The 131900-nt window shown below is 39.5% G+C and overlaps 6 protein-coding genes across 19 annotated transcripts in view; all 6 read right to left on the bottom strand.

Moving 5' to 3' along the window:
* Window positions 1-18221: 18221 nt before the first annotated feature.
* On the bottom strand, window positions 18222-27015 carry LOC133647933 (gastrula zinc finger protein XlCGF57.1-like). 7 transcript variants are annotated; one of them, XR_009825807.1, is made up of 4 exons: window positions 26921-27014; window positions 26751-26826; window positions 20459-22506; window positions 18222-20382 (listed from the first exon to the last, which is right to left on the bottom strand). XR_009825807.1 is itself a non-coding variant. In XM_062043696.1 (4 exons), the coding sequence occupies exons 3-4, from the start codon at window positions 22465-22467 to the stop codon at window positions 20463-20465; spliced, it is 528 nt and encodes a 175-aa protein (XP_061899680.1). In that variant the 5' UTR covers window positions 22468-22506; window positions 26751-26826; window positions 26921-27014; the 3' UTR covers window positions 18222-20462. The 7 variants fall into 7 exon arrangements, 6 of the variants coding, with proteins under 6 accessions (XP_061899680.1, XP_061899681.1, XP_061899676.1 ...); XM_062043696.1 differs by having other exon boundaries at window positions 18222-20602; window positions 22080-22506; XM_062043697.1 differs by having other exon boundaries at window positions 22080-22506; window positions 26921-27011.
* A 1737-nt stretch (window positions 27016-28752) lies between these two features.
* abhd18 (abhydrolase domain containing 18) lies at window positions 28753-45614 on the bottom strand. Its single transcript, XM_062045373.1, has 14 exons — window positions 45464-45614; window positions 43454-43562; window positions 40727-40811; window positions 40550-40650; window positions 37137-37212; window positions 36937-37021; window positions 35240-35267; window positions 32167-32305; window positions 31158-31247; window positions 30792-30893; window positions 30144-30367; window positions 29936-30066; window positions 29691-29853; window positions 28753-29100 (listed from the first exon to the last, which is right to left on the bottom strand). Exons 2-14 carry the CDS (start codon window positions 43543-43545, stop codon window positions 29043-29045), a joined length of 1374 nt encoding a protein of 457 aa, XP_061901357.1. The 5' UTR covers window positions 43546-43562; window positions 45464-45614; the 3' UTR covers window positions 28753-29042.
* Window positions 45615-46213: 599 nt separating this feature from the next.
* igbp1 (immunoglobulin (CD79A) binding protein 1) lies at window positions 46214-56175 on the bottom strand. The gene is made up of 3 exons (XM_062043691.1): window positions 55658-56175; window positions 54113-54439; window positions 46214-46729 (listed from the first exon to the last, which is right to left on the bottom strand). The coding sequence occupies exons 1-3, from the start codon at window positions 56111-56113 to the stop codon at window positions 46472-46474; spliced, it is 1041 nt and encodes a 346-aa protein (XP_061899675.1). The 5' UTR covers window positions 56114-56175; the 3' UTR covers window positions 46214-46471.
* Window positions 56176-58203: 2028 nt separating this feature from the next.
* Window positions 58204-82590, bottom strand: ccdc142 (coiled-coil domain containing 142). 6 transcript variants are annotated; one of them, XM_062045370.1, is made up of 19 exons: window positions 82309-82590; window positions 81981-82049; window positions 77098-77126; window positions 74925-74967; window positions 73651-73871; window positions 71968-72171; window positions 71088-71792; window positions 70696-70952; window positions 69198-69490; window positions 68179-68265; window positions 67840-68022; window positions 67221-67387; window positions 63779-63925; window positions 63241-63355; window positions 62661-62841; window positions 62469-62579; window positions 59160-59260; window positions 58918-59086; window positions 58204-58486 (listed from the first exon to the last, which is right to left on the bottom strand). In XM_062045370.1, exons 1-19 carry the CDS (start codon window positions 82439-82441, stop codon window positions 58378-58380), a joined length of 3324 nt encoding a protein of 1107 aa, XP_061901354.1. In that variant the 5' UTR covers window positions 82442-82590; the 3' UTR covers window positions 58204-58377. The 6 variants fall into 6 exon arrangements, with proteins under 6 accessions (XP_061901354.1, XP_061901350.1, XP_061901353.1 ...); XM_062045366.1 differs by having other exon boundaries at window positions 74925-74970; window positions 82309-82589; XM_062045369.1 differs by having other exon boundaries at window positions 62661-62838; window positions 74925-74970; window positions 82309-82589.
* Window positions 82591-84686: 2096 nt separating this feature from the next.
* immt (inner membrane protein, mitochondrial (mitofilin)) lies at window positions 84687-109656 on the bottom strand. 2 transcript variants are annotated; one of them, XM_062045364.1, is made up of 14 exons: window positions 109476-109656; window positions 106432-106496; window positions 106161-106353; window positions 102955-103081; window positions 101197-101289; window positions 97116-97265; window positions 96906-97039; window positions 96460-96563; window positions 95085-95220; window positions 94183-94312; window positions 89460-89683; window positions 89254-89385; window positions 88456-88585; window positions 84687-85523 (listed from the first exon to the last, which is right to left on the bottom strand). In XM_062045364.1, exons 1-14 carry the CDS (start codon window positions 109515-109517, stop codon window positions 84916-84918), a joined length of 2268 nt encoding a protein of 755 aa, XP_061901348.1. In that variant the 5' UTR covers window positions 109518-109656; the 3' UTR covers window positions 84687-84915. The 2 variants fall into 2 exon arrangements, with proteins under 2 accessions (XP_061901348.1, XP_061901349.1); XM_062045365.1 differs by having other exon boundaries at window positions 106161-106350.
* Window positions 109657-116725: 7069 nt separating this feature from the next.
* The window catches only part of slbp (stem-loop histone mRNA binding protein), an 18560-nt gene continuing 3385 nt past the window's right edge, over window positions 116726-131900 (bottom strand). Inside the window, exons 3-8 of one of the 2 annotated variants that reach the window (XM_062043690.1) lie at window positions 130436-130549; window positions 129799-129864; window positions 127867-127989; window positions 126312-126464; window positions 126124-126232; window positions 116726-117209 (exon numbers count right to left, since the gene is read on the bottom strand). In XM_062043690.1, the coding sequence (XP_061899674.1) occupies window positions 117138-117209; window positions 126124-126232; window positions 126312-126464; window positions 127867-127989; window positions 129799-129864; window positions 130436-130549 (637 nt within the window). In that variant the 3' untranslated portion in view covers window positions 116726-117137. Of the gene's footprint in view, window positions 117210-126123; window positions 126233-126311; window positions 126465-127866; window positions 127990-129798; window positions 129871-130435; window positions 130550-131900 lie in introns of both variants that reach the window. The other variant, XM_062043689.1, reaches the window with a different exon arrangement.

Genomic DNA, 131900 nt, shown 5'->3' with positions numbered 1-131900 from the left:
GCGACCCGACCTCAGATAAGCGGAAGAGGATGGATGGATGTTTTAAAGTCTGTATATGACTTTGTGTTGCATTTCTTGTATGTATGAAAATCACTTTATAAAAGTTTGACTGATTATATCTTGAACCATGCATCATTTTTAATATTGGTTGACTGTAATGCAAAAAATATTTCATAATTTGACTAGTATATTCATTACAAAATCCTACTCCCTTTCAAGCCAATCTTTAAACTTATTCGACAGTGGTAATAATACCACTACCTCTGGAGCTGATGTCCCTTCATAGTCTAAATGTCAATGGAAACCCAGGATGGGTGATATGTCCAGGATGTACCTCACCTCCAACCCGTAGTCTGCTGAAAAAACTTTACAGGATGCTTCCACCAACATGCTGTAAAACATGGGACAACTTCCACAGGAGAAGCAAGCGGTTCTGAAATTTTACACGATATTGAATATTTCAATTTCCTTCTTTAAGAACATAATCCGCATCGCTGTGATATATAAAACGTGTCGGTGCATGTGCTTAACCTTCATGGAAACAATGGAACTGTAAATACAGTTGACTCATCTATGTTTCACATGACAAATGTTTATTACAGAATTCCAATCAGGAGGAACAAAACAGACACATACTGAAGGATGTGGCCCCTTGCACTGAAAAAGAAAGAAAAACATGTTTATCTGAAAATAGGTATTTTATATATAAATAGGTATTATATATATTAGGGCTGTCAAATTATAAACATATTTAATAGCAATCCAATTTTGTCTGTAGTTGACTCAAAAATAATCACAGATATACTTTTTTTTTATCTTTAAAAATAGTTTTACAAACTTGAAAATTTACCATCAACAAAACATGGATCGTTTACTTGCTTTAAGAAAATGTTTGTTTATTCAACAGTCTGCTTTCTTAAAAAGCTCAAGTCAGAATGGACATGCACACACACGCACACACACACCTTACCAGGATTTCACTCTAGACCGTTCCTAACTTTATACTCATGGACGTCTGTACTGTGCTGCTTAAGGAGCTGCAGGGGGGGACACAAATACAATATATTGCAACTTGTATCACAATCCGATGAATTAAAAAAATAATAATAATAACAAAATCAGTTAGAAAAGAAGATGTTATATTCTTGCTGTTGTTTACCAGACACTGAGACATTACACACAATATAACAGTATGCATGCTAAGACTGATTATCATTATAGTTTTTTTTTGTTATTACATTATAAAACGGACAGATGACCACCTGAAATAATCAGTTTATAAACCGCATACTATTTTATTCACACTGCCTACGTGCACCACCATTGTAGAAAAACTTATCCGAAAACTGATGCTTCATTTTTTGTTTTTTTGGTTCCTCCAATCAGGGGTCGCCACAGCGAGTCAATCGAATGTGTGATTTTGCTTTGTATTCACACCGGACGGCCCTTGTTTTACCTGGGCTTGGGACCACTGATGTGTTTCTGATGACAGTGACCAAGAATAATGCATTTACATAAGACAATACAATGACATTGCCAAGAAAGTGCAGCCTCATTCAATTTACAGTTTTATCTAACATGAAAAATATCTGGACCTTGCCAGCTCTTCATTTTATGTAAGGTATATATAAATACACAACCTCAGGAGGACAGCAACACATGACACACATAAGAAGGCGTGAGCCGATGCATCGATTGTTAAATGGGTCCATAGGCGACACATGACTTTCAATATCGATTAATAAATCTATTATTTTCTGTGATAGCTAAATCACAAAACAGAACCGCAGTACCTGGAAGTACATGATTTTGTTTGGAAGTCTATAGTATTTCTATATATATATTTCAACTTGCTCATACCGAAATATCTGTGAAAACAGTAAAACATTTTGGTGAAAGGAAGTCTTATTTCAAAAGGCACTTTATGTACACTTTACGTAACAGGAGCAACTTTTTGTTGTGCATAGTTTGGTCTGAATAAATAAAATACAATGGAGATGAATATGTTGGTTTAGTTTATTTAATGGATGCTGACAAACATATCGTGTTCAAAATAAATCCTGAATTGGGAAAAAGACGTATCAATATTTGTGATAAACATTATGACGTTTGACGTCAAGTAATTTGTAATGAAATAAGATAATACAAAATAAAATACATATCTTTGTGTTTTTATTCCTCATTAGTAGGGATGTTCCGATACCAATATCGATCACAACTGTACATAGTATGTGCTATCGACGGTTTAATAAGATCTACACGATATACACAACATACAATTGTTTACAATTAACTGAACAATAACTAAAACAAGCAAAAACTGAAAATCTGCTAGTCATTAAAAACATTTGGTGTTTGCCCTCAAAGTCCTCCTGTGTCCAGGATATTATGCCCAGAGTTTGCAAACATCCAAAACAATATAATGATTTAAGAAAAACAAAATAACGATATTATCCCTCTAGTATCGATCATATACTGATACTATCCTTAGTATAAACACCACCAACTTAAAGATCGATCCGATTCCCCTCTTACGTAGTGTGTATTGACTGTGACAATGCTGACACACTAACAGTTGTAATAACATCCTCTCTCTAACTCTACTAATCTACTTGTTAATGTCCTGTTAATAACTGCTCACATAAGATACTAAGAAATGCAGTTTATTTGCTATAACAGAGGATATTACTATTAGTTTAAGGGAGTGTTTTCACATTGGAGATACATAATTAGTAGCTTGTCAGCCAGAGAGGATCGACATTAAAATGCATTAATCTGCAATGGTTGATCACATACTTTTTAACAAAAGTCGCCCGATACCGATCGGCACATCCCTAATTATTAGTATAATCTTTTCATCTTTTTCTCATGAAGTTATGCCTTTTTGCTCCATCTTCCCATGTTGTTAGATTTTTTTGTTTACTTAATTTCTACAATGTATCAAAGGCTTCCACCTTCTTTCTTTGCATGGGTGATGCACGTGTGTTGGGTCGCATCAAAAGTAATTTGTGTTAAATATTATGCTTTTAGTTGAACCATTAAATAAAAGATAATTCCTTGATCATGGTACCAGTCTGGATTAGGGCTAGCTGACCAAAGTTGTGACCCGGGTTGGATCATTCTTTCATGCACAGATTTGGGCATCTCTGTGTAGCTGACCTTACAGAGCACGGAAGAAGATCCCTGCATGACTATCTGTTGGCTTCCCGATAGACTGGACTCCCACGTTATCGATTGATTTAACAAATCAATAATTATACCCACTCGACATCCATCGCAGCCAATCACCCTGGAAGGGTGGTCCCTACATCTGCAGTCCCTTCTCAAGATTTATTTTCTTTCCCCCGCTGGGATCTTTTGAGTTTTTCCTTGCCCGGATGTGGGTTTAGATCAGGGGATCTTGTTGTGAGTTTTTGAAGCCCTTTGAGACACTTGTGTTTAAGGGCTTTATAATACATTTTGATCGATTGATCATTGTTTTGTAATGGAGATACCTGAATTACTCTAGGAATTGTTTCACCCCTAATCTACAGTGATTACCTTATTTTAGGGCTGTGCAATATATCGAGTTTGTAAGATATATCGATATATTTTTAAACAAGATATGAATTAAGAAAATATCGTAATATCAATGTAATTTATTTAACGTTAAAATTGCCAAACGCCGCTTATTTATTGTGTTCCTTGTTCTCCCCCGTTCCCCCTCCATGGGCTACTAAGCCCCTCCCCGGCGGTATAGCTCGGTTGGTAGAGTGGCCGTGCCAGCAACTTGAGGGTTCCAGGTTTGATCCCCGCTTCCGCCATCCTAGTCACTACCGTTGTGTAGCAAGACACTTTACCCACCTGCTCCCAGCGCCACCCGCATTGGTATAAATGTAACTTAGATATTGGGTTTCACTATGTAAAAGCGCTTTGAGTCACTAAAAAAAAGAGCTATATAAATATAATTCAATTCGATTCAATCCCCTTCTTCCTTCCAAGATGTGCTTGCCTTGCACGTATAAAAACATCCATGATGAGTCACGATTGGTTAGGGCGGGTCATCGAACCGGGAAAGGAAATCACAAAGTGCCTGCCTGCAAATGTATTTTTTTATCTGAGTTTGATACATTTTGTATTATTTGCACAGCTATGTTATTTATTTTACGTAGAAAGACATTTTTTCTTTTTTATTTATGTTATGTAATTCTGTACTATTTAAACCGTTTCTTTTCTGTGCTGCTAATAGCCATCTTGACTAACTGGGTTAATAAAAATGCTACTGACTGTTTACAGAACAGTTGTCATTCACTTCAATTTTACTGAATATCGCTCAAAAATTGTATATCTTTATATATATACTTTCACTGAAAAATATATCGAGGTATATATCGAATATAAGTAAGAATATATCGAGATATACTTTTTCCTCCATATCGCCCAGCCCTACCTTATTTATATCGTTGTGGGTTGTGCAGCCCTTTGAGACACTTGTTATTTAGGGCTATATAAATAAACATTGATTGATATTTATCGGAAGACTTCACCATGCCTAACTTAAAAACTGAAAAAGAGTGTATTCTTTTTTCCAATCCAACTGTAACTAGTTATTCATGATAGTTAAATTGTGTGAAAGTAGCCATCTAGAAAACGAGGACATCCTCAGTTTTTACAGTTCCTCAAGTAAATATGTCTGTTATTTAGTATTTACCAGGCCCCACAGGAAAACAGACGATCCAAAGGCAAGACCCACTCGAAACCAGTTGGGAGAGACTGTGTCGTTCTTGGAGGCTGTAAACATAGACCTGGATCCAGCTGCAAACATGTGTAAACGCACCGAAAACACAAGGGTTGAATCACTCATTTATTTGCACTTCTGCATCACTTATAACGATACTTACTATAAGCTATCATATTTATCCACTACAGACAAAATAAGTACGCAACATTAAATCAAACGACGGGTGTTTTATTAACAGTAATAGGAGACTTTGCACTACGCCAATGCAGAGAGATTGCTAAGCTAAGGTCACCCTTCAAGAATAGCACTCACATGTTTCAGAACGGTCACTGTGGTCAAAATGAAGGACAATGTCCAAAATGCTCACCTTTGTTGACAATAGAAGCTCGGGCAAGTAATTTAATCAAAGTCATTTTCTCGCCGTGCTGTTTACCTAGTTTCCGCAGTTTCTTCTTCGTGTTTAATTCTTCTTTTTCTTCTTTTGTTTAATGGCGGTTGGCAAGCAACCTTCTGATGCGCACTACCGCCACCTACTGAAATGGAGTGTAGACCGAGGTGGAACTGTCACGCCAAATTTCCCGTGACAACGCCAAATTTCTTCCCTGGGGGTTGAAAATGATTTGCAAACCATTGTATTCCGTTTATATTTACATCTAACACAATTTCCCAACTCATATGGAAACGGGTTTGAATAAGTGACTAAACGTCCGAGATCAAAACTGGGAATATAATCCCAGAGAAGGGGGAAAAAAAGGGGGGAAAAAACGGTCAGCTATTTTTAAATTGAAGAAACAATATGATTAAGTTATATATACATGCGTATATCCTACATAAACAATGTATGAATACATTAGATATCTACAGTGTATATATCTTAGGGACCTATAGACTGTATCTCTGTTGCTGCAGCAGTATAGTTTATTCTGTCTTGACACTTTGTATTGATAATTTGTATTACATTCTTCCCTTTAATGATAATGTTTACAGTTATTGTTTTATATGTATTTTTTATGTATATCGCTTTGTAGGGCTGCAACTAACAACTAGTTTGATAATCGTTTAATCGGTCGATTATTGTTTCGATTAATCGATTAATAATCGGATAAAGAGACAAACTACATTTCTATCGTTTCCAGTATTTTATTGAAAAAAACAGCATACTGGCACCATACTTATTTTGATTATTGTTTCTCAGCTGTTTGTAAATGTTGCAGTTTATAAATAAAGGTTTATAAAAAACAAACAAACAAAAAAAAGTAGCCGCTGCGCATGTGCATAGCATAGATCCAACGAATTGATGACTAAATTAATCGCCAACTATTTTTATAATCGATTTTAATCGATTAGTTGTTGCAGCCGGGCAGCACGGTGGCAGAGGGGTTAGTGCATCTGCCTCACAATACTAAGGTCCTGTGTAGTCGTGAGTTCAATCCCGGCCTCGGGATCTTTCTGTGTGGAGTTTGAATGTTCTCCCCGTGACTGCGTGGGTTCCCTCCGGGTACTCCGGCTTCCTCCCACCTCTAAAGACATGCACCTGGGGATAGGTTGATTGGCAACACTAAATTGGCCGTAGTGTGTGAATGTGAGTGTGAATGTTGTCTGTCTATCTGTGTTGGCCCTGTGATGAGGTGGCGACTTGTCCAGGGTGTACCCCGCCTTCCTATGGTCATACTCTTGTTTGCTAGCGGCTACGATTTCAGTACTATTGAAGATCTTTGCTCCTTCTCAACTCTGTGGTGATATTATTTTCACAAAATACAACCACTAGTTCGTTAATGTTAAATATTACTTGTGAAAAGTAATCCCCCGATTCCTATTTTCAACAGTCCGCTCATTTGAGCAGGAAAACGCTGAACACCAGCCTGGCATCTTTGTTTTCTACCTGTGTCGCCGGCTTCTCATCCCCACTTCAAGATGGCGGCCGAATTTCTCACGTCACAGCGGCCAATGCTGCGTCTACTTATAAGATGTCTATTGGTGGAACCCTACTCCAGTATTTTTCAACCTTTTTGGAGCCAAAGCACATTTTTTTCATTGAAAAAAATGCGGAGGCACAGACACCACCAGCAGAAAACATAAAAAATGTAAACTCGGTATAGTCGATATTGACAGTAAAACGTCATTGTTGCAATTGTTGGATATGACTTTAAACCATAACCAAGCATGCATCACTATAGGTCTTGTCTCAAAGTACTGTCACAACCTGTCACATCACGCCGTGACTTATTTGGAGTTTTTTGCTGTTTTCCTGTGTGTAGTGTCTTGCGCTCCTATTTTGGTGGCTTTTCCTGTTTTGTTGGTATTTTCCTGTAGCATTTTCATGTCTTCCTTTGAGCGCTATCCCCCGCACCTGCTTTGTTTAAGCAATCAAAACTATTTCAGTTGTTTTTATCCTTCTTTGTGGGGACATTGTTGATTGTCATGTCATGTTCGGATGTACTTTGTGGACGCCGTCTGCTCCTCACGCTGTAAATCTTTGCTGTCATCCAGCATTCTGTTTTTGTTTACTTTGCAGCCAGTTCAGTTTTAGTTTCGTTTTCCATAGCCATCCCTAGGCTTCAATGCCTTTTTTAGGGGCACTCACCTTTTGTTTATTTTTGGTTTAAGCATTAGATACGACGTTTACAAAGCAATTAGCTACCTGCTGCCACCTACTGATATGGAAGAGTATAACACGGCTACTCTGCCGAGCTCTACACAGCACCAATACTCAACAACGGCACTTTATTTGCAGATTATAATTACTGGTTTGTATAAAATATTTTTAACCCAAATAGGTGAAATTACATAATCTCCCACGGCACACCAGACTGTATCTCATGCACTTTTGACCTTAGTAGAATAATCCTCTAAACTCTAAAGGATTCTGTGACTAAATACAAACACATGCTCGCTCACAATTGTATAAGAAAATGGTACACGCTATAAGTCACCACATATTTGGGTACTAAATTAGTCTGATTTCTAAAATAGTTCGGTTTTCTGAATTTTACACCTACATGTAAAGTCCCAGTGTCTATGCACGCTCTCTAATGCGACTATGGATCATACACCGTGTGCCTCCCATGGACTGGAGGGCGCTTATTTCCCTTTAGCGCGGATTAATGCATTGCTTTTACGGTTGACCTATGACATCATACGAGGCATCTGGGCTCCTTTTGAGAAAACAGCCTAGCTTTGCTGTACCTTAAGGGCTGCTGTAATACTGGCACAAATGACAAATAGCACGTCTCTAATGGCTATGTAAATGACAATGGTGGGCCGAGCATTTTCCACCTAGGCCTTCAGTGATGCCCTACTTAGCCCGACTTCAATAAATACCTCTAAAAATATCATAATTTATGTCACCGCATGACCACGGCTGGAGAAATACTACACAGAAACACAATTGTGCACTACCAAGTATTGAAACAAATCAACAGTATACAAAACGGGTTATTTTCTGGCGCATTTAAAAATCAATAAACCCGCATGAGCAATTAAAACATATCTGTATGTGGTGCTGTCAAAATTAAAATAATTGTAGAAAACATATTAACGTAAACGTGAAAAAAATAAGGAAATAAAATACTTGAACTTACAATTTGCAGCCCCCATTGGAAGCTGTAAATCAGAGGTTTAACCAGAGGAATGGTTGATTCGATTGAAAGTGGCAAACAAACCATTTCGCCGCACTGCAAAAAGTCAGTGTTCAAAAACAAGAAAAAAAATTAAAAAATTAGGGGTATTTTATTTGAACTAAGCAAAATTATCTGCCAATAGAACAAGAACATTTGGCTTGTCAAGACTTTCCGAAACAAGTAAAATTAGCTAACCTCAATGAACCCAAAAATACCTTAAAATAAGTATATGCTCACTGATAACAACTGTACTACTATATGAGTATGTATTTTCTATTGTTTCATTGAAAATAAAACAGCAAAGTCCATTTGGCTGTCATCTGTTTTAATATGAGACACAATTGTGTCAAAATCAATGTCATGATCTGTGGTCTGGATTATGTTTTTGTTATTTTCTGTTTGTTATGGACTCTTTTAGTTCCTGTTTGCGCTCCCTTGTTTGTTTATTTACCATGGCGACTTATTAGTTTCACCTGCCTCATGTGTTCGGAACACGTACTTGCTCTAATTAAGAGACTATTATTTAAGCCTGTCTTTGCCAGTTAGTCGGCCTGGCGACATTGCTCTTTTCATGCTCGTTTCATGCCATTGCTTCATTCATGCCGCAGTAAATCTTGTTCTTCTATGCCATAGTTTGGTTGGTTGTTTTCTATGTCCATAGTTTAGTCTAAGTGATAGCTTATGTTTCCTGTGTTAAGTTTTATGTTCCTTAGCCTCTCGTGCAATCGGCACGCTTTCCTTTTGTTTTAGTTCCTGTCTTTTGTCCTGTGTAGCTAGGTTAATAAAAAATATGTTCGTACCTGCTACCTTTGTCCGGAAAAGTCCGATTGCATCCCGAGAGAACAATCCTCGCAGTAAGCTGCGAAAACCCCCTCGTCGTGACAGTCATGATTTTTTTTTTCATGCTTGAAATAAGAAATTATTACTTTACAAAAGTAGTTTTATACTTGCGAGTGTTGATGACACAGCTTTGCAACAGTTGCTATTCTAGTTTCAAGCATGTTTTACTCAATATAGGTCATAAAATCTCAGCTACAAGCTGTAATATCTTACTGAGATAATTTAGGACCAAAATCCTTAAAACAAGTAAAACACTCTAACATAAAATCTGCTTAGTGAGAAGAATTATCTTATCAGACAGAAAATAAGCAAATATCACCCTTATTTGAGATATTTAATCTTACTTACATTTCAGTTTTTGCAGTGCAGCTGGGACAGCTTAGCTAGCTCGGGAGTCGGACGACCTCGTCTCACAAAAGCTAGCTTCTCTAGAAATGTTCTTCTTCAAAACGACCTTGCAAGTTTATATTTGCAACCTAAGCATATTTGCCAACCTTGAGACCTCCAATCTCGGGAGGTGGGGGGGGGGGCGGGGGGTCGTGGTTGGGATGGGGGCGTGGTTAGGGGCGTGGTTAAGAGGAGAGTATATTTACAGCTAGAATTCACCAGCTCAAGTATTTCATATATATATATATATATATATATATATATATATATATATATATATATATATATAAATACTTGACTTTCAGTGAATTTTAGCTATATATATATATATATATATATATATATATATATATATATATATATATATATATATATATATATATATATATATATATATATATATATATATATATATAATTTAATTGAATGGAATTATTTATTTCAAACCTGCACTGTACAACAACACACTTTTTTTTTTTTTTTACATTTTGGCAGTGACATTTATGCAAGGCTTGAAAAGGGGTTGGATGAAGCAAATGCTTATAATATCCCAACCCCTCTCACTCATTCCACATAAACAATATAATACAAGAACAATACTATACAAACAAAAACAAGAAAAGCTCCTGTACAGTAACAATACAATAGTACCATTGTTACTATGAGACAAGACAAGGCGAGACAAACACACACACACACACACACACACACACACACACACACACGCACACACACACACACACACACACACACACACACACACACACACACACATAGGCCCAAACACTCTCTGACCATACACATATATATGCAACATGTATATATATATATATATATATATATATATATATTTATTTTATTATATATATAAATAAAATAAATACTTGAATTTTAGTGTTCATTTATTTACACATATACACACACACACACACATACACACACACACACACAACACTCATCTACTCATTGTTGTACTTGAAAGTACAATGCTTTGTTAAGGGTTGAATTGTCCATCCTCTTTCTATTCTCTGTCACTATTTTTCTAACCAAGCTGAACACCCTCTCTGATGATGCATTGCTGTGTGGCACGCACTAAAGTGCTTTCATCAAATGCACGAGAGTGTGGAATCTTCCATCTCTCCCTAGCATGGCCCAAAACCGGTCAATCCTTGCTTCCTGGGGAAGATCTTCCCTGGCAAGCAATTGGTACTCCAGTACTTGTACCCGGAGGCTGGTCAGGTCCAATCACAGCTGCGGCAGACATTTCTTTTTTGGGGCGTGGCCTCCAGCTCCGGCTGAATACCGGGAGTTTGTCGGGAGAAAATCTCTGTCGGGAGGTTGTCGGGAGAGGCTCTGAATATCGGGATTCTCCCGCTAAAAACGGGAGGGTTGGCAAGTATGAACCTAAGTCAATGTTTTGCTCTCTTTTGGCCATCGTGGGTTAAAAAAGCGAGTAAATATCAGACGCTAACATCACGTTCAACGGTTCAACGTGTGGCAACCTAGGGAGGCCTACTGTCAACAACTCGTGATCTGATTGGCCACTGCAAATGTCTATCAACTGCATGTGCCCCGTTCACCCACATTGCACAGACCACCGCATTGTTTATCCAGAAGGCCTTCGCAAATTTCATACAGCATGGCAACAAGCTAGCTGAATTCTGATTTGATAAAAGCTCTGACATAAAAACAGCAACAATGGTGATTAATACTTTTATATAGTTTAGGGAAAGTAAATTAAAAATAAAATGAACTTTTATCAATTTATGATCATGATTTATGTTACCAGAGAAGGTCTTGCCCTTGCCCTGATGGCCCAGCAGTACCTAATAATATATTATAAGTGAGGATGCAGAAATATGATGGGAATATCAATACATCACTTCATTAGGTGTATGTGTATGCTATAGCAATATATGTAGTCCATCCATCCATCCATTTTCTGCCGCTCATTCCCAGTAAGCATTAAAAATACTCAAATCATTCATATGCTAATGTTGGCATATTCACGTTTTATGCTAGCAATTGAGATATTTTTATATGCGTAAACCTAAAAATCATGGATTTTGATACTTGGCGTCATCTTGCAAGCATGCTAACGTTTCTTTTGTTAACAAAAGTGACATAATGTAAGGTATGCTAACATAACATTAGAATATATCTATGCTAACCTTAGCATGCTAACTTCTTTAGTAGGTTTTTATTACATAAAACACTTTTCGTGGAAATCCTCTTTTTGGTCTCAGTATGGGAAAAAAAAACATTTCAGTGCTGACAAATGTGTGTGACGCACTTCATTTTTCATATTTTTGTCATGTTATTAGATTCATTTTGTAGAGATCAGGAATTTATGTGTAGTGTTGGATCAAATAAGACAGTATTATTAGGTCTTTAAACGTGTCTGAATTTAATGATGTTCTCACAGGTTACCCAGCAGGCACAAGACGTTGATACAACATTGATTAAACATGCATGTCCTTTAAAATTGACTTTGAAACATCCATCCATTTTCTACCGCGTGTCCCTTCTGGGGTTGCGGGGTGCGCTGGAGCCTATCTCAGCTGCATTCGGGCGGAAGGCAGGGTACACCCTGGACAAGTTGCCACCTCATCACAGGGCCAACACAGACAGACAGACAACATTCACACACTAGGGCCAATTTAGTGTTGCCAATCAACCTATCCCCAGGTGCATGTTTTTGGAGGAGGGAGGAAGCCGGAGTACCCGGAGGGAACCCACGCAGTCACGGGCAGAACATGCAAACTCCACACAGAAAGATCCCGAGCCCGGGATTGAACTCAGGACTACTCAGGACATTTGTATTGTGAGGCACATGCACTAACCCCTCTTCCACCGTGATGCCCAATGTTGCAAAATAGTTGTATTTGTAAATTGAGACAACGTTGATGTCTAGCGTTGGATACAGGTTGTTGGTTGGGGAATTATCAAATTTGAAAGGTCAAATCAACGTCACATCCTGACATTGAATAAACGTTGTCTAAAAGTTGTTTCAACGTTGGATTTGTTTTGTTGAATATTGGTTGGGAAATTACCAACATTCTGTTAGAACCCAACATTGATTAAACGTCGTCAAAAAGCACATTGTTTCAACATTAAGTTTGAGTTGCTCAACGTCAGGACCTAATTCAACAAGTTATCAACGTTGTTTCAATGTATTTTGCCTCCTGGGGACAAGAATAAAAAATAATTTACATAAAAACTGATTCAACAACTCTGTGAAGACACTTTACTGTTTGTTGTCTCATATTTTGTTCCTCTCTACTCCAGGAACTCGTTCATCAAACTCAGTTCGCTATCCAAGGTGATCAAGTCGTCTTCTTCAACTTTCCCTCTTGTCTGGAGTGATGCCTGTAACTTCCCATCCACTTCCCCGTTTCCTCCCAGCTCTAGGTAGCCTTTCCCATGAAGATTGGTTGCCCCGGCCCAATTCATCTCCATTCCTCCTTCTCTCTCATCTTTACTTTTGACAGGGTGGACCAAAAGAACGCCCTGTTCATAAACAGGGCTCCCATCAGGGCTCTCGACTCCCTCTGCTGCTTGGCTGTCACAGTCCACACTTGACGTATGAGCATTCGGATCCATGGTGACCGCGACCTTGCCTGTGCAGAGACCCATGACTTCAGTGTCGTCAGCTGGTCGGCAGTCAAATTTAAACCAAGTTCCTTTTAAAGATTCTTCAACATATTGCATGTGTGCTTTGTAGTAATGAATAGTAGGAAAACATCCATTGATAAAAAGTAGATTCCTTGTTTGATTAGTAGTTTGCAGGCAGCGTTTTCCTTTTTCCAGTTTCTTCGTCGCATAATAATCTTGGCTAAAGAAATGCGGAAGTGTGAAGAAAACCAAAGAGTTGATCCACAAGCACACAAAAAAATCAATACAATTTCTTTAAATCGTTCCAATGTTCTGTTCTGTGAGGAAACTCCAAGTCATGCTGCAAAGAAAGTGACCTCTCAGAGTCAGACCTCCCTTTCCTCCCCTTTATACCATAGAACATGTTGCATAGAGATACGTAAAACATGTTACATAGAGATACATAGAACATGTTGCATAGAAATACATAGAATACAGAAATAAATAGAACATGTTGCATACAGATACGTTGAATACAGAAATACATAGAACATGTTGCATAGATATACATATAACATAGAGATACATAGTACATTGAGATACATTGAACATGTTGCATGGGGATACATAGAACATAGAGATACATAGAACATGTTGCATGGATATACATAGGACATGGATACATAGAACATGTTGCATAGAGATACATAGAACATAGACTTACATAGAACATGTTGCATAGAGATACATAGTACATGTTGCTTGGGGATACATAGAACATAGACTTACATAGAACATGTTGCATAGAGATACACAGTACATGTTGCATAGAGATACATACAGATACATAGACCATGTTGCATAGTGATACATAGTACATAGCGATACATAGAACATGTTGCATAAAGATACATAGAACATAGCGATACATTGATCAAGTTGCATAGAGATACATAGAACATAGGGATACATAGAACATGTTGCATATAAATACATAGAACATAGGGATACATAGACCATGTTGCATATAAATACATAGAACATAGAGATACATCGAACATAGGGATACATAGCACATGTTGCATATAAATACATAGAACATAGGGATACATAGACCATGTTGCATATAAATACATAGGACATAGAGATACATAGAACATGTTGCATAGAGATACATAGACATAGAGATACATAGACCATGTTGCATAGAGATACATAGAACATACGTTTACATAGAGATACATAGAACATAGCGATACATAGAACATGTTGCATAAAGATACATAGTACATAGCGATACATTGATCAAGTTGCATAGAGATACATAGGACATAGGGATACATAGGACATGTTGCATAGAGATACATAGAACATAGAGATACATAGAACATGTTGCATAGAGATACATAGACATAGGGATACATAGACCATGTTGCATAGAGATACATAGAACATAGATTTACATAGAGATACATAGAACATAGCAATACATACAACATGTTGCATAAAAATACATAGCACATAGCGATATATTGATCAAGTTGCATAGAGATACATAGGACATAGGGATACATAGAACTTGTTGCATAGAAATACATAGAACATAGAGATACATAGAACCTGTTGCAGAGAGATACATAGAACATAGATATATGTTTGTACAGAGAACATGTTGCATAGAGATACATAGAAGTTCTATGTATCTCTATGCAACATGTTCTATGATAGAACATGTTGCATAGGGATATATAGAACATAGAGATACATAAGACATGTTGCATATAGATGGCTCCCCTGACACTTACCAGAGTTACAACTACATGACTGCAATACAGATTTCTTGGTCTGCAGTATTTTACTTTGAAAAACTAAAATATACTAATACATTCCTGGTCAATTTTTAAGACCAGTTAAAAATTTGCAAGAATGTATATTTTGCAATTTTAGGTCTAAAAAAGTTTGTCAATGCAAAAAAATGTAAAAAAAAATGGTAGTGAAACAAACAAGCATTGAACTAAAATAGGCTTTTCATCACCTAATCAAAAGCTTAAAAGTCTTTTTAAAGGCCAAAATATTCTAATAAATTGGGATTCAATGTCATTTTTGTCAGGCACTCACACTTTCATGATCTGTTCAAGGCAAAGGCAAAAAAAAGTTGTCTTTTGAACACGGTCAGATTGTTGAGCTCCTTTTTGGATTTTGAAACTCTACTTAGAAACTTCCTATTTAATTCTAAAATGTAAATCATTTTTCAACTACAGTTGTCTTCAATTTTGGATCATGAGTGTAAACAATATGCTAAATACTAATGCTATTAATCCTACTCTATGAGGGCGAGATGAAGCCTCAAAAAGTACACCTTATTCAATCCACTGATTACGTCATGTCTTTTGAGCCTCACTAGTTTTTGACATATTCTATCAGTAAATGCACATCTCATGAGGCACCTGGAATGACCATTAGCAGTCTTCAGTGTCATCCTATGATCACATCATAAATACATCAATTGTACACATAAGTGATAGTTTTGTTCATCAGCAAGGCAATAATATGATTTGTAAACACCAATATTTGTTTATGCATCAAGTCGTAGGCCAGGGTTGTTTAACTAGCGACACAGGGGCCAAATCCGGCCCAGGAATGACACCATACCAGCCCCCGAGTTCAGTTCAAAATTTGGGAGACAAACATATTTGCAGCAAATTCCTAAAAACACTAGAGTGTTCCTGTGAATAGAGGAAGTTGGACCAGTGTAAACACATTGGCAGATCCTGCATTGACTTTTTAATCTTGCTAGCAAACATAGAACACAGGGGTCTAAACTTGTGACTTACATAATTGAGGCAATCCTCATCTTATTTTTTACAGTTAAACATTTTTTTTCGTTAAGGTTCATTCTTTTCGTAATGTGATTTATTTAACTAAGGTGTTGCTGTGTTTACTTCAAATGCAGCCATTTGTTCAACTTCTTTACTTCTACTAGTAGTTAGGGGTGTGACTCTTTTGGCTTCTCACGATTCGATCCGATTCCAATTCCTGGGGTGACGATTCGATTCCGAATCGATTCTTGATTCAATGCAACTGTGGATTCAAACCGATTATCACGTTGTATTATTTCGTAACAATAATTATAATGAAACTTTTTCAAAACAGTTTACATTTTAGAAAAGCTCGTTCTGATTGCATGGATTTGGCCTGAAAACGTATTTTTAAAATGTATTCTTAATAATCTTTTATTTTTAATTGATTTTTGAAAATGAGAAATCGATTTAGAATCGGGATGAATAAGAATTAATCAAATGTTGTGCACACCTGCTAGTAATGTTCCTCAAGTTTCCATTTTAGGTCCTCTTTTTCATCTTTTGGGCTATTTAACTGGTGGCCTGCGAGTCCGGTTCAAAACACTTGCAAGAGACTCACATTTTTGCAGAATGTTCTTAAAAACACTATTATAGAGATTTTCTTTGACTTGCTTTTTTGCACAAGGTCCTTAAACACATCATCCTGTAACTCTGACTAAATAAATAGTCCTGTATTATTCCGGAGAGCCTCTACAATAGATCATTTATTTTGGTCTAATAGTGAAGGGAGAAGTCCAGCCCCCCCAGTCCTTAGCTTTCTGGAAATGTGAACCCCCAAAATAATTTAGTGGAATATTCCTGTCATAGGGTATTTATCTCAGTAACCAACAACCAGCAGGGTAGGTCTAACACGTCAGGAAACATCATTAATGTTTCCATTGTCTAAGTGGATGCTTCATGGTCCTTAAGAGCAGAAGGTTTGAGCAGGTGGCATTATCTCATCCATCTGACATGATCATCTGAGGGCCCTTCATGTCCAATCACACAAACCCGCTGGCTGTTTGTGGCAGTTTGGCATCGTTGAACAGCTCAGAGTCACAGTGACTCAATTATAACTTTATCTTTCAAATTTGATAGATTAAGATAACAATTTAAGGTTAGGATGGAAACATTACATTTTTTAACTTTGCTTTGGATTATTGTGTTACCTAGTAGGAACTGAGCAAAGTAAAATATGAGGTGAAAATATAAGTCCAACCCTCAGTTCCCAAATGTGCTTATTTACCTCATATACTGTATAACTTTGAACTATACATTCTCACCTATTTTCATCACTTTTCCTGGTGTGGCTAGAAGGCAACATGCTTCTAATGTTTCACCCCTATCTTTTCTTATTTGCTTCTTCTGTTTGTTATTCTGTCATCATTGCCATCTGCATTTCTATCCACGTCACTCCTCTAACGACACAAGCTGGAAGATGTCTCTGGGCCGCATGCACATGAAACTAGAACTGTCTCGGACTAAGGATTTTCGGAGTCAAATCTGATGTCAGATTTTGCCCAATCAATCGAATACATGGCCGTTAATTTTTAAAAGAGAGTTCTCCCTGTGACTGGGTGGGTTCCCTGCGGGTACTCCAGCTTCCTCCCACCTCCAAAGACATGCACCTGGGGATAGGTTGATTGGCAACACTAAATTGGCCTTAGTGTGTGAATGTTGTCTGTCTATCTGTGTTGGCCCTCCGATGAGGTGGCAACTTGTCCAGATGGATGAATAAATAAAAGGATATGTAGTGGTCACTGGTCACTATGTGTCAGTAACGTCACATGGATGTGCTCTCACGCTTACACACATCTTTTAAAGTTAATTATAGGCCTGATGCAAAGCAAGGCAGCTTATTGTGGCTAATATTTACTTTGGGCCTGGCAAAGCAGCTCATTTTTTTATTGCTCATAAATAATGGTCCTTTGTTATGGGCCTGCTGCGAAGCAATGCAGCCTATTTTAATAATGCTCATATTTATTATAGGCCTGTCAAAGCAGCCTATTTTATTATCGCTCAATAAATAATGATCATTTGATATGGGCCTGCTGCAAAGCAAAGCAGCCCACTTTATTATCACTCATACAGCTGAACCTCGATTTACGAACGCCTCTATTTGCGACCTTTTCGGTCTACGAACTTTTAGATCAAGCCAAATATACCTCCTATGGACTGGCTAAATCAAATAAAATCAAAATCAAATCAACTTTATTTATAAAGCACATTTAAAATTTACCACAGGGGTAGCCAAAGTGCTGTACAATGGGCAGGTTAAAAGATAACACAAGAGAAACGAGCAAACACAACACAACACAAACAGAGCACGATAAAAAATAAATAACTAAAATAAATAGAACATAAAAACAGGTTCACAGCAGGTGTATTATGGGGCGCCATAGCAGGATGGATATCACTCAGTGTTAAAAGCCATGGAATAACAGTATGTTTTTAAGAGATATTTAAAAACAGGAAGAGAGAATGCCTGTCTAACACTCAGAGGTAGGTCGTTCCAGAGCTTGGGAGCAGCAGCGGCGAAAGCTCTGTCACCTCTAAGCTTCAGCCTTGTGTCAGGGACTGTCAGTAGCAGCTGATCGGCTGATCTTAGGGATCTTAGGCCAAGGACACAGCTGGAAAGTTCTCTTTACAGATAACTCTAACATTTTAATTCCGGTTGCTTCCGTTGATGACGTTACTTCCGACCACGTGAAAAACTGGAAATTTCATCAATCATGCTGCCCTGAAGTAATTCACATACTGAATGTGGGAAAGAGCTACAAATCGTTACATACAGTAGTTGGGAACAATAAGCAGTCATAAGAACTGTTTAGGGAATGACAGAACATTTTCATTTTATAAAAAGGAGTAAGGCAAATGTGTGTATTGTTTGTCACCAAGTCTGTTTATAGTAAACACTTTCAGAGAAGTACAGAATATATTTGAACATACGCAATCTACGACATGCTGATGATCCACTCTTGTTAGCACTGAACACAACTCACCTACAACAATTATTCACTCTAGTGAATGATAAAGACAAACCATACGGAATTGAAATGAATGTGACAAAAACAAAGCAATGATAGTAAGCAAAAAATCTAGTAGTTCCTCAAATAATCCTCACAATAGATGGCAGACATGTAAAACAAGTATCAAATAAGATATATTTTGGTCAGATGCACTTTGAGAATGTAAGAACTGACAAGGAAATTAAAATTATTTATATTGCCTGGAAATCATACAAAAACAGATCAAAACTAATAACACCTGGTCTAACCTACTGTATGGTTCCGAGACATGGACTCGAACTAAAACTTTATCAACAAAATGAGAAGCATTTGAGCTTTGGTTATATAATTGAAGAATGTTTATAGTGCCGCGGACTAGATTTCGAAACAAAACCCACATTTTAGAAAGGGTAATTTGTAATATACTACTACTAAACGCGATAACCACAATATTTTTAGCATATAATCAATATAGAAGGTATTCAAAAACAGCTGATAGAAGGCAAGATGGATGAGGAGAGGATGAGGGAGGCCCAGAGAAACAGACTACAAACATAAAAAAACTAGACCAAACTCAACTGCTGTGAACATGTCAGAAAGGCACAAGATCACAAGTGATGACATGAAGTTTGCAAAAAGCACTTTTAATAGTTGGCAAACATAAATATTGGATTTTTTTTACAGAAGAGAATATGAAGCGTTTAACTATAGTCAATAATGAGCTGAATAGTAAACAGGAAAACAACATTTCCCTTATTTGGCGCCGTTAGATCAAAATGTTTGCAGACTTCGGAATTTGTCCTTTTCCTTAGTTCCACTTGTGTGCCAAAAGAAGCTCTTCTTGTTGGTGCTTCAGTCAAAAGACACAAGTTTTTTAAGTGACACACACACACATGGAGGCATTGAGGGGCGCAGCATCACTCCTTGTTTTTCACAAGGCATCGATTGCTTCACTAACGTTGGAAGCCATGCTAACTACTAAGCTCGAGCTTTTGAAAAAACAAATAGCGGCAGTAACTTTACCAAGTACAGTGTCACCATATGGTCAATACTACAGTAATAAAATCTGTATTTTTTTCAGTATGGCAAAATAATTTTTTCCGGTTATTGATTACAAATTCAGGAAATACGTTTCTGGTCACAGGAGGGCTTTAATGGCAAAATCAAACTGCAGTGGAACCCCAACTTACACGTACCCCGACTTGCGAGTATTTTTCAATACAAGCGGTCTCTCAGCTTTTTGTTATGCTTTTAGTTGCAAGTATAATTGGAGTGCCAAGCCTCCTCGCCACCAGTTAAAATAGTATTTGTCCACAGCCCACAGCCAGGGATCGACACAATCCTGCCCTTCAAACACCAAAACTGAGTTAGTTCTGAGAAGAAGAAGAAACAGAAGAAGAGGTCAACCAAATCAGAGAAACAAATCATTAAAATATGTTAGCAGCCCACCTGGTCAGTCAGCATCACACAAAGTCAGAGCCAGCCTCCGTGGCGTGCAGCCACAAATTTCAAAAGGACAGAAAATATGGAGAGGCTGCTGATGCTTTGTTTGACGTTTTACTTCATTCTGTTCTCTGGACAATGGAGCATTACCTTTTAATACACAGACAGCTTGCTGTCAATTCTGACCTGTGGTCCGTCACTCAAAAACGTCCGTGGGCAAGATAACCAGCCATAACAGTTTCATATTGGTACACACCCACACAAGTCTAGTTCCCGATGTAAATGCAGAATAATATCATTCAATTATTTCATGAATCTAATTGTCTGTTGTACATGCTATTGTATTGTTTTCCAAACAAAACTTCCTACCTAGCGTCCTTGCAAAGGGCTGCAATATATCATGCTATATATTTGGGGCCATGTCGCCTAACCCTATGTGCAACTCAACACTTTCTCACCAGTGTGCACTCATGTGTATCACAAAAATTCTAGATCACTGATGCTTTTGCTGCAGCTTGAACATGAAAAAGTCTTGTGTGTGTTGTCAAACTTATTTTCTGAATGAAACTTTTACCACAAATTGAGCATATAAATGGTTTCTCACCAGTGTGTAGTCTCATGTGTGTTAAAAGGTTTGTGCGTTCACTGAAACTTTTATTGCAGCTTGAACACGAAAAAGGCTTTTCCCCCGTGTGTATTCTCATGTGTCTTTTCAACTGAGGTTTCCGACCGAAACCTTTACCGCAAACGGAGCATATGAATTGATTTTCTCCAGTGTGTATTCTCATGTGTCTTACAAGGTCTTTTTCTTCACTAAAGTGTTCGTTGCAGCTTGAACATGAAAAAGGTTTCACAGCGTTGTGTATTTTCATGTGTGTGGTCAAAGTTCCTCTCTGTGTGTAACTTTTACCACATACTGAACATACGAAAGGTTTCTCACCTGTGTGCGTTCTCATGTGTTCTTTCAAATGAACTTTTTGTACACAACTTATACCACATACTGAACAGATAAACAGTTTCTCTCCAGTATGTATTTTTGTGTGTGTTGTCAAATTTCCTTTATGAGTGAAGCCTTTGCCACAAACTGAGCATATGAATGGTCTATCGCCAGTGTGTATTCTCATGTGTGTCACAAGGATTCCTCGTCCACTGAAGCTTTTGTTGCATACTGAACACGAAAAAGGTTTATCGGAGTGTTTTGTCATGTGCCTGGCAAGGTTTCCTTTTTCAATAAAACTTTCGTTCCTGCTTGAGCATTTAAAAAGTTTCTCACCAGTGTGTATTTTCATGTGTGTTGTCAATGTTCCTTTGAGAGTGAAACTTTTCCCACAAACTGAGCATACGAACGATTTCTCACCTGTGTGTGTTCTCATGTGTGTTGTCAAATTTCCCTTGCGTGTGAAACTCGTCCCGCAAACTGAGCACAGGAATGGTTTTTCTCCGGTGTGTATTCTCATGTGTGTTGTCAAAGATCCTTTACGAGTGAAACGTCTCCCGCAAACCGAGCATTTGAATGGTTTCTCTCCTGTGTGTTTTCTCATGTGTGTTTTTAGGTCAGAATGGAAATTAAAGGTTTTGTCACAGTGAGCACATTTAAAGTGTGTGTTGTCACTATGACATGTCATACCCGCTTTAGAGTTCTCATCATCAGTGTCAGAAGAGTGTGATGTTGTGTCCTCGCTCTCTGATAGTGGAGCTAGGAGGTTGTTTGCTTGAGTTCCTTCACAGTGGTCTCCATCAGCTTCTCTTGTCATGTGATTAGTTGAGCTACTGCTTGGAGGCTCCACATCTCTCTCCTCAATTTCACCTTTGATCTCGTCTTCATTCTTCACAATGACACAAATTACTGGGAACTCGTCCAACCCTTCAAAACGCTCTCCCTCCTGACTGATGCAGCGTTCCTCTTGTTCCTCTTTGATGTGGGGGAGTTGTGGCTTCTCCTCTTCCTCTTTAATGTTGGGGCACCATGGCACCTCCTCATTCTCTTTAAGGTGGGGGGGCTGTGGTTGCTTCATCTTCCGCTGTTCAGGAAAAAAAATAGTCTTCACTGATGTCTGCAGAACACAAGAAGACAAAGACAAGCTTTAGAAAAGTGCAGCTTTGCTCAGTTACATGAGATATTAGGGCTTTTTCCACTGCAAGAACTTTCCCATTTACCCGGGTAAATAAAGTTCCCCCTGTATTTCCACCAAAAACTATCCGGGTAGATTTAGTTCCACATGAACTATTTTTAGTTCCTGCCAGCGAGGGAAGAATGCTGATTGGTTGAATACAAACATATGACCACTGTGCTACCTCGCTATTTTTTTTTATCAGAATCAGAATCAGAATCAGAATAGTTTTATTGCCATTGTTTGAGAACGGGTTCACAAAGTAGGAATTTTTCTTGGTGCAAACGTGCGACATAAAACACATGTAACACATATTTGGTATAAAAAGAGCTGTGACTGAGCTATCAGATAGACTTAGAAGGGATTCAAGGAGCTGCTGTTAGGAGTTATTGTTCATTGGCCTGATGGCCGAGGGGAAAAAACTGTTCAGGTGGCGGGAGGTGTGGGTCTGGATGGAGCGTAGTCTCCTGCCTGAGGGGAGAGGGGAGAATAGTGTGTGTCCAGGGTGAGAAGAGTCAGCTGTGATCCGACCCACACGCCTCCTGGTCCTGGAGGAGAACAAGTCCTGGAGGGATGGGAGCTTGCAGCCAATCACCTTCTCAGCAGCACGTACGATGCGCTGCAGTCTATTCTTATCCTGGACTGTGGCGCCGGGGAACCACACTGTGATGGAGGAGGTCAGGATGGACTCTATGATGGCTGAGTAAAACTGCACCAGCATCTCGGTCGGCACCTTAAGTTTCCTCAGCTGCCGCAGGAAGTACATCCTCTGCTGGGCCTTCTTGATGAGGGAGCTGATGGTCAGCTCCCACTTGAGGTCCTGGGTGATGGTGGTGCCCAAGAAACGGAAGGAGTCCACAATGGGGACGGGGGTGGGAGAGTCAATCAGGGTGAGGGGGGATGGTGGGGCTGTGACTTTCCTGAAGTCCATGATCATCTCCACTGTTTTCTGGGCGTTCAGCTCCAGGTTGTTGAGGCTGCACCAGGACGTCAGCCGGTCCACCTCTCTCCTCTAGGCGGACTCATCGCCATTCGAGATGAGCCCGATGAGGGTGGTGTCATCCGCAAACTTGAGCAGTTTTACGGATTGGTGACTGGAGGTGCAGCAGTTTGTATACAGGGAGAAGAGCCAGGGGGAGAGTACACAGCCCTGAGGAGTACCAGTGTTTGTGGTTCGACTGTCCGAGACAATCTTCCCCAGCCGTACGTGCTGTCTTCGGTCTGTCAGGAAGTCATTAATCCAACTGCAGAGGGAGTCGGGCACGCTGAGCTGGTAGAGCTTGTCTCGTAGCAGTCCAGGGAGGATGGTGTTGAAGGCAGAGCTGAAGTCCACAAACAGGATCCTAGCGTAGGTTCCTGGGGAGTCCAGATGCTCCAGGATGAAGTGGAGGGCCAGGTTCACTGCATCATCCACAGACCTGTTGGCTCTGTAGGCGAACTGCAGTGGGTCCAGGAGGGGGGTGGTGATGTCCTTGAGGTGGGGCAGGACCAAGCGCTCAAAGGACTTCATGACCACAGACGTCAGCGCGACAGGCCTGTAGTCATTTAGTCCTGTGATCTGTGCTTTCTTGGGGACAGGGACAATGGCAGAGGTCTTAAAGCAGGACGGCACGCGGCATAGCTCCAGAGAGGTGTTAAAAATGTCAGTGAAGACAGGAGCCAGCTGGTCCGCACAGTGTCTGAGAGTGGAGGGGGAGACACCATCCGGCCCGGGGGCCTTCCGCGTATTCAGCTTCAAGAACTGCCGGCGTACATCCTCTTCTTTAATGGAGAGGGTCTTTACAGTCTTATCACGTATTTTTTACAAATTGTTCAGAATCAGCACCTCCAAGTCCGAATCCATGGTTCTCGCCTGGAAAAGGGTGGAGTGCCATCTCCGGGTTGTGGAGGAGACCCTGCCCCAAGTGGAGGAGTTCAAGTACCTCGGAGTCTTGTTCACGAGTGAGGGAAGAGTGGATCGTGAGATCGACAGGCGGATCGGTGCGGCGTCTTCAGTAATGCGGACGCTGTATCGATCCGTTGTGGTGAAGAAGGAGCTGAGCCGGAAGGCAAAGCTCTCAATTTACCGGTCGATCTACGTTCCCATCCTCACCTATAGTCATGAGCTTTGGGTTATGACCGAAAGGACAAGATCACGGGTACAAGCGGCCGAAATGAGTTTCCTCCGCCGGGTGGCGGGGCTCTCCCTTAGAGATAGGGTGAGAAGCTCATATGACCGGCAGCACTAGATACAGGATAAATGTTTTTGCCGCTAAATTACCCACAACGTTAGCGCTGAATAAAACAATATGTTGCTAGTGGTCTAACGTATCCTATAAAACAGGGGTGCTCACACTTTTTCTGCAGGCGAGCTACCTTTCAATTGATCAAGTCGTGGAGATCTACCTCATTCATATATATAATTTATATTTACTTATTTATGAAATGTATGTTTTGTTAACAAGTTAAAGGTATTTAATGATAATGCAAGCATGTTTAACACACATAGTTAATATTGTTAATAAATTAAAGGTGTTTAATGATAATACAAGAATGTTTAATACATATAGTTAATATTATTAACAAGTTAAAGGTGTTGAAAGATAATGCAAGCATGTTTAACACATATACTTAATAATGTTAACAAGTTAAAGGTGTTTAATGATAATACAAGCATGTTTAACACATATAGTTAATATTATTAACAAGTTAAAGGTGTTTAAAGATAATACAAGCATGTTTAACACATATAGTTAATATTGTTAACAAGTTAAAGGTGTTTAATGATAATACATGCATGTTTAACACATATAGATTCCTTTCTTTCATGAAGACAAGAATATAAGTTGGCGTATTACCTGATTCTGATGACTTGCTTTGATTGGAATCAGACAGTGGTGCTGATAACGTCCGCATTTTCAAATGGAGGAGAAAAAAAGTCCTCCTTTCTGTCCTATACCACATGAAAGTGGTTGGTTTTTGTCATCTTATTTGTCCAGCTTCCATACTCCTTTGCATACACTTTACAAGAAATACATTGGCGGCAAACTCCGTAGCTTGCTAGCTTGTGCACGCCAGCTTTCTGAGACTCTTAGCGCAGGCAGGATGAAGCAGAGGTTTTAGTGTGAAGGCAGGAACTGTGCAGTCGGTCTTTGGAGTTTTGACGACAGGTACGACGCCAGTCTGTTGAAATAAAAAGTGTTTCTCGCCTTCCTGTCTGTAATTTTTTCTTAATAATGAGCTGGCAGCAGCCAGTGTCATCTCAGAAGACCCTCGGGTGCCGTGAATGTCAATCAAGTGACGAAGGTGATGTCACAGTGAAGCTTTATGATAGCTAATTTTTAGGACTATTTTTTTAATGCCTGGCTGGCGAACGACTGACACAACCTCCGCGATCGACCGGTAGATCGCGATCGATGTAATGAGCACCCCTGCTATAAAAAATATGTTAAAAAACAACTTAAAGCCTTGTCCAGCTATTTACTGACATACACGAGTCATGTTTAACTAACTTCTACTGTAAATAATACATTTAAAAAATCACTGAGCCCATCCAGCCCATCTACATCATGGGAGAGGAGGTGGAAAGGGTCTCAGAGTGCAAGTTCCTGGGCATGAACATTTCAAGCAACATGACCTGGAAAAGCAACACCACTGCACTCCAGAAAAAGGTCAGCAAAGACTATTTTCTTTTATTTTTATATATATATATATATATATATATATATATATATATATATATATATATATATATATATATATATATATATATATATATATATATATATATATATATATATATAAGAAATACTTGAATTTCAGTGAATTCTAGCTATAAATATACTCTTCCCCCCACATTTTAGAAGTGTCTGTATCACTTTAACATTACAAATATCCGATATTTGGACATTTGATCCAGAATCGATCATTTCCCAACCTTTAACAGCTAGCGATCATCGCTAGCTAACTGCACTAGGAACATTTATGTGTGCACTCATTTGCTACAGAGTTCGCTTCAAAATTGCATGAATTGCAGTAACAACATACAGTAGTTCCTTGGAGGTATGAAATGATTTACGTGTTATGTGACGTCACACTCCTTGCAATGGGACAGTACTAATATTTACCTGAAGTACAACATTATGAAATACACGCAGTAAACAGCCCAAAATAAACATAATAATCTCCTAAACAATATGCTCACTCACCGTTAAGTCAATGTATGAGTTTTATGGCGTTTCACCTCGCCAGCTGAGCTCAGTGGGCACCCACACTGTTCTAGCTCTACAGTTTAAACACAACAAATATAGCAATTATCGACTGCTAAAACATGACCCAGAATGTGTAAACATATATTTAAACTGTTTGTGTCTCTTACGTAGTGGTTGGAAGAGAATGTACCTTTTTCCCGCCGGTGGATAGGTCTCACACCGGTCATAAAGCCGGAAGTAACAATAACAGGAAGTGAGCGCATGACGTCATATGGGTCTTTTAGCTCACGGGATTCCTGATTGGCTAGCAGGGAAACTGATCAAATTTGATTGGCTCGTTGTGAAAGCCTGTCTCACGAAGCTTTGACTGCAGCTTATAACAATACAACAGTAAATGGATGTTTGAGTGACATTTTTAATTGACACCAAATGTGATTTACTTGAGATACCATTTCTGAACTGTTTTAACCGTTTCAATGCACTGCATGTGCTTGTTTCTACCAAAATGTAATACTGTTGGTTGTTCAAGGGTTTTATTTTTAATGCATTTTAATTGTTTTTAATGTAAATAATAGTATTATATAGTTTTGAAGCATGGGCTACATTTGCATCTTCTTCTGCTTTCCTCACTGCCTCTGAATATGATTTGTTTGAGCTATCAATTATCTTGCCAATGTTATCATCTCTTGTCTCCTTTCCTCGTGTTCTTCTTACGGTCTGCATTCTTCATCTTGTTTCATTTTCATATTACTTTTACTTATCATTTTTGAAATTGAAAGTGGTTTTGACTTTTGTTGATTTGGTTTGCGTAATTGACATATTTTGTCCTTTGTTAACTCATTTTTTGTACGTATTTTCCGCACTATAAGGCCCACCGGATTATAAGGCGCACCTATGCATCCATTAGATGGAGCTGTGCTAAAGGGAATGTCAACAAAACAGTCAGATAGGTCAGTCAAACTTTATTAATAGATTACAAACTAGCGTTCTGACAACTCTGTTCAATCCCAAAATGAATAAACAGCTGTTTTATTATTTTCCCAGAGGTAAAGTCAGTGACGTGGTGTTTTGTTTATCTTTTAACTACAGCAAAGTATAACATGTAGTGCAACATTTATATAACATAGTGGAGGGGAACTTTTCCCTGATTCACTAAACACATAAAAAACAGTGATACTGTTACGGTAAATCAAACGTTAGTGCAATCACAATATAGTAACACTCGAAATAGTGCAGAGCAATAACAATATATCAATAACTCAACTTTGCTCAAACATTAATGTCACACAACACAACACACAAAATAAACATGTAAAGCTCACTTTATGAAGTTAGTCCTCATCCACGAATCCCTCAAATTCTTCTTCTTCAGTGTCCGAATTAAACAGTTGGGCGGATACGGCATCCAACATGTCTTGTCGAAGCCGTCATTAATCGAGCCATTGTCGCTGCTGCTCTATTCCCGTGTTCTACTGCGTGACTGATCGTCTTAAGTTTAAACTCTGCGTCGTAAGCGTGTCTCATAATAGGAGCCATTTTGGTGTCTTTACATAAACAAACAAATGGAAATCAAAATGGCACGCCTCGCGCAGTCATATATCCCAGCATGCACCGCACGCTTCTTCTTCTTCTATGGGGGAAAATGAAGACAGGGGAAAATGAAGTCGGTGGCTGCTTACCGTAGTTGCGATTGATTGAAACTTTTACCTATTGGAGGCTCAATATTGGTCCATATATAAGGCGCACCGGATTATAAGGCGCACTGTCAGCTTTTGACAAAATTGGAGGTTTTTAGATGCGCCTTATAGTGCGGAAAATACGGTAATTGTAATTCTGCATAAAATGTAAAAATAGGGTTTGCATTTCGGGCCACCGTAACATAATACAACAATACTTTCTACAATTTAGATCTTGAACAGGTTGCGTCGTTGGTATGAATATCTTTGAGAGTCATAGAAAGAGTATTCTAGAAAGAGACAAGTACACAAATGGCTTCAATTGGCAAAATGTGTGTTTAATGGCAGTCACAATCACAACTTCAAGCAAATGAAACTTTTAAAAACTTATTCTGTTTGTTATAAAAGTGATGACATGCAAGTGGATTACTGTCAATTCTACAATACAACATATATTATCAAAAATTACATGACCAAAATGTCTGCCAATTCCACTTTTATGGTCACAGGGTCACATGATTACATTGCACATCAAAAAAACATGTGCACACACACGCACACGCACTCAGTACCATCTTGCTGAACATGTCAACGGGAGATCACATTGCCATAGTTATACCATGTTAGGATATTTCTGGCAGAATCTGTTGAATGCATCATATATGGCCTGCCTAAAAAGAAAACACGAGTCGATAAGTACACTAAAAATAAAGGAGTCAACTTTAAATACACCAAAAATAAAGGCACCTTACAAAAAAGCATGAAAAATGCAAAACATTGTGATTGTAGTGTTTCAGTCAGCACACTTTCATGCAGTTAGCATGGGATTACTTCACACCCTGACTGTGTGAGTGTGAAAGCTTGTTTATAGAATATGTAGTGTATATTGTATGTGTCCGGTCGTTCACTGACGACCAGTCCAGGGTCTATTTTGGCCATGTCAGCTGGGATGGACTCCAGCTCACCGCATTGTTCATTTCACTAATAATAGTTATAATCATTCTTTTTGTTTACTAATACTACTATCACCATGGTCATGGGATCACCTGAAACCACATTGATATAACTGAATAGTTATGTTTGTTAATAATAATTGCATACATACATGTACTACTCTGTGTATACATGTAAATAAATACATGCATGTGGAAAAGGTGACTTAGTTATTTTAAGTCCAAATTTTCCATTCATGTCTGACCGTATTAAGCTTATGTTAAATGAACTGAATGTTGCTGGCTATCAAGATGACTTTCTTTGATACCTGAAGACGCTTTGTTTGAACAGATAAGCGCTGATATGTCCTCCATTCAGAAAACGAACTTCACATCCGGGCCAAATTTCCTGCAGGCTGAGGACTCCTGTCCGAGGGACATAGGCATCTTTTCTGGCCTGCAGCACGATGATGAGACTCGTGTCCACAGGCACTAGCAAGGAAATGAGTAGGAATAATATTTGTCTGACAGTAATGACATCATGGAAGTCATGAAGTAAATGGCAATGACTAACCAGAGAAGTTGGCCATGTGTGTACACTCGTCCATTACTCCCTTCATGAAGCTGATGGACTCCCTGTGTAATGACGGTCGGCAGTTTTTCACCAAATTAGTCCCACTAATTACTCTGTTGGCTTCAAACGCACTGAAAAGCAAACACGTTTGAGACAAAAGAAAATAATATACATCATGCATACGCATTAACCATATTGGCATGATCACCTGGGTAAGATGTCTGAAGTTGTTTTGGTGTTGTCCACTGATAATAAACGCTCAACATTGTCTCCACAACGTTCACCAATCCACAGGCTCGCTCCAGTCTCTATCTTTCCTTCCGGTCTGCAGTAAGGACCCACTCGGACTTCTCTCGGCAGCTCCAGTTCATGCTCTAAAGAACCCCTCAAAGAGTCCTTCACATTTCTTTCAGTCATCTTGAAGGAGTCCGCCTGATGATAACAAAGATGAAAACCAAAAGTTGTCAATCAAGCTCTTAACAAGTTGCCTTTTTACAAAGAGCCAATATTGTCAATAATTACATGTGTAAATACTTGATTTAAAACAGAAATGAATGAAATTATTGTATGTAATTACATTTAAACATGTAAATACTTGATTTCAAAATATTGTTTAGGATTCCATGTACATATAGTGTATATACTTGATTTCAAATATATATATATTGGTTATGCTGACATGTACAGTACATACAAAATAATACTTGCCCGTATGTGGGCTCTGTACCGAGGATGTCGTTGTGGCTTGTGCAGCCCTTTGAGACACTTGTGATTTAGGGCTATATAAATAAACATTGATTGATTGATTGACTTAATTTCAAATAGTGTGTGATGTGTAAAAAGGAAGACAACAAACCCCACAATACTCCAACAGATTAATTATCTCTTCTTCATACACAGAATTAATAGCATATTGCTTCTCCAGCTCCGTCCATTTGACTGCTTTACTCAGCACACCCTAGAAAAACACACAGAAGAAAAATTATTTTAGAGAAAAAGAATGAATTCCATGTACAAAACGGTAGTACATGTGAAATTATCCTCGAAAGTGTGTTATTACTTTGGTATCTTCCTAAATTGGGCAAATGTAAATCATAGTTCCTTCCATCTTGTTAAATAATATGGAATATAATTCACACTTTTTTGATTATAATAATAATCATATAGTTGGAGCCCTGTAATAAAAAATATGAGGAATACTGTGGTTTAGGTGCATAACTACCGTGGTGAATACACTGGAGGCAGTAGACCAGGACAGGCAGGGAATAAGAGGGATGGGCTTCGGCCAATTCGTCACTGCTAATGATGACATCTTGGGTCAAACACAAAGAATTTTAAAATAAAAGCTTGAATAGAAGAACATTTTATCATACCAACAATTATATATGTATATGTATATATATTTACATATATATACTGTGTATATATATATATATATATATCATGTATATATATATATATGTGTATATATATACCGTAATTTCCGGACTATAAGCCGCTACTTTTCCCCCTCATTCTGGTCCCTGCGGCTTATACAAGGGTGCGGCTTATTTACGGCCTGTTCTTCTCCGACACCGACGAAGAGGATTTCAGTGGTTTTAGTACGCAGGAGGAAGACGATGACACAATGATTAAAGACTGACTTTTCATATACCGGTAGGCTGGTTATTTTGATAACGTACAGGCGAGCACTTTGTATTACTTTGCACCGTTGTATTATTTGTACTCTGCACGAATGCTGTTCGCCATGTCAAAGATGTGAAAGTTTGATTGAATGATTGAAAGATTTATTGTTAATAAATGGGACGCTTTGCGTTCCCAAACAGTCATCTCTGTCCCGACAATCCCCTCCGTGGTAGCAGGAACCCCTATATACTACGGTAATTACACATCAAAACCCTGCGGCTTATAGTCGGGTGCGGCTGATATATGGAGCAATCTGTATTTTCCCCTAAATTTAGCTGGTGCGGCTTATAGTCAGGTGCGGCTTATAGTCCGGAAATTACGGTATATATACACATTTATATCCATCTATCCATCCATTTTCTACCACTTGTCCCTCTCTGGGTCGTATATACTGTACATAAATATATATATTTATGTATATATATATTTATAATTGTTCAACACTGCATATAAAACATAAAATCCAATAATAGCTGAAACTCCAGCCTACAGCCTATTTGAGAGGAATTGCAGAGGCATGCAAGAGCTGTTGATGTTGCACTTACATATCCTCCCATAGAGATGCCCGTCATTCCCACAGGAGAGTAACCCTCACTTTCCAGCCAATGAAGAAGCACAGAGGACTCCAACATCAGAGCTCCTCCCATCACAAACAAGTCTGACACATTTTTTAGACAGGATCGCCTGAAATAGATAACATCATGTGATTATGTTTGTGATGAACAAAAACACAAAGCAACATAACTCAAAATGTTATAGGCAGATTTTGATTAACTTTCAGGAAATGTTCCCAGTAATGTCGGTGTTATATGAGGCTAACTGTCCTGGTAATAAGAAGTTCCTGGTCATGTTGGTGTTGTGTGAGGATAATTGTCCTGCTCGGGGTCGCTTGGTGTTAGATTGTCCTGATGATAAGTAGTTGTAGGTAATGTTGGTGTTACATTAGGCTGATTGTCCTGGTGATAAGTAGTTCCTGGTCACATTGGTGTTACATGAGGCAGATTGTCCTATTAATAAGCAGTGTTGGGACTAACGCGTTACAAATTAACGCGTTACTGTAACGCTGTTACTTTCGGCGGTAACTAGTAGTCTAACGCGTTATTTTTTATATTCAGTAACTCAGTTTCCGTTACTGCATGATGCGTTAGTGCGTTATTTTACGTTATTTTTTATGTAGTATCGGCTAGAAACTGAGAAGATCTGAGTGTGTTTTATTGGAGCGCTGCAGAAGAGGCGACGGAGAAGAGGCGACGGAGAAGAGGCGCGCTCTGTGTGTGTGTGTATGTGTGGGAGGGGGCGTGTCTGTTTACATCATGGCGAAGCCGAGTTTCTTAACATGGAGATATTCTCACTACTTTTCTTTTGTCGACCACAAAGAAAATAACATTTTAGTTAAATGTAAGTTGTGTCTTGGATCAAAGATCCTATCCTAGAAATTCAAATCTGCTGAAACAGCTACAAAAGCAACATGCTTCGACGAAGCTAGTAAAGAGAGACACACTTCACCTCCTAAGCAACAGCGGCTGGATTTTAACGAGGCACTGCCAGCCAGGACAACATTGAAAGAGCCATTGCAGCGTGTGTGCTAGAAGACATGCAGGCTATTTCTACAGTGGAGTCACCCGCCTTCAGGCAGCTAATTAGCATGATACCGGGTGTCAAATGGCACCTGGACAGTGAGTACATAAAAATGGAAAGCAAGCTAAAGAAAACACTCCAAACTCTGCCTCTGCTCATCATTCAGCACTGAAGGTACACACACTCTGTCAATTCTCTTATATACTGTTGCTCTTTCATTCTAGACTTCTAGAGTGTTTGATTATCACATCACTCTAAATGTATAGACTATAAAGTTCACAAACATAAAGCGGGATGCTAGTGGGCCAGGCCAATCTTTCTTTATCTCTAAACTAAAACTAGGGAAATGTGTAGAGTGTTCTGGGCTTCAGACATTATTTTATTTCAGAATTCTTTGAGAGAAAAAAACGCCTGGTTAGGCTTTGTGTATGTAGTGTGCGCCTTCTTTGGTTTACAGCTATGTTGTTATTATGCTGTTTGTTACTTATGTATGTTATGTTGCAGCTATTTAAAATAGTTTAGTCAATTTGTTCTGGCCTGAAACAAATTGGCCCTTTGAAACATATCTTTGTCTTTGTGTGTTGTATGTAGACCACTTTGCTTAGCAGAGTTCAGTGATGCAAATGCATGTCAAGTTGATCAACAGATTGTATTTTTCTCCAGTGCAATAACAGTACTGAAATGAAGGCTCAAAGGGCATTAAAGGGGCCTTAAAAAAATTACAAAAATATATAAGTAACTAAATAATTACCTTTCACAGTAACGCATTACTTGTTGGTGTAAGTAACTGAGTTACTTTTGAAATAAAGTAACTAGTAACTGTAACTAGTTACTGGTTTTCAGTAATTAAACCAACACTGTTAATAAGTAGTTCCTGGTAATTCTGGTGTTATGTAAGGCTGATTGTTTTGGTAATAAGTAGTTACTGTAATATGTTATGTAAGGCCAGTGGCGGGCCGTGCTTTTCCCACCTAGTCCTTCAGTGATGTCCTACTTAGTCCGACTTCAATAAATACCTCTAAAAATACCCTAATTTATGTCACCACAAGACCACGGCTGGAGAAATACTATACTGCAACACACTTTCGCACTACCGTGCATTGAATCACCTCAAGAGTGTAGAAAACGGGCTATTTTTCGGCGCATATAAAAATGAATAAACCCGCATCAGCAATTAAAACATATCTTACTTGGTACTGTCAAAATTTAAATAATTGTAAAAAACATATTAAACGTGAAAAAATAAAGAAATTAAATATTTGAACTCACAATTTGTAGAACCCATCAGACACTGTATGAGCCAGTGGTACAGCTCGTAGTTGGTTGATTTGAGTGAAAGTGGCGGGCAAACCATTTCACTGCCGGGACAGCTTAGCTTGCTTCCAGAGTAGGCCTCTTCTCACAAGATTTAGTTTCTATTTAAATATCCTTCTTGAAAATGGCTTTGCAAATATATATTTGCCACCTAATCAAGGTTTTGCTCTCCTTTGTTGGTTGAAAGGGTGAATACCGGTGATTTGGCTGCGGTGCTACTTCCTGCTTTCGCAAATCACAACTTCTGATTGGATACTCACTTTGAAGTGACAAGTGAGTATCCAATCACAGTCTCGTTAAACGTAAGGCTACCTAGTTGGGCTACTGTCAACAACTTGTGATCTGATTGGCTACCCCAACTGTCTATCAACTGAATGTCCTCTGTTCATTTACACTGCACAGCCGCTGCTAATGTTGAGTCAGAAAGCCTCTGGCAGCATTCATACAGCGCTGATTGAATAAAAGCTTTAACGTAAAAACAAGCAACACTGGAGTTTAATATGACATGAAGAGAATATGATGAATACTTTTATATATGTATGGTAAGTAAATTAAAAATAAAACAATTTCTATTTTTTTTAAATAATTTGTGATCATGATTTATGTTAGGCCAACAGAGAAGTCCTTGCTGGCCTTGACGGCACACCACTGTGTAAGGCTGAGTGTAAACAGTACTTATGAGTGTAAATGATTGTGTGTGTCAGGGATTGAGCATTTGAAATGTACCTCTGGTCCTTCGGTTTACGATAGCCATGTGGAAAACTTGTCAAAGATTACACATTTTGGAAGTGGACAACAGAAATATACATAGCAGAATTCAGATGACAGTCATAGCAGAATTCAGATGACAGTCAAATACTTCTGCAACATTTATTTAAAAACGAGGGTCCATGTTGGTAGCATAATGTTTGTGTAATGCTGTCAGATGATTTAAAAATGTAACGAGATTAATCAGAGGGTCGCGGTGGATTACTTTAAATTTAATATAATTTATTTATAATCTATATTTGTTGTGTTTCATTTAATATAATCAAAAAGAGTGAATATAATGGGAATAAAATAAATGCACTTTACGTGTTTATGAAACACATTTCACATCATATTCATGTTCATGTTAACAAAAACATGTTTTTTTTTATAAACAAATATGTATCCACATTAATGAGGACATGTAACTCCTTTTGTGTTATCAATGTTTTATTTTAGATGGAAGTGCTTCTTCATAACGGTAGTGTACACATGATATTTTGTCTATCCACTATATACACTAACACTAATTGTATAAACTGCACATGTACTACACAAATACTACTTGTAAAACTGTACATAAAACAGGTACACACAATTACTACGGTACTTGTATAAACTTACATTTATACATGAACTCAGTAATACCATGTGTATAAACCTTCATTTATACATGTACACAGTAATATTATTTGTATAAACTGTACATTTATACATGTACTACATTACGACTACTTGTACAAACTGTACATTTATACATGTACTACACAAATACTATTTGTAAAAACTGTAGATTCATACATGTATACCCAAGTACTACTTGTACAAACTGTTTATTTATACATGTACTACACTAAATTACGTGTATAAACTTACATTTATACATGTACACAGTAATAATGTGTATAAACTTACATTTATACATGTACTACATTAATACTACTTGTATAAACTGTACATTTATACATGCATACATTAATACTACTTGTATAAACTTACATTTATACATGTACACAGTAATACTACTTGTATAAATTGCATTGATACATGTATACATTAAAACTACTTGTTTAATCTGTATATTTATACTGTACATGTACTACACTCATTGTAATATGTGTACATTTATAGATGTACACATTAATACTACTTATTTAAACTATACATTTATACATCAGCAATAGTAAAACTATTTCTATAAGTTCTTTGCCAGACACCTTTCAGGGTTTTGGGGTTAATGGCAATAAAATATTTAATTGGATAAAAAGGGATGGTGGATTAACCTTCATTAACATGTTAACTTCGACAGCCATATTATAAATGATAAATGATAAATGGGTTGTACTTGTATAGCGCTTTTCTACCTTCAAGGTACTCAAAGCGCTTTGACAGTATTTCCACATTTACCCATTCACACACACATTCACACACTGATGGCGGGAGCTGCCATGCAAGGCGCTAACCAGCAGCCATCAGAGGCAAAGGGTGAAGTGTCTTGCCCAAGGACAGAACGGACGTGACTAGGAAGGTAGAAGGTGGGAATTATCAATATAATCCTAGTTTTATGTGTCTTCACAAACGTTTCAAATCAAAACTATGCATTGAAAGTCCAACTACAACTTATACAACTGCTAGAATGCGTGTAAAAGTGTTATCATTTCAATAAAGAAGGATATAATAAGGGTTCTCCAGAAGTAGGGAAGCCATTCCTGCCTCTTTGATCATGGGTCTGGCCATCAGAGTCCTTCGACGCCAGAAAAACTACAATAAACAAATTAGGACATGAACACAATATAAATACAATAAACACATGGAATATAAACATGGAGTAGAAATACATGAATTTAAATACAATAAATACATTAAAGGCTCTTACATGGTCGCCAGTGCCTGCCAGGTGGATACATACTGGCCTGTTGCATTGCCATCTCTTTGGAACTATAAACTGAAACCTGAAAACAAAATACAAGTACAGTAGTACCTCAGTTTTCATACATCCTAGTTTTAGTATGATTCAGTTTGAGGTGAAAAATTTCAGTCAATGTATTGAGCTTTTCTACACTGTCTCAATTTAAGTTGGATTAAACACACAGTGACTCCGTGTTTTTGCTTTTTGATTCAGTAGAGCTGCAAAATAAGCCACCATAGATACATTAGGATAGACTTTACTCAAACTCCACTATGGAAATTCTGTGGACGCAGGGCAGATTTTACCTACAGTAAAAAAAGTAAAATATAATAAAAAACAATGAAAAAATAAAATGAGTAATAATAACATTGGTTCCAAACTACACACATTGGGCCTGATTTACTAAAGGTTTGCGTGTACTCGTCTCAAGCACGTGCAAACTTGATAGCACACGCCAAAGACTATAAAAATGGGACCCATAACCTCCCTGCTTGGCACTCAGCAACACGGGTTGGAGTTGGGGGTTAAGTCACCAAAATGATTCCCGGGCGCGGCGCCGCTGCTGCCCACTGCTCCCCAAGGGGATGGGTCAAATGCAGAGGACAAATTTCACCACATCTAGTGTGTGTGTGACAATCATTGGTATCTTTAATCTTAATCTTTTAAACTAATCTACTAAACATGTGCAAAGTAGATTGCTTCTATTAAGTGAGCAGAATAAGGCGTGTCTCTGTCTATATCAGTGCTTCTCCAATATTTTCTGCTAAGCCGCCCCCAGGAAGAAGAAAATATTTCGAGCCCCCCACTTTCCACCGTGACTACAAATAGTATAATTTGCCTATAAAATTGTTTTAACTATACCTCTGCATAACATTGTAAGTTTATTCAAGTTTAAGAAAACAACACGACAGTCTTTCCTTGTCTCCCACTGTGGTTACAGTGAAGCCAAGTGCTACATACGCTGGTCTATATTAACATGCAAACTAAATGCTGATCATCAAAACACCCACAATACTGGAAGGAGAAGATGCAAATATAATTATTCAGCACACGCACTGTGATTTATCAACATTCATCACGATTTAGCGGTTTATTAGCAAGTGTCAAAAGGATGTGCAAACTGACAGTTCCACACAGCTGCAGGATCTGTGCTTGCGCTGCACAGACAGACAATGGACAGATGAGAATCCTCTGTCTTACGTGTGTGTGTGTGTGTGTGTGTTAACATTTTTGGCGGTCAGGAATAAAAAATATTAGACATATTGTCGATTCAGCAACATCTTTTTAAAATGTTATAGCTGCTAGAGGATATAAGGACTTATTAAAACAAATTCCATTTATGTGTTTTGATTTAATATTTTTAATGATGTTTATTTTACATAGAATATATATTATTAAAATATTTCTTATATGAAAAAAAACGTCTTTTAGTATGCATTTTTTTGCGTTTTGAGCTGGAGTAAGTGCAGCCTCTCACCAATGAGCGCACCTTCAGCGATGTCAATAAAATGAGCACTTAAAAAATTATTTACGCATCTATACTTTTACATCTGACATTACAATACACCATGACACTTTATTTGGGCTGTGTGCAAAATATCATGGCACATTATCTGGGCAATGTGCAATGCAATACATATACATTCCTCCTTTTTATTTTATTTTTTATCTAATTGTTCCGTCATTTTTAAAGGAATTACCTGTTTTTTAACTCTCCTTTATATTACCTGAATGTTACTTAGTCTGCTGTGTTGATCCTGACTACCGTATTTTTCGGAGTATAAGTCGCTCCGGCCGAAAATGCACAATGAAGAGGGAAAAAAACATATATAAGTCGCACAGGAGTATAAGTCGCATTTTTGGGGGAAATTTATTTGATAAAACCCAACACCAAGAATAGACATTCGAAAGGCAATTTCAAATAAATAAAGAATAGTGAACAACAGGCTGAATAAGTGTACGTTATATGACACATAAATAACCAACTGAGAACGTGCTTGGTATGTTAACATAAAACATATTATGGTAAGAGTCATTCAAATAACTATAACATATAGAACATGCTATACGTTTACCAAACAATCTGTCACTCCTAATCGCTAAATCCGATGAAATCTTATACGTCTAGTCTCTTACGTGACTGAGCTAAATAATATTATTTGATATTTCACGGTAATGCGTTAATAATTTCACACGTAAGTCGCTCCTGAGTATAAGTCGCACCCCCGGCCAAACTATGAAAAAAACTGTGACTTATAGTCCGAAAAATACGGTATTCTGTTTTGTGGGAATATTATTGTCGTTTGATTGTATGCATACACCAACCTGTTTTGGGACTACAGGTGGAAATTAGCCTTTTGCAAGAATTACTAATGCAAAAACACATCAATCATCCGCAGGGTAAAACTACCCTGTCTCACATTTCGTATTGCCTGACCTATTTACATATTTGTTCACTAATATGTGATGTCCCTATTTTAAATAAATAATTAAACTGAATTCAGCTCATGCACAGTGGTTACCAAACTTTTGAAAGTCCCGTACCTCTTCAGACATTTGACCTGAAGTCATATGCCCCTTACTAGGTATAGGAGGTACATCCTGCAGATGTTTAAGTGTGCAGGAGTACTTTACTCTAGTTCTGTGGGGATCAACAGTTCACTTTTTTGGAAAATATTTGCAGAAGCGCATGAAAGTGCACACATACACACCAGGATATGTGCGAGGGCTGCTGTACCTGTTGACACAGCCAGCTATGAGGTAATAAATCTAATAATACATTGGGTTTGCTTGTTTTCTAAATGTCTGCACAACAGTAAGTTGTGCAACGAAAAAGTCAGCGTTGGCACATCCAGCAGTATTAACAAGAGGTAAACCAGAGCTGTGTCTTCTCTGCTCTCTGGTATGGCTCTGCATGTTGGAGGATGACAATAAATGATGTCCAGAAGTTGTTAGGATTTCATTCCAAAGGAGCACTCTTTGTATATTTTGGCCTAACACAATATCAAATGAAGAACTGTAAGTATGAAAGATACACTAATGAGACAGATATAGCGATGGATTGTTACGAGGAAAATAAATCAACAACAGCTAAAGTCATTACTGATAAAGTAGGACCTCAATCGTTTTATGATAAATACTAATTGTGATTATAATCATAATTATTCACAGCCGCCTTTTCTGGACTGCGTAAGGTCTGCTTTCATAGCTCTAACTGACAAGAAGAGTAAGGTTCGTAATAAGATAAATACACAGACAACCTAGCAGTGTAAAAAACAAAACATACTTTACAGATAATATCACAGCTATACAAAGTCCATCTAGCCGTATACAAACAAAACATGAAACCTTTCTACATCGTACCAAAAATGTATCCATACCTTGCTTTTACGGCCTCTGGAGGCAGAATTCCAGGCACCAAGTGGTCGAGAGGTGAAACGAAGACACCGTCATGGATGTAACAATCTGTGTGCTCCTCTGTCTGTTCATAAATACAAAAGAAGACTCATACAACATTCTATAACAACAAACACAATGGTTATGGAAAATATGTCTACCTTGTTGATATAAACGGGGTAGTCCTTGGGCACCAAAGATTTACACCTCTCCCTGTCTGCTATCACCTTACGGAACTCAAAGATTCTGTGGAACACAACAGTTCAACATCATCTTGCACATCTCAGGTGGAATCTCCTTGTCAAGCCAGTGACGTTGGAAGTAGAATTGCACGATTTTAAAGGTTTTAATTACAGCAATGATGCAAGAGGCAAAGCTTTTTTTTGTTTTTTTTATCCCCTCTGTCTTTGAATCGGAATTGTCAAGCCTCGCGTCCCTGGGCTGGGGGTCAATTAAAAGGGGTTACAGGGAACAGCAAGTTTTGTGCACGGCAGCCAATGCAGACATTGTGTTAAAAATAAACACCACTTGCGTTGCATTACTCTACAATAATCATTGCATCGGCGGCCATATTTGCCATTTTTGACTGAGTGGCGATCGGCTGATAAGCTGACAAGCACAGTGGATCTCTTTGGCAACTGTGTCCCAGTGTTTACGTGACTAAAGATTGTAGTCACGTAAAGAATTTCTTCAAAAAAGATGCACACTCTCAGAGAGACGCAATTACATTTCATATACTGTACCTTGTTACACACAAGTAAGAGTTGCACAAATTCAAGGAGGTTGCGTGTTAGGGCTGGACAATTATTTCACATTGAATCGACATTGAGGTTTTAGTTATTGCAATTATCAATCGCAACATTAAGAGGCCTGGTAACTGGTCTTTTAATTTTCTCTCTCCAATTGAATCAGAATTATAGAGCCTTGCATCCTTGGCCTGCTGACCAATCAAAAGTGGTTACAGGAAACAGCTCTGTGTGCACTGCAGCCGATGCAGTCAGTGTGCTAATAACAAACAACACTTGCATTGTATTACTGTAAAGTATCTGATTTCTTTTAATGGTGGCAAAGTAAAATGGCTGAAGGAACTTCTCCGGTAAAGCAGTAAGAGGCCTGGTAACTGGACGACAATGAAGCAATGACAAGCGGCCAAGGACAGTGTAAGCAAACATGGGTGTTGTATACATAAACCAAAATATGGTTTAATGTAAATTATTGCATATTGTTATGTGTGGCTACTTGAGACAAGATTATGTTGATTGACAGACAGTTAACTGACTTCCTTCACTTATCATTTAACCACTTTCGTGCATTTAAATGAAAATATAAAAATCGCAAATCAAATCGCTACTGCAATTTTTGGCAGTAATTAGCAATTAGGTTTTTTCTCAAAATCATGCAGACCTAAGTGCAATTTGAGAGCAAGCTGCAACGAACATGTCTATCCACAGTGAGAAGCGCTTTTAAGATACTATTCCTCACCACAATGGTGGAAAATAATAGTATTAACAATAAGAAATATGAATTATTTCAGATCACTGGAGGACTTGAGGAAAGGGAATAGCTAAGCATGTTACATACACATACCAAGCAAGACGACACAAGAAGATAACTGCTAAAGCTTCAATGTAAAGTAGAGGTGATCAATCCAGATGTCGATACAATCGATACCTAGTACGGCATAAGTGTATAAACGATACAAACTTATTCAGATCGATATTTATCTTTTTCTTGTTCTGATTATTATTACAATATAATTATTGTTGACAAAGTCAGGGTACAGGAAAGCTTTGAGGGCTAAACTATGAAAGTTACTTTGTGTCTTTATAACAAAAGCTTTTTTTTGACGCTGAATTTATGTAACTGAATTTTTTGCGTTTGAATTTTGTGAACTGAATTTTTTTGCGTCAAATTATGCTGACAATTTTATTTGAAAAGAATGTGTTAGTAAAATGCGTGTTGTAAAAATTTTGAGTTTAAAAATTCAGTATAAAAAAATGTAGTGCTGAAAAATTCAGTGCAGAAAAATGTGTTGCTGCAAAACGCAAGTCCCATCCATCCATTTTCAACAAAAACAGCGAAACATTTGGATAGGGACATCCCTAATTTGGATGTTATTACAGGTATGTGACACAGTTTTTGGTTCAGTTTGGTGTAAATTGATATTCTTAACAGCCAGAATATCATATATCCCAATAATATACTATTACTATTTATCATTTGTGGTTCTGAAAAAAATATATTGTATATTAAATGTTAAAAATATCTCTTAAACCTCTGACCCTTGATCTAAAAGGGTCCTATTAAGCAAAACCAACTTTTCTTACCTGTTGGTACCTGTTTTTGTGTATTTGGGATCCCCATAAGTCCCGAAAATTTACTAAAATCCAACCACATTGTGGTGGCGTTGATATTTATAAAACAATCGTGTCTTCTTTTAAACTTGCTCCAAACATACTGTTTAGAATTTGACAAAATCAAAAGAAAGGCAATTTATTTTCCATAATGGAGGTGATCATTTTTAACTAAGGGGAAGCTGCTTCACACAGGGTATGGAGACACATGATTTAGCTGCTAGCCGCTTGTCATCCGAGGGGCTAAAAATAATTAGTGTCAGACAGAAGGGATCCCCGTTTGTGATTGGCATAAATCAGCTATGGCAATCAAATACTTTCAGGAAAATTGTCCGATACTAATCAATGGCTGATCGATCAGCACATCTATACTATCCAGCCATCCATTTCTACCACTTGTCCGTCTCAGGGTCGCGGGCACGCCTGCACTCGGGCGTAAGGACAAGTCGCCACCTCATCGCAGGGCCAACACAGATAATAGTAATATACTGTAAATGTTGATACCTCTGTGACGTTCATGTATTGTTTCACTACCTCTTCAGGTCTTCAGGTTTTCCCCATCCTCCGATGAAGAGTTTGGTGAGGAGCAGCCTTCTGTAAAAAACATCCAGTCGACTCACACCCATGGACCAGCAGCAGGCATCTCAAGAAACAAACAACATTTCCATGAGCTTGCATTATTTCATCATCACAGTTGACAAAACCACTGTCAAATGACCTTGCCTCTTTTCTAAATAAAAATGTTGTGTTCACCATGGCAACAAAACATGCTGACCTCAGCAAACACCATCAAATGCTTGTAAAATCAGCCTATTTGACAAACACGCACCTTTTTAAATCAGTTCTTGACACTGAAAACTCTATTAATTTATGCTCAGCTCTGTGAAAGTCTGTTTAGTATTTTAGTAAAGCACATTTGTAACTGTCATATCGTATAAACATTTGCTTGTTATATTAGCACTATTGTTCCCTCACTAAAAGTAGTGTAAGTTGATACTACGGTCGTCGGACTGATCACCGGGGGAGCTGAGGCAGCCTACAGAAGAGAAGTAGCGGAACTGGTGGCCTGGTGTCAGGATAATAATCTCTCCTTGAACACAGACAAGACCAAGGAGATGATTATTGACCCACGGAGAAGGAGTGCACAGTACACACCTGTGTACATAGGGGGGACAAAGGTGGACAGGGTGAAAACCTTTAAATTCCTCGGGACCCACATCAGCGAGGACCTCACCTGGGATCACAACACCCAACAAACAATAAAGAAAGCCCAGCAGCGACTGTACTTCCTAAGAAGGCTGAGAAAATTTGGCATGCCACCCAAAATTCTCAGCAACTTCCATAGAAGTACGGTTGAAAGTGTCTTTACCAGCTCAATCACGGTCTGGTATGGAAACTGCACTGCTAAGGACAGGAAGGCACTCCAGCGAGTGATTAAAACTGCTCAGTACATATCAGGAGCAGCCTTCCCCTCACTACAGGACATGTACTCTACCAGGGCCACCAGGAGAACACACAACATCATAAAGGACAGTACACACCCCCAGCACAGTCTCTTCAGCCTCCTACCATCAGGCAGACAATACAGGAGCCTGAAATCCAGGACTAGGAGACTGACAAGCAGTTTCTACCCACAGGCCATCAGGCTTGTGAATGCTAACTTGTGAATGCTAGCTCCCCCACCCCCGTTTTACTTTTGTCTTTTTGAACAAAAGACAGCTACCATGACCACCCCCGAACAGTGAACCATCACTGTAGACACTTTTCACCTTTGATCACTAAAGACACTTTAACTGCTGCTGTGACCGAAGGTCACCTCCATATTTATACTGTTGACTGTCAATCAGAATGTGCAATCAGATCAGAATAGTTTTATTGCCATAATGTTATGTTACTTACTGTGCCTTGTATATACATTTTAATTTTTAATTTTTAGCTAAGTACCGTGGCTTGTTGAAGGGTGGACTAGCAAAGTAAGATTTTTATTGTACGGCAAACTGTCTGTTTAACTGTGCATATGACAATAAACAATATTGAATCTTGAAAATATGAGACTGATGTTGTGCGTTTGTTTTTTTAGGAAGTTGATTATATTTTTTTTAATTTATGTATAACAAATGTATGCACATATTCATGTGCTCATTATATTACGATATGGTTAACTGTGCATTCACCAAAAGTAGTGTACCACTGACACATACAGTCATGTGATTGTACACCCGCGTGCGTGTGGAACTGGCGACCTTTACTCAGAATTTCCAGAGTGGAGTTACTGTAATGACCGTATGGACGGCAAGCGCAAAGTAAAACGTAACAACAATAATGTGTCTGAATACCCATAACAAACACGTTTATATCAATATCCAGAAGAAGTAAAGGCAGTACATTATATGACTGCTACAAAAGTTGATGTTAACCACTAGCATTGACAGTTAGCATTAGCTGAGCATTGGTCATTCATTGTAGTTTTCAGTGTGTCCGGAGGATAAAGTTTCAGTAAAGAAACCTTTACTGATAGAGAATGACTATTTCTAAATAAATTACCTCACGTTGTGCATGAACGTTGTGTGCGTTGCTATAAGGAGTTAGCAGAGACCTTTATACACCATTGTTCTGATACGACGTCACAGGATGACTTCTTCTTATCCGTGTGCTTCATTGATAATGGCATCGCTTTACTGCCACCCTCAGGCCTCGCGTCGAACTGCAACTTCTCCAGTTTTTGGTACATTAGCTCACTTTTGTAAATATAGTGAAATATTAGCGCATATTCAGGAATTAACTTACTAATGTTATTTGCATTTTTTTAACTGAAATAATAATGCACTTTTTAAAATATATTGACTGTGCTTGGACGAATTGTCCAATTATTATGAAATAGTTTACCTGTTTGAAAGTGACAACCTCCTTTCATGGTGATGACTTATATCTTAACAAATACATCATTAGGTAGCATACACATCTAAACGGTTTAAATCTATCCATTATCCGAATATAACTGTTCGTGTTCTTCTGCCAACATAAACTAAAAGACAGCAGACTAAATTGGAACTTGTATCCTGTTGTATTTCAAAATGTTATTTTCATTTATTCTATATTAAATATTTTATGCACTTTGTATTCTATCTATATTACATACTGTATATTAAGTAAATTGTATTTATTTTATATTAAATACATAATGTAATTTTCATTCATTCTATTTTAAACTAAATGTGTCATTTATTACATAGTGCAGAGCTTAATAAAATAACTTGCCATCACACATCAAACTGCAATAACAATATAGGTGTGTTATTTTCTTAATTTAATCTGCCGTGGCTTTAATTGTTCGATCTGAGAATGGAACACACAGTTAAGAATACACAAGAAAGATAAGTACAGTATATGCAGTATGTTGGATCAATGACTGGAACACATTAAATACAACAAAGTCTGATGGTTGAAAAGTTCCTATTTTTGTGGTCATTAGAGGTTTAGGACTTCATGGATTCCTAAATGGCTGTTGTAATAGTTATTATTATTGACCAACCAATCATGTTTTGCTGACTTCTAGCCCATATTGTGACGATTTCCATAACCTCTGCGATGATCATCCTTCCAGTCGTCCCAATTCCTGGCTTTCATCACACTTTCTTTATCATCCTTTTGCTCTTCTTCCTCTTCCTCTCTCGAGTCAGCATCTTCTTCCGCAGCGAGCCTTCCAGGAACACCTTGATCAGGTAGAACTCCATGTTTGCTATGCTGCTCGTACCAGTCGTCCACCGTCATGGTGGGAAGACTGGGATAACCTGCGCCAAACACTTGGGCCTGTCAATCACACACAAGTCACATATACACACTATTATACACACTGTATCCCTTATCAATGTGTATCATGGCAACATACACGTATACACACACACAGTTTATACATATACATACATATATATTCAGGGTTTACCCTACATGTAAATATACTTTTTTTTTTTTTTTTTACATTAAACAAATGTAAGTAATACATAGTATTACCGTATTTTTCGGAGTATAAATAGCGCCGGAGTATAAGTCGCACTGGCCGAAAATGCATAATAAAGGGAAAAAAAAACATACATAAGTCGCACTGGAGTATAAGTCGCACACCAAGAATAGACATTTGAAAGGCAATTTAAAATAAATAAAGAATAGTGAACAACAGGCTGAATAAGTGTACGTTATATGACGCATAAATAACCAACTGAGAACGTGCCTGGTATGTTAACGTAACATATTATGGTAAGAGCTGAGTGTGAAGCGACTGGGATGAGAATCAGCACCTCCAAGTCCGAGTCCATGGTTCTCGCCCGGAAAAGGGTGGAGTGCCATCTCCGGGTTGGGGAGGAGATCTTGCCCCAAGTGGAGGAGTTCAAGTACCTCAGAGTCTTGTTCACGAGTGAGGGAAGAGTGGATCGTGAGATCGACAGGCGGATCGGTGCGGCGTCTTCAGTAATGCGGACGCTGTATCGATCCGTTGCGGTGAAGAAGGAGCTGAGCCGTAAGGCAAAGCTCTCAATTTACCGGTCGATCTACGTTCCCATCCTCACCTATGGTCATGAGGTTTGGGTTATGACCGAAAGGACAAGATCACGGGTACAAGCGGCCGAAATGAAAATCCTCCGCCGGGTGGCGGGTCTCTCCCTTAGAGATAGGGTGAGAAGCCCTGCTATCCGGGAGGAGCTCAAAGTAAAGCAGCTGCTCCTCCACATCGAGAGGAGCCAGATGAGGTGGTTCGGGCCTCTGGTCAGGATGCCACCCGAACGCCTCCCTAGGGAGGTGTTTAGGGCACGTCCGACCGGTAGGAGGCCACGGGGAAGACCCAGTACACGTTGGGAAGACTACGTCTCCCGGCTAGCCTGGGAACGCCTAGGGATCCCCCGGGAAGAGCTGGACAAAGTGGCTGGGGAGAGGGAAGTCTGGGCTTCCCTGCTTAGGCTGCTGCCCCCGCGACCCGACCTTGGATAAGCGGAAGAAGATGGATGGATGGATTATGGTAAGAGTCATTCAAATAACTATAACATATAGAACATGCTATACGTTTACCAAACAATCTGTCACTCCTAATCGCTAAATCCAATGAAATCTTATACGTCTAGTCCCTTACGTGAATGAGCTAAATAATATTATTTGATATTTTACGGTAATGTGTTAATAATTTCACACATAAGTCGCTCCTGAGTATAAGTCGCACCCCCAGCCAAACTGTGAAAAAAACTGTGACTTATAGTCCGAAAAATACGGTAATTGATATACTATATAGTCTATAATTTCGGTACAATTGGCCATAAAAATGTTTAAAAATATCTCAGGAATCACAAAAATGTTCCGCTGTGCTTTATTTTAGGAAAAAAAAACAAAAAACGTGCATCCAAATCTCCTGTCAGGAGCGATACAGCTGGTCGCGCACCTGTTCGGAGTTGATACCAAGCAAAAGTAAAGAGATAGGATTGAAGAGGAACGTATTTGACATTAATTAAGGCCTTTCTTGTTTGAGCCTTTGTAAATTACCCTCATTCTTTTGACATTACTACCGACAATAACGTCTTACGCCTGTGTGCGTCTTCGAACCTCGGTTTGGAAGTCTCTGTGGAGAGTGCATGTTGCTCCCGTGTGCGTGTGGGTTTTCTCCTGGTACTCCAGTTACCTCCCACATTCCAAAAATATGCATGGTAACTTTATTGGAGACTACACATTTTCCATTAATATGATGCGATGAGGTGGCGACTTGTCCAGAGTGTACTCCGCCTTCCGCCCGAATGCAGCTGAGACAGGCTCCAGCACCCCCCGCGACCCCGAACAGGACAAGCGGTAGTAAATGGATAGATGGATTAATAAATATGTATGTACTGTAAATGATTGTTTGTCTATACATGTACCCTGCAATTGGCTATGCTAATTTTGTTAGCTTGTCTATGAGCTAGTCCATTGTCCGTTAGCATTTAGCTAGTGGCATTAGAGCTCAACCTTCATCCTGCATAACTGTATTGCGATTTTCAGTTTATCCATCCATCCATTTTCTACCGCTTGTCCCGTTCGGAATCACGGGGTTGCTGGAGTCTATCTCAGCTGCATTCGGGCGGAAGGCGGAGTACACCCTGGACAAGTCGCCACCTCATCACAGGGCCAACACAGATAGACAGACAACATTCACACTCACACTCTAGGGCAAATTTAGTGTTGCCAATCAATCTATCCCCAGGTGCATGTCTTTGGAGGTGGGAGGAAGCCGGAGTACCCGGAGGGAACCTTCCAAACTAAAATATTAATTTAACGTGATTTCTACATGTATGAGCACTTCATGTGTGTATAATGTTATTTCCTTGGAGTGATTAGTTTTACAGTGACTTCATTGTGGAGAATAGCAACAAACACCACAAGCTATTTTTATCATCTCTAATTCAAAAGACGGTTTACATATTTGGCAAACTAATTTGCAACATTCATGGGATGTCAGAATTTTGTGTATGAAGCCTGTGCTACCTTTTAAAATAAGAAGCAACAATTCAAATCACATTGAACAAAGAGACCACAGCAGACGACCAAGTCAAATTCTCTGTGTTAAACTAGTGGCGGGCCGTGCGTTTCCCACCTAGGCCTTCAGTGATGTCCGACTTCAATGATTACTTCTCAAAATACCATAATTTATGTCACCACATGACCATTCTGGAGAAATACTATACAGAAATACATTTACGCACTACTGGGCATTGAATCACCACCAAGAGTGTACATAACAGGTTATTTTGTGGCGCATTTAAAAATCAATAAACCCGCATCAGCAATTAAAACATATCTTATGTGGTACTGTCAAAATTAATATTGCAAAAAACATTAAATGTGAAAAAATAAAGAAATAAAATATCTGAACTCACAATCTGTAGAACCCATTTGAGCTTTCGGGGTTGGCTGACATTCTCTTTAAATATCCTTCTTGAAAATGACCTTGCAAATATATGTGTTGTCTTGTCTAATCATAAAATATGCAGACGAGGCGTGTTAGCTGAGTTCTTAAAGTTTACTCCACAAGGTGCTCATCAAAAACATCCGGCTTCCGCATGGCTAACCGCGGCTACTGTGCATCCTCTTCACTGCTGTGGCATGCTGGGTAATGGAGTTCTTATGTTACCTAGCTCATAACATCACAATCTATATCTGCCCTAGGCCAGCTAGAAAGCCTTACTGACAACAACTTGTAATCTGATTGGCTGTTGTTGGAAGCAGATCAGAATCATATCCATATTTAAGTGTTACTTCTTTCTAAAAACTCCTATAGTCATATTTACATCAGCTAATGTCTCGTGTGGTACAAAGTGCTTGGATTCGAGTGTCCTTGGTTAGAGTCAGAGCGCTGTTTATTCTCTTTGTTGAGACTGCCATTACATTCCTAAGATAAGGAGCACAGCTAGACTGGGGAAACAGCAGGCGGGGGACAGAGGGAAGATCACGGGACTTCCGGGGGTTTGAGGGGAGACCGAGCTAGACCGATCTGGACCGGGCTGGGGAACGCAATTAGCGTTAATGATCATTCGAAGGTCCGTGAATAAAACTGTTTTACCGCCCTTTGAGTTTTTCACCCTATGAGCTGCATACAGGTCAGCCATTCACAGGACCAGCAGCCCCCATGGAAGGAGGACTCAGCGTAAAACCAAAATGGTATTTTACACAAAAAATTGCAGAATTTGTGTGCCAGTTCTTCTGTACAGATTCCCTTCCGCCCGCTGAGAGGGTCAAGATCAAGGTCATCAAACGCAAGTGGACGGAGCCCAGGTGGACTGGTCCCTTCTAGGTCGTAGAACGGACGTCCCACGCCCTTTGACTGGCTGGTGGAGGGGACACCTGGTACCACCTCTCCCTCTGCACTACAGCTGAAGAACCTGACAGATTACCAGCGGATGTCATTGCTGACATCGCCACATCATCTGCCCCACAGTCCAGGAGACGAGAGAGATTTTCTACCTACATTACTCTTTTCAACTTCTATATTGTATATCCTTGTGTGAGACCAATCCAGTATGCTAAATGTTTCTTAGTTTTTCTTGCTTGTTTTCAGCATAACTGTATGTGTCGTTACATTAAGTGAAAAGTTTGATGTTTATCCCCGTTTTGTTACCTAAATTACTCTGATATTGATAGACGAAAGGCAGGATGTTACACCCGGTAGTGTTCCCTGACGGACTGGTGTTTGGGCTTGTTCTACTGTCTTTGTGTCTCAGTTCATCCTTCCTGACGACAGTGACAAGTGTCTAAGAACATACAGCGGACTTTAAATAGACTTGGTCAAAGGGGATAGCAAGACTTATTTTTGACCTGTGCAGTGTGATTAATTACGGGGGACACAATAGCTATTACCATGGTAATAACCTCTATATTTGTTACGACTCAACCCTGAACCATTGGTGTCGGATGCAGACAACATACTCTGGTAAGTTGTGCCCATCGTCCCTTTTATGTTGTTTTGGGGCTTGACCTGACTGATACACGCTAAAGGAATTATTAAAATTAATGTCCTTGAGAGGGCGTTAACTACCCCTACACCCTCTGTAGCACCTAAAGTACCACCCCACCTCGGTGGTGTTTCAAAGGCTCACATCTGTGCGTGCTAATGACATATCCACCGAAGGCCTGGTAACTTTGACCTTTGACCTTAGGAGCGGGTGCAGACAACCTGTGGCTCAGGTGGATGCCAAAACCTGGGTGACTGTGTTGCTTCTTCCGCTGGATGTCCCTTTTCCCACACTTACCCCGCCCCTTTTAAGTTGACTGACATGTGTACCCTTCTGTTGACAATGCCACCCGACTTCTTCCCTTTGTGGCCCAAAAGCTGAATTACACGCGTTTTCAAATTACAGGACCCTCTTCGTCCCCCAACAAATTGGGTGACATCAACCGTTACTGGTGCACCACACTGATAGATGGCTCTAGGATAGGCCCTTGGGCACGAGCTGACTTATTCTGGTGTTGTGGGAAGCACAGATTGTACATTAGAATCCCGACGTCAGCCGTTGGGCTTTGTGCTATGGTTAGACTGGTGACCCCACTCACCAAATTAACACCCCTTGGAACTCCTGTTTCAGCGGCCTCTCTAACTCCCCGCCGCCGTTGAGACTAACCAACCTGACTCGTGACACAATTGAGGGACTTGCTGAACAACCTCCCTCGAGACCATCCAGAATCTGATTGGCTGCCAACTGTATGTGCCTGTTCACTTTCAGTGCACAGACGACAGCATTGTTGATTCTGAAGGCTTCGGGCAGATTTCGTACAGCATGGCAACATAAGCTAGCTGAATTCTGATTGGATTAAAAACTCAATAACCTAAAAACAACAGCGCTGCAAGGAGCATAATATGACATGAAGAGAATATGAATATTTTTAGATATTTAGGGAAAGTAAATAAAAAAATAATTGTATTTTTAATTATGATCATGATTTCTGGTTATGTTAGGCCAGCAGAGAAGGCCTTACAAGCCCTGACAGCACATCACTGTGTTAAACATATTTGGCCAATAAAGTTGATTTCAACAATATAAGAAACAATATATGTTATTATCAATAATATCACTTGTTTTTTAAATATATATAAAACATTAGCATAATTACCGTGTGGTGTTTGGATCTTAGTAAATCAGGCCCTTTGTGTGGTGGAGAACAAACACTGCACATCACTCTGCACACACCATCCCCAATGTCAAATATGGTGGTGGTGTTCTGTCGATTTCCACAACCCATCGGAATCTGCAACCCACCGCTACTGAGCATGCCCACAAAAACGCAAATATTTCAACTATTTTCCTGGAACAAAATACCCATCGAAAGCAACTCCTCCTCGTGTAGACGTCACTACACAAGTAAGTAATCATTTCAAATTATATTGCATTCATTGTATCTTCTACGTTTACGATGCGGAACAGCACATTTACTGTTTAAACAGGAATATTAATTGTACACTAGATGCCATTTGATTAGCCAACCAAAAAATATCAGGGGATTTCACAAACACCTCATACGTGTGTCTAATTCTGCGGGGTGGAGGAGCATCAACATTAGCGTTTAAAATGTGGGAAATCTTCTGGGAAAATTTATAAAAAATATGGGATTTATCAACATCACAATCGGTTTATGGATTTAATACATTGTAGCATATATTTAAGACATTTTTCAAGCTCGCTGACATAATGTATTTCTCAATGTTACAGAATGTATGACAATGTGTGAGCTGCTGACTGCTCTTCTTTACTTATGTAAGTATTCTATTTGTCAAGATATTTGCACAAAGTTTGGGTTTTTGGCAGCGATATATTTTCTGTCGTCTTCATGTCCATCCATCTCTTCCACATTGTTTTTTGATTGAATCATCCATCCATCCATTTTCTACCACTTGTCCCTTTTGGGGACCCGGGGGGTCGCTGGAGCCTGTCTCAGCTGCATTGAATCATGAAACATGAAAATCGCGGCGCTCCTTTAATGAGCCCATGCTCCGAGTGTAGTGGACAGAGGCTTGTCGGGCGACTCGATCACTGTAGTAACGAAAACAACCAAAACTGGGCCAAAAGATGCCAGGAAAGAAGGACAAAAACTGGATTTCCGGGCAAAATTGGGAAGTTTTGACAAGTATGAAGAGGAGACGTACTGTAGGCAACTAGCATTGTATTAGAAAAAGTGAAAATGACTGGTGTCATATTGTATATGCTGATGTATTTTTGTTTTAGTTGTAAATAAAGTTAAATAAAATCAAAAAAATTAAAAAGCCAATACCGCTGAAAAAGAGATACTGATATACGTCAAAATACCAAATATCTGCGTCAATAATCGTGCCCGACCGATTGGGTAGGGACGTTAGCCGCTAGCAAAATTGCTACATTACGTTGAGGATGAACCATTCGTTCACTTGTCGCGGTCAAATTTGTGTGACACCACTAGAATGCGTCATCAACATGCAGTATCACATATATAACAATAGTATTAAAAGCACTATCGTCGGCCAAATTTATATTGTATATTGTCTGTATCGTGCAACCCTAGTGTTGACTCATTTTGAGGCGACAGTAAATGTACACTGTTATACAAGCTGTACACTGACTACGCTACATTGTATCAAAAAGTTGTCCAGTGAAAAATGTTAACCGCAGGTGTCATGTACGCTAACAAGAGGTGTTCCTGCAGTTAGTGCAGTCTCACCTGCATGGCGTCCTTGGTGAGGATGAAAGTCTTCATGGGGGGTCTGCTTGGTCCAGCAGACGGTGTAACACCAAGCTGACCATCCATGTTTTTCAGTATTTCTATCTCCTGGTCTATGCTCTGGATTTCATCCAAACAGGCGATCACCCATTTGCGGACATTCAGCAAGTAAAAATCGCGGCTGGTTTCGTCGTCGGCTTGTCCACTTTCCACAGCTTTCTGCACATCAGCCAGTCTGGCTTCCAGCTCTTTCTTCTCACTATATCGCTGAATTTTAGCTTGTCTTTGTGCGGCCATGGCTGCCAAGTTTGATGTAGGGGGCATAGGCTGGAAAAAGAAGTAATATCGTTGTTAATAATAGCTGCTTTTTTACAATACACTGTCAACAAGGGGCGGATATTTTCCATAAAGCCCTTGATCTGAATTTTACTTTTAAAAAACACCTTGTGAATATGGCTTCAGGATCACGGCCAAAAAGATAATTGTGATTATTTTTTATTTAAAATTAAGATTGGAGCTATCAATTATTTTAGGAATTGATACATTTTTTCCGTTTGAGTGAGTAAATAAAACATACTTTCTAGCCTGCGTGCATACTATAGGGAACATAGCTGAAATAAAACAGGTTGTTTTTTTAAAACCTTTTTTTTTTTTTCTTAATTATGGGCAGGACTGAGTTTATTTGCTTCTGCTTCTCTAGAAGGACAGAATAAACTGTTTGTGATTTGTTTCACTACAACTCTTCTTATCTCGTGATTACGCAAAGATTCGCAAGATCTCATAAAAAGTCAGCACTATTTTGCTGCACGACGAAGCCGAAACAGAGAGGTGGTGGGGATTGCCGGACTGTGGATGGCGGGGCTGTTCTGTGGTGGTTTTCTTCAGGAGCCGTTATGCATTCAGTGGAAATTAGGGTTGAGAAGCACTCTAAAACCTTTCCAAATGAAAACGGAAAAAGATACACATTTAAACAATCAAATATTGATATGGCTCAACCCAGAACAATATGTAATGCTTCTTCTGTCAAGTAGAGTACAGTGTGTCTGTTATTAACTCATTGCTATATATATATATATATATATATATATATATATATATATATATATATATATATATATATATATATATATATATATATATATATATATATATATATATATATATACATACACACATACATATGTATACATATATATATAATAATTTGAGTATATAACTTGGTTAAAGTATTTAAGCTTATGTAGCACATTCAACAATACTGTTATAATAATAACATGATCTGAAATGTTCATATATTAAGATTCCTATCGTCCAAGATTCCCAGCTCTATTTTTTTTAAATGAATTGCAAACATTTCAAAAACGTTTTTCCATGTTGTCATAAATGGGGAGTTGTGTGTAGAATTTTGAGGAAAAATGTAGTTTATCGCATTTTGGAATGAGGCTATCACAAGTGGAAAAGTGGAGTAGTGAGATTATTTTCCAGGTGTAAAATATGGTTGTTTGCAATATGGTCAATGTGAATACAAGTACTTTGTGCACTTACTTTACTGGGGACGTTTCCTGCTGCGCTTTCATTGACGGACTCCGGCAGATGAAATTGGGATACGTTATATTCTTTGCATCTCTTCAGAAAATCCATAAAGTAAACGCGGGCCGCTCGCACTATCTCTAATCGTTTGTCTCGACCGGTCTGCTTCATGGTGAGGGCTCCTAAGAGTGCAGGACAAAGGAGATATTTCAAGTCTGCTGTGGCAACCTCGTCCAGTTCTTCATTGGGACTGAACAAGTCCAGTTGAGCCGCCATTCTGGATGTTTCTTCTAACATGTTGATAGCACGTTTAACTCGCACTTGAACACTGTTACAAGCAAGAGGGTCATTCGTGTTGTCTATCTCCACAAATGTTTTCCATCCTCGGTCAAATAAGTCCGATAATTTGGGAGTTTCTGTGTCAGAATTCTGGTCCTGTCTAACGCCGTTACTACTTCCACACGCCGCCATATTGGCTCCACTTCCGGGGTCTGTCTTCTTCGTTTTGAGGGGCGCAACAACATGGATAATACTGCCATCTAACGGTAAGTAGCGCCACACAACCTTCATATTTTCCTTTATAGGAAATTCATGTGTGTGTGATGTGATATGTGATTTGAAAAAAACATTTGACAGCACTGATATTATCTGTACTTATATTTTATTGTATATATATATATTATACTTATATATTACTGTATCATCACCTCAGGATGATATTACACAATTGCCTAAGCATTTGATTATATATTTTGTATGTACTAATTAATGGATACCTTGCCTTGAATACATGAGTAACGGTGACAGGCAGACATTTAACTAATTTTACAAAACTATTTTAGCAGTACAGTAAATATCATATTTGGCATGATCAGATCATGTTAAAGTTGAAAATATATGCATTTCTTTTTATCAAAACTTAACCTCTTAAAGCCCAAGCTGTTTGTTTACATGCTTTTTTTTATTATTTATCTTTGCTATTTGGGCTTATTGGACCATAATTAGAATAAAAACTAAGAATCATCTTTTTATATGATGTACTTAGTCCATAAGTACACAAACGTGTACTTCATGTTTAGTTACATGCTAATTCTTATTTTTACACTTTTTTTCCAACTTCCATTGTATGTTATACTCTTGTGACACCCCCAGATGGCAGTATAAATTATAAATGATAAATGGGTTATACTTGTATAGCGCTTTTCTACCTTCAAGGTACTCAAAGCGCTTTGACAGTATTTCCACATTCACCCATTCACACACACATTCACACACCGATGGCGGGAGCTGCCATGCAAGGCGCTAACCATCAGCCATCAGGAGCAAGGGTGAAGTGTCTTGCCCAAGGACACAACGGACATGACTAGGATGGTAGAAGGTGGGGATTGAACCCCAGTAACCAGCAACCCTCCGATTGCTGGCCCGGCCACTCTACCAACTTCGCCACTCCGTCCTCATAAGCGGCCATAATAGAATAGAATAGAATAGAATAGAAAGTACTTTATTGATCCCTGGGGGAAATTCAGCACCACAGTTCGCTCACAATAGACAATAATAATAATAAATAATATAATATATATAATATATATACTATATATAATATCCATCCATCCATTTTCTACCGCTTATTCCCTTCGGGGTCGCGGAGGGCGCTGGAGCCTATATAATATATAAATAATATAAATATATTCTACATATACTTATACTCTACATTTAAGTGCAGTCAAGAAGGAACATATGCATTATACATTCTGATGGCTGTCGGTATGAAGGACCTCCTGTGTCGTTCCGTGTTGCATTTTGGGAGTCTGAGCCTTCCACTGAACGTGCTCATTCTCCCCGCAAGGTCCGAGTGTAGTGGGTGGGAGGTGTTGTCCATAATGGCTAGGAGTTTTGCTGGACTTCTCCTCTCTGACACCACCGCCAGAGAGTCTAGCTCCATTCCCACCACGTTACTGGCCTTCTCTACCAACTTGTCTAGTCTGTTTCCGTCCCTCGCTCTCAGCCCGCTGCCCCAGCAGGCCACGGCGTACAAGACGGCGCCCGCCACCCCCGACTCATAGAACATCTTCAACATCTTTGTACAGACGTTGAAGGATCTTAGCCTCCTGAGGAAGTAGAGGCGGCTTTGACCCCAATTCAGTAGTGTACACAATTTTGGAAATAAGAGCTAAAAGGTGCTGTCCACGCATTTGGCCACTAAGCCTGTAGAGGTAATTAAAGAACAAATGCATTTAGTAAAACAAATTAAGTAACTATTGACACACATTTTTTCCAGGCTTTTGCAGGCCTTGAGTTTGACATTTGTGTTGTATACATATCAGCCAAATAGCTTGTTGACTGTCAAATTTGTCATACGTAATTTTTTTGAGTGTGAAATTAAAAAAAACAAGGGCCTATGAATTTATAAGTATTTTAGTGTAGTTTTCATGAATACAAGCAAGATGATGCATCTATAAATACACTCTAAAAGTGACATCAAAACATGTTAACATTACACCTAATTTATTTTTTTCTGGGTTATGAACATCAGAAATGAATATACAAACACAAAACCTTATTAGAAATTCAATGTTTGACTTTATTTGAAAGCCTTCACATTTCAAATGTTTATTTGTGGTTCAATGAAACAACGGTCCAAAGATCTAACACTATTTTTAATTAAAAAGTGCGTTTCAAGTGATCGTTATTGCCTGTGACAAAGCACCATTTAGCTGTGTTCGGCTGAGTTCTGTTTAGGGATCCGACCCGGAAAGACACTGTAGTCCTGGCAACCTCCAGCGGCGACAACCGTTCTGAATTCTTAAGTCCAACCACTGCTGCTGACGAGCACCCAGAGCCAAGCTGGAAGCACAGGAAAAGTTGGCTTACTTCACAACATACAAATGCAAACATGTTTGAATATTCAGGTGTCTTTCAATGAATGTATTTCAGTGTTTCAACCTGAAAATTGAACCATTTCTATTATGTAGATTCACTACTTAGTACACACACAATGCAATATTTTAAGATTGACTTATTCATTTCTTAATCATTTCGATGATTACAACCTGCAGCCAGTACAAACCACATCATAAAATGCAAAAAATGTTAAATACTGGTTCATGTTCTACTCAAAGAATGAACCTTACTGCGCCTTTAATTATCTTTGTTCTTATTCAACTTTTTTTGTAGCATCCATTTTCTATTATCGACATGCACCAAAACAACAAATGGAGTCTCATGTTAACAACATTTTAAACATGTTTAAAGTTATACAAGCGTCAACATATAACCTTGGGGCAAGGTAAGGCTCTCCAGGAATAAACGGATCCACCGAGGGGATGTCAGTTGTCACAACTGAAGGGTCGGATTGGGTCATGTAGTCTCTGTCCACCACCCTCAGATTGCTAATACTGCTCCCAACTGCTGCATTCAAGCTGTCTGTGCTGCTCTTAGAGGCACCTACGAAGATCACATGTATATGGATTGCATTAGTGACCTAATTGGTGTTCCTATGGGTTAATGCAGGACTCACAGCAGTGTGTGAAAGGCTCCCAGGCTCTGCTGTGCAGGTACGGTTTGACATGTGGCTGCTGAAGCAAGCACAAAACTGCAGAGTCCACTTGCTGAAAAACTCTGCACACAAAAGGAAATAGCAACCAAATCAAAGTCTTGTTCATGCATTGTGAAAAAGTTACCATTACATTTCTGTTTTCAACCAAATACATGATGAAATAAATTGTTGATAAAAGTGAAGCGTATTTGGCTTTAATGTTTGATTAAAGGTGAAAAATGGGGCATACCTTATGATTTTGAGGGGTGGACAGTTTATGTTTGCTGACATGGCATGGTTTGGCCTTACTGGTCCGCACTCAGTCTAACTAGCCTACACCATACTGTACCTGCATCCTCAGCATACTGTATATCCAAACTGCCGCCATTGATCAGATCTGCTTTTCCATTTTTGTGTAAAATACCACAAACACATTATTCTGTCTCAATTTTGTTTCTTTGGGCGTGTTATAGAAATAATATATTTTCTTTAGGAGCACTTTTTTAAAACCTCAAAGGCACTTAACAATAAGTAATAAAAGTAGAATTAATAAAATACAAAAAGGCAATAAATACAGAAAATATCAGTCATTCTCTAAACAACAGAAAACAACTACAGTATGTGTTGAATAAAATAAAAGCATTAAAGATTTAAAGCTAGATCAAAATCTTTCATCTTGAAAGTGGACCGGTTACAGCAGAGTTCCAAAGTGAGGGTGCAGCGAAACAAAAAGCTCTGTTGCCTCAGGTCTGGTGCTTGGCCTTTGATTGAGGGTGATAACAGGATGTTGGCGTCAGACAAGCAGAGGGGATGGATGGGTTGGGGAGTGCAGGTGGAGAAATTATGTGGGGTCGAGGGTAACTAGATTGTGTAGTGCTCTGAAAGTGAGTAAGAATATTTTAAACTGTATGTGATGCTAAATTGGAAGCCAGAGGAGATTTTGGAGGAAGGAAATGATGTGGTCGCAGGATGTCACCTGGATCCCCTGCAACCAGAAGCCACTAAAATGGGAGGATTAGATATTCGCTACCCTTGCTGTGACTTGTGAGAACCTTTGCACAACACTGTTTATTATTATTAATTTAAAAACAACAACGTTCAAACATTAAAGTGTCTTGAATATTCACAAACCACCTTCATGTCATTAAACAAGGGGCAACTCGGAGCCTACAGTAACCCTGAAGCCTGAGTTGACATCCCTAAGATTGAAAACACAAAGTTTGGGCTTTTAGAACAGCTCCTGTGAGTTAGTTTAATCGATCCTGAGTATGTTGGCTCTGAGTTAGGACCACAGTAAAAACTCATGATCAATAAAGCTTAGTCACCAAGATGGGCGTGACACAAGAGGTCGCTAGTTTACCCGTCAAGCTGTTTTTTGCAAAGATTTGAGATTTGGGAAGGTTGCTGTGACTGTATGGAGATAAAAGAGGAGTGTGTAATGTGCAATACAGTTTGTAATTGTTGACATTGAATGCCTGTTGACCTAATCTTTGCTGTCATTGTGGCTGTTTCCCTAAGTAGGACAACAAGGTATATTGTATAGTATGTTGGAGGAAAATATGGAAAGAGAGAGGAAGAAACAAGAGAAGAACAAATGTTAAAAGAGTTAATGAGAAGAAAATGTTTATAGAAAACAGTCATTTTGAAATTTGAAGATGTTGATTTTTCAACGTTCACTTAATAATATGAAATAGAAGATAAAGAAAATAGGAGATATTGAAATGTTATAAGCGTCTCCTGATAAAATGTCAAAATGCAGAGCAAAGACACCAAGCAGAAGGTTTAATGGAATTAAGTAAGATAGTGAGTGAGCTGAAAGAAACTAAATGAGGTGTGACAGGAATAATGGAAGAAGAAAAGAGAAGTTCACGGTATGTCAGGTTGAAGTTGGGGTTTCTTGGAAAAAAAGGTTGACAGTGAGCAGTTTAGGCAGAGAGTCGATCATTATGGTGATTGCTTGGTGAGTATTACCTAACCCTTTCTGAAATGAAAACCCAGTTTCCCTCATTTTGAGGATAACATACCCAGAGTCAACGTTCTCTCTAACGTGCGCGTCTGCGCAATTGTGCACTGCTCACACATTTTTGTGTACAGCAAATCTATGCTGCGCACAAAATTTTAATCCCATCTGAACTCTAAACAAAATAAACACATAATTAATTTACATTGGCTCCCTGTACATCAGAGAATTGATTTCAAAATCCTCTTGCTCACATATAAATCACTACATGGTCTAGGGCCGAAGTATATCACTGATATGCTCCCACTATATAAGCCCTCTAGATCACTAAGATCTTCTGAGACCAATCTGTTAGCGGTTCCCAGAGTAAACTCAAATCAAGGGAGAGCATCATTCAGTCACTATGCAACAAATAGCTGGAATAAACTTCCTGAAGATGTCAGACTTTCCCCAACTCTGACTACTTTTAAAACTAGACTGAAAACTTTTATGTTCACCTTAGCTTTAAGTTAAATCTTTTAATCTTTTAACTTTTAACGTCCGCACTGTTTTTATTTATTTTTTATTGTCAGCACTTTAATTTTAATTGTAATTTTGCTTTCATTCTCTTTCATTTTACTTTGTTGTCCCAAATGTTGTGCTGTGAAGCACTTTGAGTCTGCCTTGTGTATGAAAAGTGCTATACAAATAAAGTTGCCTTGCCTTGCCTTGTATGATTTTGCAACACAATTGTGAATAAGAGGTGACACCAAGTGGTCACAAGAGATTTTACTGTCATTTATTAAGAATGGTAATTTATGGATATTAATCAGGAAAAGCTGTTACTAGATTACATAAATGCTCATAAAAGATATATTTCACAGACAGAGAGTTACAGAAATGTCCACTTTATCCAATGCTTACATCTAAATGTGCAACATGTGAGTATTTTAAGGGGAACTAAATGTGCTCCCTGAAAGGAGTACACATTATTTCTAAACCCCCACCCAGACATACAATACTGGTACATACTGTAGCTCATGAAGAACATTTTTTTGTCATTTTCATTGTAAGTGGGCCAACACACCTATATTATAAAATAACATTCTGTCATTTGATTATAATAATAAGACATTTAAATTATTATGATGTCAGGTTTGGGACATGTGTGCTGCTGGTATGGCCACAGTGTGCATGTCTAATGTCACATGTGCTCCACTGAATGCTCAGGGAATTTTTGTGTTTGCTCACACACATGAACAATTATAGGGAACATTGCTCAGAGTTATTATTTTACCACTTTCTGGAATCATCCCCAGGGGTTCATCACTAAGATTTTGCTGGAGCGATACCTGAGGCTGAGTATTCGACAAAGGAGTTCCTCCGGCAGAGCGTATGTGTCTGAGCAGATCAATTCCTTGATAGAATCAAAGTCCTGCTTGAGTTGGAGCGCTCCCTGGACACTGGTGAGGAAGCAGGGACCATGTTAGCACACAATTCACTCACCCTATTTCGCACAGCGGTAACGTGAATGTCGGACATACCTGAATTTGATCTTGTGCTTCAGGATGTGTTCCATCCATGCCTCCATGAAGGCAGTCATGCTTAAACTGAGAGCTTGGGTGCGGGCGTCATCAGACAGTGATGTCACACCCTCCAAAACCTGACCAATGACATTCTGAGCTGCTAGAGATGCATACTCACTGGGACTCCTTGGAAAGTCTGCTAAGCAAAAGACAGTGTTCAATGAATTCATAAAATAAAAGAACATAGCATGGATAATAAGTCACGGTGACCACAAGACGTCAGGAAGTACTAGAGCTTTAGCAGTGTTCTATAGGACGATGCCAACAAAAAAAGAACAACCTTTCAATGTAAAGCATGTCTCAACTTAATGGATGTGACAATAAAAGCAACTACAACTTATTAATGCACCTAAACATGGCAGTCTGCTTATATAGTCAAAGTGTACCTCAAGAACATCAACTAATGCACTTCCACAAAACAAAGCCTTTTGATTTCCTTACTCTCAATATGGACCTGGTAGACATCAAGTAGTAGTATTGTAAAGTAGTAGTAGTATCGGCCAAGAACTGATTCAGCAAAATTGCATGAGTTGAGTACCTGGCCTGTGGTTAGGTCTCCAGTGTCCAGCAGAGGGCATGGTTTGCTCAAAGACATCAGCAGATATTCTTTTGCAGTCCTTGGAAAACGTCTCCAAAACCAGAGAAGAAAAGTCCTGATGATAATCAGCAGTGGATAATGTGGGGAAAAACAAAGTAGTAACACATCAATCACTTTTTATAAAGCATTTTTCATTTATTAAAACAAATGCAACACAATGTGCTTTACAGACTTAAAACTCAATGCTCGGATGACCCACCTCCCCCCATACACCACATCACCGGACAAACACAAGCACACACAAACACGCGCGCACACACAAATGCATGGCTAAGTATGAAGGAGCCAGGTAAAGAAACATTATCAGAGGAACCATCTGCACCAGAAGCTCAAAGACCATGGCCACCAGGATGCCGACACAAAGCACCTGCACAGTCATGGCCGAAATCACAGATTCAGAGGGCTCAGCTCCTCATTTTTTATTGTAAGACGTTCACCTACAGTGTTTTGGCATATAAAGTAGAGCGGATGAAGTCACCTGCAGTTGGGATACAGCACTCTCAAGCTTTGTGAACTGCTGTTTGAGTAAAAGCTGCTGGTGAATGTGATGAGTGGACAGATGGTTGGAGTACAGCATAAAGGACTTAGTCTGTAGCACCACTGTGTCAAGCGACTCTCTCAGCACCTGCAGCCAATAAACAAGTCAGTAGTTATTTGAAAAAAAAAATTGTATTACAATTGCAGGTCATTCATAGAGTAATCAGGGGAGGGATTGACACTCTAGTTTCTCCTGTACTTGATACTACAGTACATCCAGAATGACTTATTCAACCACATCAAACACTTTTGGTGTTAAGTGACATTGTGACCTGTGTGTATGAGGCAATATATTGTCATTTTGGTAAAAATACAAATTCAAGAGCCTCTCTGATCAAAACATGTTTCAAATGGTAAATGGATTATACTTGTACAGCGCTTTTCTACCTTCAAGGTACTCAAAACGCTTTGACAGTATTTCCAAATTCAGACACTGATGGTGGGAGCTGCCATGCAAGGCCCTAACCACAACCCATCAGAAGGACACAACGGACAGGACTACAATGGAGGAAGCTGGGGTCGAACCTGGAACCCTCAACTTGCAGGAATTGCCGCTCTACCACCCGAGCCACGCTGTATAGTGTTACGTTATTCTGTGGTAACTTCAGTTTGTCCATAAAAATCAGTGTTTAAACGTAAGGATGTCTATAAGAATCCGGAAACCTTTGGTCACAGATCTGTGATGGACTTTATAGTCGTATCATCAGACATGCTGTTTTGGACACACGGGTAAGGGGAGGGGCTGAGCTGTCAGGTGATGACCAGCTGGTGATGAATTGGATTAGACTGCGGGGGAAAATGCTTCACAGACCAGGCAGATTGGACCTTCTTGTCTAAGTCAGAGTTCTTCAACAGGGGTCCGTGACCTCCAGGGGTCTGCAGAGATACTGCAGAAGGGTCGTGTAATAAAGACATTTTAAAAAATTTTATACTCCCTGGCAATTATTCCACAAATTTACATGTCTTTGAATACACATTAAAGGGAATCTATGATGATTTTTAATGTACATTTTTAACACACTTCCTTGTAGTCTAAACTCTAGATAATATGTATTGGATATGCTTTAGTGTGTAATTTATTTTATGTAATTTAGCGGTCACAACATTAGATACATCTGCACACTCTCCGATTGATTCAGAGCTGCATAATTTACGTCACTGCATGTCGCACGTCGGTTGCTTTGTTTTTCTCCTTAGCCTGAAAGAGCTATTCTCCCTATGGCTGAGAGCTTGACTTAATGTCCAAATAAGTGCATTCACCTCGCTATGACGTCATAACGTAGCCAGAGCAAAAACCATGCGAACACAGGCATTTAAAACTGCGTGCAAAACTTATTTGGTGTTGTTTGACACAAGTGTCAATCATTGAAACAGCACACATAATTCAGAAAAGACGAAATTCATCAGAGGTCCCCTTTAACCTTTCTGCAACACACAGTTTAGCAATGGCAGTGGCATGGCCACCCTACTCATTGTACTTTGCAGGTTTAAAATAAAAACACTAATGAATGTTTATATTATAATATTCACGTCAGCATTTAAGGTAGCCAGAGATAAGCGCACAAATCTAACAAGTTTCCAACTTGCCATTAGTGTGCTCGTTTCCAGCTAGCGATTAGCAGCGCCATACTGTATTATTTGAATATTCTAGTATTGCACAATAACAAGGTACCTTTAGGACCAGTTTAAATCAAAACACAATCACAATTTCATACAGGATATACAAGTACAGAGTCCCCGCTCTCTGTCCATCAGTTTGGGGGTCTTTTGCCTGGCAAACATTGAAGACCCCCTGGTCTAAGTAAGTGATATGGTTGTTTTAGTAGTTTATCATTTAGTTTTAGTTTTTGCACTTGTTACATGTCGTGCATATATATAAAACCCAATGAATTATTTTTTTACATCAGTAAAAAATCAAATCAAGCAACAAAACAATTTGAGGAGCCACTTGGGAGCTGAAAGAATTCTCTTGAGTGAGCCCCCCTCCCCACTTTACGCCATTGTTTAGGCACAGCTGTGGTCACAAGGTGGTTGGTTGCCAGTCGTGGTGGCAAACCTCAAATCCGATGGTGGATACCTGAGGTTATGGAAACCATCAAGCTTACCAAGCATGGCTGGCTTGTTGGACTCCTCAAACAGCTGACAGACACTGTACCGGCAGTCTCGGCGGGTCACGGCTTAGGTGGTAATCAAAGCAAAAACCTGGGTGGGGGAGTAGTTCTGTGAGGGCCATGAGTAAGATTTTTGGCCAGTTAAAAAGATGTTCTTGTTGAGAAAAGGAGGGGGATGTCCTTTCCACCCTGTTTACAGTTGGGACGGAGGCCTACCGACCTCAAATGAGGATATCATTGGGGAGTAAAAGGAATGATTTGGGACTCTTCTCAACCTCACTGACACATCTTACGAAGAGGAAGCAGAGTCTGAGGACATGACTGAAGGTTATTACGTGACATTCAGTTCTTTGCACAACCAAAGCAGTAGTCTGGTTCTTATTGCCAGCAACAAGTCAAGCCTGTTCATGGTGAAGGTTGGCCTCCATTAAGGCTGCCTTTTATCACTGTTTTTTTTCATAATTTTAGAGACAGAATTTGTAGACACGGCCAAGGTTTTGAGGGTGTCCAGTTTGGGGACTTTAGGACCCTGTCTGAGCTACTTGAGAAATATGGGATCACAACTGAGTGTGAAGCTTCTGGGATGAGACTTAGCACCTGCAAAACTGAGGTCATGGTTCTTAATTGGAAAAGGGTGACAGGCACCCTTTGGGTTTGTAGTGAGGGCTTATTTCAGGTGGAGGAGTTCAAGTATGTCGGCGTCTTGTTCACAAGTGAGGGAAAGCTGGAGCGCCAGATCAACAGGTGGATCAGAATCGCCTCTGCAGTAATGCGGCTGCTGTATCGGACCATAGTTGTGAAGAGTGAGCTGAGCCAGAAGGCAAAACTCCCAATTTACCGATCTATCTACACCCCTACCCTCAACTACGGTGATGAGCTATGGATAGTGACCAGAAGAGTAAGATCACGGATACAAGCAGCCGACTGTCTGGACTCACACTTAGACATAGGGTGAGGAGCTTAGTCATCCAGGAGGAGCTCAAGTAGAGCTACTGCTCCTTCAGAAAGAGAACAACCATTTGAGGAGGCTCGGGCATCTAGTTCCTAGAAACCTCCCTGGTCAGGTGTTCCTGACATGACCAGCCAGGAGGAAGCCTCGGGGTAGACCTAGGACAGGCTGGAGGGATTATGTCTCACAGCTGGCCCACCGGTGGACCTGGAAGAGGTGGCTGGAGACCAAGAAATACGGGTTTCCCTACTGAGCCTACTACCCTGCAACCCGAATAAACTGAAGAAGATGGATACAAACAAGTATAGTGATTGCCATCTTACATTGAGGTCTCCTTGTGTAATGATTAGGAACTTGTTTAGGCTCCACGAAGAGAGGAACTGGTAGGCCTTAGACATGATCCACGCAGTGGATAGTTGCACTGTGGCTAACATCAAGTTAATGTTCCTTCTGCAGAGAGTGCTCCATGATGGGAAGAAGTCAAAAGAACCTGGACAAAGAGTGAAACTGTCTTATCAAGTGCAGTGTAACAGAACATTTCAAAATATTGCTGCCAAACCACAAATTACATGGTGTCTTTGTAAAGATTAATAAAAGAAGCACATCAATGAAGGAGATAAATAAAAATGAAATGAAATGAAATTAAATGAAATGAAATGAAATGAAATACTATTAACAGATGGAACTTGATACGATTTTTAGTTGCGATGTCAAGCTTTGATGTGTGTTTAACAAACAGGTGACGTCAAATGATTTGATAATGTTAAGCACTTTGGGCACCATTGTGATGTTTTAATAAACGTTGATTGATTATTTAATTACTGATTATCACATGCTTACTGACTCCTGAGGAGGATGCAGATTTTAGATATATATCCTTTTTGTATTCTTGCTACCAATCCAAACCAAAGTAATACCGCAGATGTGTGTGTGTGTGTTTACCTGGTGTGCTGCAGTAGGACACAGAGGACAGTAGAGGTGGAAAAAGCTGCAGCAAGTTTTCCGCTGTCATCGACATCATCATGCTCTTGTTGTGATTTGATGATGGCATCAAAGGCCTGCCACGCTGACTGACACATGTTTGACACTTGTCTTTCAAAGCTGCACCTAAACTTCTGCACACCACTGAGGAAAGACAAGACACATTGCATTAAAAAGACAGCCTGAAAGTATCCCTCCACCCAAGTTAAGAATATAAGTCTCCTGCTGCAGATGATGTAACCACACTTGAGTCCAAGTCAGTAATGAGGTAAAAATATGTGGTGTTTTAAAGACACTAACCGTAGTCCCACTGAGCATGTACTGTGCTGACTAACATGCTTAGACTGAACTCCTCCAACATGGCTCTGCCCTCCTTTGGAAGTTCATCTGCAATACAAATATCAGTTGATAACAATAAAAACAATAATAGATAATAATAATAAAAATGATGTCTAGGACAGAAGATAGGATAAGGCAGAGGTTTTCAAAGTCGAATATCCTAAGAGCCAATGTGATTTTAAGGGTAACACTCCATGAATCTCTTCTTTACTACAAACATGGTAAAATATCATATAATATATATTTTTTACTTTAGCACTACAGAAAATAAATTAATCTGAGACTATATTAATATGCAGTGACATACAGTTATGGCAGGAATCATCTTGTCATAAAAAAAATATATGCAAAATGAGTCACAAATTTTAGTCAGCAGCAATAGAATGTTTATTATACACCGTAACTTTCTTCAGCCTGTGTAATGTAATGTCTGGGGGTGGGGGTGGGTGTCAGTGTACAATAATATATTTATTGTATTAAGATCATATATTTGTATCATGCAAATATGCCCCCTGGGAACTGTAAACACAGTATGGACATGAAATTAGAGCTAATCTGTACATTATCATGTTATTTGAGGCGATATCGTGGAATCATTGCTGTATTATTCATTTAATCTATCCAATGAGCTGGGAAATGTAATATCTACAGGCACTGCACATTTTTTTTTCATGATCTGTAAGATATAATCATACAAAATGCGAGACATAAGTCCTAAAATATTTCACTCCATATAAATTGAATGGAGTCATATGACTGTTGTCATATTGTATGAAAGTCATACAATATATGACTTTCACTTTCTGAAATGAGTGATATCTAATTTTTAAAGATGTAAATGTCCTAAATGAGACATTAGACATACATTCATTCGTATAAGTTTCCATTTATAAAGTACAAGCAAGCAGATGAACGACGAACGATGAATGCATATTTTTAATTGGTACTATGAATATTTGAATCTAAACACATCTTCTCACCTGTCTTTGAGGCCTGGCTAATCATCTGCAGGACTTGAAAGTTCCTGTGGTTGTCGTGAAGGTTGAAGCTGCCTGCACGTCTTCCTGCTTGTGGCACATGCATCTGCAGCCACAGTGCTTTTCTGCAGCGATCCCACAGCAATGCATGGTACTGTCCCAACAGATCATCAAATGCCACTGACTGACCCAGGTCTGACCACTGAACGGAGCGAGGGCGACCAGCATTCTCATGCTCAGCTGTTTTACCATCTGTTCGCACAGCCTTTTCAGGGCCATGCTGTCCAGAGGCTGAGCTGAAGAAGACATGTTTGGATGAGGTAATATGTGTGCAGTGTGAGTATATGGAATATACTCATTCATATTTCATTCCATATGTGGTTATGAACAAAAACAACTCTATGTCAATCAATGTCAGACTTAGGGCTTGATTTACTAAAGGTTTGCATGTACTAAAACAAGTGCAACTTCATAGCACACGCAAAGCTGATCTACTAATGTGTGCAAAGTGGATTGCGTCTCTTAAATCAGGAAATTAAGGCGTGCAATCCATTTTGCGTCTCTGGCTTAATGAATATATGCTGATCATCAAAATGCTTACAATACTGAGAGGAGAAGATGCTAATTAATATGTTATACAGAATGCACGAGGAATGTTATTTATCAACACTAATCACCATTTTGCATCTTATTTTGCACGTCTGAAAAGTAAGTACAAACTGACAGTTACACACATGGCTGTGAGAAAGGAGGTGCTCATGCTGCAAAGACAGATGATGGACAAATAATCCTCTATCCTACATGTGTGTCAACATATTTGGAATGTCAGAAATAAAACATATTAGACATATTGTCTATTCAGCAATATCCTTTCATAATTTTATAGCTGCATGCTGGGTGACTTAAGAGGCCAGTTAAAACAAATTCAATTGATGCGTTTTGGTGTCCTACAGCGTTTTTTTTAAATGGTGTTTTATTTTGTCACATACAATAAATATTATTAAAATATCTCCTATATGAAAAATACCTCTTAAAGTATGCATTTTTTGCGTCTTAAGTGCAGGAAGTGCAGCCTCTATCCGATTTGCGCATTTGCATCACACAAAAAAATTGGGTTTCATTGTGGATGCAAAGCAGAACTGCTTCTAAAATGCCCATAAAAAGTGGTACATGTCTCCTGCTCGTTTGAAAACATAGCAAAACGCCACAGGTAGGAGAACATGGTAACATGAACGTGCAGTATATGGTGGAGTGTCTCCATGGTGAAATCCACATAGTACACACAAAAAACTCATTTAAATAAGGAGGTTATAAGTAGCACGTGCAATGTTAGATCACACGCAACACGCGTTACTAAAGGTACGCTCTATTTTATAGATTGCACATGCTGTTTAGCGCGTGGTATTTGAATCTTAGTAGATCAGGCCCTTGGTGTACACTATACATACAGTATACATCATATTACAGTCTGTATTATTTTTGTAAGGAGTGCAGCAGTTACCTGTAATGGACTGCTGGCCTAGAGGTAATCTCCAGTTCAACAACTTCTTGGACATTTTCTTTGATACTGCAATCCTTGATGCTTTGTTTTAACGCTGCATGTTTTGGATCTGCTTTTCCATTGCTTACAGCACCGGGTAACATCTTCATACTTGGTGCTTCTGCTAGTGATGAGTCTGCTTGCCGGAACAGTGGAGCCAGTAGATCATTGGAGGAAGCAAGCATATTAATAAGAAGCTCTACTTTGGAGCGGTCCTGCTGGCAAAAGTGGAAGAGAGGGATGTTTAATAAAGACTTGCAGGTTGCATGTGGCAAATGTGCTGACTTTCTTAAAGAGCTTTCTCATTCTTGATAGGTTAGACACTTCTGGCACTGATAGGAGACATTACTCACATTGGACTCTTTGATAGGAGAAAAGCTGGTCTTGTCTGAATCAGGAAGATGTCTTTCTTTTTCCACATGAACTTCAGGAGTGTAAGGATGGCAGGTCCCAATAGAGGAGCAAGAAATAAAGAACGTGTCGTGCACCCAATTTGATGGTGAAGGAAATCTGGCTTGTTTAGTTAGTGGCCGACACACACACACACACTGCTTAGAGGCCCAGCTATGGAGCTGAATAGCTGCCGTGTTAGCATGTTGAACTGAAAACATATGCAACAGGTCTTTGACTGAGACCGCAGTGGGATGATGTCTTTGACAGGTCATCTGGGTGGGATAACATCCTTGTTGTAATATTTGACTTCTCAGCTCAGGGATGCTGTGTTGTAATCTCTGCTCCTCCACTACTTGGTTGTACAGGTCTGTACTATCCAAAATATCTTCAAGGACGTCTTTTTGAATGTGGTCCAAATCAGACTGTGCTACAGCAGACAGGACAGCATGCACATAACGTTCCATCAAAACCAGCGCCTGCAGTCCAAGCAAGTCAAGAGTCTGTCTGATGTCTACCAGCAACTTGTTCTGCTGGCCAAGAGCTCGCCTCAGATAACGGTCTGACTGGACTTTTGCAGACAGACAAGACCAGTGGTTGACATGGATCCGGAACTCCCGGCACAAGGAGCTAAGATGGACCCTGACTGAAAAGCACAAATGTGGAGTCTGCAGAAGAAACAATTGTGTTATTTGAAGCAAATTTCCACTGAGTCTTATTATTTTCCAAACATTTTTCTTTCTTAATTGTTCACGTGGCATCATCAGTCTGATGGTAGTAGAGGCTTTCACATCCATTCACACCACTTAACAGAGCATTAAAACATCATGCATTTCAACAAACCTGCTTAGAAGTCAATTGTGACTTCTTCAGGAGATCTTCAAGTAGATGGCCTACTTTGGAGATGTATGCAGCAGTGAGACGAGCCCTCCTGGAGTATTCATGAATGAACAGCAGCAATGATCTCTGCTCCATCAGCTTACACAGAGCTCGGTAGTGTTCGTTCAAAAGAATCTCGCTGCCTGCTGAACAGACTTTGACACAGACCTGGACAAAGGAGAGGGAGAAAATGTGTGCAGAACAAGTCAAAACAATCTTTCAGATAATTTGCAGAATGGTACTTTAAGCCAGCCTTGGATTGTTCATATTGAAATGTAATCATATTTTTGAATATCATTTGTTTATTTACTTTAGAGGGAACCTATTAGGCAAAACCAACAAATGGGCGCATCCTGAGCAGACGGTCAGAAAGTGGCTTGAAGAATAATCCATGCAACATGTTGACCAAAGAACCACCATTACATGTTATGTAGACACACAAGAAAGTGTTTTAGATGTAGAAAAAAAACCCTTAACATGACCCCTTTAAATGAGCTAAATAATAAGATAACTACAACTTACGGAAACATACAAATATTTGAACATTGCTAAGATTTTATAGCCGGGTTGAAGCATATAGAAGCATACTGCTTTCTTCAGCTTCACATCAGGAAATGTGGGGGGCTTAGAAACACCTTTGCACTGAAGAAGTCCCATGTATCATACATCAACAAAATAACGCATCCTGTGCATAAAATATTTGACAGACTTTGAGCACTTTTGTAGAAATATTGCTAATATGTGCCATGCCGATGACTCCTACACAAACACAAAATGCCGTAAATAGTTATGTTAATCTTACAACAACTCTCCATTTAATAACGATTCTTGGGGTGACGATTTGATTCAAAATCGATTACCGATTAACACGATCCTTGATTCAAACCATTCATCCATTAAACGGCTTACCACGGGTAAACTGGAGCCTATCCCAGCTGACTTTGGGCGAGAGGCAAGCTACACCGTGGTCGCCAGCCAATCACAAAGCACATAAAAACAAACAACCATTCACACCTATGGACAATTTTCAGTCTTTAATCAACCTAACATGCACTTTATTGGCATGTACCCGGCGAAAACCCACACCAAATTCTCACAATAAATAATTAGGTATAAAAGTTATAATAAAATATTTTCAAAGCAGGTTATGGCTCTTCAAGACATTTGGGGAAAACATATGTACATGTACATATATATATATATATATATATATATATATATATATATATATATATATATATATATATATATATATATATATATATATATATATATATATATATATATATAAATATATACACATATATATATATTTATATATATATATGTATATGCTGAATGGTATAAGCCAACCTTCATTGCTGAAGTAGCGATTAATCTATATACTGTATACATAAACATACACACACACATATATATATTTTTAATCGATTCTTGAAAATTATTAATCTTTTTAGAATCAGTTTAAGTAGAAATGACGATTTGGATGTAAATTAAATTTTTTCAGCATACCTAGCAATTACACAAAGTGTTTCAAGACATTGGATTTTTATTGTCACTTGAATTGTAACGCTTATGTTGTTTCAAAAATTGCAAAATCAGAACAAAAGTGGTGTTTTATATATTGTAAAATTACAAAAAGCTAACCTTGGAAGAAGCGCTGACATGTTGCCACAGCATTGGTACACTCAGAAGCACCTGCTGCAAACGTAGCAGACGTACAGAGGACCGGGACACTAGGTTGTAGGCCATGACCAAGTTTTCTTCTTCCTCCTCTTCATCCTCCTCGCTATAATCGAACAGCCATCTCATACGGGGATTGAAGGTGCTTTGCAATAAACGAGAGATGGTCCTATGTGACCATGAACCTGTGAGGTAGACATTTAAAGGAATTGATGAGACTCATATGACACATTAAATGATTAAAATCAATTGAAAACTACTGAATGCGGACTAGTTGTGTTTTTTTTACAGTCATAATGGATATAAATGTGGTATTCATGATTTACAGTTTTGCTCTTAAGTCAGTACATATTATAATAATATATCAGTTTTATTACAGTCATAATGGATATAAATGTGGTATTCATGATTTACAGTTTTCCTCTTAAGTCAGTACATATTATAATAATATATCAGTTTTAAGGGCACTGTACAGTACAAAAATAGAAGGACCTCCTTAACTAATCTTTTTCGCAGTTTATGCATTGAAATACTGTACATCAAAACTAAAAATAGAAAATTTAATCCATCCATCCATCCATCCATCTTCAACCGCTTATCCGGAATGGGGTCGCGGGACAACAGCTCCAGCAGAGACCCCCAGACTTTCCTCTACAGAGCAACATTAGCAACTTCCTCCTGGTAGATCCCGAAGCGTTCCCCGGCCAGAGAGGAGATGTAATCCCCCCCATCTGGTTCTTGGCCTGCCGCGGCCTCCCAGTGGGATGTGCAACGAGGACCTCCCTAGGGAGGCGCTCGTGAGGCATCCGCACGACATGCTAAGCTGGCTCATTTCCAAGCGAAGGAAATTTTAATCGCAATCGCAATTTTTAGCAGAACAATTGCAATTGTTTTTGTTTTTTTCACAATCATGCAGCCCTAGTTAAATCAAAACCGTTATCGAAAATTCAGAGAGAACAAAATCGGGATTTTATTTTTGTCTAAAACTGTGCAGCTCCACAAATCATCAATACAAGATACTGGAAGTGTTAACCGAAATATATGTTGTGACATTGCGGAAGCAGATGTGTGCTGTAATTAGAGGTAAAGATGATCTAATGGAATGAATATTAGAGTGCCTCATGAGAGTGTAATCATTGCATCCTGATTTGAAATAATGAATGATTCATAATCCGATGATTGGACATAACTGTAAGTACAGTTTCCAAGATGAAATAAATACTGTATTTACACTGTACCGTTCGTGTTGTGATCTTCTGCCGCTGTGCAGGATGTGCATGTCTTCTGAAAGACAAAACAAAACTGTCATGTCTTTTCAGACTGACAAATGATACATTTATTTATAAGCACCTTTCAAAAAACCCAAGTACACTTTACAATTGAATATACAGATAAAATAATTAAAAGATAATGATAAAACAACAAAGGATCAAATCAACATGTAACAAAGAAAAGACACTGCTGAAGCAGTTATGGTGATTATGCAATTTTGAACAGGTGGGTTTTGAGTCTAGATTTAAATGAATGAATGGAGTCAATATTGCGGATGTCGGATGGGAGACAGCTCCAGTTTGGGAGTAGAGTGACTGAAAGGTCTGCCTCTCATGGGGATGAGGCGGTTTGATGGCACAGCGAGGTGGATGGAAAAGGAGGATCTGAGGGAGTCTGCTGGTGTAGCGATGTGGAGGAGGTCAGACAAATAAGGACAGGTGAAGTTGTGGATGGCCTTGAAGGTATTTAAAAGGATTTTGTCAATTTTTTTGCCTGACTGGGAGCCAGTAAAGTCTTTGCAGGATGGGTGTGATGTGATGGAATGAAGGGGTTTTGGTTACGATTCGTGCAACAGAGTTATGAAGCAGTTGGAGCTTGTGGAGGGACTTCTGAGGGCGGCTGAAGAGAAGGGAGTTGCAGTAATGTGGGAGCTGACCAGACTGTGAACAAGGGTGCTGGCAGAGTGGACAGTAAGACAAGGGCGGAGCCGGTTAATATTACGGAAGTGGAAACAGAACAAGTGATGTTATTGATGTGAGACTGGATTGACAGTGCACTATCTAAGATGGCACCCAAACTCTTAACCTAAGGGGAGAGGAAAATTGGGGAGTTGTCAATAGTTAGGGAGAAACTGTTGACTTTAGAAAGTGTGGATTTTGTACCAATAACAATAATTTCAGTTTTATCACTGTTTAATTTGATGAAGTTTGAGGTGCACCAGGATTTCCATTTCAAATAAGCAGAGAGGGTGAAAGTGTGACATTAGGCTTAGTAGAGCAGTGGATGTCAATGTTAAATTCACAAAATATATGGCCAAGGGGAAGAAGGTAAGTGATGAAGGGTGCCTAAGACAGATTCTTGTGGGACACCTGGTACGACTGCAGGATGATCGAATTTAAAGGATATAAGATGTGTGAACTGAGTGCGGCCTGTGAGCTGGGAGTGAAACATGTCCAGTGGAGCGTTGATGATGCCAATGGATGAGAGTCTATTGAGGAGAATTGGATGAGAGTTGGTGTAGGCTGCACTCAGGTCCAGGAGGATGAGGACAGTGAGAAGTCTGGAATCAGCTGTAGTCAGGAGGTTGTTTGTGATTTTTTATTAGGGCAGTTTCTGTATTGTGACGGGGGCGAAAATCAAACTAGAAAGGTTGATAGAAGGACTTTCAGGTTAGGTGAAGGTACAATTGGGATGCAACCGTTTTTTTGAGAATTTTTGAGATGAAAGGTGATTTGGGAATGGGACGCAGGTTATTGTAATAGTTTGGATTCGGACCAGGTTCCTTCAAAATTGGAGAAACAGCTGTATTTTGAAAAATGACAGGGTAGTGGGAAGGGGATCTAAATGACATGTGGGGGATTTGGATTTATGGATGAGATAGGAGATTTCCGACAGAGTGGGGAGTACAAAAATGGGAAAAGGCTGGTAGTGTGGAGAAGGTTTAGGTGAGCAGAGAGGCAACAGAAGTGGAGCAAAGTTGTTTGTGGATATTGTGATTTTGTTGAGCAACAACATCATGATTTAGTTGGAAGGCTGGAGGTTATGGTTCACCAGGAGCAACATATCTTAAAGTCTTGACAGCACTTATTGATCATTGTTATGTTATCAATCCATTTTTTTCTGTTATTTTCCCTTCTAGGAGTTGACTTAAACAAAATAATGTATGATTGTTTGATGCTGTATATATTATATTATTTCACTAAATATATCTAAAATGTATATTACTATAATAATATTATAATATTTAACTGGTATTGAATATGTCTCCAAAGTATGCATGAACATCCATCCATCCATTTTTACCGCTTGTCCCTTATGGGGTTATTATGGTAAATCCTGAGTGCAATACATTGGGTATAAGCTAAATAATAATTATTACACAAAGGAAGCGATGTATTTTATTGGACAAAAAACACCAACCTTCTCCCCTTCTGAAGATTCAGATTCTCCTGAAAGAGGTAAAAAAAAATCCAAAAAGTCATCAAATCACCAAATATGAAAGCAATATTCAGTCAAAGACTTGTTAAAAGTGAAATCATGTTAAAGTGACCATGTTTGCTAACATACAATGTTTTTCATTGTGAGTAACTTCGCTCATGAAACACTAAATCAACTTTGAAATAAACGTTTCTTACTTGTATTCAGTTTATTTTACAAGTGAAATACTTCAAACATTAACAGGGATGTTTTTTTGTTATTCTGTAATCAAAAAACTTGATCAGAAGGATTTAATTTTTATACAATAGATCAGATCTGAATAAAGCTAAATTTCGGAATTCCCTTATTGTTGTTTTCCAGTTAAGCAATATATCTATTTATTTAATGATATATTATCATAATGTGTTAATTCCAGAGGTGTGGACTCGAGTCACATGACTTGGACTCGAGTCAGACTCGAGTCATGAATTTGATGACTTTGGACTCGACTTGACAAAATGTAAAGAGACTTGCAACTCGACTTAGACTTTAACATCAATGACTTGTGACTTCACTTGGACTTGAGCCTTTTGACTTGACATGACTTGCTACTTTCTCTAAAACCCAAAGATTAAAAAGTTATTTGGGAGAGCGCCGCTCCGTATTTTTCCTTTTCTTCGTCTGTGTCTATCAGCGTGTTGTTCCTGTCAGCTGGTGTGCTCTCAGTACAACAGCCAATCAAATTAGATCTACGCTGTTTTCATCCCACAGCACTCATCCAATCAAATTGCAGGACAACCAATGAAGAACAATTGTCAAACAACACGCCAGTGAGAAACAATTATGCCAAAGTTAATTTCGTTCGGGTATTAAAACTACGACTTGGTCAACAAAAAACGAATTGCCCTATGCAAATCATGCAGTTCGAATATTATAGACGGAGACGTAACAACTTCCAGCCTCGTTCGACATTTGAAGATGCACAAAGAAGGGTAAATTTTGAATGTAAGCTAACGTTTATTGGCTAAGTAACGTGACTTTTATTTGCTGTGTAGTTAAACCAGTGAGGCTGTAAACTCACTGCTAACGTTATAACCATAGACATCTTATAAGGGTACGCAGCATCGAGCGCTACTGCCTTCAGGCGCAGACGAGACGCGGGGCCGCCATCTTGGAGTGGTGATCCGCTCCACTCAGTGCAATTCATTTGGCAGGAGCAATGAACTGTCAGCGCATTTAATTCATCTTACCTCACTGAATACCACTGATTTTCACGCGCTTTTTTTTTTTTATATGTGTAGCTATGATAAAGGACACATGTTTTGGCGTGTTTTATTATTCATAGTTTGCTTAACAGTAATATAATATTCTTATACGCTATAAGTGACCAGACGTCCGAGATCAAAACTGGGGATATAATCCCAGAGAAAGGGGAAAAAAACGGTCATCTATTTTTAAATTGAAGAAACAATATGATTAGGTTATATATACATGCGTGTATCCTACATAAACAATGTATGAATACATTAGATATCTATATATCTTATAGACTGTATCTCTGTTGCTGCAGCAACAGATAGTTTATTCTGTCTTGACACTTTGTATTGATATTTTGTATTACATTCTTCCCTTAAATGATCATGTTTACAGTGATTGTTTTATATGTATTTTTTATGTATGTCGCTTTGGATAAAAGCGTCTGCCAAATACTTCAACATAAACATATATAAACACCTGAAAGTAAAGTATATCAGCTAAAACCACCAATCTGTTTCACTGGATTCAGAATAAAACCAAATTCTGTCTTACCCAACAATGTTAGTATTTGAATATTGTTACTTGAAGACTTATTCCTGGTTACAATTATACTGTTATGAAAGTATTGTCTTATATTTTGCCTAAAATGAGAATGCATCATAGTCAGTGGCGGCTGGTGAATTTTGTTTTAGGTGGGGCTGAAAGTTTGTAAACCAAACCCCTGTAAGGGGGTCATCCTCCCCCAGAAGATTTATTTGTGCTTTTCACATACATATATTGAAGATCTTTGCTCCTTCTCAACTCTGTGGTAATATTATTTTCATAAAATACAACCAGTAGTACATTAATGTTAAATCTTACTTGTGAGAAGTAATCACCCGATTCCTATTTTCAACAGTCCGCTCATTTGAGTAGGAAAACGCTGAACACCATCTTTGTTTTCTACCTGTCAACTGTCAGTTCAGGCTGCTCGCCGGCTCCTCATCACCACTTCAAGATGGCGGCCAAATTGCTCGTGTCAAAGCAGCCAATGCTGCGTCTACATATAAGATGTCTATGGTTATAACGTCATTGCAAACACGGCAATATCCATATCAATGTCCACTGCAGTTCGCTACCTTATTCATATTTTTTGTCAAGTGATTTTTTTTAAGCAGGGCTGCATGAGGTACCTACACATAACGTTACGTTAGTCAATGTATCACACACAGTAACGTAACGTTAGACGGCGATCAGCAGCACCGCATGTTTTAGCCACCTACAAAAACAAACATAGTCAAATAAAGGTCAGTAAAATGTATACTATCTTAAGAATATGTGTACATATTGCATAGGGCCCTGACATCTAAAAAGTACAACTCTGTTCATTGTTTTGTTCATGTATTTGTTATGTTTTTCATATGTACGCACACATCAACACACATACAGTATGAGATGAGATCAATGAGATAAGGTAAGAACAGGATAGAAACTGCTGTGGAACTAGTTACAATGCAATATGCCATGGAAATACAATGTTAACACTTTTGTGCAAATAAGTACAGTTGCACTTGTTTTTTCAAGTGTGTTTATTCTGTAAAGGAATTAGTTAAATGTTTAAAATGACTGGATAATAGTGCTATTATGAAGTGTAATGTCAGCACTATTTTTTTTCCTGCAATTTCAAATGCACTTGTTTTAATAAATAAATACAGCGTTTTAAAAGCATACACAATCTGTGTAAATATATTAGTCTGTGGTTAAAAGGACTTGAAAGGACTCGAAATTCAAAATGCAGGACTTGGGACTTGACTTGAGACTTTCCAGTCTTGACTTTGGACTTGACTCGGGACTTGCCTGTCTTGACTCGGGACTTGACTCGAGACTTGAGGGCAAAGACTTGAGACTTACTTGTGACTTGCAAAGCAATGACTTGGTCCCACCTCTGGTTAATTCATCATAAAATATTCAAATGTACACCAAAGTAACATATATTCAGTGATATACTATCATATGTTAAATGTACACCTAAGTAACCTAATGATATATTATATGTAAATGTACAACAACGTAACATATAATTAATGATATATCATATGTTAATGTGCTACAAAGTAACATATTTAATTATGTATTATCATATGTTAAATGTACACCAAAGTAATGTATATTTAATAATTTATGATCATAATATGTTGAAGGTAAAACAAAGCAACATATATTCAACGATATATTATCATATGTTAAATGTACAACAAAATACAATTTTAATGATATATTATCATAGTACGTTAAATGTACACCAAAGTAACATACAGTGCACCCGGAAATTATTCACAGTGCATCACTTTTTCCACATTTTGTTATGTTACAGGCATATTCCAAAACGGAATTAATGATTGTCCTCAAAATTCTACAGACAATACCCCGTAATGAAAATGTAAAATATTTTTTTATTTTCGCAAATGTATTAAAACAAAAAAATCACATGTTCATAAGTATTCACAGCCTTTGCTCAATCCTTTGTTGATGCACCTTAGGCAGCAATTACAGCCTCAAGTATTTTTGAATACCATGCCACAATCTTGGCCCATCTATATTTGGGCAGTTTTGCCCATTAGTTTTTGCAGCACTTCTCAGATTGGCTGGGAAGTGTTGGTTTTCATCCAGGATGGCTGCATTAATTTTAATCTAGTCAGTGAAGTGACCAAAAACCCAATGGTCACTCTGTCAGAGTTACAGCATTTCTCTGTGGAGAGAGGAGAACCTTCCAGAAGGACAACCATCTCTGCAGCAATCTACTAACCAGGCCTGTATGGCAGAGTGGCCAAACGGAAGCCATTTCTTAGTCAAAAGTTTGCCAAAATGCACCTGAAAGACTCTTAGACCATGAGAAACAACATTATCTGGTATGATGAGATAAAGACTGAACTTTTTGGCATGAATGCCAGACATCATGTTTGGAGGAAACCAGGCACCGCTCATCACCAGGCCAATACCATCTCCACAGTGAAGCATGGTGGTGCCAGCATCATACTGTGGGGATGTTTTCAGTCGTATGAACTGAGAGACTTGTCAGGATAGAGGCAAACATGAATGCAGCAATGTACAGAGACATCCTGGATGGAAACCAACGCTTGCCATCCAAGCTGATTGAGCTTGAGAGGTGCTGCAAAGAGGAATGAGCAAACCTGCCTAAAGATACCTGTAGGTGTGTCATGCTGGTGGCTGTAATTTCTGCCAAAGGTGCATCAAGTATTGAGGAATGTCTGTGAAAACGTTTAATACATTTGCAAAATTTAAAATATATTATTAATATCAATCCATTTTGGAATAGGTCTGTAATGGAAAAAAATGTGGAAAGAGAGAGCTGTGAATACTTTCCGGATTGATTGATTGATTGAAACTTGTATTAGTAGATTGCACAGTACAGTACATATTCAGTACAATTGACCACTAAATGGTAACACCCGAATACGTTTTTCAACTTGTTTAAGACGGGGTCCACGTAAATCAATTCATGGTTATGCACTTTAGATTCAATGTTACATTGTCATAATGTGTTGAATATGCCCCAAAGTAACATATATCCACTGATATATTACTATATGTTAAATGTACACCAAGGAAACATATGTTAAATGGATCACCTGTTCTAGAAGCTCTTGCATCAGGATGTTTGACAATGTCCACATTACCTTCATCCATTGCAGGCTCGTCTGTGTACAAATCAGAAGTAGATTTGAACTAAAGATGACAATGTTTTGGAAGCTTCTAAATGCAGCAAACATGTTAAATTATGACAATAAATCTACATTTCAAAACATGGAAACATAAAAGGTTTTGATGATGATACAACTAGTATTTCTACGTTTGGCAAGTTTGGAATATGCGTAAGAAGGAACAAGTTTGTGAATTCTAAACTACTATTATACTACTTTACAACTATTACGTTAAAAGCAAGCCAAGTTAACACACAATTACTGTAGCAGCCAAAGTCCTCCGTGTTTCCTCGTCCATCAAGCATGTCTCCTTTTCCTTCCATCAAACATTTGACACAAATATCTTCTTTCTTTATTCGTCCATTAACTATGTCATGTTTTCGTGACATATAACAACATTTTAGGGTAATTGTCCTCCTTCTTTATCTCCGTGTTAAAAATAGCCATAGCTCGCAAGATCTGGACCTTAGGACAGTAGCTAATCGGAGTTCGACCTCGTCATTGGTTGTCATGGAAAAGAAGATGGCTTCCGTAGTTTTTTCTTCTTCTGCAGGTTTGTTGTTGCACTGCCGCCATCTTGTGGCACCGCTAAACCATTTCAGAGACAGACATGCCGTTGTGAATAGTTTTCAGACTGAATTATACATTATATAAGTACAACATATAATAGTTTTTAGACTGAATTATACATTATGTAAGTACAACGCTGTACGTTTCAGCATTGCACGTATTCATACTTCATAATTATACTGTCCTTAGCCCTGCAGTTGTTATACTAACCAATTACAGTATATTAGACAATGGGTGTCAAACTCTGACCCGCGGGCCAAATTTGGCCCGCCGTGTAATTTCATTTGGCATTTGAGGCAATATCAAATTAACATTAGAGCTGACCCGCCAGTATTATACAGCGTCAGTGCCGCTAATACTCATACTTGCCAGCCCTCCCGATTTTCCCGGGAGACTCACAAATTTTAGTGCCCCTCCCAAAAATCTCCCGGGGCAACCATTCTCCCGAATTTCTCCCGATTTCGACCCGGACAACATTATTGGGGGCGTGCCTTAAAGGCACTGCCTTCAACGTCCTCTACAACCTGTCGTCACGCATGCTTTTCCTCCATACAAACAGCATGCCGGCCTAGTCACATAATATATGCGGCTGTATACACACACACAAGTGAATGCAAGGCATACTTGATCAACAGCCATACAGGTCACACTGAGGGTGCCCTTATAAGCAACTTTAACACTGTTACAAATAAGCGCCACACTGTGAACCCACACCAAACAAGAATGACAAACACATTTCGGGAGAACATCTGCACCGTAACACAACATAAACACAACAGAACAAATAACCAGAACCCCTTGCAGCACTAACTCTTCCGGGACGCTACAATATACACCACCGCTACCACCAAACCCCTCCCCCGCCCACCAAGTTAATGTTGATATTTACCTCAGAAGGCTGCAAATAGAAAAGAGGCATTCAATTTTTTAATTTACATTTTATTTAATATACCATTGATGTTTTTTCGTTTGTTTTTTGAAAGTTGATTTTGCACTATTAAGTTTTAGTAATTGGGGCGCGGACAACCAAGAGGACAGACTAAGTTCAACAGCCCAGTAAGGCAATTAGTCTAGGAGAAGGATCTCTGATATAAAATACCCCTTCCAACCCGCACCAAGCCAGCGTGGAAGGTGTAGGCTAATAACCAGCATGAAGAGTACGCCAAGAGATCGTTCACTATGGCAGAAACTTGCTGAGGCTTTCGTCCAGCAGTGGACTGACAACGGCTGATGATGATGATGAAGTTATATAAGCGTTGCTTGTTCCATATTCAGTGTTAAAGCAAATCAGTGTAGCAAACTGAGCAATAATTAACATTTTATTCATGCACTTTCTCTTGCTACTTCAAGGCTTGAATGTTTGATTAATTCATTATTGTTATTTTATTTTCAAATTTATTATTAGCCTGTGGAAAAGGTTTATTTTGATATTTACCTCAGAAGGCTGCAAATAGAAAAGAGGCATTCCATTTTTATTTAAATTTTATTTGATATGCCATTGATATTTTTTAATTATTATTATTATTATTTGAAACTCAATTTGGCATGTCACTATAAAGTTATATAAGCCTCACTTGTTCAATATTCAATGCAAAACTTGTTTGGGTCCCTATTAAAAGGTTAATTTGTTCAACCTTGGCCCGCGGCTTTGTTCAGTTTAAAATTTTGGCCCACTCTGTATTTGAGTTTGACACCCCTGTATTAGACTAACAGAGCAATAGTGAGTAGTACGCTTATCAAAATGTGATTATGTTACGACTTTTAATGACTTAATGACTCTTCCTAGTGAGGCGTTATACACCACTTAAATGTACATTTGCTAATTGGTTCTTGTGATCATTAAGGACAAAAAAAGTGCAGTCCTAGCAAATACACTACTCATTATCTATTAAATACAATATTTACCTCCCAGCAAATAAAATATGTACTTATTTGCAAATATAATACATATTCCAAACAAATACAGTACTTATATATTATATGAATATGTAAAATCAGAAATGTTGATGATTGCCTCTCATAGATATTGCTGTATGACTGAAATGTGACTGAAAAATAAACAACTCCCACCTTCTTATTACTGATTTATTGTGATGTGCATTATTGAGAAAAATATATATTTAAGCAAGATTAGAATGAATTACATTTTCTTTTCCACTTGGACAGAGAAGAAATAAATAAGTGGTTGATGTTTAATGTGAAATTTAGGCAGCTTTAAAGAGGAACATCATTGACTGCAAATCGTGAGTACTTATGAAGCGTGTAAAATCGAACTCTAAGATTGAATGTGAGACTATGGGGCCTGTGTGGTTCCCAAGCCCACAGCGTTAGCGTAAGCAGACAACAAAGTGACCACCTGCCTGGTTTCTAAGGTGAGTCTGGCTTCATGCAGCCAGTCCTCTACTACTCTCCTGGCCTCTCCGGTCATCTGGTTGAGCAGTTTAGCTGCCAACTCCAGATCTCCATGCTCCAGGCAGTAACTGGCGTACGACAGCAGCTTGAACGGGTCTAAATCCTCAGTGCTTAGCTGGGTGGGAGGTGCTTCCTGTTTATTCTCAAACAGCAGCGCGGCTTGCAGATAGGACAGGAAGTACTGGTACAAGGAGTTGTGAGATTCGTCGATGAGGGCAACTCTGCGAACCAGCGAGCGCAGACCGTAGAAGCGTGCGCGGAGAGAGGCTTCGCTGTAGACGCCACGCTGCAGTGATTCCTGGGGAAGCGCTGAAGCCAGAGCAGAGGCAAACGTGTTGTCATGGCAACTGTCCCGCACGGCCTGAGCGGCGCCTTCTAGTGGCTTGGTGGGCAATGCGGCTTCAGCTGTTTTCAGTGTGTAGTTGAGAGCCTCCACACTGAGCCACAGCTGGTGGGCTTTACGAGCCTCCTCCTCTGCCACTACGTGACCTGAACACACACACAAACACACTCAGTAACACACCTTAAGCCATCGGTAAATTAACTTATTTTCATTACTAAAAACTAAAAATACAAATCTGCCATTTTTTAAATAAATAACTTAATGCTCAAAAAGCTTAATGACATTAATAATAAGAGGAAATTATGAATAAATAACATTTGTTTTGCTGAACATTTTAGTTGCTATCAATTGAACACATGAGAATACGATCGGTGGCGTGTCTGGGGGTGGTATGCCACACAGGTACCACCTCAGTCAGAGGCGAAAAGATTTGAAACAGTGATTTTTAAACCGTGGTAAGTGTTGGACCTAAGCTCCATCTAGTGCTATGCCAAATAATTACTTATGTCATATCAAGAGGCCCCAAGTTACATTTTTAAAACATGGAGTGCAATATTCATGCATATATTCATGAGGTGAGAGCCACTAGAATTATTATTAATCACATGTACAACACAAGGAGCAAGTGCACATACTCATATATAGGTACTAATTTGTACAACCTTTGTTTTTGATTAATTAGACCATGAGTTTCAAACACAGAACGTTAAAATATGTGATACAAAAACACAACTTGCTCACTGAACTATGTGGACATTATAAAAAATGTCTAATAGTACCCTACACAATTCAAAAATACACCCATTTAAAAAAACGTTTGCTTGGCCTGATGGGTAATATATGCAAAACACTCTACATGCTTGGTTGGACATGTATGATGCATTTCAGTTGCTTAAGTGACAATAGGGACATCGATATAAAATGGATGGATGGCTAGAAATGTCTGATTGATTACAAAACTTAGGAGCATGGAGGTCGTCAGGGCAGTAAGCAATTGTTCACATACTGTTAATATTCAATGTTTCATCGTTTATACTTCATGTTGAAGTGGCGGGAAATCTTATCCGGCGCACTCTTGTTGGCGGCCAATATTAATAGTCTGATTCGGCCGGGCGGGTAATCTTATCCAACGCGCAGTGTGCACACATATTGGTGGACAATCTTAATTGATGCGTGCATATCCGGGTGGCGGGCATTATCTTTCGACTGACGATGACTGACGATGAGCAGCCGGGTTCCAGACATTCGTGGTCCTTTATTGACTAAACGTAAGTCATTTAAAGTAATTTAGTTACAATATATTTTTTAAACAAGCGTGTTTAAACTGCTACTTTTAGCAATGACTCTGATATTTCGCTTTTGAATTTGATGTGTGTATGATTTTCTGTCAGAGCATAATGGTTCTGACTGTGTTTTTAAAACCTTATTGGGAAGTGTTCCATGAACCGTTTAGATCTTGTAAAATAGCTGTAGCCCTAACTGTAAGCAGTGCTGCATGTAAACGTAGCTCTTCAGCTCTAACGCTCATAAAAACTCATAGTGGACACGAGGCTTGGCCATTTAGGTATCCTAAGCATTGAGTTAAAAAGAGCTAAGGACTTGAACCTGAATGATTTTATTAAAGTGTTTGCCTGCCAACACAAGAACAGGCGCATTCATCCGTTTTGAACGCCACCATCTTTTGTTATTCCACCGCGATTTTAGTTCTACTCAATCCAGTTGTTTGTTTTTGCCAAATACTTTTAAAGGCACACTGTGTAACATTTTAAGTTATTTTATAGACAGCAATGTAAAGAGTCAATTTGAATGAGGACCCAATCTCTTTAAATTTAAATACAAGTTTATACATGTTATAATTTTACTTTACTAAAGAGAAAGAGGAAGGTTGAAATACTGTATTAGTATTTTGTGCCAACTGTTGCAAGTTGTCTGATGCACTGTCAAAGCTCAATACTTTGCAATATTGTTTAATGTTAGCAATTGTCTTACCAGAAGATTCACGCCATCTTTGGTGGTGGTAACCGTGGTAAACTACTATAGTAGCTAGATCTGCTCCTGGGGTAGACTGACTGTTTTACGGGTGCCCCCCTACAGAACTAGGTGCCACCCCTGAAAAAAAGTCTGAACACGCCACTGAATACAATAACCTGATGAATGAGATAATCCATAGACAAATCTAGATAGTCATGTTTCCCACTGTACGTTAAGTAGTACTGGTCAATTATCCTGCAAACTGAAAAAAAGACAACTAATAAAAACTAACACAACAAAATAATTTAAGTCTTACTTTTACGGATAAGCTTGAAACCATTTCATCATATCTGATTGACAGTGAAATATTACATACAGGAACTTAAGTTGTTACATTATGATGTTTGGTGGCCGTTTCCATCCTTAAGAGTCACACACATCCCACATAAAACAATAATATCTGGAAATATGCAGTCTTTCCATACTGAAAAATACATGTCAGCTTGAAAGTTGTGTAAAAGGTTAGCTACAGAATAATATCATTATAGAATATTAGTTAGCTATAGAATAATATCTTAGAAAAGTATTGTTAGCTATAGAATAGTATCATTAGTTATAGAATTATTGTAGAATAGTAGAAGTTAGAGAAACGTATTGTAGAATAGTATCTTTATAGAATTGTATTGTTAGCTTTACAATCGTATTGTTAGCTACAGAATAGTATCATTAGCTATAGTACAATATCAGGTATAGATTATAGATTAGTATCATAAATCATAGAAAGTCATAGAAGAGTATCAGAATAGTATTGCTATAGCATATAATTGTTAGCTAAATAATAGTATTGTAAGTTATAGAATAGCATTGTTAGTTATATAAAAGGATTGTTAGTTATAAAAAAGTATTGTAGATATGTATCGTTAACTATAAAATGGTACCGTAGATTAGTATTGTAAGTTATAAATAGTATCGTTAGCTGTAGACTACGTTCCCATGCAGACAGGGCCTCAATTCCTACTGATGCAGCCTTGGGAATGTTGAGATTTTGATGTAGGATTGTATTTTCTTTCCAGCATGTAGAGTGTAAATGGATGTTTAGCATCTTACTGTCAATGGCTTCCTCCACTCCTTTAAGTCTTGCGTGGGCAGTGTTCATATCCAGAGTGAAGTTATCCAGCTGCTCCTGGCTCAGCTGACGGTATTGGGTCTCTTGTTCCAGCAGCTTACTGTTTAGGGCCTAGACAGCACAGGAAGTTTAAGAAGACAGCCTTTGCTGACAGCCTAGGAGCACCACTAACTAAAAACTCCAAGACTTCTGGAACACGAGCCAAAGCCTTACCCTACCTGTAAAAGGATTGGGCAAAAATACCTCCTGTGATTGTTTGCAACTCTACAAAAATAATCTACGTCAACTTTTGTATTGGGATCAAATACTTATTTCCCTCAATCACAAGCACAAATTTCTAAACAATTTTCTGCTACAATAAAGCTAGCATAAAAATGTTCATACCTTTGTAAGGGTTAGGGTTACTTATTTTTCACACTGTATGTGACATCTGAGTACCAGTAATTAGTCATGAATTGAGTCAACAGGATGCAAGTGTCTTCCATTAGTATATCTGCCGCAAACAAATCAATACCTACTCTCACTTATTTCCTCTCAATAGCTTAGAAGGGATTTCAGTTTCACATATTTGAAGATAACACTGTTTGAATGGTTGAGTAAAACATATCTGGCTGTGAAGCCTGAACAAAGTGTATGGATACAGTAGTAGAGCAATAATGATGTGAAAAAGGGGACATGCTCATGATCTTTGGTGAAGACCAAATGGCTAAAGCTGTATAAAAATCTACACTTAAAAATTCTTAATCAATGCATGCATGGGTGACGTGGAGCTCAATGACCTGCTCAGATTCAGCTCTCAATTCCTGCTCCTGTACTTTGAGGACATCTTGGACGTGGTCTGTGTGAGCAGCTGCCTGACGCCGAAGTTGAGTCCTCATCTCTGCCTCCATTACCTCCCTCAACTCAGACAGCTGCACATAAATACATATAGTATATCAAGTTTTATGACATTCAGATTGAATTGGTTTTCCTCTCAGCACAGTACCTTTCTCTCCTGTTGCAGCCTCGCCTCCTCCTTGATATGCTGCAGAGACGTGTTGACACTTTCGTCATGGGCTTTCAGGTGCTCTAACCTCTGTTGCTCCAGAGCCGCATCGATGTGGACCTGCTCCCTGACTCTTTGCTCAGCCAGCTCTTGGTTTAGCTGGTCAATGCGACGGTGTGCATGGGCGATGAGCGCATTCAGATCATCAGTGGACAGCTTACCAGCTAACACACAAAAAGACACTTATGTTAGTTATTTTACAGATTTGTAAATATACACATGCTCCCCCTGATGGTACTGATCCAAGTAGATTTAAGAGATTTGATATATCCATGCATACTACATTTCAATCTCAAATCTACACTTTAATATACATTAAAAGACAATAATATCATAATGGTCCACTACCTATTTGTGCAGCTGCCCTCTGGCAGGAGGTATAGAGCAGCAAAAGCAGCAACAAAGAAAATGAAAGAAAGTTTCTTTCTAACAGCCATACATGTCCTCAACAGTCCCAGACACACCAAGAAAATATTAAAATAACTGCACCTTATTCATTTATGTTGCATGCCATTTATACATTTCGTGTATGGAGGTAGGGGTAGGGGGTGTGACTGATGCCAACAAGGGTTGGAACATTTTGTTGTAATGTCTAATTTACAATGAAAACAAAGCTAACTAATTTTTATATGTCCGTTATTGAAAGAAAAAGCAAGGTGGTTGCAAGAGTTTAGTATGGATGAACTTAAAAGTCTGCCTCAAGACAGATTGTGACTCTTCAAATATTCGGCCTGCATGAGGCAAAAATTAAACCGTATTAAAAGCCTTTAAGATGGTAGAGGACCAGTTAATATTGTAAGGAAGATGATAAAGGATTATTTAATAATTTCCATAAAAACTTTTGGTTACATGTCTATTACCAGGAATAAATACGAATGATTAAAAGATAAGATCAAATCAGGCCAGTTATGTTTTTATTATTAGTGATGGTGGCGCATGTGGACGCAGAAGCAAGTCTCTCTCTTGAGCTTGGAAATTAGCTCCAGAGTACAGAGTGACAGAAAAAAGGTATCTCGAGTTGTCCGTACATCTTGCGCTTATTGAAAAATGTACAATAAAGAATTTTAGAAATCTTCCAAGTTTAAGTATAGAGTTTTAGTATTCAGCAAGGATTGAATGGGAGCAACTGGACATTTCACCATTCAGCCAAAATACTTCTCAACTTAAACATTTTAGAAATTGTTTTCCTATTTAGGCTTCAGGGAGGAGGGTAGTCTCCCTAGGGGTGATCAAATTAGGGTTGATTTTACTGTTTTGGTGAGCCTTGGTCCAAAAGGCCAATGATTCGTCTGTCTGCCCGGTGGTAAAACAACCTCTAAATTGTCACTCTTCCCGTGGAATGAGGCAATATCTGGGCATTAACATAAGCATATGATAAGTGAGACGTAAACCTTCTCCTGTTTAGAGAGGGCCTCTTTACACCTCTTTCAAAATAGTGGTCCTTCCTGTGTCGAATTTGGACATTGTCGTCCTCAAAAAAAGGCCCATTCTCTTCAAGACAAAAATAAACTGCTGACTCCGGGACAAAAGAAACAAATCTTCTCTGCTGTGTAACCTAAAATTTTGAAATGAAGAAGCTTTTTGGATGAGACTTCTTCAACAAAAAAGAAGAGTCCAGTGGCCTCCATTCAACCCTTGCTGATTTTGGTTGCATTTGTTTACTTAGCAAAAGTAATGAGAATATGCACATCAGCAACGGGGACAGAAGGGACAAAGGCTAATTGTTTCTGTTCCAGTGCATCAATGTAGAAAGATCTGCTCTCTCTTTCTCTTGGTTGTCTATCAGTCCAATGATGACTCACGTATGTTGTCCTCTACCTGGTGTGGGCCCGTAGATGGTAGACAATCTTAAAGCGGCAGGTCTTTTAGAGGAGGCTGCACACCTTGCTCTTTTTTTTTGGACTGCTTAAAATTGTGCTGGCTCAGAGTGAGAACTCGGAAACCACATAGTGCTTGAATGGCTCTACAGATAATGGATTTCTTAAACCATGGTACTTAAAGTCATCCACGGTCTTCAGATGGTTACCCTCAATGGAGATTGTGGGGGGAAAAGCGGTGGAGGCAGGTGCTACAGTACTTCTGTCTTACCCAAGTTGACCGTGAGACCAAAAAGGCGGGTGGCTTCAGTGAACTTGTTAACGATGAGCTAGGGGACAGACTCCTTGTGTATGAGTGCAGCAAACAACACTTCCAAGAACAATCTTCGGCTCAGGTAAAATAGTAAGTCATCAAGTCTGTATAGCCCATAGCCGAGTATGCAAGTTGAAAAACTGCTTAAAAAAAACGGGACAAGCGCCGATATTTCTCCACAATGAGAGGACTTGCCCGGTCAAATGGTCGTAGATCTGGCATACGAGGTTCACAAACCTGTCTGGACATCTAAGCTTGGACAGGATGACCACCGTGTCAAAATCCTTTGTCAGGTCTATGAAGACCACCACCAAATTCATGTTACATTCTATGCATTTCTCATGCACCTGGTGGACAGAGAAAATCAGGTCGACACTGGGAAAAATCGGCACTGGGTCTTGGACAGGTTTCCTTCTCAGACATTTGTGATTAGGATGTTTAGCATGACTTGAGACAGTATTTTCCCAGCAATAGAGAGGAGGGATATGGCCCGGTAGTTGTCACAAGCAGTCATGCTGCTCTTATTCTTGAATAAAGTGACAACCATGGCACCTGTGACTCCTTGGGCAAGTCTTCCTCTTTTCAGATGCTGATAAGGAGAGAGTAGAAGCCTTCGAAGGCCACAGGACATGCTGACTTGAAGACCTCTGCCAAGATTAGGTGCAATAAGATCTGCATACATGTCTATAGATATTCTACTAGAGGTGGGGGAAATTTCCAATTCTTACATGTATTCAGAAATAGACAATAAGGAATCAATTCATAAACATCCATTCATCCATTTTCTACCGCTTGTCCCTTTCAGGGTCACGGGGGGTGCACTGCAGTTCGCCTACAGAGCCAACAGGTCTGTGGATGATGCAGTGAACCTGGCCCTCCACTTCATCCTGGAGCATCTGGACTCCCCAGGAACCTACGCTAGGATCCTGTTTGTGGACTTCAGCTCTGCCTTCAACACCATCCTCCCTGGACTGCTACGAGACAAGCTCTACCAGCTCATCGTGCCCGACTCCCTCTGCAGTTGGATTAATGACTTCCTGACAGACCGAAGACAGCACGTACGGCTGGGGAAGATTGTCTCGGACAGTCGAACCACAAACACTGGTACTCCTCAGGGCTGTGTACTCTCCCCCTGGCTCTTCTCCCTGTATACAAACTGCTGCACCTCCAGTCACCAATCCGTAAAACTGCTCAAGTTTGCGGATGACACCACCCTCATCGGGCTCATCTCGAATGGCGATGAGTCCGCCTACAGGAGAGAGGTGGACCGGCTGACGTCCTGGTGCAGCCTCAACAACCTGGAGCTGAACGCCCAGAAAACAGTGGAGATGATCATGGACTTCAGGAAAGTCACAGCCCCACCATCCCCCCTCACCCTGATTGACTCTCCCACCCCCGTCCCCATTGTGGACTCCTTCCGTTTCTTGGGCACCACCATCACCCAGGACCTCAAGTGGGAGCTGACCATCAGCTCCCTCATCAAGAAGGCCTAGCAGAGGATGTACTTCCTGCGGCAGCTGAGGAAACTTAAGGTGCAGACAGAGATGCTGGTGCAGTTTTACTCAGCCATCATAGAGTCCATCCTGACCTCCTCCATCACAGTGTGGTTCCCCGGCGCCACAGTCCAGGATAAGAATAGACTGCAGCGCATCGTACGTGCTGCTGAGAAGGTGATTGGCTGCAAGCTCCCATCCCTCCAGGACTTGTTCTCCTCCAGGACCAGGAGGTGTATGCGTCGGATCACAGCTGACTCTTCTCACCCTGGACACACACTATTCTCCCCTCTCCCCTCAGGCAGGAGACTACGCTCCATCCAGACCCACACCTCCAGGCACCTGAACAGTTTTTTCCCCTCGGCCATCAGGCCAATGAACAATAACTCCTAACAGCAGCTCCTTGAATTCCTTGAATCCCTTCTAAGTCTATCTGATAGCTCAGTCACAGCTCTTTTTATACCAAATATGTGTTATATGTGTTTTATGTCGCACGTTTGCACCAAGAAAAATTCCTAGTTTGTGAACCCGTTCTCAAACAATGGCAATAAAACGATTCTGATTCTGATATCTCAGCTGCATTTGGGCGGAAGGAGGGTTACACCCTGGACAAGTCGCCACATCATCGCAGGGCCAACACAGATAGACAACGTTCACACTCACACACTAGGGCCAATTTAGTGTTGCCAATAAACATTTAAGTGATTAAAATTGCTAAGTTATAAAGACTGTTTTAAAATGTCAAACTAAAAAGTTCAGGACACGTCATCTCTGAGACACTATGGGAAGCGCACCTAAACAAGGAATATCTAAGCATGCAAGACACTTAGCAAAACCGAGCAGGAGAAGACGAGAAGCCATGCTAACCGCTAAGCTAGCTTGAACGTAAAGTAGGGAAACAACTGTAGAATAAGTGTTTATAGTACACTTTAACAGAGGTGTACTGTAGCTGGAACTGTGTTGCAGCGGTAAGTAACCAGCTATGAACGGGTTACAACATCAAGACTACATTAAGTAGTTGTGTGAATGTGTGGTCTTACTGAGTCCCTTCCAATTGGCCTGAATCTCCGGTGTAAGGCTGCTCACTTCTCTCTGGAACTGGAGCTTGGCTTCCTGAACCAGTTCACTGTACTGAGACACAATTTTAGCTTCCGACTCTGCAAACTGCACCTACACAAAACATACACAAGCGGCTTCATTATGAAAATATTATTAGGTTTTAGTTGGTGGTGTTTGTAGGGTAAAACAAGACAAAAAAACTTAAATCTACAGAATTAAATTTCATTTTATGTCTTGATTTTTTAACAATTTTTTATTGCTTTGCTTTATCTTTCAAAAGTGGCCACTTAAATTCAAATAGGTGGTTAGGCTTCATACTTTTGCACTGGTGGTGTAGGGGTAGCCTCCCAAGCCAGGATAAATGAGAGTGTTGCATCAGGAAGTGTAAAATCCAAATCATACCATTGTCTTGCTGTGGCAACCATTGACCAAAAAGTAAAACAAGCAAGCAGCCACAATGCTTGATACTTTAATTTCATAGAGAAATGTACCACGTGGAAATCTCACCATACGGTGCATGGCTGACAATAAAGATATCCCGATATGATGAAGTGGCTATAGTTGTAAACAAAAATTTGATGTCATAGTTAATATTTTCCATCATAATTTAAGCAGAGCACAAAAAATCAATTGTGTGAAATCAATGAGACTGTTTAACTCTTAACATGATTTTTTGTGGTGTTTGACAAAAAGTGACAATATTTTAAACTTATCACATCTCATTTATCTCAAGTAGATCAAATTAATTAGACAATATTGACAATATTTGCTTTATCTCATATTAATGCTGCTTTCTGTAAGGGCAGAAGTGTACATTACTGTCTCTTTAAGACAACGTTTCAGCAAAATGACAAACATGTACAAGTCTTTTTGTCTATCTTACCCTATTAAGCACTTTATCCAAGTCCACCACCATCTTATGGAGATTCTCCTCAGCAGCTAACACAAGCGGGCGGACAGCAGGGACGTTCTTCTCTTTGGATTTGACAATGACAGCTTTGAGACTGTCCAAAGACTCACTAAAGTGAGAGATACAAAGTTGCTACATGGAATGTACATCATTAGCTGGAGTTTACAAAAGTCCAACTATAAACTACATGTTTGGTATTGACAAAACAATGATAAATCAATAATGGTTACCCGAAAATACTAATCAATACATCTTTCAATTTTAATGCTACCCACATTGTCATTGTCTGACCCAGAATAAAGTAGCTAACAGAAAAACTGAACAGAACACTTGATTAGGAAGTAAACACATGATAACTAGTTAATAGGGATGTTCTGATCAAGGATTTATGCTGCCGATACCGATCATCCATGAATGAGATCGGCTGATACTAATACCAATACAGATTACATGTATTGATTATAAATTTGTCCATGGATTTCTGGTGAGTGCTATTGACAGTTTAACAATATCAACACAATATTTAAACTAAAGTTCCTTATTGTATTTGATTGAGAAAAGTCCATCTGTGTTCAGAGACTTACTCTCTGAATTTGTAAACACTAACAAAAACAATAAAAACATTTTGATAAAATACAAATATCGATTTAATCATTCTAGTATCGATCATATACTAAACTTGTGTTGACATCACCAATTTAAAGTACCACTGATACTCACACACACACTAGGTGTGGTGAAATTACTCTTTGCATTTGACCTATCCCTTTGTTCCACTCCCTGGGAGTTGAGGGGAGCAGTGAGCAGCAGCGGTGGCCACGCTCAGGAATCATTATGGATTGATCCGCTCGCTGACTGATTGTGACAATGCTGACACACCAACTGTTGTTGTTATATTATCCTGTCTCTAGACTCTTATTATTTTAATAACTGCTTACATTCTGCTGCAACATGGTTCCATCTAGATGTTTTAAACTTACTAAGCACATTTCTTGGTGTTTATTTTCAGCTACCTTAGCAAGTAGCATGCCTGCTCCTGCTTGTTCTAAGTGTGTAACATGTTTAGCCTTGTCCCAATACTTGATAATAATACTAATTATGATATTAAAAAAATGCAGTTTATTTGCCATAATGGAGGTAATTATTTTTAATTTAGGGAAGCGGCTCCACACTGTATATGGAGATACACAATAGGTGCTAGTTTGTCAGCCGGGGGACCCGATCAGCACATCCCTACTAGTTATATACAGAGAATAAATCCATCCCAAAATTTACCACAACAATTTTAGCTGAAGGTACTTTTCAGAAAGACCACGTGAAAAACATCCATAACAACAGCTCTTCTTACTTGGCTTTTAGCAGAGCAGCCTTGGCCTCATCGACAGCGGATGTTCTATTAGCAAGACAAGCTTCTAAATCCTTCCACTGCGACGACTTTTCCTGAGGTGGAACCTGCAATGAGAAACATTTATTTTTAGATGAACACAAGACTGTGGAACATACAAAGCCAGGACCGCTGTCATGTATGTAAAAAACAACATTGAAATAGTGTGTGTGTGTGTGTGTGTGTGTGTGTGTGTGTGTGTGTGTGTGTGTGTGTGTGTGTGCGCGTAAAGATTTGATTGATGATGTAGGACATTCACAATGTATATGTATTATGGATGCTGAAAAAGAAACCAACTGTTGATCATCTTGACATTTAAAAAGCAAACTCCGGTGCATATTAAATCAAGCACTTTTAAGTTGGCCACTTAGGATGCAGCATACATCAGTAGTAGATGCTAGTAAGAGTACCTCTGCTTCCATAGCTTCCTTCAGTTTTTGTGTGTGCCTTGCAATGGCCTGCAGGGCTGCCTCCTGAGCGCCTATGGCCTGCAGTGTATCTTTAGCCGAGCTGGCTAACGAGTCATCAAGATTAGCTGACACCACTGAAAATCACACAGACATTAGCTCTTGGGACTGTATATTGTAAGAGTTTAGCAAATGTTTATACTGCTGGCTTACATGCAAGGATGTCCTGTTCTTCTTGGTCTTGCTGAGCCAGTCGAGCAGTCACCTCTTCTGCGGGACGCTCTTTGAGTGGTTCTATTAATTCAGTAGAAACGGCAGCTGTTTCTGCAGCCTTTTCATGTCCATGGCACTCCTTGCACTCGTCTAGATAGACACATCAACACTACATGATGGTGGCTACAGTGCACAGACAGGTATGTACTACATTGATGGATCAGAATGCTAGTATGTAGCATGTACTTGTGATTTGAAACACTTTTTATAGTTCTATCCTTCAACTTTTTTGCATTTTGCAACAAAAAACAAATGTAGTTGAAATAATCTTGTGTGAAAACCCACCATAAAACAGCACACAAATGAAATTTGGGGGTAAAAAATACTTGATTTTTAGTGTGGCGTGAAAAAGTATTTAACCCCTTTACTCTGAGTGGAACCAATGGCCTTCAGAAGCTGTCTGATGATTGTTGAATTATGCGCTGGAGAAACGATTAAATGATTCAATAAAGTCCATCTGTGTGTAATGTAGGTATAAAAACTGCTGTTCTGTGACAGCCTCAGAGGTGTGTTAGGAGAATATGAGGGAGCAAACAGCACCACGATGACCAAGAAACACGACAGGTCAAGAATATGATGCAATGATTATTGTGGTCTTAATGTGATAATTGTGGAGAAGTATTAGGTTAAACAAAGATTTCCAAGCTTTGAACATCTCACAGAGCACTGTTCAATTAGTTAAGCTTTTTTTTCTAAATCTGAACAAATTTCTTACGAATAGCTTTTTTATTATATATTAAAACACCTCCCAATTTATCTACAGCCAAATCCTCAGGAATCACACGGAGAGACAATCAAAGTTAGAGTGCCCAGAAGGCCTGGAGGAAAGCATTTTCTTTTAGCAATAGTATTTTTTGAGAGGTCTAATTAGGAGTTTTAGTTGTTCTGAATCTATCCCAGTTATCATATCTATGGATATATTTAGGAAACAAAACAAGCAAAAAGCTGGCACATATCAAAACAGATGGACAAACTTTTCAGGTAAAGACTCCGCTGTCTACTTGCACCTCAAAGAGAAACCGCACTCCTTTAAGGAAAACATGTACATTATTTTGACAGGGACGACGGATGGTTTGGAAGGAGAATAAGGAAAGCCATCCCTAAACAGAGGAGGTGGTCTGCGTCACCACCTATTGCCTACATACAACACAGTACTTTCAACCATTCATTCTTAAGACTATAGACTTTTAGCCTCTAACAAAACAACTTTCCGTTTCAGGTGCCCCCTTTGTGCCATTAATACAGCTGAAAGGGGATTTTGGGTTGAATGCTAACGAGGGGGGATTTCATTTTAATGACTGCTGTTGGCATTGACCCAGGGGTCAGTCCTTTGCATCTTAAAAAGGGACCCCTTCAATGCTGAAAAGATTGACACTTATTTCAAAAAGCCCCGTTTCCACGGCACACCAAATCAGATTTTTTTTGCCAGTCTAAAACCCTCCAATATGCTTAAAATATCAGATTCGGACTACCTCTTGATGTGGCCCAAATCTGATCTTTTCGCATCAGATTTGGGCCATATCAAGAGGTAGTCCGTATCCGATTGGAATCTGATATTTTCAATAGTGACATCAGTATAAACGGAAATGCGACCCAAATGAGACTTTTTCGTCATCTTTGGGCAAGCTATGTCATCCATGTGCACGGGGAAAAACGCAGCCCGCCAGTGGAAGTAGATACTTCATCACAACATCCAGTTGTTCCTACATACATCCATTATATTACTTTCATTCATTTTCATGTAAAAAAACTAAACAAAACACACATTTTTAAGATGTGGCGACCTTTATTTTATTTTAATTTCCTTTGTTTTGACTTTATCATGCAAGTGATGTCGAGGTAGGGCTGGGCGATTTAGCAATAAAAAATTTTGCGATTACCGGTATTTTTTTCATATCATCCAATCTCGATTAATATCACCATTTTTTAATTTTTATTATTGTACTGTGCGGGATTATACAGAGTATTGTTTCACCCCTACAATTTACTACTGCAGTATCTGTTAACAGATATTTCCACCATAGTTGATCAAGGTAATATATATGCTAACAGCTGACAAGTGTAATTTTGTTCATATCTATGATTGTGTTTACTAAAGGAGCAACAGTAGAGGTACCCCCCCTTCGGTCTGTACCTCAGTTTTAGTGCCACAGTTTTGCTTCTTTTTCGGTAGGTTTTGTGGGGGTAAAGAGAACAACTTCTTCTCTTTAAAATACTTTTGTTATTTTGCTTGTCATCACAAACTGCATTCTGCAGTAAACAAAGAATCAGTGGTGCACTGAATACTATTGGACTTTAATTACAAGTTAAAATTTACTAAACATCTCCAAATGGTTAATTATTATTTGTAATATTTGACTACTTGTATACATCAGTGCTTCTCACCAATGTTTGGCAAACGACAAACAGTGACCCAGATTGTGGAGTTTTTTAAAACTCAAATATTCTAGCATACATTTAATGAAAGTACATTAAAGTGCAGTTTAAATTTGAGGTAGTGTAAAATAATGTGTACTAACACATAAGACACGTTTAATAAATATTTCAGGAACAAAATGTTTTTTTATCCACAAACTCAAACAAAAAATGTCTGCAGAGTGTTTTAATACATGTTACATTAGCAGAGTTGAATCTTTGCAAACACAAAAAAAAAGTCTGATTCAAAAATATGTAGATATAAAAATTTATTTTTCTAAATAAATTAGTCAGTGTGTTTATTCTCCCAGACTGGACCAATAGAGTAGTTCAGTCACAAAGACATTCTGTGCCTGCTTGCGAGTCCACATTGAGGGCAGGACTGCTGGTGAGCTGCAGCCAGACAGTGAGACGGAAGTCTGTCACTGAAGTTGCTATCCATCTAAATCAGGGGTCGGGAACCTTTTTGGCTGAGAGGGCCATGAAAGCCAAATATTTTAAAATGTATTTCCGTGAGAGACATAATATTCTTTAACTCTAATTACAACTAAATGCGTGCATTTTTAAGTAAGACCAACATTTTTAGAGTATAATAAGTTTATTTTTCTTTTTAATAACATTGTTATTCTGTAGGTAACTAATAATAAATAAAATACTTCTTACCATTAATGCTGCATGGTTTTTCTGATGGCTTTGTAGTCTGGTTGATACATGGTTATTTTTAACACTGTGATGACCAGCGGAATTATTCATTACTTATCGTGTTAAGCAATGTCAGCTAGGATTTATCTGAGAGCCAGTTGCAGTCATCAAAAGAGCCACATCTGGCTCTGGAGCCATAGGTTCCCTACCCCTGATCTAAATGTTGTGTTTCAACTTCTATGCGAGTGTTGGTCAAATTTCTTTATTTTATTCTTCTGGGGTGCACTACCAGCTGTGAAAGAGGGAGGAGGCACAACGCTGATTGAACATTAATCATGTTGGGACAAGCCTAACTTTCGCAACACACGTAAACGTACACAAATACACACACAGGATAACGGCCAATAAAGGCAAATTGTTCCATGCAGGATAACACCGAGCATCATTGCTTTCCTACGGTTTACTACTGCGGTATCTTCTAACAGACATTTCTGCCATGTCTAATAGAGACAATATATGCTTGATTGAATTCAAATTAATCACGATCAAATAATCACCCAATATAATCAGTGTATAAGCAGTGTAAACGTAGTCATAGTTCTTTACCTGAAAAAATGTGTTGTTTTTTTTTGTTTTTTTTCTGTTGATGCTTATGCCTACACTACTGCAAGCTTTATTTATGCTTACATTTTTAACTGTTTGATTATAATTGTTAATTGCTTGTAAGTGTTGTATGGCGACCTCGAGTGCCTTGAACGGGGCCTTATAAAATAAATGTATATAACGTTACTGTATATATTTATGTATCGCTTTCCTTCTACCTCACAATTGTGTGTTACTTTTTGTTAGTCTTTCACATAAAATCCCCAAATAATATATTTATGTGTGTGGTCAAAACAGGACAACATGTGGAAAAGTTCAAGGGCTATGAATACTTTGTCACTGTATGGAGAAGAGGTCCTACCTTTGACAGGTGTCAACTCAGTGTCGCATGGAGCGGGGACTGATGGAACTTCACCGATGGCTGAAATGATATGAGTCGCCTCCGCTGATGACTCTGGATAGAATACAAAAAAACTAAGAATGCATTCATAAAAATCTCATTTATGAGGGTTGTAAAGCAAGACTAAATCCTACTGCTACGACATCTAAACGCTGACATAAGATCACTTTGGTAATTTAGACAGTAAGGGCCTGATCTACCCAAGGTTTCCACATACTAAAACATGTGCAAACTTGATAGCACATGCAAAGCTGATCTACTAAGCTTGTGTGCAGAGGACTGTCTCATGAGTGAGCAAAAAGAGGAGCGCAATCCATTTAGCGTGTCTGTCTTTATGAATATGCAGAATAAATGCTGATTATCAGACCGCTCACAAGTATGAGAGGAGAATATATTTATTATTTATAAGATGCAAATATAATCATTTAGCACGCGCAAGGTGATTTATCAAAAAAAAAAATGTTTTGCAGGTGCCATTTTGCGTCTTTGTTAAGCACGTCTGAAATCTATGTGCAAACTGACAGTTACGAATATGGCTGTGACAAAGGAGGGTATCGCGCTGTAAATACATGTGTGTGTGTGTGTGTGTGCGCCTCAACATATTTGGACTGCCAGATATAAAAATATTACACATATCGTCTTTTCAGCAATATCATTTAATATTGTTCTAGCTGCTGGATGACTTAATGGGCTGAATAAAACAAACTCAATTGACATGTTTTGGTGTCTGTTGATGTTGTGTATGCCGTTCATTTTCACATACAGTAGGAAATAAATTATGATACATCTCTAATATGAAAAAACGTCTTGCAATGTTCATTTTTTTGGATTTGGATCCTTCTAGATTCATGAATGCGCTGCTGCGGAGCAGAGTAGAAAAGAAAAGAAAAGAAACGGCAGATCAACTGGTCTAAAAAGGGAGTCTATTTAAGGGAGTATATTGCATAATACGTGTTACAGATTATAGATGTGTGCAGCTTGTTCAGCACTGCAAAACCCCGCAGGGTATATACAGCATGGCAACACAAATGTGGAGGGAAAAGAGTGTTTTCATGAGCACATAATGCAAGTAGTACACAAAATAATTCTCATTTAAATAGGGCTGGCTGGGACACTTTTTCACACGTTATTATGCAGTCTTAGTAGATCCCACGCAACACGCCCACTAACAGTACACACAATTTTATAGTTTGCACACGTTGTTTAGCACGAGACATTTGGATCTTAGATCAGGTCCGTGTACTACATGACATGACATTGTAATGATAGCAATGAATTCTAAGAGGACTTCTTTGACTTTTAAATTAAGATCCAATCTGTTCTGTTTGTATTTTAAATGTCAGTCAACAACAGTAAACATTTGTGGAAGAAACAAAAACTAGTAGTAGAACAGTCACTATTCATACATAAATACTAAATAGATAACCCACTAAAGCATCAGAGGACCGCTTACCCTCAGATATGTCTGTGACTGCTTGAAAACAAAACAAAATTCACACATTTGAACCATTACCAATATATCCATAATGTTAGCAACATTACTTTATCTCCATTTCATGTTGTAGGCAGGAATCTGCTTTATCCTCCACAAACAGGTGGAAACATTCAAACTTCTCATTACCAGAAAAGACAGACTTTTGCCAAGTTTGAACATGTAACAACAATACTTTCTTTGACCACTACAATTTCTAATAATGCTTCATGATTAAAAAGATTTACCCTGCAGGCTCTGCGTAGGCTTAACTGACGGTGGACTCTCAGACGACTCCTTCACCTTCTTCTCTGGCTTGGATTTAGATGCCTTCATTGTTTTTTCCATCATTGACGAAGGCTGGAGCTGCTCAGTCTGTACAACAGGGAAAAATGAGAAAATACTTTAGGCTATTCATTTGAAATATTGAGTGTATGACACAGTGCAGTTGACCGCAAACTAATTCATGAATAGTTGCATTGGATACAAATGAATAGCCAGAGTTTATCCTACATTAATTTCTTTGTTTATGGTGGCCAGTCCACGTAACAAAAAATGGATTGCCACAGATACTTAGGCTGATCCCAGTCCTCTACTTGCTCAAAGTGCCTTAATCTTGACAGGTTAAGGGAAAGGCCTAGGGCCAAGGGTGTATAGCCTTCGAAACAAAGTGTGCTCCCATCACACTTGCAACCAAGTGTTATTAGAAAGTTCCTATCTCAGCGCATTTGCTGACAATATGGCTGAGCAGAAAGCACATAAGTGTAAGTATTTCAAATGATTGATTTTCACAGTAATGACAGTTATGTTTTATCAGCAATTCAATAATTTGCTATTCCAAGTAAAACTAAAGTTTTCTTTTCTTTTCTTGAAACCAGGCAATGTGATTAAGCAATTTCCTTGGTGGATTTTTAAAGGGGAATTGCACTTTTTTGGGGGACGGCGTGGTGAAGTTGGGAGAGTGGCCGTGCCAGCAATCTGAGGGTTACTGGTTCAATCCCCACCTTCTACCATCCTAGTCACGTCCGTTGTGTCCTTGAGCAAGACACTTCCCCCTTGCTCCTGATGGGCCTGGTTAGCGCCGTGCATGGCAGCTCCCGCCATCAGTGTGTGAATGTGTGTGTGTGAATGGGTGAATGTGGAAATAGTGTCAAAGCGCTTTGAGTTCCTTAAAAAAGGTAGAAAAGCGCTATACAAGTACAACCCATTTACCATTTTTGGGGGACTTTGCCTATCGTTCACAATCATTATGAAAGACATGACGACAGATGGATTTTTTTTTTTTATGCATTCTAAATATTAAATAAACGTAAATAAAAGTCTGCTTAAATTGGAGCCAATGGGAGCTCCACTATTCCGCCCATAAAATCTGATAAATAACCATTCAAAAAGCGCCAACTATACTCAATTTACATTTCGTGACTTGAATATTAACCAAGTGTTAGTGATATTGTTATTATAAGCACTAACGCAGACAAACTATTTATAGCGGCGCCATGATTCACCTCGGTTGCCGTGATTACGTCCGTTTCGCCATATGCTTACATCGAGATTCCGAACTAACAAAGGTCTTAACTCATTCTCTTTCTATGCCACAACAATGTGGAATGCGCTCCCAACAGGTATAAAAGAAAGGGCATCTCTATCCTCCTTCAAAACCGCAATAAAAGTTCACCTCCAGGCAGCTACAACCCTAAACTAACACCCTCCCCGGATTGCTAATAATCAAATGTAAACAATCAAATGCAGATACTTTTTCTTATGCCTCTCTCTCTCTCTCTCTCTCACTCTCTCACTCTCACTCTCACTCACTGTCCATATCCTACCCCCCCCCCCTCCACACCCCTGATTGTAAATAATGTAAATAATTAAATGTGATTATCTTGTGTGATGACTGTATTATGATGATAGTATATATCTGATAGTATATATCTGTATCATGAATCAATTTAAGTGGACCCCGACTTAAACAATTTGAAAAACTTTTTCGGGTGTTACCATTTAGTGGTCAATTGTACGGAATATGTACTTCACTGTACAACCTACTAACAAAAGTCTCAATCAATCAATCAATCAATGCTGCTTCCTGGCTTCCCTGGTCCCTGTAAGTTTATTGTAGATCATAAATCATGCATCACACCTGGACAGTAGATGGCTGAGGAGATAATCCGACAAGTTGAGACACTTTGACCGCCATATAGGACCTGGAACTGGCGATGCCCATGCGTCCTGTGCGCATATCAAATCTATGTCGCGGCCCGCACACAAAATAAAATCCAACCAAAACTCTAAATAAAATTAACATGGATGGATGGAATTTGGCAATACAACTCTGTAAATGACAGGTGACAACAAGTGGCCATAAAAGATAAAACAATGATAATCAAAACTGTTCAATTGATTTAACATCTGTAGAGACATTTTAAGGAGGATGGGATGTCCATCAATCACTTTATTGAGCAAAACTGTTTATTGCCGGCCATAACCACACCAAAAAAAAAACTGTAGCAAAAAACTACCATCTAGCAAAACTGGTTATTACCATTATCAGTCACAATTAGGGATGCAACGATTATAGATTTTGACTGTACAATTATATATAGTCTGTGTAATAATCACGGTTTCACGATTATTATGCATTAATTAATTTCACAACAATGACTACTCCCTGGTCATTTTTTAGTTACCCAAAATGTTCCCACACTGCCGACTTTAGCTTTTTTTGGGTAGTGAAAGTACACTGCTTTGTCCTGCTGCCATTTCTAAGATAATGTAGCATACTAGTGTGTCTTTCGATAGATGCGTACAAACGTGTGTACCGCTGGTGTAACTTTGTTTTTGTTCCATGCAGATTGTGCCGGGAATACCGTACAAGCATAATGTCTGTTTATCGCGAGTGAGGAGGACTGAAACAGATGGTGTAGTAGAGCTTTTGCCATTAAATAACTGACCTTTTTAATCATGGTTAATAGTAAAACTGATTTAATGATTGTATTCCTAGTCACAAAGGTAATGCCATGGTTTGCTCTTTTTGAGCTCAAAGTCAGTGACATCTGCTTGAAAAACATCTACCCAAAAGACAACTTTTTTCCTAAACCAGAAATATTGTCAGTATTCATAATATCTCATCACCACATATGTCAGCAGCCAAAGGAGGGACATGTGTATTCTGTAGCCTGTTTAGAAATCGTTGCAATATAATTTACATGCCAAAGAATATATTCTGATGTGTTATGTTCATACAAGAGGCAGGAAAGTGTATTACGATATGGATTTGAGGTCATTCAGTCCATCCCTATGGCCAATCATGCAAATTGATTTACAACATCTTTGGACCATTACCACAATTTAAAAGCAGACCTGTGGCAAACCGTTAAACAATGTATAAAACATACTGGGATTTAATAAAGCCTCAGCTAACCTTTACCCAAAGATTATCCGGACGAGGCCTTACCTGTTTTTTTAAAGGAAGTGCAGTTTCTTGGGGAGCAGGTCCCAAAGCAAGACCTAAAAGCCAATCTGAATAGGGAACATTTTTCTCCACTGCTGATCTGAACTTGTGGTCCCATTTTGCATACAGTATTGTTCCTCCAACGCCACTGCCGACCGTCACCAAACCCAACGTGACCACCTTGGCAGCACTACTGCTAGATGACAAGAGAAGAATAACCTTACAATGTGCATACTTTCCAACTAGCATTAACATCATATGTGCACATTATTACCTGCTTGCTCCATTTGTGTAGTGTCTGCAGTGCTGCAGGTTGTTCACAGGGATTCTCCCATAGTTCTACAAACGTTGTCAAACAAAAAAATTACAACCTTAAAACAGGGAAAATTACGGAGCCCCTAAAGCAGACCTAGGCAATTATTTTGACCCGGGGGCCCAATTTAGAGAAAGAAATGTGTCTGGGGGCCGGTATATCTATTTTTAGGAAAACTAATACAAAACCTCACAATAAAGTCTGATTGAATGCTAAAAATGTTGTGACAGACCGCCTTAAAAACTAAATGGAATTTTAAATGTTTCTATAAACGATAAAACCCTGAATATTGACAACATATGAACGTCACACACCCTTTCAATCGATACATTTTACAATCAAGCCAAAAGCAACAAAAATGCAACAAACACAGCGAAACATGAACGCGAAAGGTAAAAACAACAAAACCCACCTACGATCTGATATATGTGATATATCACTAAGCTTTAGAACTTTGTTGTAAAAATCTCCTTCCGCGTCTGTCCCTGACACCCACATTTCAGGCTGGCTGCTCTGGAAACACTCTGTGGAAACGCTCCCCACCCACACTGCTTGGTGCCTCGTCTGACCTGCTGTGACATAGATTACCATAGTAACTAGTAGGGTTGTACGGTATACGGGTATTAGTATAGTACCGCGATACTAATTAATCATATTCGGTACCATACCGCCTCTGAAAAGTACCGGTCCACCACACCCTAAGATTTTTTGTTAAAATAAAGTCAATAATGCAATTTTTTGTGGTTCCCTTTATTTAGAAAAGTAATATTGGTGTCAGGACAACACTAGTCACTAAAATATCATGCAAAAGTGCAGATTCCAACCATTGAAATACTTTGTATAGTTCAAGACTTACGGTCATTTGAACACATCACTGCACATCATAATGGCAGCTACACTTTCCATCTTAAAGATATAAAAAAATTATTTGGGAATGTCCGGCAGGCCAGATTGAAAAACTTAACGGGCCGCATGTGGCCCCCGGGCCTTAATTTGCCCAGGTCTGCCCTAAAGGGACATGGAGGGAAAAAAATGTTTTGCGAGATATCTCGCAATACATTTTTGGCGAGATATCTCGTAATACATTTTTAGCGAGATATCTCGCAATACATTTTTTGCGAGATATCTCGCAATACATTTTTTTGCGAGATATCTCGCAAAAGGTTTTTTCCTATGTCAGTGAACCGGAAGTAAAACAGCGATGGTGAACCGGAAGTGAAACAGACACATCGATGGAGACGCCTACCCATCATCCGTGGGAGAAGTTTATTGATTTCTATTCTAGTATAGGCCTAACATATAAAGACATCAAATCGTATTATGGTCCCACATCAGAGCACAGATGATGGGTAGGCTCCGCATGCTCCCGCTCCTCCATCGCTGTGTCTGTTTCACTCATACTTGCCAACCTTGAGACCTCCAATATCGGGAGGTGGGGGGGGGGGGGGGGCGTGGTTCGGGCAAGGGGCGTGGTTAAGAGGAGAGTATATTTACAGCTAGAATTCACCAACTCAAGTATTTCATATATATATATATATATAAATACTTGACTTTCAGTGAATTCTAGCTATATATATATATACATATATATGTGACGGTCCACAACTGTATGTGGCAAAATGCAGCTCCACACTGCTGTCGCTTCAACATATCACTGGCACCAGGTGGATTATGAATTTATTTTATTACAGTGTCCTGCAAAACAGTGCAAATTGTGAGACTGTGAGTCCACTTGGGTCACGGGATTATCAATTGGAAGGCGTCACAGTTCTGAGCACTTCCCGCAGGTAAAGTACATACCACTTCTCGCCAGCAACAGGCGCTGTTGCAACACTTCATTCATAATTTAATCAAGCATAATAAACGTCTGTTTCTACACCGTTACATACATATATATATATTGATTTTATTATATAAATAAAAGAAATACTTGAATTTTAGTGTTCATTTATTTACACATATACACACACACACAGAACACTCATCTACTCATTGTTGTACTTGAAAGTACAATGCTTTGTTAAGGGTTGAATTGTCCACCCTCTTTCTATTCTCTGTCCCTATTTTTCTAACCATGCTGAACACCCTCTCTGATGATGCATTGCTGTGTGGCACGCACAAAAGTGCTTTCATCAAATGCACGAGAGTGTGGAATCTTCCATCTCTCCCTAGCATGGCCCAAAATCGGTAAATCCTTGCTTCCTGGGGAAGATCTTCCCTGGCAAGCAATTGGTACTCCAGTACTTGTACCCGGAGGCTGGTCAGGTCCAATCGCAGCTGCGGCAGACTTTTTTGGGGGGGGCTTGACCTCCAGCTCCGGCTGAATACCGGGAGTTTGTCGGGAGAAAATCTCTGTCGGGAGGTTGTCGGGAGAGGCGCTGAATATCGGGATTCTCCCGCTAAAAACGGGAGGGTTGGCAAGTATGGTTTCACTTCCGGTTCACTGACATAGGAAAAAAACCTATTCCAAGATCTCGCAACACTTTTGATTGGATTCCAAAGACATGCACCTGGGGATAGGTTGATTGGCAACACTAAATTGGCCCTAGTGTGTGAATGTGAGTGTCAATGTTGTCTGTCTATCTGTGTTGGCCCTGCGATGAGATGGCGACTTGTCCAGGGTGTACCCCGCCTTCCGTCCGAATGCAGCTGAGATAGGCTCCAGCACCCCCCGTGACCCCGAAAGGGACAAGCGGTAGGAAATGGATGGATGGACGTTGATTGGACCTGGGACAATTAGCTGTGACGTCATGCGCACGAGTGCGAACACATTAAACTATTTTAATAAGTAAATGTTCACTCTTGTCGTATTATTGTCATCCCGCATGTCCACGTTAACGGTTTTTATTTATTTATTTGTAGGTAATTATACAATAAATCCACTGCGGTCATAGGAGTCCGGCTGTGGGTCACTGAATGACAACTCCTCTCACTACCATGCTAATGCTAACATGCAACGTTCTACAAGCAGACAAAAGACAGGTGCGGTCGAGCGGATTACTTACCTGGAGTGTGGAATTCGCACCTCTGAGACAAACTCTCAGCATGGTCCTCGATCCCTGTAGTCCTTAAAGACAACTGAATTAAGATGGCTAGTCAATTCAGTGGCAGTTACTCTTCTTCGACTTTAGCCTGCTGGGCTGACGTCTTCTTCGTCAACATGTCACCATTGAACAAACATTTAAATCTAGCGCCACCATGCGTGTGGATGAATACATGGCACACACTAAATATAGTTGAGTTGAGTTTGTGTTTATTTCGAACATGCATGCATACAACATGATACATCACAATTTCCAGTTTCTCTACTCCAGTGTTTTTCAACCTTTTCTGAGCCAAGGCACATTTTTTTCATTGAAAAAGTCCAGAGGCTCACCACCAGCAGAAAACATTAAAAAATAGAACTCAGCAGCCGATATTGACCGTAAAAAGTCATTATCGCAATTGTTGGATATGAATTCAAACCATAACCAACCATGCATCACTATATCTCTTGTCTCAAAGTAGGTGTACTGTCACAACCTGTCACATCACGCCCTGACTTACTTTGAGTGTTTTGCTGTTTTCCTGTGCGTGTTTTAGTTCTTGTCTTGCGCTCCTATTTTATTGTTGATTGTCATGTCATGTACGGATGTACTTTGTGGACGCCGTCTGCTCCACACGCTGTAAGTCTTTGCTGTCGTCCAGCATTCTGTTTTTGTTTACTTTGCAGCCAGTTCAGTTTTAGCTTCGTTTTGCATAGCCTTCCTTAAGCTTCAAGGCCTTTTCTTAGCGGCACTTGCCTTTTGTTTATTTTTGGCTTAAGCGTTAGATACCTTTTTACCTGCAAACCATCGTCATCGTTCCCAACATCTACAAAGCAATGAGCTACCTGCTGCCCTCTACTGATATGGAAGGGTATTACACGGTTACTCTGCCGAGCTATAGCCAGCACAGACACTCAACAACGGCACATTTGCAGATTATAATTACTGGTTTCCAAAAAATATGTTTAACCCAATTAGGTGAAATTACATAATCTCTCACAGTACACTAGTGTGCCGTGGCACAGGGGTTGAAAAACACTGCTCTATTCAACATGTTCGAAAAGGAGTAGGAAGAAGCAGATGCTTATTCAATCCTACCCCTTTTCCTTTACATAACAGTATGCTAAAACTGTTGTTAACTTCCTGTTCTCAATTTATTCACAATATACTCCATAAGTAATAACATTAAAAATAAATAATAATTAGTGAAGTGAGGTATATTTCATATGGTGATATAAATAAGATTATCTAGAAAATGAATGGATGGATGAAATAAATTCAGAATGTTTATCATGGTTCTTCTTCTTTGTAAACACTTTAAGTTTGAAGAGTTTCTCAAAGTGGATTATATTAGTTTTCTTCAGTTCTTAATTTGTAACATGAAGACATGCATATTTAAATCTTACAAAGTGATTTTTGGGTCAAACTGATGAATATGTACCAAATGCAGTAATCAAAAAAAATAAATATTGGTTGAACAAAAGACAGATATATAAATACTTTATTAATCCACAATAGGGGAAATTCAGATGTCTAGTAGCATAAAAGCATATCCATTTATTCCAACAACAATAATAAATACTTACTTCTCGAAGATACGGACGACAGTAATGAAACGCACATGCATAGTTCAAACAGATCTTTTGTACAGTCTTATGGCCGAAGGAACAAAATATCTCTTTTAAACCGTTCTGTTCTGCAATGTAATGAGAGGAGCCTGTTGCTACGGTTACTCCTCTCAGCAGCCATAGTGCCACGCAAAGGATGTCTGGGGATGCCCTGCATGAGAGCCCTCATCCTTCTCTCAAGCACAGATCCCAGAGTCCACATTTTCTCCATCACCGAAACACATTTCCTGAACAGTCTCTCCAACCGGTTACTGTCTCTCGAGATCATGCTACCACCCCAAAACACAACACCAAAAAAAATGGCACTAGCTACATCAGACTGACAAAATGTGTAACATCAGACTGCTCACATCAAAAGACCTCAGCCTCCTCTGCCCTTTCTTATACAAATAATTTGCCTGTTGACCAGTCCAGTTTGTGGTCCAGGTGGACTCCATCCTTCCTTCCATCCATCTTCTTCCGCTTATCCGAGGTCGGGTTGCGGGGGCAGCAGCCTAAGCAGGGAAGCCCAGACTTCCCTCTCCCCAGGCACTTCGTCCAGCTCCTCCCGGGGGATCCCGAGGCGTTCCCAGGCCAGCCGGGAGAGATAGTCTTCCCAACGTGTCCTGGGTCTTCCCCATGGCCTCCTACCGGTCGGACGTGCCCGAAACACCTCCCTAGGGAGCAGTGGCGTGCAGTCACTAGAGGCAGGGGAGGCACGGCATCACCTGCCATCATGGAAAGGAAAAAAAAGTAAAAAGAAAAAAAAAATAATTAAAATGTTATATGTATCCAGTGAATATACTAAAGTTATTTTCCATATAACTTCACCAGTTTTAGATTATTTTTATTTTTACATTTGCCGTTCAAATACTGAGAAGAGACGGTGCGGTGATCAGCAGCCAGTTAATAATGTACAGTGTATTTTGTCAACAACTGTATATGTGTAACGTATTTCTTGTGCTGAGCGATCATAAATCTGCTGCAAAGACGCACTGTGAGAGGCTCGTCTCATAACCCCGCCTCCTGGTGCCAAGCACCTCCGCCGCAGAATGCACCGCCCGACGGGAGCGCCGCGGCCACACCAACCAAAGCCCACACCCAAACCCTCCACGTGCAAGACCGAATCCACCCAAAAAAAGCCACTTAACAAGAAGCCAAAAAGTGCAAAAACAACAATGCTTGCGCTGGAGGAGCCGCGAACGACCGCAGGGACACAACATTAGGTACACCTGCAGACTGCAGCACGGATTTCATATTTCATTCATTCACAACTCTTCCAACACGAACACCACTGTTCCCGCACTTATAAGTAAAGGTAAGACCATAATAACGTTTTTTTTAATTAAATGTGCTTTTTTGTGTGCTACAGTTTGTAAGTGTAAAGTTAAAGTTAAGTTAAAGTACCAATGATTGTCACACACACACTAGGTGTGGTGAAATTTGTCCTCTGCATTTCACCCATCCCCTTGTTCACCCCCTGGGAGGTGAGGGGAGCAGTGGGCAGCAGCGGCGCCGCGCCCGGGAATAATTTTGGTGATTTAACCCCCAATTCCAACCCTTGATGCTGAGTGCCAAGCAGGGAAGAATGCTGGTAGGAGCTTTTAAACATAGCCCGTTAACTGCTGCCAATCACATGGTGAATAAGATACTATTTAGGGTTCATATGTTTGTAAATCTGACTGTGATGATGCAGTGCCTCACCAGACATTAACCTCACCGCACGCCACTGCTAGGGAGGTGTTTGGGTGGCATCCTGACCAGATGCCCGAACCACCTCATCTGGCTCCTCTCGATGTGGAGGGGCAGCGGCTTTACTTTGAGCTCCTCCCGGATGACTGAGCTTCTCACCCTATCTCTAAGAGAGAGCCCCGTCACCCGGCGGAGGAAACTCATTTCGGCCGCTTGTACCCGTGATCGTGATTTGGTCATGACCCAAAGCTCATGACCATAGGTGAGGATGGGAACGTAGATCGACCGGTAAATCGAGAGCTTTGCCTTCCGGCTCAGCTCGTTCTTCACCACAACGGATCGATACAGCGTCCGCATTACTGAAGACGCCGCACCGCGCCTGTCGATCTCACGATCCACTCTTCCCTCACTCGTGAACAAGACTTCGAGGTATTTGAACTCCTCCACTTGGAGTAGGGTCTCCTCCGCAACCTGGAAATGGCACTCCACCCTTTTCCGGGCAAGAACCATGGACTCGGACTTGGAGGTGCTGATTCTCATCCCAGTCGCTTCACACTCAGCTGCGAACCGATCCAGTGAGAGCTGAAGATCCTGGCCAGATGAAGCCTTCAGGACCACATCATCTGCAAAAAGCAGAGACCTAATCCTGCAGCCACCAAACCAGATCCCCTCAACGCCCTGACTGCGCCTAGAAATTCTGTCCATAAAGGTAATGAACAGAATCGGTGACAAAGGGCAGCCTTGGCGCAGTCCAACCCTCACTGGAAACGGGTCCGACTTACTGCCGGCAATGCGGACCAAGCTCTGACACTGATTATACAGAGAGCGGACCGCCACAATAAGACAGTCCGTTACCCCATACTCTCTGAGCACTCCCCACAGGACTTCCCGGTTGAATGCCTTCTCAAAGTCCACAAAACACATGTAGACTGGTTTGGCAAACTCCCATGCACCCTCAACGACCCTGCCGAGAGTATAGAGCTGGTCCACAGTTCCACGACCAGGACGAAAACCACACTGTTCCTCCTGAATCCGAGGTTCGACTATCCGGCGTAGCCTTCTCTCCAGTACACCTAAATAGACCTTACCGGGAAGGCTGAGGAGTGTGATCCCACGATAGTTGGAACACACCCTCCGGTTCCCCTTCTTAAAGAAAGGAACCACCACCCCGGTCTGCCAATACAGAGGTACCGCCCCCGAGGTTCACTCGATGTTGCAGAGTCTTGTCAACCAAGACAGCCCCACAACATCCAGAGCCTTAAGGAACTCCGGCCGGATCTCATCCACCGCCGGGGCATTGCCACAGAGGAGCTTTTTAACTACCTCGGCTACCTCAGGTGGACTCCCAGGTACTTGAAAGACTGGACCACTTCAATGTCCTGTCCATTTATCTAGACCAGGGGTCGGCAACCCAAAATGTTGAAAGAGCCATATTGGACAAAAAAAAAAAAAAAAAAAAAAAAAAAAAAATCTGTCTGGAGCCGCAAAAATTTAAAAGCCTTATATAAGTGTTCAAATTAAGGCAACACATGATGTAAGTGTCTATATTAGTTATACTAGCCTGCTATCAAAGGCTGACGCAAATCTTTGTTGACAGAAATGTTGTATTTTAATTTTTATTCTACACATTTTTGCGACATTGGGAATCATTAGTAAAATGGAGGCTTCTCACAGAATGAGATAACTTCTGACTCAGAAGAGTCAAAGGTATAGATGTGTGTGTCCAAGTTTAAGGAAACGGCAGGTTCTCTTCTAATAGATTTATTACAATCGTTGCAAGCTGGGTAACGTTTGCTGGGGTCTGGAACAACATGGCACAAAAATAACAGAAATGCAGCCAATAGTACATACAGATAATGTGTCATGAGACATGCCAATATAAATTAAATACACAGGACAGGAAGTAAAAGAAATTAAATGAGCTCAAATTTACTTACAAACGAAGCATAATGATGCAATATGTACATACAGCTAGCTTAAATAGCATGTTGGCATCGATTAGCTTACAGTCACGGATTGACCTAATAAGCCTGATAAGCTCTCCAGCAAATCAAAAAAATCAACAAAGCTCACCTTTGTGCATTCACGCACAGCATACAATGTTTGGTAGACAAAATGAGACAAAGGAGTGGCATAAAACCTGTCTTTCTGTGGCAGCATCGGAGAAAGTTGTACATGTAAACAAACTACGATGAGTTCAAGGATCGCTGAAATTAGCAGGACAAAATGGTGCTTGCCAAATACTCTCATCAGTGAAGCATGTATAACATAAACAGTGGGATTTCTAACAATTAAGAAGGTTTGTGTCATGTTTGTTCTCCTACAGAAAATATATAAACACAAAAAAATATTTTTTTCTCCATCTTTTTCCATTTTCACACATCTCTGAGAGCGGTCCAGGGAGCCACTCGGTTGGTGTTAAATGCGGCTCTAGAGCCGCGGGTTGCTGCCCCCCGATCTAGACCAACTGATGGGAGGAACTCCTTCGACAGTCAATGCTCATCTCCTTGGTCTTTGAGGCGTTAAAGGATTAGACAATTTCTCTTGCTCCAGTCTGAGAAAGCAGCAATCAGGACATTGTAGTCGGTTTCATCCCCTCCCCTCACATAAGCCACAAGGGCGGTATCATCAAAATACTTTGCTATGTGGCATGCAGCAAATTTGTGTGCAAAGTCTGCGGTATAAATTGTGAATAGGAAGGGGGCCAGAACGGTACTCTGTGGTGCCCCCATATTGCTTACCAGTTTCTGAAACGCTCCTCCCTAGCCTGACACACTGTGACCGTCCCGTTGGGTAGTTATAGATCCAGTTGGTAAAAATATTATCAACTCCGATCCTCACAAGTTTCTCCCTTAGTAAGAGAGGCTTGATGGTGTTAAACGCACTGGTGAAATCAGAGAACATCAGCCTCACATAACTTCCAGTTCCCTCTAGGAAGGACATGGACCGATACAGCTTGTAGAGGACGGTGTCGTCCACTCCCATGTCCTCCTGGTAGGCAAACTGTAGGGGGTCAAGAGCCTGCTATACCTGTGGTTTGAGCAGACGGAGTACTAGCCTCTCAAAGGTCTTCATAATGACAGATGTTAGTGCTACTGGTCTGCAGTCCTTGCATCCTACCAGCCTCACTCGGCAGGACGTTTTCCAGTCAGCAGGGACGCATCCAGTTTGAAGACTTTTGTTGAAGATGATATGTGGAGGCACAGCTAACTCCGATGCACATTCCTTAAGCAGCCTTGGTGTTACTCCATCAGGACCAGCAGACTTCCTCCCCTGGAGCTTTCTTAGCTCCTCACAGACCTCCTCCACAGTGAAAGCTTTCACAGCAGCAGCAGGGATGGTGTACCCGCTGGGTGACACAGTCCAGGTCACAGTAGTAGCAGAGTGGACAGGGTAGGAGTCAAACCTTTTGTAAAAGCGGTTAAACTATTCTGCATTACCGGCCACCTTACCGCCCTTCTCTTTGTAGCCAGTAATGGTCCTCATGGCTTAGTCTCCACACTTCACGTGTGTTGTTATTCTGCAGTTTCTCCCCCAGTTGCACCTTGTACACTCTCCTTGCCTGTCTCAATGTCCTTTTCAAGTTACGTTGGACAGTAGAAAAATTACTTTGGCATCACCATGCGCATGGAGAAATACATTATGAACTTGCTAGTTGTCTTCAAAGTTTGATGTCTAACGTGAAGGACCTGTTTTGTATTACAATAAAGAATACTATTTTGACAAATGCTGTAACTGGTTTGTTTTAAAAGCAGGACATGTCGAAATAAACATTTAGCATTTACCTGTGATGCTTGCTTTGCTCTATTTGGTCAAGTTGGTACAAAGGAGTGCATGTTTGGGGGCCCCTAAAAACACTGATTTCCTGTAGCACTACTCGCATGTAAAACCATTTCAACAATACAAGGACATATACTTACTTATACATAATTATTTTTTTATTTCAACATATTCATTATGAAGCAAAACAATACACTTCTATTTAAAAAAAAAAAAACACAAGTGTAAAAAAAAGCCCAATGCAACTCAGCTTTTGAAATTCTACACGGCAATGATATCTTACAATGCAGTCTTAAAAAGAAAATGATTTGTCTTAAATGCGCCCAAATCTGCAACTGAATGTGATTTAAATGCTTCGATGAACAAACCCAATTATGATGATATAATATTGTAAAGAAACAATCCCTGAGAATGTAATTTGTTTAAAGAACTAATGTGTAAAAGTTGTACGGTTGGGAGTAGTGAAGTAAAAACACTTTTGAAGAGACAGAACTAAACACTAATGTGTAAAATTTGTACTATTGGGAGTAGTGAAGTAAAAGCGTTGTTTAATAGACGCGTGCTATGCGGTGTTGAGGTCCACAGTTGTTTCCATCTTCTGCACTTTGACAGGAGTTCCAGAGCAGTCTTCATCCTGAAGCAGAAGAGAAACTAATAATTTCTCAAAAATATATACTGCTTGAATTGTTGCAGTCAAAATGTGAATACTTATGCAAAACCAATAAAAGACCAATGAAAAATCATGCAGTAATTTTTGTTAATCATGAGTAATTTCATAACTAAAGCAGGCATGTGATTTGAACTGATAGACTGAAAATAAGCCAGAGGTCTGGGGGCCGCAGGTGGGGGGACAAGGGAGGCAACCCCCCGAAGCTCCTGGTTTTTCAGCAATTGATCATGCAAAAATTAACAAAAAAAGCACAATTCAAAGATGTTTTAGTGTTTAAAGTATTGAAAAATGATCAACAGAGTTTACATAAATACATATCCCATCCATTCATCCATCCATTTTCTACCGCTTGTCCATTTTTGGGGTCGCTGGAGCCTATCTCAGCTGCATTCGGGCGGAAGGCGGGGTACACCCTGGACAAGTCGCCACCTCATCACAGGGCCATATCCCATCCATCCAAATGAATCACAATGTCTGTTTCAGTCACTGTTATTTAGTCAATACAGTAATTACAACTTGTGTTCACAACCACATGGGTTGGCCTACTTTATACAGTATTTACTACCTTACTAGTGTTCACTTCCCAGCTGCAGATGGTTCATCTAGTTATTTACATTATTTACACATTACTTTGGCATTTTTGCTTTATTGGCTCCAACGAGCATTCCTGGCAAATGTTTGAGCAGCTTGCATTTTCCTTTTTGTTGCTGCTTCAGTGGCTTCTGCCCTGGATTTTATAGCCAATTTCTGTCTATTCGACTCCCTCTCCACTTCTAACTGCTCCAGATAAAAAAATTATAAAAAGTACAAACAATGTTTATTCTATTAGCTAAATTCCTTTATCTGAATAGCCATTTGTGATTTATAGCATGAAATAAATATCTTGCAGTCACGTTGTTTGTTTAAAAAATGATTAAACTATTCAATGTCAAAATATAAACAGTAGAAATAATTAACAAAATCTATGCTACTGTCTTGTTCTAAAACGCCAATGAAAATTAAATGTAGCATTTAGACAGGCTATACTGTAGCAAAAGTCATCATAAGCCTGCCAAAATCATGTGTGTTCTTAAATGTGTATTCCAATTTGGGCTATGATAAACAACTAAAATTAATGTGTTGGGAATTGTTTTATCCAGACGCATAAATTTATCCAAATGTGGCCAAGTAGACGCATTGTGGGATTCCTGGACGTCGTCTACATCGCTAAAAGAAAAATCTAAGGAAGAGAATCCCCCCCTGCCATCTTCCATAATTTTAAAAAAATATATAAATCGCCCGCTTGAATATTCCCTCTTCTCTTCTCAGACTCTCTCGTCGTCATTTGGGATGTGCGCGTCTGTTGTGATTTCCCTTTCTGGTTCGACGCCCTATCTTGCCTGTGATTGACCGGTCCGTAATGTTTTGCACTAATCTTAACCAATGGTGACTCATCATAGTAAACCAACCATCCAAACATGGATTTCCTTATATGTAAACCAACCAATCATCATTGATGTTTCCCGTATATTTTGCCCCCTGCCCGTGGAGTTGCTTCGCTACGTAGCTTCGATTTTTAAGTTAATCATTTTTATAGGAAAACCGTAGTTTTTACCACTGGATTATCAAAAACCGTAGTTGTTGGCAGGTATGGCAAAGAGACAGATCAAGATTTTAACACACGTAGGTCAAAAAAATAATAAAATATTTTTTTTTTACAGAGATAAAGAAAAGACAGATTTCCGACTCCAGACGGAAAAATCACACGCCTGATACTTGTTTGTATTAAATCAAGTCATGTAGGGTTTGCAAGTTTTCCTTAAACGATTTTTCAGGACTTATGTAGGCTTGTGCAGCCCTTTGAGACACTTGTGATTTAGGGCTATATGAATAAACATTGATTGATTGATTGATTATATAGTGTCAGAGACGAGTTATCACGCCATAAGCTAACGCATGTACAGTTAGCCAGATTGTTTGTTTATTACTTAGATATGGCTAGAATTGATTACAAACTGGAGTCATTTCCAGCTCACTGGTTCAAATGGAGCTTGAGACTAGAGAAAAAAGCACTATATAAATATAATTCACTTCACTAACTCACTAATCTAGCTTTTTTGTGTACTGGAGCCACCTTGTGATGTTTTCATGCCACTTTCAATGCAGTTACTTCCACCTTCATGTCATGTGTCTGGATTGGTCAAAGTTTAGCTGTCTTCATGTGCCCTTGCCTGACAACTGCCAACCTGCAAATACTTGCTACAAGACTTGTACATCTCCTGACACCTCCCTGAACTGAAGGTCCTTCCAGCCACTCACTTCTTACTTTGTGACGTCTTCCTGACACTGACACTGTCTCTCACTTCTGTAATAAGAAGACAACGCTCACTTTTGTTGTTCAACCAACCTATCAAGCCCCTTTGGATATGATTAAAAGTTACAGAATAAAGTTCAATTAACAGCTGAAATTTTCACTTAGCCACATTCATTCATGCCAATAAAAAAAATTAAACTTAAATAAAAAAATTTAAAAAAGAAAAGAAAGAAAGATGTCTTCATTTTTCACAATAATTATATTGAATAAAAATTGCTTGTCAGCCCGAGGAATTAGTCTAGCGTTCAGGATTGTCATCTCATACACACATGCACGTGGGAAGCGAATGCAGACAGAAAAACAGTCCAAGGGAAGTAACTAACAATTTGCAGTCATGTTGTTGTTATGATACAATAAACATTTAATGATAGGCAACGCTAGCTAATGATAGCGATTTGGATAGCTAACAACAGAACACACAGCTAATGCGTGCTACGTAGAAGCGCAATTACATTATTGTTAATAGTTATTGCTGGGTTGCATATGACGTCACTTGAGCGTTGCATTAAAACAAGTGAGTGAGTGTAGTTTGAGCAAAAAATGCTGTACTGCTGTTCTGTTCTTGGATGGTCCAATCGTTCAAATAGACAAACAGGGAAGAGCTTTCATAGCGTCCCAAAAGAAGTGGTTCATAAAGGTAATAAAGTCAGGGAAAAACGAAAGTGTGTTTTCAAGGAAATGGCTCTTAAAAATATAATTTTCATCATGTCGTGGAATACAAACGGACCATGCTTGTGTCTGCAGAGATTACTTTGTAAAATGTTTGTTAGAACATTCGATTTGTTTGACATACTTTTCCATGATGGAATCGAGTTTATTCTCCACTATATAGTTATCGTATTTTCCGCACCTAAAAACCTCCAATTTTCTCAAAAGCTGACAGTGTGCCTTATAATCCGGTGCACCTTATATATGGACCAATATTGAGCCACAACAAACCTAAACTTCATTTTCATAAAGTTTAGGTCTCGCAACTACGGTAAGCAGCCGCCGACTTCATTTTCCCCCGTAGAAGAAGAAGCACTTCTAACCCAAAAGTGGCTCCTATTAAGAGACACGCTTACGTCGCAGAGTTTAAACTTAAGACGATCAGTCAAGCAGTAGAACACGGGAATAGAGCAGCAGCGAGAGAATTTAACATAAACGAATCAATGGTGCTTAATTCGGACACTGAAGAAGAAGAATTTGAGGGTTTCGTGGATGAGGAATAACTTCATAAAGTAAACTTTACATGTTTTTTTTGTGTGTTGTGTTGTGTGACATTAACGTTTGAGCAACGTTGAGTTATGGATATTGTTATTGCTCTGCACTATTTCGAGTGTTACTATATTGTGATTGCACTAACGTTTGATTTACCGTAACAGTATTACTGTTTTTAACGTGTTTATTGAATCAGGGAAAAGTTCCCCTCCACTATGTGATATAAATGTTGCACTACATGTTATACCTTGCTGTTGTTAAAAGATAAACAAAACACCACGTCACTGACTTTACCTCGGGGAAAATAATAAAACAGCTGTTTATTCATTTTGGGAGTGAACAGAGTTGTCAGAACGCTGGTTTGTAATCTACTAATAAAGTTTGACTGACCTATCTGACTGTTTTGTTGACGTTCCCTTTAACGCAGCTCCATCTAATGGATGCATAGGTGCGCCTTATATATGAACAAAGTTTTGAAATATGCCATTCATTGAAGGTGCGCCTTATAGTCCGGTGCACCTTATAGTGCGGAAAATACGGTAAGTGTTTCATAGCAGAACTCAGGGTAAAGAAAGGACAAGAGATCTCAATAGTTTTTGTTCTTTTGTGGTTGCCATTTGTAAATATAGCTACAAAGACCTGCTTGTGCAAATAAACCAACATCATGTTAAGTCCTTGTAAAAAAACATTGTGATTGTTGGTCAATCCGCCATATTTTCATTGTCCATTTTCATAACAGAAAGTTTTGTTGCGCAGGAAAGTCAAGTGCTTTATTCTACACGGATGACCACATTAAAGCGTCTTTGGTGCTATTCGTTAGCATCAAGAAAATATCCTTAATAGTACTAATAAACGAGATGAATAAATCTCTCATAGGCTGAACACCATGTACTGAATCTTGATAATGCTAGCACTGAACAACAGGGAAATTTTTAGCTAAATAATGAGACAAAAGAAGGTATGTGGGCTTGTATTAAGCCTCAGGGAGTTGAACGCCCCTGCCTTACATAGTTCCGGGTCACCCTTGGGCAAGGTGTAGCACCCGAATGCCCCCCCCATCAGGGTTACGATACCCCCCATGAACTACACTAAAAGAGGATGCGTTACCCGGCCCGGAGGAAGCCCGGGGCCCTCCTCCGGAGCTAGGCCCGGAGGTAGGGCTCGTCAGCGAGCGCCTGGTGGCCGGGCTTGCCACGGAGCCCGGCCGGGCACAGCCCGAAGAAGCTACGTGGACACACCATCTTCTCTGCCACGTGGGCCCACCACCCGCGGTCGGAACCAGTGGGGTCGGGTGCGCTGCCAAGTGGATGGCGGTGAAAGTGGAGGCTCCGGACGGACCAATTCGGGGCAGCAGAGGCTGACTTTTGGGACGTGGAACGTCTCTACGCTGGTGGGGAAGGAGCCTGAGCTGGTGCGAGAGGTGGAGCGCTACCGGTTGGATCTGGTGGGGCTTACCTCTACGCATAGCAAGGGCTCTGAAACCACACTCCTGGACAAGGGATGGACCTTGTTCACTTCTGGAGTTGCTCAGGGTGTGAGGGCACAGGCGGGGGTGGGGATACTCACGAGTCCCCGGCTGAGTGCCTGTACGTTGGAGTTCACCCCAGTGGACAAGAGGGTCGCCTCCCTTCGCCTTAGGGTTGGAGGGGGGAAAACTCTGACTGTTGTTTGTGCATACGCACCAAACAGGAGTTCAGAGTATTCAGCCTTCTTGGATACCTTGCATGGGGTCCTGTATGGGGCGCCGGCAGGGGATTCCATAGTCTTGCTGGGGGACTTCAACGCGCACGTGGGCAATGACAGTGATACTTGGACTGGCGTGATTGGGAGGAACGGTCTCCCTGATCTGAACCTGAGTGGTGGATTGTTATTGGACTTCTGTGCTAGTCACGGACTTGCGATAACAAACACCATGTTCAAGCATAAGGATGCTCATAGGTGTACCTGGTACCAGAGCACCCTAGGCCAAAGATCAATGATCGATTTTGTAATCGTATCAGCTGATATGAGGCCGTATGTTTTGGACACTCGGGTGAAGAGAGGGGCTGAACTGTCAACTGATCACCATCTGGTGGTGAGTTGGGTTAGATGGCGGGGGAGACCTCTGGACAGACCTGGCAAATCCAAGCGTGTAGTGCGGGTGAACTGGGAACGTTTGGAGGAGTCCTCTGTCCGGAAGGACTTCAACTCCCACCTCCGGCGGGACTTCTCTGCCATCCCTGTGGAGGTTGGGGACATTGAACGGGAATGGGCAATGTTCAAAGCCTCTATTGCTAAAGCTGCAGATGCGAGCTGTGGCCAGAAGGTCTTAGGTGCCTCAAGGGGCGGTAACCCTCGAACACCCTGGTGGACAGTGGTGGTCAGGGAAGCCGTCCGACTGAAGAAGGAGTCCTACCGGGGTATGTTATCCCAGGGGACTCCGGAGGCAGTTGCAAGGTACCGACGGGCCCGAAGGGCAGCGGCCGTGGCTGTGGACGAGGCTAAGCAGAGGGTGTGGGAGCAGTTCGGGGAATCCATGGAGAAGGACTATCGAGCGGCACCAAAGCTGTTCTGGAAGACCATACGGCACCTCAGGAGGGGGAAGCAGGGAACCATCCAAGCTGTGTACGGCAAGGATGGGACTTTGCTGACTTCAAGTGAGGAAGTCGTGGGGCGTTGGAAAGAGCACTTGGAGGAACTCCTGAACCCAAATACATCAGACACACCCTCCCTGATAGGAGCAGGGCCTGAGGATGATGGGGGATCGACGTCGATCTCTCGGAGTGAAGTCACTGAGGTAGTTAGACAACTCCACAGTGGCAAAGCTCCGGGGGTTGACGAGATCCGTCCAGAAATGCTGAAGGCTCTGGGTGTTGATGGGCTGTCTTGGTTGATACGCCTTTTCAACATTGCGTGGAAGTCTGGGACAGTGCCGAGGGAGTGGCAGACTGGGGTGGTGGTTCCCCTTTTCAAAAAGGGGGACCAGAGGGTGTGTGCTAATTACAGGGGTATCACACTACTCAGCCTCCCTGGGAAAGTTTACGCCAAGGTACTGGAAAGGAGGGTCCGGCCGATAGTCGAACCTCAGATTCAAGAGGAGCAATGTGGATTCCGTCCTGGTCGTGGAACAACTGACCAACTCTTTACGCTTGCGGGAATCCTGGAGAGGGCCTGGGAGTATGCCTATCCAGTCTACATGTGTTTTGTGGATTTGGAGAAGGCATATGACCGCGTCCCTCGGGAGATCTTGTGGGAGGTGCTGAGGGAGTACGGAGTGAGGGGAACCCTGTTGAGGGCCATCCAATCTCTGTACAACCAAAGCGAGAGTTGTGTCCGGGTGCTTGGATGTAAGTCGGATCCGTTTCCAGTGGGGGTTGGTCTCCGCCAGGGCTGCGCTCTGTCACCTATCCTGTTTGTGATTTTCATGGACAGGATTTCTAGGCGGAGTCGTGGCCAAGGCGGAGAGGGTATACGTCTCGGGGGGCTAAAGGTTGCGTCACTGCTGTTTGCAGATGATGTGGTCCTGATGGCACCTTCGGTTCGTGACCTTCAGCTCTCACTGGATCGGTTCGCAGCCGAGTGTTCAGCGGCTGGAATGAGGATCAGCATCTCCAAATCTGAGGCCATGGTTCTCAGCAAGAAACCGATGGTTTGTACAGTCCGGGTAGGGGACAGGACTCTGTCCCAGGTGGAGGAGTTTAAGTATCTCGGGGTCTTGTTCACGAGTGAGGGAAAGATGGAGAAGGAAATCAGCCGGAGAATCGGAGCAGCTGGGGCAGTATTGCAGTCTCTCTGCCGCACTGTTGTGACGAAACGGGAGCTGAGCCAGAAGGCAAAGCTCTCGGTTTACCGAGCTATCTACATTCCTACTCTCACCTATGGTCATGAAGTGTGGGTAATGACCGAAAGAATAAGATCGCGGATACAAGCGGCCGAAATGAGTTTCCTCAGAAGGGTGGTTGGCATCTCCCTTAGAGATAGGGTGAGAAGTGCAGTCACCCGAGAGAGACTCGGAGTAGAGCCGCTGCTCCTTCGCTTGGAAAGGAGCCAGCTTAGGTGGTTCGGGCATCTCGTGCGGATGCCTCACGAGCGTCTCCCTAGGGAGGTCCTCGTTGCACGTCCCACTGGGAGGAGGCCCCGCGGCAGGCCAAGGACCAGATGGGGGGATTACATCTCCTCTCTGGCCTGGGAACGCTTCGGGATTCCCCAGGGGGAAGTCGCAAATGTTGCTCTGGAGAGGGAAGTCTGGGGGTCTTTGCTGGAGCTGCTGTCCCCGCGACCCGATTCCGGATAAGCGGTTGAAGATGGATGGATGGATGAGACAAAATATGAACTTCACACCATAAAAACAACTGCAGACATGAATTGTAGATGGGACTAATATCCGTAGCAGGAAATCAACTGCAAACAAAGTTATGCTTTTTCTCATTAGCGTCACGATCATAGCAGCACGGCACTCGTTATGTCAAACAAATATGGTACGTAGCGATGCACGAATAAGCCCAACATTGTCTTTCACCAATTAATGCTTAATTTGTGGACCCCTCCAGATGTGAAGACATGATGTGGTTTCAATCTTTTATTATTTAATCATTCTAAGTGTCAAAGGAAAGGAGGTTGAGGCGAGCAGTAATGTCTTGGTGATGATGAATGCTTTAAATCTTTCAACAATTATTGTTCTCAAGAGTGTATAAAAACACTGTCATTTTAAATATTTATTAATGTTTGCTTACATATTTGCCTCCAAACTTTTCAAAATAAGCTCAAATCTGCATTGATACAGGTAAATAAACAAACAATTGCCTAATGGGAATGTCCAAATTGGATTGAACAGTGAGTTCTTCTTCTGCTTTTCTGGCAGCCTTCACACTTTTGTGACACCTGGCTGTACTCCATGTAACTAAACAAGCGCTAGTGTATTTTAAGGGCACTGTCTATAAGTGGGCAAAAAAGAGAAATAACTGACAGGGCAGTTTTGCATTAGTTAGAAGGTATAAATGTCGGTTTCGATTATTTTTCAATTTATTGATCAGCTCTACTCTGTTGTGTGTTGAAGTGCTTTCAATGCTAATTAAGTACTATTTTCGACAGTTCTAATTTAATACACAAAATACTCTTTACTGTAAGACAATACAACAAGTATGAAATACTGAGTATTAGCCTAAGGATGACCAGTTAAAGCTTGTTTTGTTGAAAGGATAGATATTTTTGATGACTGGAAACGGGTAGCCTGCTTTGATATTTAATGATAAAGAAACACCCAGTAAATAAATAATGATATTTAAATATCATGAACAAAACACCCAGTAAATATTATTGATGATACTTGAACCCAGTAAAGCTCACCTCTAGTGCCACGTTGTGTGTAGTGAGCGAGCAGGAGCCGTTCCCAGAATCCGACAACACGGGGAAGTCCAGCTCAATGTCCATCACGTCGTCCAGACCCAGCTCTTCACTGCAGGAGCAAAGTACATGAAGAGTATTGTACTGTACAGTACAGACTGTACATCATCATCATCAACATCTTTACTTACATGGCATCAACATGCTCTTGCTGCTCCTCTGCTGGCGGGTCCCAAGCATGAAGTTTTACCCTCCAAAGTTTGATCTGCTGATCCCACGAACGACGACTGTATTTACGAAACTTATTAGGAGTCTTCGGATGAACACCTGCCTGTCGCATGTGTCTGTAAATCACACAACATACTTTAGTTATATTACTTAATACTGGTTACTAATAATATTAGTTTACTACTTAATACTTGCACAATAACACTCACTGCTGATGAGCATTATTACTGGTCAGAGAATTTCCGCAAAGTAGCATTATTATCAATAAATCTAATATTTTCATAGTTTTGAGTCTGAGTTTAAGTTAATTTCGAACATGTATCAAGTTTCAATAAGATATGTCACATATTGTTCACATCTTCATTTCCCTCCCCCCTTACAACATGTAGGAACAGGAAGAAGTGAAACTTATTTATTCCTGCACACTTTCTATTTCACAGCAACTGCTACCACAAATGTTCACATACTGTTCTCAATTTGTACACAATTTCCATCAATGAATTCTAAATACAACAGTTCTCTTCATAAATAGTTAAGTCCGTTATGATTCCCTTAATGAGATGAATGATAACATTTTCAATAAGTTCAATACATTTACAGTATCATAATTCTTCTTCCTTGTACTTTGTGAACACTTGTACTTTGAACAGCCTTTTAAACTGGATCATATTAGTACAGTGTTTGCCTTTTTTGCTTAATTCATTCCATAATTTAATTCCACGTACTGAAAAGCTAAGGGTTTTATGTGTTGTACGTGCATACACATCTTTTAAGTTAGACTTTTCTCTAAGGTTATGTTTCTCCTCTTTTGTTGTGAAGAATTGTTATACATTCTTGGGTAGCAGGTTATTATTTGCTTTGTACTTAATTTTAACTGTTTGCAAATGCACCAAGTCCTTGAATTTTTTATTTAATTAATAAAGAGTTTGTATGTTCTCTATATCCAACATTAGGTATTATTTTAACGCAATTATGGCGCCCCGAGTTACATCAAGTCTGTCGCCTTTTGATATCACTCATGTCAAAGTCTCACCAATATAGCGATGTGTAATTGATGAGGCAAGAGCTTAAGATGAAGTGCATCAAAAAGTTGTTCAACGTGATTGTCGCGGTAAAGATAGCGCTAAGAACAGCTTCTGTGTTATCATTAGCGATGTTCAACATTAACCCGTAAACGAAAGACGCTTGGTTATTATCAATCATCACAATATAATACAAAATAAGACAAATATGCGCCATAACACATACAAAACATTGATACAACTTAATTTATGCCAAAATAATTTAGAATATGCATAGAAAACCAATTTGTTTTTTTTAAATCTTCTATTACGATATATAGCCAGTTATAAGTAGTATATTTGCTGAGTACTGCTTACTATTAGTAGTACTGAACACTGCTTATCATTATGAGTAATATACAACAAGGTACTGCTTAATAAATGTGATATAAATTAGTGGGTATGCCTTATTAATATTGTGTACTACTTTTTGGTTAGGATGTGTATTTGTCCGTACTTGGGAACTTCTTTGATGTATCGGTCATAGGCCAGAGTGTTCTTGCCATAGTTGATTTGTTTCTGTCGTCGTAGCAACACAGACTCATCCATCTCCACTTGATCACCCTCTTTAGAGTCACAGCTGCACAAGAAAAAAACATTTTTAACAAGGTACTGACATCACTCGGCGGTATAGCTCGGTTGGTAGAGTGGCCGTGCCAGCAACTTGAGGGTTCCCGGTTCGATCCCCGCTTCCGCCATCCTAGTCACTTCCGTTGTGTCCTTGGGCAAGACACTTTACCCACCTGCTCCCAGTGATACCCACACTGGTTTAAATGTAACTTAGATATTGGGTTTCACTATGTAAAGCGCTTTGAGTCACTAGAGAAAAAGCGCTATATAAATATAATTCACTTCACTTCACTCACACTTTGCAGCTCTATGAAAGAAAGGCTTATTGGAGACTCATCGCAGGCTGACTGACCAACACACAAAATTTCATAATGGAAAGCAATAGAAGCCCCCTCACAACAATGTCATTCAAATGATTCATTTACTACAATTGTGCAGAAAGTGAATGAGGTTCCTTGCCAAAAAAAGTCCTCTAACTGTCCACTTCTTGTGCTACCTTGCTCACTATCACGCACAGCGAGCAGAGGCGCCAAAGTCGTCTTTGAGTTACAATCGGCCACAAAAAAAAGACTTTAAAAGGAATATTCTAAAAATGGTTATTAAAGGGGACCTATTATGTAAAACCAACTTTTCTTATCTATTGGTACCCTTGTTTGGTATTTGGGATCTGCAGAAGTTATGAAAATGTGAACCCAAACCATCAAAGCATGGCAGAGATATTTTCAAAACAATCTTAACTTTTTTCTTACTTCCACCAAAAAAAACGTTTTGAATTTGCCCCAATTGTGATGCTGGCGATTATCTCCATACATGGTAGAAATGTACCCAAACTGCTTTGCTCAAGTCCACCTTTGCAGTTGATAAGTTTCTTTTTTCTATCCTGTTGTTGTAGAGCAAACTACGTGCACATACATTTTCCGCTGTTGTCATTTGTAATACAAAGTAGCGTATAATTTGAACATATTTCTGTCAGTAGACTCCATATGGAAGCGCTAAAAACTACAACATGTGCATGTACAAGCCAGGCTGCCCCACGACAAAAGGATAGAAAAAAAGAAGGAACTCATTGACTACAGTATCGGCCTACAATGGCGGACTCACGCAAAGATCTTTAAGTACATTTCAAACATACAGTATATGGAGATATCCGCTGACGTCAGGACAGAACAAATTCCAAACGGCTCGTTTGGAGGAAGGTAAGATAGTTTTATAAACATCTCCGCAACGCCTCCAGTTTGATAAAACATTTTCGGGACTTATGCAGATCCCAAATACACAACAAATGCAGGTACCAATAGGTAAGAAAAGTTGGATTTGCATAATAGGTTCCCTTTAATCAAAACAATGTTCTGAATGAAAGTATCCTTACAAGACTTCTCAATGTGCCAGAAGAAAATTGGGTCTTGTCCAAATCTCGATTCTTTTTCATTACGATTCTGATTTGATTCAAAGTTTTCAATAATTAGTTTTCAAAAAGATGTTTCTTAGGCCTACACGTTTATTAGCATACTCACTGCGCGTATACACGTACATGTCAACAGCCAACCTGGAACCGGTTTTATCATTATTTATTCCCTATATATATATATATATATATATAAGATGTCGTAGAAATCGATTTTGACTCGAATCGTCACCCTAAGTAACGGAATGCAAATTGAATGGGGAGTTGTGAGATTCTGTAACATCCTGAATTACTTCTGTGTTCACCTGGTGCTTAATAAATTAAACAACATTAAACATGACATAATATAACAGTAGAGGAATGACTGAGTTCTAATAAATTACTTTATTTTGTCATGTAGGAGAGGTAACACACCTGCCAGAAGAGCCAGAAGATGTTTTTCTCTCTCTCTGAGTGACATCAGCAGCAAGTATCCTCCTCCTGTAACTAAAAAGGTCAATACTAGCTTAGCAACAAATACAAACAATCACATTTGAATGTTCAACACAAGTCTTTTTATTTATTGCTCTTTCTAACATACTTGCTAGCATACAAAAAAAATCAGATTGGAGTATGAAAACATTTAGTCAAGGACAGCCTTGCTTAAAACACAAGGAAATGAAAAAGGCTCTGCCAATGTTCTTGTCTAATAATATAAATACACAACAGAAGTAAAAAACAAAACAGTATAAGATATTAATAATAAGGCATCTGGCAATGTGCAATGTTTGGCCGTATGACAACCGAGAGGATATAAGATAACTAGATAAAAAAAAATATATCCGCTAAAATTTTGACCGATAATGTGTATTAGAATAATATAATGAAAAATAGAGTTGGATCCATCCTTCACAAAGTGTAGCTGGCTCACATTGTTTATCCTACAGAGTTCCTAAGTGAAGGTTACTTTCCAGCCTGTAAGTGCTGTCAGCTGACAGAGTTATGCTATGCTCTCATTAATAACAGCACAAAGAAGAAAGATTCTACGTTCAAAGAAAAAGTAGTTTGGTACCGCTGCATGTCCCTGTGAACATCTCTCCTCATCTCGTCTTCCTCCACCTGACTAGCCCAGTCGGCCGGTCGAGCGCAGCGAGACACAGGAACTCTGCCCTCTGGAGTGGTAAAACTGGACAAGAAAAATAAATCCTTTATTGCAGTGTGATAGAAAAGTACAACAATCAGCTATGAACACGATGGATCTAAAAATACAATAAAACATATACAGAGTAGGGCTGGGCGATATATTGAATATACTCGATATATCGTGAGTTTGTCTCTGTGCAATATAGAAAATGACTATATCGTGAGTATTCGAGTATATGTTCTCACACAGTTGCTTTTAGGTGCGAGCATTACACTACAGGCGTTTCTCAGTCTTTCTTGTCTCTCCTTCTCACAGAGAGATAAAATAAGCGCACCTTCTTACATACGTCACATATTGCCGCGCGTGCAACGTCATACGCTCTCGCGGAACAGAGAGGTAGCGACATTTGAAAAGTCACCCGCTAGAGAATGAAGAGTGCTTGAAACTCCGCATGTCAACATCTCGGCCGGTGCCACACCAACAAAATGCACTGACCCAATTAGGGCTGCAACAACTAATCGATTAAATTGATTAAAAAAATACTTGGCGATTAATTTAGTCATCGATTCGTTGGATCTATGCTATGCGCAGAGGCTACTTTTTTTTTTTTAAAACTTTATTTATAAACTGCAACATTTACAAACAGCTAAAAACAATAATCAAAATAAGTATGGTGACAGTATGCTGTTTTTTTTAAAATAAAATACTGGAAAGGATAGAAATGTAGTTTGCCTTTTTTATCAGATTATTAATCTATTAATCGAGGTAATAATCGACAGATTAATCGATTATCAAATTAGTTGTTAGTTGCAGCCCTAGACCCAATTGAGCCTGACGTCTTCCATTTCCAGATCAACACAGTATGAAAAAAATAGTCAAAAACAGAAGGAGATAACGTCCGCAGTAACCTACCACATAGCGAACGACATACACTATTAGATTTCCTATTATTATTTGACAGTTATTGAAATATATTTGTGTGACATCATGCACAAAAGTGCACTTTATTTGTTTTAAACAATTGTAGCGGCGTTCTGTACAAAAAGTGCACTTTAATTTAGTGTTGTTTTGATATCTCATCTTAGTGACATCATGCACAAAAGTGCACTAATAGCTTGTTTTAAAATGTCTCTGACAATCTTGCACTTTCTGTTTTGAAATTAAATGAATGTTTGTGCCACTGCTTAATAACTGTTTAATAAGTACAGTTTTGGTAAATTGATTTACCGTATTTTTCGGACTACAAGTCAACGTTTTTTTCATAGTTTGGCCGGTGGTGCGACGTATACTCCGGAGCGACTTATGTCTGAAATTATTAACACATTACTGTGAAATATCAAATAATGTTATTTATCTCATTCACGTGAGCGACAAAGAAAATGTCCGCAATCGT

The sequence above is a fragment of the Entelurus aequoreus genome, linkage group LG04 (assembly GCF_033978785.1).
Source record: "Entelurus aequoreus isolate RoL-2023_Sb linkage group LG04, RoL_Eaeq_v1.1, whole genome shotgun sequence".
Lineage (NCBI taxonomy): Eukaryota > Metazoa > Chordata > Actinopteri > Syngnathiformes > Syngnathidae > Entelurus > Entelurus aequoreus.
This window is presented reverse-complemented; position numbering and strand designations above follow the sequence as displayed.

What these genes read in the sequence shown, in the direction of transcription:
- LOC133647933 (XM_062043694.1), bottom strand. Translation starts at nt 22,467, where the DNA reads ATGAAGCAACCACAGCCCCCCCACCTTAAAGAGAATGAGGAGGTGCCA.
- ccdc142 (XM_062045366.1), bottom strand. Translation starts at nt 82,441, where the DNA reads ATGTCACGAAAACATGACATAGTTAATGGACGAATAAAGAAAGAAGAT. An exon ending in TGCAAGAGCTTCTAGAACAG is followed by an intron (nt 77,127 to 81,980) that starts GTGATCCATTTA and finishes TACCTCTTTCAG; the next exon opens with GAGAATCTGAATCTTCAGAA. An exon ending in GTCCTACTGCAGCACACCAG is followed by an intron (nt 67,388 to 67,839) that starts GTAAACACACAC and finishes CTCTTTGTCCAG; the next exon opens with GTTCTTTTGACTTCTTCCCA.
- igbp1 (XM_062043691.1), bottom strand. Translation starts at nt 56,113, where the DNA reads ATGGCGGCGTGTGGAAGTAGTAACGGCGTTAGACAGGACCAGAATTCT. An exon ending in CAGGAAACGTCCCCAGTAAA is followed by an intron (nt 54,440 to 55,657) that starts GTAAGTGCACAA and finishes TTCTTTTTCCAG; the next exon opens with CCTATGCCCCCTACATCAAA. An exon ending in TCACCAAGGACGCCATGCAG is followed by an intron (nt 46,730 to 54,112) that starts GTGAGACTGCAC and finishes TGTGATTGACAG; the next exon opens with GCCCAAGTGTTTGGCGCAGG.
- immt (XM_062045364.1), bottom strand. Translation starts at nt 109,517, where the DNA reads ATGCTGAGAGTTTGTCTCAGAGGTGCGAATTCCACACTCCAG. An exon ending in GGCCAATTGGAAGGGACTCA is followed by an intron (nt 89,684 to 94,182) that starts GTAAGACCACAC and finishes TTTGTGTGTTAG; the next exon opens with CTGGTAAGCTGTCCACTGAT. An exon ending in GGCTGCAACAGGAGAGAAAG is followed by an intron (nt 89,386 to 89,459) that starts GTACTGTGCTGA and finishes ATTTATGTGCAG; the next exon opens with CTGTCTGAGTTGAGGGAGGT.
- abhd18 (XM_062045373.1), bottom strand. Translation starts at nt 43,545, where the DNA reads ATGGGTGTGAGTCGACTGGATGTTTTTTACAGAAGGCTGCTCCTCACC. An exon ending in ACTTCTGGAGAACCCTTATT is followed by an intron (nt 35,268 to 36,936) that starts ATATCCTTCTTT and finishes CAAGTTTTCCAC; the next exon opens with ATGGCTATCGTAAACCGAAG. An exon ending in ATCTGTTGGAGTATTGTGGG is followed by an intron (nt 30,368 to 30,791) that starts GTTTGTTGTCTT and finishes TGTTATCATCAG; the next exon opens with GCGGACTCCTTCAAGATGAC.